Below are 127,212 nucleotides of genomic sequence, written 5' to 3' on the forward strand. Positions count from 1 at the left end.
TACTTTCAGAATACACGGTGTATATATTTATTCTGGAGTCTGACGTTGCGCATTCTGATATTTCTTAATTCCTGTATTTTTTGGGATTTGTGTGTATTGTTTTGTATTACTGCACTGTTGGAGCCAGAAAGATAAGCATTTACCTGCACCTGCAACAACATCTGCAAAATATGTGTACTTGACCAATAAAAGTTGATGATAATTTTTTATTTGGTAAGACACTTTAGAGACATTCCTGAAAGGGAAAACAAATGGTTTTGGTTCATAGCAGACTCATCATTCCTGAAATATAAAAAACAAGAAACGAAATATTAAGACTACACAGACAAAATGTTCAAGTCATAAAATCAAACAAACAATTTTTTATATATATATATATATATATATATATATATATATATATATATATATATATATATATATATATATATATATATATATAAAAAACATAGCAAGGTTAATAAATATTACAAATAAACAAAAACTAGAAGTAAACAAATGTTAAACTATTTAGTTTGGGAAACATTTGACAAGGAGGGTTTTTCGACAACTCATTAAATCATCAATAAGAACAAGCTGAATGTCAGTTAGACCATGTTAGTCTACTATGTTGGTCAATGCTCCCGCCAAATCACTTCTCCTATTAGTGTGGACAGAAAACCATTCAAAGAAAACAACTCATTCACAAATAATATGCAACCCCAAACCATTGTTTTCAATTTCTAAGTTACTGTACATTAAATAAACACAAAATATGCAATGTCTCAAAAAAGTGCTCCAAGCTCATCATGACATGGAATACTTTTTAGTGTAGACTGCTCTTTTACAATCACCACATTCTACCTGCTGCATTTGTGTTTGTTCTAATGTAGGCTGCAGGTTGTGAGTGCATGCTCACATCGTTCTACATTGGTGCAGTAATGTTTCCTCAAAACAACTCCATTCCACCCAATAACCAAGGGTTCATCTGAGAATGGAAAACCAGATCATCATCATCATCATCATCATCATCATAGCTAAATCATACAACCACTATTCATTGAAAAAATGGCTGCAGCAGCCCAGTAGAAAATACAAAGCCCAGAGAATACTCCATGTCTTAAACGCAGCCACTTTGAAAAATGAATAGTTGTCTGTGTACATTTGAAAACACACAGCAGTTGATAACATACAGTAATACATTATGTTCTGTTTGTTTGAACACTTGTAAGTTAACCTTTAGTTTGAAATCTACTGGCTAGTCAGGTCTTTACATCTTTGGGTATGTTGGCATTGGTCACAGAGGATGAAATCATGATGGAAATCTTTTTGGTTCAGTCAGGAGTTTAGGACAATGTTTGAATGATACACACACACACACACACACACACACACACACACACACACACACACACACACACACACACACACACACACACACAGCAAGTTCAAAGTGTGCACTGTGAATGTAAAGTAATTCCCTTTGTGATTCTTCTATTTAACACAAAGACACCATTGTGCAACATGTATTGTTTTGTCAAAGCAAACCAGGAGTAGTACAAATACCATGACATCCTAAATGCTACAATTCATCAACCACATTCTAGAGAGCCGTTATTTTCAACCACATTCTAGAGAGACGTTATTTTCAACCACATTCTAGAGAGACGTTATTTTCAACCACATTCTCGAGAGCAGGTATATTTCGGGAACTGTGCCCTTTTTTTCCCATAACTTAAGAGTTAAGAGTTTTTGGGCCACCCAAGCCTTTCCTACATCTTCTCTGATCCAGTCCGGTCCATAGCAGAGTGAAGCAGGAAGATCTATGCCTGGACGACCCCTCTTACAGTCTCCTTTTATTGGGTAGGCCGGTAGAGTGTTACCCCACACCAGTAACTGTCCAGTCCACCCAAAGGTCCCAGCCTCGGCTCCCCTCAACGCTACGTCCGTCCGTTTCAAAGTGCAAGCATTTAAATGTCTCTCTGCCTTTCCCCTCGCAATAAACTGAAACCAAATGCAACAGCAAATAATATTCTTATTGTCAGATCGCAAAACCGTGCAGCAGACACTGTCCAACAGGCAATGTAAAGGGAAAAGGCATCAGAGAGTGCATTTGTTTCAAGGAATTCAGTCCCCTCCATGCAGACACCACCAAGTGTGGTTCCTCTTCATGCTCAGGTGTCACTAGTTGGTTGTTGTCTGCCAGTGGTTACACCTCCCTAGAAACACAAAAACACACCACAGAGGTTGATTACCACAAGGCCTTCGATATTGAACACAGTAAAACAGATCAAAATAAAGTTTATTAGCCGCGTAAATAGTTTAGCAAGTGTTATAGCGGGTGCAGCGAAATGCTTATGTTACTAGCTCCTAACAATACAGACAGTATCCTAACAATACAGACAGTATCCTAACAATACAGACAGTATCCTAAAACACAACGTTTTATTCTAACTTTGGCTCAAAGAGTTCCTCTGGTGCTTGTAATTTGGTAGTGATTTTAGCGCAAATAATCATAGCTTGAATTGTGTTAACTTGGCAGAGACTTCATATAGTCAAATACTATAGGCCTACATTTAGAACGACACATGGAAGCCCAAAGACTGGAGTTTATCACAGAGCACTACACTTTACAACGGGCGGGAGGTTCAGTACACCACTGCATTCTGTATCAGAAAGTAGGTTGGCTCTCTTTGAAGTATTGTAGATAGATGCGTTGCTCTCATTGTTTATAAAGCTATTTTACAAAAACTCCCTCTCTACCTAAAATAACTAACCTTCAGACGTACGAGTTACTAACTCTGAAAATTCCTTCGGTCTCTACAGAGTCAGGTAAATAAGCTTTAAAATGTGATGATTTGGTGCCACTAAGTCATTTCAGATGGCTGATTGAGGACCTTTTTAATGACGAATGTGTTTGTTGTCTATCGTTGTGTTTTGGATCTCTTGAGTTTCATATTTTATTGATCTGTATATTATTTTGCATTACCGGGCTCATCTGTGAAAGAGACTTTGGTCTCAGCATGACTCCCTATTAATAAAAAGGTTAAATAGAAAAGAGCACATCCAGGTATATAGAGATGATACCCAGTATAAAGTGAGCTGTGACTTACGACGCGGTGAGCGTAGAGTTGAGCACTAGGGTGGTGCGTATCCTATAGAGCTGGGCTAGGGTCAGCTTCTTGTGCTGCTGGGCCGGGGACTTTCTGCTTTTGGCCAATGACTCTTCCTCTGGGCCACCGGCTGTCAACGACTTACTGCACTTCCCTTTCTGTCCTCTAGATGGCGGCACCGCCGAGCCGCTACTGTTGGCCAGGCTCCTTCTGCCTTCGCAGGCCTCAGCTGCACCCAGAGCCCTCTTGCGGGCCTCTGCCCTCCTCAGGGTGTCACATAGCTTACTAGAGGGCATGCTCAGGGTGAGGAAGTCATCATCAGTCTGTTCTGAGTCTAGGTCAATCTGAAACAGCCCTGTGAGGTCACGGGCTCCGCCAAGTTCTGATAGGCTCTTACTATGGGTCAGGCATTCCGCCTGTTTTCTCCTGCGTTCTGATTGGTCCTGGGCTGTAGGGCTGCGGGTGTGTATCCGGGAGACTGAGATGTTGTCGTGGAAAAGCTGTAGGAGGTTGTCCTCTGAGCGGGACTTGATGTTTAGGTTCTGGAAGCAGTGGAGGCGGGCCGTCACTGGGGGGCGTCGCCGAGGCTTCAGCGACTGAACCACTGACAGCTGGGAACAAACAGAGGTTGAATCCTCCTCCTCTCCTCCTTCCTCTACCAGTTCCATTTCCACCTTATTGTCCAACTTCACACCCACCTCGTGGCTCTCCACCTCTCCCTCCTCTTCTGTCTCCTCTCCATCGCTCTGGCCTGGCCGTGTCTGCAGGTCCAGCTCTCTCAGGAGGGACTCTGGGGAGAGGGTACCGTAGGCACTGTCCATGGACATTGAGCGAAACTGAGGTTCCAGCTGACCCTCCCCTCCCTCCAGACCCCCCTCCTGCTCTTGCTCAGGATCCCGGTCTGGGTCCAGGGGGCTAGCAGGGCGGCAGTACAGGGGCTCAGGCCCAGTAGGTGGGGTAACTATGCATGAGTCTGGGCTTTTCTCTAAGGGTCCGCCTGGATCTGTGTGTGGGGAGGAGGGGTCTGGGTGCCCTCCTAAGTCTTCTCCTATGTCCATGACTGACAGGGTCTCTGTGGAGCCGTCCGAATGACTGGAAGAGAAAGAGAACTAAAAGGTTAGAATGATGAGAATAATTATAACACTAACAAAAATGTATAACGTTGACATTAAATAATCTCTGCACAGAATTGATGACCATCTACACAGTGTCCTTCTAGTAGTGCTTCACTCTTCTGTAGCTAAGTAGTGGTTTGGGTTTGTACCTTGGTCCCTGCTCGTCTTTGTGCCTTGAGCTGGCGGTGGAGTTGCTACTCTCATCTACCTCCTCCTCTTCTTCCTCTCCATGTAGCCGGTGCTGTAAGGTGGTCTGCTGACTGAGAACCTCCTCAGTCCGCAGTCTCTCGAGCTGGTTCTGGACGTTGCAGATGGCATCTACCCAGCTTCGCCCCTGGGTGGCGCTGTTGGCCTGGAATGTGTAGGCTGCCACGGCATTCTTGAACTCATTGAGGTAGATGATAATTAAGGACCCTACAGGAAGAGAGAGCAGAGAATCAACATTATATTTATTGAGTAAATAGAGCTAGTTTGGGTTGAATTGCAGGTGTTCAAATCTTTCAGATAGTTTGAGCGTTTGCTTGAGCGAGCCATGAGTGCCAGAAGGTAGGGATGGACATGAGTGATCCAGTACTTGAACGGACGTCAAAGCTCAATTTTTAACAAGAGAAAACTACTTGGTGGAAAGTGATGCGGCTGCCCGAACAGGCAAGTGAAATGCTGTCTTGAAGACAATGTTAATTTGCTTTGACTGTAGTGTTCCATTTGTACATGGGTTTATAATTATTTTTTTGTGTCCCGCAAATGTACAAGCATCACACAGTCCTACCCACAAATCCCCTTTCCCCTCCTTGTCTCATTCACTCAATTGCCTTTCGACCGCTCCCTTCACACACGTGCTGAGTGCTTCCGTTAGGTCTACAGAAATAAACGCCTATAAAAACATATCTAACTAATGGGATACACAAGCTACAATTTGTGGCCTGTTTTGCATGTTAGTTTGGCATTAATACGTGTCACATAACCATTTTCAAACAATGTAATGAAAAAAAAATCTAGTTAATAAAGCCGCATACAAGCATGGTTTCTTTATTGCTTTCTCGAGTAAGGCAGCTCCAAAATGCAGGTGTTCAGCCTAGCTCAGTGCTTTCTGTGGTGGTGGGGCAGCCAGGGGGAAATACAGATGGTAGAGGTTAGTAATGTTCTCTAGTTGCGCCGTGATTGGCTCAGTGTTCTGTCACTCATGGGGCCACTACGTCACTGCAAAATCTAAAGTGAGAGGCACCGTTTGTCATGGTTATAGTGCAAAACATGTGTCTTGTTGTGGCTTTGCTGGCATGCCTAAAAAAAATAAAAAATGGAGTTTGCCCCACCTAGATTTACATGCTAAAATTGGCACCGTACATTCCTTTCCAAATGACGACAGTTTTATCACAAATTCTAAATGGACTGGTTGATTTAAGTAGGAAAATATGTGTCCAACAACGAGCTGCCGTTCTGGAATAATTGCATCCAGTCTGTTTTCCGCTAAGGCTAATTTGCAAATTGCTAGAGCAATTTAGATTTGGTTAGCCTAGGCGATAGCCCCCTAAAACATAGACAGGTTCCACACTGAAAATATGCAAAAACAGTTTGATAATGACAAAGAACATACTTTCAGCAGAATCATTAAGCATTTGCCTACTCACCAACAGATGTCATGGCCGTAATTCATCACTATGTTCAATGTGGAATTGTTAATCTTTATATCTAAAAGACAACAGATTTTGGTTTGTAACCCTGAAATGTTTTCCTTTCAGCTCGCCAATTAGAGCCCGTTTCAAATGATCACTCTGAGAATAACTCGAGACGATCATCACTTCAGACTGAAAACTTTTTTCATTTAATTCTGTTATATTACATCATCTTTTTTTTACTATAAAATAGGCTGGGGAAATAAGAGTGTCTTATCTGCTAAATTACCATAACAAGGCTATGCCATTGCATTCATAGGCTTCTACAAGCGCCACTGCTGAGGTTACTGGCTTTTTCAAGATTGTGTTCCATAATCTAACCAGTTGATATTATGGTTTCAATATATTTCTTAAATGGCACTTGCTTATTTTTATTGAAAGAATATACAGTATATGGGGCAACTTAGCAATTAGGATTTGTTATCTGTAACGGTTATGATAAATTAGGCATTGTTGCACACTGTTGGCCTAGGCCTATAGATAAATGCGCACATATGTTTTTCCAGTCCAGGCATTGTGGAGTTCTCTAAAAACAATCATGAGCGTACTTGAACAGCCCAAAAAAATTTAATTGGTAGGGATCTGAACTTTTAGGACTTTTCCATTGGTTCCATTGCCCCAGACATGCTTAATCAAGCACAGCTGAAGAATTTGAAAGAAAACAAATACTTTGAATACAGGTCTGGTTCAAATGTACTTCATTGCCGGCACTCACCAGGGTCCTTGAGTTCCTTGCAGACAACATTGTGGATGAGGAGGGGCTGTCTGATCACCTTGACCTTCTCAACCCTCTTCACTGGCTTGGTGATGAGCAGCAGGTCCGTGAAGAGGAAGCAGTACACGTCCATCTGAGGAGGGACGGATGGGGAAATACTTCCAGCTCAATTTCAGGTCAATCATCCTCATTCATTCACCAATCATACAATAACTAGGCTAAATCAAATAATTTGCTCCCCAAGCACCCTGGTCATTGAAATATTCTACCACAACCTATAATACAGTGTTGGGTAGTTCTCAGCCCGCAACAGTTATGAGTTAAAAGCAGTTATAACCAGTTATAACCAGTTAGGATGAGTTAAAAGCAGTTATAACCAGTTAGGATGAGTTAAAAGCAGTTCTAATGTGTTAAAAGCAATTATAAGCAGCCCAGCCAGTCTCTTACCCTGTTTTCTTTGCCCTCCTTCATGCGCAGTGCCCCCTCTAGATGGAGCTGTCTGGTCTCCTCTGGTGATGTGCCTCTCATAGGAGCCATCAGGTCAAAGCAGTTAAACTCACGCAGGATCTGAGGAGAGAGACAAGGGTTATACACCAAGCAAAAATACAAGCCTCTTGTAGGAAAATGCAGCACAACTTTAACCTGGACTAAAATTCACATTCAATAGAGATTCTCAATTGAACGTGCTTTTAGTCTAGCAGTAGACTTGCAGCATTATACTCAGGAAACCAGCCCTGAGTACAGTGTGTGCTCACCTTCTCCACCTCCTCGCTGCTCCCCTCCACTGCTTCGTAGGAGTCAATGCGCCCAGAGATGGTGGCTAGCTTCTGCCGCTCCTCCCGCTGACGCATCTGAGAGTCCACACTGTTGATGAAGCCCTCCACACATGCCACCATGCTGCTGACGGCGTCGCGGGATGATGAGTCGTCAGTCTTCTTGAGGACAGCCTTCAGCAGTAGGGGGTACTTGGTGAGTCTCTGGTGGGGCTTGGCCAGCATGTCAGCCAGCTTAAGACGGTTACACTGCTTATGAGTCTCAGCCCACTGTGTGTGTGTGTGTGTGTGTGTGTGTGTGTGTGTGTGAGAAAGAGAGAGAGAGAGAGAGAGAGAGAGAGAGAGAGAGAGAGAGAGAGAGAGAGAGAGAGAGAGAGAGAGAGAGAGAGAGAGAGAGAGAGAGCGAGAGACACACCAGGTGTTAGATCAAGAGTTGAAGCTTAAAGTAATTGTGGCTAGGAACTTACTGAACAGTACTGAAGTGGCAGGTAGAATGTACTACTGGTGTTAGAAATTAGTTGACTGTGCTGTGTTAGTGAGATACATGTTGAGAGGAGCAAATAGTCTTTGGTAGGCAGTTGTTTAACTTTACACTGTCACTATAAACAGAGAGATAGGAAAGACCGACAGACTGCAACTCACCGTGACGTAGATCCTGAAGAGCTCGTTGTCCCTGTGTAGTGATCTCATGTACTCCAGGCTGGCCTCTTCCTCCATGCAGTAACGGATGTAGGGCTTGAAACGGGAGGCAAAGGTCCTGAAGCCATGGTGGAGGTCAACAGGGTTGAGAAGGGTCCTGGCCAGCCGAGCAATCTCCAGGGCGGGCAGCATCACCTGGCTCCAAAGGGCAGTGTGTAGACGCACGATGTCCTGGATGTTACTGAAGAGACGCATTGGCTCCACCTCTGTCAGGAGACCACTCTCCTGCAGGTTCAACAGCCCACACAGGAACAACTACAGGAAGAGAGGAGGAAAGTTGTCAGTATGGGACATCTAGATAAAGCACTCATATGCCTAACAAATAGGACATCTAATTGAGATGAATTCAAGTGATTACTTAGGATCTGATATAGGGTTACAGTGTGAATATGGACATTCTTGTCTAAAGTGTACTTACATCAGTGATGACTCGTAGTTTCTTGATGTAGGTGGCCTCAGTGTGCAGAAGCTCCCAGATAGCCTCCTGCTGATGGAACTGGCGTCTGGTCAAAGTCTAGAAACACAAACACACACACACACACACACACACTAGATAATGGCCTCATATGTTTGTGAACCAGGGATGGGGTCAATTCAATTTAAATTCCATTTAATTCAGAAAATAAACCACATTCCACATTTTCCTAATTGAAAAGCATTGGAATTTGTGTACGTACTTCCCGAATTGACTGGAACTGAAATGGAAGTGACGCCAACCCTGATGTGAACACAACACATTCACTTTGCTTAATGAAAACTACAACTCCGTTCAGCCCAGCTTCACACAAAGTTCTTGACTTCTCTCGTGAATTATTTGATTTCCCGAAAGAAACGGCGCGTTGGGCCCACAAAAAACCCCAAACTAAATGGAATTCAAGTAATTTAAACGACATCTGTCAATTAGTTGTTTAACAACCAGGAAAAAAAGCTCCATTCTGACTAATCACTCAGCACTGTTGTCCTGTGTTGTGGCTGTCTATTGGTATGTCTGTATGTATACGGTCACAATTTATTATTATTGAAAAACAATAAAAATAGAAATTTGAAATGAAAGAGGTTTGTAAATATGGGCTATTGTTATTGGGACAATTGATGGCTACAACAATCAAAGTAGTAGTAGTAATTTAAAAGGTAGATAAAAAAATAACTGTAGTGCACATCAATGTTATAAACTTATCATTCAATTCATCGTTAGGGCAATAATTCGGTCAATTTAGCACGATATGTATTTTTTCTATATCATCCAGCTCATGACATAACAGCTTTACTGTTAGAAGTTTGCCCACACACAAGAGTATGTAAAAAATGATACCATTCTAGAAAGCGCTTAAACACTGATTAAGTTGGTGTGACTAATCATCCCCAAATCTGATTTTTGATGTCTTCACGCTTATTTTACAATGTAGAAAACATTTGACTATTTTCTACATTGTAAAATAAGAGTGAAGACATCAAAAATCAAATAAAGAAAACCCCTTGAATGAGTAGGTGTGTCCAAACTTTTGACTGGTACAAGCATGTGTGATTGTGTCAGTGGAGTGTGTTTTGGTGAGTGCCTGTATTCATGTGTGTGCGTGTTCTTGTTACCGTACCTCAGGGTTGTCCAGTAGCTGCGTCCAGCTGTCCTCCAGGGCAAAGCTTGTCTCCTCTTCTTCCTCTTCCCAGGAGTCCTGGTGGAAGGACAGCTGAGGAGGAACCTTGGGAAGGCCAAAAAGAGTGTACGACTGTAGCTTATTCTGGAGCTGCTCCATGCGGTCCACCTCCTGTTAGAATGGACACAAACACATGTAAACAAACAGACCCTGGGCAATATTATTCTTCCTGCTTCACTAGAAAGTCATTCACATGTAGAGCACATTTAGATGAAATCACTATTACTATAGGAAGGGGAGAGGCAGGAACCGTGCATTTTCCTGTCCATTACAATATTAAAATAGAGCTTATTATACTCCTAAAGCAAAATGTAAACAGGCTTGAAATCCTGCATTAGCATAACCCTCCCGAGTCCACTGAATTCTTAAATCTGTTAACAGCTATCCAGCCTATTGTCCTGCCAGGACACAGACCAGCCTCATGTACTTATGAAAATGAGCTCTGTGCATTGAGATCAGTTGGACAATAGAGGAGGTGGGTGGAGGGGGAAGGAGGCTAGTGGAGTGGGAAGGAGGGGGTGTGCCAACTGTGCTTAAGGGACATGTCCCCTGAAGGCGGTACAGGATGCCCTGATTCACCCCTGCTTTGTGGAGGAGAGGGGCCAGGTCTCTGATCCACCCCTACCCTACACTGCCCTGACAAGATGAATAGAGATGATCTGGTAGCTGACAGGTGAGTGACAGACGCCGTCTCCCTCTGACATCTGCTACTGTGCAGGATATGACCTCAGGGGAGTGGAGACAATGTACGTGTGAGTGTTGGGGGGGGGAGGGGGTGTCTGTGTGCGACAGCGTGTGTGTGAATGTGTGCTTTGTTAGGCGATAAAGGCTAATGATTATTGCCATTTCAGATCCTTGTGTCTTATTGTGTTATTATTATCATCATCATCATGGTAGGGACCTGAATAGAATTTTGTATAACATGGAACACTGTTGGTAAACCCTCGTTCTTCCAGGCCACTTCCACCACAGCTACTAAGCATATTTGTTTAGTGGAAAGTTGCTGTGTGAGCCAACTCGGAGGCTTTGGAGAGAAGGGAAGTGATCTCACTGGGAGCTGAGTGGAATTGGCCTTCGACCCCTGCACCACACACACACACGATTGTGCACACACTAACCCCCCCACCACCAAGCCCCTCCCTCTACTAGCGGCTGGGTTTCCCCCCGATGGCCCAGACCAGGCCTTTCCCCTCACCTTTCCGAAAGCCCCTGCTACAGCGTTGGAGCTGAAGAAGCCAGAGAAGCGGCTGGCTGCACGGTTCTTCCAGCTGTCCGGTCCAGGGCCTACGCCTGGCAGAGAGCCGCTCAGCCCGGCCAAGGAGTCCGGAGACGGGATGCTGGTGTCCCCAAGGAACTCTGTCATGTTTTTCCTGCGACGCGCCTGACCCTGCAAGAACCATGAGAGAGAGGAGAGACCAGTGTTCATATGGAGTCATCACCAAAAGGAGAGAGGGAGAGAGAAACAGACAGAGGTAATAAAAGGTAAATAAGATGGAAAGCGTTTAGGTGAGGACATCACTTGGAGATAATAGTGAGTCATCAGGCAGAGATAAGGAAAGAGACACGACAGAAGTTGAAAAAGATGAGAAATACACAGAGGAGAATAACCAGGCAATCAAAGGGGATTTTTGAAGTGAGGGATGACATCGTCATCAGGAGAGCTGTTAAAGCCATCCTAACTGCCGTTCAGACACATACAGGATGAGAGGAAAGGAATGCCACTTCCTGAGACGGAACACTCCTGTGAGTCTTAAAGACAAGCAATCTCAATCCACTTTACGAGCACCGGCCGCCGTGCAAACAAACAAACATGGGCCTTCTCAAGCCTCAGTATCTGAGGAAGCAGTTGTTTTTGCCATCAGAGAGAGTCAGTGCAGAATAATGTGCTAGTGGGGACTAGGGAGTCGCTGGGCCATTGACCCCTGTTTAGGTCATGACACAGAAGAGCAGCGTTTCCCAAACTCTGTCCTCGGGACCCCAAGGGGTGCAAGTTTTTTCTTCTTCTCCCTAGCACTACACAGCTGATTCAAATATGAAATCAGCTGTGCAGTGCTAGGGCAAAACCCAAAATGTGCAGCCTTTTGGGCCACCCTCCACCTTGCGTGCAAACCATTTCAGCGGCCCCCCTTGTGACAGCAAAGAGAAAAAAAATGTTTTAGAGTTAATTTCCGGCAATTCTCCACATTTTGCCATGGGGCGGAGAGAAAAATTACCAGTTTTACAACTGATGATCAATGGGCCCCACCCCATTGATCACCAGTAAGCATGTAGAAAGCATGATGGGTAATTCGACCGTGCTTACTACAAGTTTAAATTGCTGGCCGCTAGACTAACTTACCAATCTAAAATCATTTAGCTGCCATGGGCTAATTAAGTTGAAAGAGCTGCAAAATCTGGACCCCTACAAATCAGCTGGGCTTGACAATCTGGACCCTTTCTTTCTAAAATTATCTGCCGAAATTATTGCAACCCCTATTACTAGCCTGTTCAACCTCTCTTTCGTGTCGTCTGAGATTCCCATAGATTGGAAAGCAGCTGCTGTCATCCCCCTCTTCAAAGGAGGTGACACTCTTGACCCAAGTTGCTACAGACCTATATCCATCCTACCCTGCCTTTCTAAGGTCTTCGAAAGCCAAGTCAACAAACAGATTACCGAATATTTTGAATCCCACCGCACCCTCTCCGCTATGCAATCTGGTTTCAGAGCTGGTCATGGGTGCACCTCAGCCACGCTCAAGGTCCTAAACGACATCGTAACCGCCATCGATAAGAAACATTACTGTGCTGCCGTATTCATTGACCTGGCCAAAGCTTTTGACTCTGTTAATCACCACATCCTCATCGGCAGACTTAGTAGCCTTGGTTTCTCAAACGATTGCGTCGCCTGGTTCACCAACTACTTCTCTGACAGAGTTCAGTGTGTCAAATCGGAGGGCCTACTGTCTGGACCTCTGGCAGTCTCTATGGGGGTACCACAGGGTTCAATTCTTGGGCCAACTCTTTTCTCTGTATACATAAATGATGTCGCTCTTGCTGCTGGTGAATCTCTGATCCACCTCTACGCAGACGACACCATTCTGTATACTTCTGGCCCTTCTTTGGACACTGTGTTAACAACCCTCCAGACGAGCTTCAATGCCATTCAACTCTCCTTCCGTGGTCTCCAACTGCTCCTAAACACAAGTAAAACTAAATGCATGCTCTTCAACCGATCGCTGCCTGCACCTGCCCGCCCATCCAGCATAACTTCTCTGGACGGTTCTAACTTAGAATTTGTGGACAACTACAAATACCTAGGTGTCTGGTTAGACTGTAAACTCTCCTTCCAGACTCACATCAATCATCTCCAATCCAAAGTGAAATCTAGAATTGGCTTCCTATTTCGCAACAAAGCATCCTTCACTCATGCTGCCAAACATACCCTCGTAAAACTGACCATCCTACCAATCCTCGACTTCGGCGATGTCATTTACAAAATAGCCTCCAATACCCTACTCAACAAGCTGGATGCAGTCTATCACAGTGCCATCCGTTTTGTCACCAAAGCCCCATATACAACCCACCACTGCGACCTGTATGCTCTCGTTGGCTGGCCTTCACTTCATCATCGTCGCCAAACACATTGGCTCCAGGTCATCTACAAGACCCTGCTAGGTAAAGTCCCCCCTTATCTCCGCTCACTGGTCACCATAGCAGCACCCACCTGTAGCACGCGCTCCAGCAGGTATATCTCTCTGGTCACCCCTAAAGCCAACTCCTCCTTTGGTCGTCTCTCCTTCCAGTTATCAGCTGCCAATGATTGGAACGAACTACAAAAATCTCTAAAACTGGAAACACTTATCTCCCTCACTAGCTTTAAGCACCAGCTGTCAGAGCAGCTCACAGATCTCTGCACCTGTACATAGCCCATCTTTAATTGAGCCCAAACTACTACCTTTTCCCCTACTGTATTTATTTATTTTATTTATTTTGCTCCTTTGCACCATATTATTTATATTTTAACTTTTAACTTTCTTCAAACTACAAATCTACCATTCCAGTGTTTTTTCTTGCCATACTTTATTTACTTTGCCACCATGGCATTTTTTTGCCTTTACCTCCATTATCTCACATCATTTGCTCACATTGTATATAGTCTTATTTTTTCTACTGCATCATTGATTGTATGTTGTTTTACTCCATGTGTAACTCTGTGTTTTTGTATGTTGTCGAACTGCTTTGCTTTATCTTGGCCAGGTCGCAATTGTAAATGAGAACTTGTTCTCAACTTGCCTACCTGGTTAAATAAAGGTGAAATAAATAAAAATAAAATAAATAAATAAAAAGTGACTGCTAATGCACAACCCAACTACTATTCTAACTCTCATTAGTAAGTTGAGACCCCGGGTGAGTTCCCTCGCGGGCCTACAGGATAAGACCCACAGTGAGAATGTACACAAGAGGTCAGTAAGCAGTGAGCAGTGGTCTCTAAACAAACTGTCAGACAGAGAGGAGCAATAGCAAACCACTCCCTCTCTCCGCAGACACAAACATGCCAATCTATAAACAATACTGTTCCAAATGTATTACCTTTCGGGATTCTTTAAAAGCGTTCATGCAGAAGCAAACATTTAGACCAATCGTTGTACTAGAGTACAATCTTTTCCTTCTGTCCAAAGAAATATTACTTCAACTCCATATGGTAGATAGTTTCCTCCTCTGTTTTAGTATTCAAGTGGGACGGAAATTGAAGGGGAAAGGACCAAATATCTGAAGCTAAATTTCCCATCCACTATATTTAGATATAATCGCTTCAGTGGGGCAAACAGTGAGGCCCCTCATCCAGCTCTGACCAGGGGGATTTCTGGGGGATCTCGGCCAAGAAGACAAGGACACAGGTGCAGGAAGTGGACCGAGAGTGTGAGAGAGAGAGAGAGAGAGAGAGAGAGAGAGAGAGAGAGAGAGAGAGAGAGAGAGAGAGAGAGAGAGAGAGAGAGAGAGAGAGAGAGAGAGAGAGAGAGAGAGAGAGAGAGAGAGAGAGAGAGAGGGAGAGAGAGAGAGAGCGAGAGAGGGACAGCGAGAGACACACACTGGACTATCTGCCAGTGACAGCAGCTCATTGGGCTGGACTAGAGGGTCTGAATTCCGATTACTTTGGCTCAGGAATGCTCTGGCAACAGATACACAGAGCATGGTAGGGGCAAAAAAGGTGACTCTTTGATTTAGTGACATTGGTTTTAGAGTAGTATGACAACGAACATTTAACCAAAACTAAAACCTAACACAGTATCAGTCATTTGCAGAACATTACAGTACAAATCAAAGTCATGGCACTATCCCAACCAACCCAAATACAAGTAGCCTAAAGCCTCTACTGACTTCAAGATTTACTGTCTAAACTGGGACGTATAACTCTCTCTTACACTGCAGATTGATCACCCAGATATAGTAGGGGAAAGGCTCCCCAAAGCCTCACACACAATGGAAGCAGTGAGTACTCACCATTAAAGCCAGCGGCATGTCAAAGATCTGAAAAACCATCCTAATCCTTCTGTTAGTTAGATTTTGCAGCACATACTGGACCCAGCTGCTGTGTTCTCTCAAGTTCAACCACTCTTTCTCTTACGCATACATTCACGATACACTCGTGCCAGAGCCCTCAGACTAAGAGAGGAAAGCCCCGAAGAGCGACAGCTGGAACAACGCAAGGTTGTTCCTAAAAAAAAAAGTGCTTCTGAAGTCCAGTTATGACCTGAGATAAGTCTTGCTCAAGTTGAAAGAGTCCAGGTTTGTATGTCTGATAGAGAAGTTCTTGTATCCTTCTTATCTCCATGAATACACCATGAGCACCACCCCAGGTCTCGGCTTGGAACTCTGTGTCTCTGTGTCTCTGTGTACTCCGTGGTAGTCCTGCCTGTCCCGCTGTCCTAACTCAGAGGTGAAGCCTGCTGTGCTGATTGAGTCTGCTGCCTGCCTAAAATTTCACACAGCCACTGTCCTGGAGTCATAGCAACCAGGAGGATCCTGTCTGCTCCATTGTGTTGAGGAGGAAAGGAAGAGGAGGTGGGGCTACAGGAAAAGTGAGTGAGTGTCTGTGTGTGATCTGCATAGAAAGGGGTGTGGCCAGAGCAACAGCTTGCAGGGCTCCAACAGAAAAGAACAGGCATCCTGGTGCTGCACAGGACATGCCAACTGTTCATAGTAACTCACCCTTTGTTTAGTCGCTGCCTCTGACGTCCACTTTCCTTGTTCTGACTGTTCTGAATCCCCCACAGACACACACCCACACCCCCTCTCCCTTCACTGCTTTTCCCTTTTCTTTTAAACCACTGAATCTCTCTGCAAACTGACTGACAGCTTTACGTCATTTAAAATCTGGCATGCCTCCAATTCCGCTCCCTGTTTGTAAATGAAACTGATACTCTAACACAGAACAGACATGTATTCAGGCTGTCACTAATGTGACGCCTATACCAGGCATATAGAAACATACTTACAAGGACAGTTGTGCCTCTTGGGAGCAAAGCTAACTGTCACGTATAGATACATTGATTTTGGAATGTCTGCAGGAGGAGAAAAATAGGCAATGAGTGAGCTAACAAAAGCAAGTATTACTGAACTGGTGAGAACGTCAGTTAGGCCTTTACCGCAGTGACACAACCACAAAGTACTGCTCTATTGTGGTTTGAACCCAAGTTACGCAACCCATTAGGCCTATATTTTCTCAACCAATTCTGTTTTTGTTTGCCCGTGGACACAACTTTACACAAAGCTTTCCTGGTTGACTGTAACAAGGTAAGAAATGACCAGTACGGACCTATTTTAACACATTTCCTTAGTATGCTTAGATATTCCTCACAGATATGACTAAGCAAACACCCCTTTCCACAAGACGTGGCAGAACAACTACACACCATCAACTTCAGGTCATATCTAATCAACTGGGGTTAATGTACTTATTTTAGCATTGATCTCATATTTCTCAATGGGTTATTTTAATGACCTATTTGTAATGATACTCTACTTACAAAAACAGCAGATATTACAGAAGTCTGTTCAAAAGAGCAGCATTCAACACCTAACTAACCAGCCCACTCTAACCTATGATGTTTAGATAAAACCATTTTACCTACTTTTCTGTGTAGCCCTGTATATATCTGACCAGCCCTCTCTAAACTTTATTGAGTTTCACCTGGCCTCTGTGCAGACCTATCTGTCACCTTCCATTAATAACAGAGAGGACCCTGACCTACAACACCATTGACAGTACTAGGGACTAGGGAAATTGGTGGCCCTGAGTATCTGGCAGTCACATGACAAAGTCTCATGTCCAGCTGGCTCCTTCCTCATCTTATCACAACCCTTTGTGGTTTTAACCTTGGTTTGAAAAAACCCCCCAGAGAGGCCTGAATGGGGGAAAGTATTGAAAGTAGCTAAGCGGAAATGCAGTAAAAGTGTGACGTTAACCTTCCTGGCCACATGGACACCCACTGTGACACACACACTCAAAGACAGGAAGAAAGGCAATCACACACACACACAAACACACGTATGTGCACCCACACACACGACCATGTCACGTTCCATTGGCTGGGAATGCAGTGCAAACCCCCATCATGGTCAACATATCACAGGGCCAGTGGCATTGCTCCAAAAACCTGCTCCTAATTCTACAGCCAGTTAGCGCCATGGTGAAACAAAGAACCACTGAGATAGCGGGAAGAAGATGAATCGTCCATTAAAACAATAGGATAGTCTTTATCCCCTGCTAACCCAGATATCACTGGCTAATGGTCAGCATGGGACCCATTTACATTTTAGTAATTTAGCAGACGCTCTTATCCAGAGCAACTTACAGGTGCTATTAGGGTTAAGTGCCTTGTTCAAGGGCACAGACAGAGTTTTCACCTAGTCGGCTCTGGGATTCAAGCCAGAAACCTTTCGGTTACCGGCCCAACGCTCTTAACTGCTAGGCTAACTGATAGGCTACCTGCCGCCTACCTGGCAGTGGATCCCAAACGTGCCATCACAAGAGGCCCACCAGCATGACTGGCGTCTCCACTGTTTCCACTACACACACACTACCTGGCTGGTGTTTTCCACCATGCACGGGACCAAGAGATAAATAAATCAGATACAATCTCCACCATGGCTAAGGTTACAGATTGAGAATCCTGCAATCATTGCCTAAGCATTACATTCAAGATGGCATACATTACAATGGCATTTCCTTATCTAATATCAACTTAAATACTACAGCCACAGAGGTACAGAGACCCAGTGGTTCTGTCTGCCTCACCTGACATTGTGTTGTTGTTGGGCTCTGGAGGGGGGCTGATTCAGGAATACACTCCACATGCAGCAGGTCCCAGCTACGCCAGGACGAGAGGCGATTAAACCGCACCATTATCAATCCTCACTTAACAATAGATGCAAAACCAGTCATACAAAAGTAAAAATGACCAATTTAAATTAGGAAGATCCTAAATCCAAAAGTCTATGAGATCCGAAAAACATAGCTAGAGAAAAGAGGAAGAAACCCAACCAAAGTCCACAGAGACAGGGAGTGCAAAGCACAGTGAAGCACTGAGGTGGAGGAGAGTTGTAGCTGCTTCTTCTGTCTGTCACCAGAGCAGTAATGCCTGACAATCACACTGGGATCATAAAAACGCTGTGTGTCCTCCCTTCTCTCCTCAAGGCCCCACACCTAAACATACTTTACTGTCTCAGTATAACACATTGAAACACACAACTACCTCTCCTGCAGCAGTTCAACTGGCTCCCAGCCACGCCTAGTCACACCTGAGCTCCCAACCGATAGGCCGTAAACAGCAGACATCCGTGCCCACCTGGGCCTGCATACTCAACCACACAACAGTAGGCCTATTTTAAACATAAACACCACCAAGTACACACAAAAATCCCCTTTCATGCAGGATAAACAAACCGTTTTCGAGAAACACACTTGATTCAAATAAAGGTTAAATAATAAATAAATATGTCAGGTAGGGATAGATGGATAAACAGCATGCGGTTCAACAGAATAAGGTAATTATTTAAATAGGCAAGTCAGTTAAGAACAAATTCTTATTTACAAATGACAGCCTACACCGGCCAAACTCAAACGACGCTGGGTCAATTGTGCGCCGTCCTACGGGACTCCCAATCACGGCCGGTTGTGATACAGTCTGGGTTCTAACCAGGTTGTCTGTAGTGACGCCTCTAGCACTGAGATGCAGTGTCTTAGACCGTTGCGACACTTGGGATCCAAGACCAATGAAATATAAATCTAACAAAATGTAGCATTTTCATAGTGGAGTTGCCTATCAAAGTATAACAATTTCAATTTGTACTTCTATTGTAGTGAGGCAGTCTGTATTTCATCTTAACTAACCTGAGATGCGTGTGTGGCTAGTCGTTTCAATAAATAGGCACGTGAGTGCAGATTATCAAACAAGTAAAATGCATGTGACCAACTCCCCATTATCATTCAAACAACTATTGCGCAAATTGCTGATTGTCCTCATTGTGTATTTCACTCAGAGATTTGATGGCCTTAAATGAACGAACTGTTAGTTTTGTTAGCCTGGCTAAGCAGAACTATTACAACTGTAGTCTAGGGGAAAGACATGCATGTGAACACTGTGCTTAGTGGGGGAAAAGTAAATGACGAAAAACAGTTTTTCACATAACCTACTTCCTGCTACCATTACCAAAGAATGAATAAACAGGACACTAACGTAAGCTACCAGTTTGGTTATATAAACGCACATGTATAACTACATAGGCTTAATGCATGTATAACTACATTTGAGTCATTTAGCAGAGCGACTTAGAAGTAATTAGGAATAAGTGCCTTGCTCATGGGCACACCAACATATTTTTCACCTAGTCGGCTTGGGGAACGTCTGCTAAACAGCTCAAATGTAAAATGAGAGTCTGCTAAATGACTCAAATGTAAAATGTAAATGGGGTGCTCGTGTGTCACATCCTCTCAAAGAAGAGGGTATGGTTCCTTGAACCATCCAGGCTATTCAAATGCTCCAATAATCTCCCAATCAGTCTTCCTGTTTACCTACCTGTCCTTACACAACGGTCTTCCCCCTCCCTCCCAACACTCAATTTCCCCAGATGCCAGCAGATAACTCTAGGCTAGACCATCTACTATAAACCTGGGTGAAACACAAGCCCTGGTTGACTTGGTGCGTGTATAGAGTTTCTACTGGTTATATCATGGTGAGCCCATGTCAGCACGTAGTCTACAGAGTGACCGACTGACGGGAATGGGGGTAATCTGAGACGGTTAGATAAGTGAGTCCTCTCACGGAATAAGACAGACATGAACGGACACGTGGGAGGATGTGGAGGGTTTCCTTGAGTCTTCTTCTTAAGTCTTCTTCCCTAAATTACATTTCCATCTGTGCTCTACTGTACTGCTCTTCTCTTTTAAAAAATGTGTGCACCATTGCATTTCACAACAGTCATTGGTAGAGGGGTTTGTTATATCACATTTTTATTCACCCAATAAAATACTTATGGGATACAGATATTATTTGAGAGAATTTTTGAATAATAATCTATCTAACCCGAGGTCCGATCAGTTCACAGTGACAAGGCGTTGAAATGATTCTGTCTAGCTGTCAAATGCTGTTTCATTCTGACCAGGTGAATCTTTGGCTATCTTGGTAATGTGCTTGGACAATGTTGTGTTGTTTTCCATGGCAACCAAATGGAGCATATTACACAAAGGCCTCCTAAAAGGTTCAAAGATCACTTTTATAGATGTGATCTAGCTATTGTAAATCACATGATCCCCATCTGTCTACAGCATTCTGTTTGAAGTACCCATTGTAAAGCATGTGACTCGAGGCCAACTGTTTCGATTCTCGACAAATGTGATTATTCAAAAGTTACACACTGTAGCCCTACACAGTGACTAGCCAATCCCAAAGCCAGTACATGAAAGCCCAACTATTGGACACGCTTAATTACGCATGTAGTAATTTAGCCTTTGGTCAAACTCTTACCAGCATTTTTATCTGAGCCTAACACCTTAACTTGACCTCTTGGAATGTAGCAGAAACATCCCTGAAGTTATTAATTACACTTTGGATAGTGTATCAATACACCCAGTCACTACAAAGATACAGGTGTCCTTCCTAACTCAGTTGCCAGAGAGGAAGGAAACCGCTCAGGGATTTCACCATGAGGCCAATGGTGACTTTAAAACAGTTACAGAGTTTAATGGCCGTGATAGGAGAAATAACATTGAAGCTACTCCACAATACTATATTTCAAAGTCCTATTCTTGAAGACCAAGGGTTATTAAATGCATTGGAATGACTAGACATCTGACAGACTCCGTTTTGATTTTATGTAAAGATATCCTAATTATATTATATGTAGTATACGCTTCCATAACCAACCTGTGAAGTAAAATGCAACATTCATGGCCAGCTATGTAAACTAACATTGATTTATCCTGCTATAGATGTCTTCAATTGGTAATATTCATTTTTGTCTTCTAATGCCTCTTGAGCAGGTTGACGTTTATTTGGATGAGTCTTGTCCTTGAGGCAGAACTGAGATATTTCTGCTAGATGGGCCAGCTGCAAAGTCAAAATTGGCAACATTGTAAAAATGTAAATTTGCATTAATTTAAGGTTAGGTTTAGGCATTAAAGTTCACTGTGGCTCAGCCAGCTAGTGACCACTCAGCAGAGCTGCCTCCAGAACAAGTAATCAAACTACATTACTAAGCGTGTGTGTTTGCAGGTGTGAAGAGTTAGCCAAATGACTTAGCCAATTAGCTTCAGATGTGCAACTGTGGGAAAGTTGGTTTGACTTTGGATAACCTATCTCCAGGGCAAGTTAGGGACCGTCAATAAATTACACAATGTAAATGAGACAATATTTTCATGTTGCACACCTTTTAGTTGTCATTAAATGCTTTCAATATTTTTTAAAGGAATTTCTAAAATGTATAGTTGGTTTGAGGTCAAGTCATTGAAATTTAGAGCTATTGGAATTTTAACATTGTCCCATGTACTTTGTGTAATTTATAGGGGCAGTTCTTTAAAGTGTGGACCTTTACTTTGCTCTTTATCGCCTCCTTGAGGGCATAATGAGAATGGCTTCTCTCTGTGTATGAATAAAAACAGTGTCCAAGTTTGAGTGAGCTGATACAGGCTTTTTTTTCTTTCTTTTTTCTGAAGGGGTTTTGTATATCATGCATTTACTGCTTGTCTTTGACTGAATGAGACTCCTCAAACTAAACAAAGACAGGATTGGAGAGGAACAGTATGACCAAACTCCTGACTAAATCAGACAGACATGTTTAATGTCCGAGGCTGATGACTTACCAACCCACAGACAGACAGACAGACACACTAAAATCCCTAAATTACAGCAACCTCAGGTATCCTCCCAGGCTCTACCCCGTTGCCTAGCACAGCAGCACGGCCGCAATGACATCACACAATTTCAGTGCATGCAATGCTACCCTGTCTCACCTGAGTGTGTGAGTACTGAGTGGGTCTAGACTTGCCTGCAGGGATCTCCACAGTTCACACCCATTGACTTGTTTTTCAATCTGTAAGCGGAGAGGGCTAGTCCACACAAGACAGTTACCAATCTTTCAAAGCAATGTGCACAGGTAGCGAAAGAGTATGGCACAAAAAGAGCATGCTGTTTTCATACTGAATGTAGTCGCTCATGACAGACTTAACACAAATTGACTTGCTGGCACGCCCAACTTTTTTCTGGGTTCCGAGATTATACTGAGAAGGCAATGGACAATCTCACAATCTTATTTTCTTCCAGCAAAGTTGACGAAATGACATCTCAGAATGTAGGTTTTAGTCAGTCGGAGAATAACTTGCAGTACAGAATGAGACAGACAGGACACGAAACCTTATGATTCTAGCCTCTCTCACGGTCTATTAACACAGGGTGAAGCAGGGTGCCAGTTCCCCGTAGTCCAGCAGACTCCTTCTCTCAGCACCTCTCCTCCAGGCCAAAGTGAACACTACCTGGTTCTTCCTGTCAGCCAAAATAAGCAGCGAATGGCAGTGCCTCTTCTTGTAGGTCACCAGCCTACCCAGGAGGGTTTGATGGCACAGCACAAGGGACATGAGGAAAGCAGAGTTTAAGTGTTCCGATGGTATGAAAGATAGCAAGGTAATGAAAAATTAGGTTATGATAATGGCTGGATTATCATCCACTTCATAAAATGATCCACTTCATAAAGGCATCATGGGATAAAGGGTTAGATTATGGAAAGAGGTAGAAAGTGGCATCTAAAGTTTCAAGATGTTTAAGAGATGAGGGGGTAGTTAGGATAATTCATGTAACAGGTTAGGATAATTAGGTTAAAGTTCTGAAAAGGGTTAGCAAAAATGCTCTCCTAACCTGCTATGAAAAGTCACAACAGTAGCTGTACTCCATCTAGTCACAACCAGTAGTAGCTGTACTCCATCTAGTCACAACCAGTAGTAGCTGTACTCCATCTAGTCACAACCAGTAGTAGCTGTACTCCATCTAGTCACAACCAGTAGTAGCTGTACTCCATCTAGTCACAACCAGTAGTAGCTGTACTCCATCTAGTCACAACCAGTAGTAGCTGTACTCCATCTAGTCACAACCGGTAGCAGCTGTACTCCATCTAGTCACAACCAGTAGTAGCTGTACTCCATCTAGTCACAACCGGTAGTAGCTGTACTCCATCTAGTCACAACCGGTAGTAGCTGTACTCCATCTAGTCACAACCAGTAGTAGCTGTACTCCATCTAGTCACAACCAGTAGTAGCTGTACTCCATCTAGTCACAACCAGTAGTAGCTGTACTCCATCTAGTCACAACCAGTAGCAGCTGTACTCCATCTAGTCACAACCAGTAGTAGCTGTACTCCATCTAGTCACAACCAGTAGTAGCTGTACTCCATCTAGTCACAACCGGTAGTAGCTGTACTCCATCTAGTCACAACCAGTAGTAGCTGTACTCCATCTAGTCACAACCAGTAGTAGCTGTACTCCATCTAGTCACAACCAGTAGTAGCTGTACTCCATCTAGTCACAACCAGTAGCAGCTGTACTTCATCTAGTCACAACCGGTAGTAGGTGTGTATAAGTCAGATAGGATGTATAGTTTAAGTGTGCTTATACTGAGCTCCTGTAGTGGTAACATCTGTCACCTGTTCACATCCTGGACAACGAACTAAAGTGACCTAAAATAAATCACTCTGCTCTTTTTGTTGAGTGCTCCAACTCCTTGAATTAGTCATTTTGGAAGATTTTCTTGGTAAGCCCGTCTCATGATTTTTGTCATTGTTGTTGTTGAGCACCCCTCCTTTCCTTCATTTGTTCAAGGCCCACCTGCGAAGGCCCACCTGAACTCTGTGTGTATACTGTATGTGTGATACTGTATATGGACCCATGGTGTGCGCGAGAGAGAGAGATTTGATGTACATTGGTTGCAGTATGTGAGTGAATACATACTGTAGTAGAGGCTGCACTGACCAGTAGGTCAATGTTGCTCTCCTTGCGTCCCAGAGAGCCGTGCTCCACCCTCTCGCTGCCTGCAGTGAGGATGTAGGAGCTCTGACCCCCAGAGGGTTTCATGTTGGGCAGACTGAGCGAGCGCAGGTCCTTCACTCCCTGCTCCACCTTCAGCTCATCACCTGGCCGCGCTGAGGAGGAACCAACATGGAGGGTTAGCTTAGTGTGTTATAATTCTCTTATTGAAGATAGGTAGGTGTAATAGAGAAGTGCATCAACATTTATTTATTTCAGGACTAGCTTCCTGTTTAAGTTCTCTCTCCTCAGGCACCAAAACAGGATCTCTAGTGAACAGTCTTCAATCCCTTTTAAACATTAGATTGTGAAAATATTATACTCCAAGGCTAGCTTTTAAGATTTGCTTAATAGCTGCAGATTGCATTGGATAAGTTGCTAGCCTGGCAGGTAGGAACATTGGGCCAGTAACCGAAAGGTTGCTGGATAGAATCCCCGAGCTGACAAGGTAAAAATCTGTTGTTCTGCCCGAGCAAGGCAGTTAACCCACTGTTCCCAAGGTGCCAATGACGTGGATGTCGATTAAGACAGCCCCCCGCACCTCTCTGATTCAGAGGGGTTGGGTTAAATGCGGAAGACACATTTCAGTTGAATACATTCGGTTGTACAACTGACTAGACCTTCTAGACTATCAGGGAGACCGGTGAGGTGACGAGGGTGGAGATTTGAAAGAATAGCAGAACACCTAACGTTATGATGCAAAGCTTATTTATCCTAGCACAGGACATCTAAATGAATGGGCTGCCATCTATAGGAAGTGTTGGTTGTTTAGCAACAAAACCGATGCGTGCGCAACTATGGGGCGAACAGACTCGGTGGCTTAGATTGTTAACATGTAAAATAGATTTTGTCTCCAAAGTTTATTGAAAACATAAATAAAGTTGCACAATGAGCACTTGTCTTTCAAATACATTGTAACAGTTGGTTAGCTAGCTAACGAATTTAGCATATATGTGACATCAGTTAAAACACATCAAAACAAGACATTAAGAACAAGATAAAACTGAAACAAGCCACTTACGATTCTCCACATAGCAGCTTCATGTCATTGTTGCTAGCTATCTGGCCATCCAGAATCACAACACACGGCCATCTGGCCCATTGAAGCGTGCATGTTGTTTTTCGCGACGTTCTCAGCTAACCCGTGTACGGGTCTTTGATCCAAAGGCTCCTGCTACAGATATAGGCCTTTTCTCAATTGGATTTGCTCAACTCCTGTGTCCTCTTTCACCTCCTTTTGAAAAAGGGCAAAGGTAAATCAAGGAGCAGCGTCGTGGAGAGGGAAAGTGAACGAAAAGGCGATTGTATGAAATCAGACCCCTTTTCTACTCGTGCCTTACCAGGCAAATGACGTTTACAGGGGTAGATCCCAAAACAAATGTGTAAAGCGATAAAAACAGATGTTAGCTGTGCAAGACATTTTATATATGAAACGATGAGTAGTATATTGTTTTTAAACGTGTGCATGCTTTTCTCCTCTGACAAAGCAAATGCTGATTCAAAGGGGGTGTGGCAGATTTCAATACTCTTCCGCGAGGGACTCAGATAAGATACACATGACTATCCTCAATGAAAGTAGGCTGTCGAGAAGGGGAGAACACTCTTCCGTTCGTCTGTTAACGAATTGACTTCTCCTTAAACCCCTTATGAGTTTGAGGGTCAGGGAGGAGATAGGACAGAGGAGAAAGGCTGGAGGTCAGACGTTTTCCTAAATGTGAAAAGGCCATAGTCTCCTGCAGGGATCCGAGATGGAGGACTCTGTCCAGTTTCCTCTGAATCAAGGGAGAGACAGGAAACTGAGGCTCTGACATCTGTCTCACCCAGGCATTGTTTATGCTAGGGGGTACAAAGAGAAGCCAAATACTCTCTAAAGGCAAATTCATTAGATTGGTGTTTGTTTCATATTTTGTCAACCCTTAAAATGTAGTTTTCAGTGCAGAGTAGTAATCAAAAGTTGAAACACATTGTACCTTGGTTTGCTTAGAATCAAAACACCCATACTTCCACAGAGTTATTTTATTCTATTAATTGTGACGCTTGAGGAAAACAAAATAAGGTGTGATGTTCTGGTGGATGCTGACTGGTCCTCTGATGCAGTTGACTCTTACCTTTGACCTTGAGATAGTGGCCCCCGAAGCGGTAGGCCTCAAAGTTGAGGGACAGCGGAGTGTTGGACTGGTCTAGGAACAGATCTACCCGGGATAACTCAATACCTTTACGCTCAAACACGGGGCCCAGCACCTCCCTGGAATAGAGGAACACACAGGACAGAGAGAACAGAATTAACACAGACCATTCACCCAATACAGTTATGTAAGCACAGGACTGAGAGTCAACAGAGACCATTCACACCAGATGTTTATGAAACACTAATGCAGTGGGTCCTATCCAAATAATCAAATGGAACATTATTATATACTATGACTTTGTCCCATGCCTTGGACAAACTCAGACCAGACCTTAAATAGAAAAGACACAAATCGCTCACAATCATCCCTATTTATTCAGCCCACTACCAATTCTCCTAACTCACCTCAGGGTCTTCTTTTTCACAGCGGGGACGATCTCTGTGTCAATGTCCACGTTCAGATCAAACTTGAGGCTGAAGCACTCCTTGCTGGGGTCCTGCAGGGGGCGACAGACAATAGAAGATAATGGCTGTAAAACTGAGAAGGACAGAGCTCCTGTAGTCATTTCCCTCTCATTAGATGCACAGGGAGGCCCTTTACCAGGCAGGCTGATTGGCCAGGAACACTCAGGGACGGACCATTGGAGACCATTATATATGACTCCCAACCTGGGTCCCTGGCCTCTGCTGATAATGGCAGCCATTTTCAGTGGTATAACTTAACAGCTTGAAGCATGTAGTCATGTTGGCACTGTGATCATCATACAGTCTAACTTTCCACCACATACCTGTCTTATTGTATGTTCTAACCAACATAGTTCCTAATAGTATTGGGTCAAGTCTAAGGTGGAGAGATGTGGCTTCTTAAGGGGCGTGTGTGTCACACCCCTACCTGGCTGTATCAATACTCACATCTGTGTGCCGTCGCCGTGGTTTCTTCTTCACCAACTTCAGACCCCCAGTTTTACGCTCCCTGAAAGAAAAATAATATCCTATGCACATAGCGTAATTGAACATCTATGGCAGGGCTCACCAACTGGTGGCCCGTGGGCCAAATTTGTCCCACTAGTTCTCTCAGCAAATCAGCTCCAAGGGATTTTAATTTTGGAAATCAGGTTCTAAAGTATTCCCAGGTATAAAATATAGATATATGTGAACGTATACAAATGTAAGCAAGGTTTGAAATGAATATGCTTTAGTCCAACATATCTGTTTGGGCTTCCTGAAGTAAATTCGCTCAAGAAAATATCATCCTGTGGCTGAATATAGTTGATGATCCCTGATCTATGGAACAACAGGTCAACACTAACTGAAGCATAACTACAACTATTGTATATAAATAGAGCAGTGCAGTCAAAGAGGACACTCCTCGCTGATCTAGTTTACATTTTGTATTTTAAACCGAAGTGACAAGCGCCATGCAGACAGATGTAATACATTTTCGCATAACGAGGATTGACATACCCTTGGTTGTTGGCCCCTTCGTCCTCCTCCTCCAGGTCAGAGGGGGGGCTGGTGGGGGGGGGACAGGAGCGCGTCGACACGTTCCGGGCCAGGATGGAACCTTACACGGGGGTTACACAGAATATTAGATCATTAATAATATTCTTTAATAACACTTTCCTTAATAACACAGGTACTTCCAGTTTAATCGAGCAATGCAAAATGTTAACAGGAAATTCTAAAAGTTGATCAACTCTTCTAAATGTGGAAGACAGTCACGATGGATGACGCAGAAAGAATGAGTCAGTCTAGCTAACAACAGTTCAATGAGCCTAGAAGCCGTAATTGCATGGCACTAAATGTATACTAACTAGTGGGGAGGAAGTCTGGGTGTGAAGCTGTTGTTGTGGTTGGTACTGGGTAGTGTTGTGTACCTTGGGGTTGCAGGTCAAAGCGGGGGTGTCGGTCAAAGTGCATGTTGTCTGTGTCTTCCAGGTGGCAGCGGGAGTCACATGACTCACACAGATGAAGTGGGCTCTTGTTGTTCAGGTCCTGGCAGTTCGAGTGGTGGCACACCTGGGGAGAGATGGGTGTGAGGGTCAGTACAGCGGATGTACCAATCTACCTGGTCAGTAGTCGGGCTCAGGAACAGAGTAGTCTCGCAAACCAGACACAACCCACTGCAACTTGCAATCCGCCCCAACAGATCCACAGATGACGCAATCGCCATCACACTGCCCTGTCCCATCTGGACAAGAGGAATCCCTATGTAAGAATGCTGTTCATTGACTACAGCCTAGCCTTCAACACCATAGTTCCCTCTAAGCTCATCATTAAGCTCGGGCCCTGGGTCTGAACACTGCCCTGTGAAATTGGGTCCTACACTTCCTGACATGTCGCCCCCAGGTGGTGAAGGTAGGCAACACCTCCACTACGCTGATCCTCAACACAGGGGCCCCACAAGGGTATGTGCTCAGCCCTCTCCTGTACTCCCTGTTCACCCATGACTGCATAGCCACGCACGCCTCCAACTCAATAATCAAGTTTGCAGACAACAACAGTGGTAAGCCTGATTACCAACAATGACGAGACTACAGAGAGCAGGTAAGGGCCCTGGCGGAGTTGTGCCAGGAAAACAACCTCTGCCGTGTCAACAAAACAAAGGAGCTGATTGTGAACATTAGGAGACACATCATTGACAATCTGAAATGGGAAAGAGGTTAGGTAGGGTAAGGGTTAGCCTGGAGCTCTGGGGAGGTTAGGTAGGCCTACAGAGAGACAGGTCATAGTATAAAGCTACACACATCCATTAACACACAGCCAGGGCAGTGGTCTGGCTGAGATAAGAGACAGGTCACAGTAGGTCACAGCATAACGCTACACACATCTACCTGATGGCAGGACAGACAGCCACGTAGTTCCCAAGCCATTGTTTACACCATTACATGGGATAGAAGCAGCAGACAAAGTTCAATGTCAACGTACACAGAGGTCTTGTGACTAGAGCTTGAGAGACAGCCTGTCAGTAAGCCAGCCAGTCAACCAGGCAGCCAACCATACAAGCAGCCAGACATGCACCAGAAATGAGCTGGATTAGGCCCCCTCTGCCTGGGGCCAGACATAGACAGATCTCCCCCTCCTCTAGCACCTACAAGGGGTGGCCTCCCTGGCCCGGGAGAAGAGGAGAGCCGCAGGAGTTTCCCCTCTCCAGCACCACCACTACCCGCTATGACTCCTATACAGGAAATGAGGACGTATGGGGAGATACAATGGAAGTCCTGCTAATGTATTTCCTGTCATTGTCTCCGTGTGCTCTGCTTGGGACTGGAGATGTGTGTGTGTGTGTGTTGGGGGGGGGGGGGGGCTGCAAGTAAGCAGGCACAAATACAGTACACACAAGAAAAACAGCACAAGTGTTTTCCCACAAGTTCCCAGTCACTCAGGTTGAACCATGTTCTTACTATGTTGACAAGCCAATAAATACACCTGTAGGCTGTGTTCCATACACAGATATCAAATACATAACACAAACATGCAGGATGTCTACTCAAGCTATCCACAAAACGTAGATGTACTGTATGTTCTGCTAGTGCCATTAAGCTGGGGGGGAGGAAGGAATCCCAGTAGAGATGACCCATAAGAAGGAAGAGAAAAATGAACAGCTTTCAGTAGTCCAAAGCCCCCTTAATCTAGAGCTCTAATTGTTGCCTGGGCTGTGAGCTGGGCTGGACTCTCTCTGTCAGAGCCATCTGACGCTCCCTCGGCAGGCAGGCAGGCAGGCAGGCAGGCAGGCAGGGTGGAGATTAAACCAGGGGCCTCTTTCAGCTCTCAGTATGCAAGTCAGACAGGGTCCTCGCCTCTCCGATGCTCCTCCCTTCCCTTCCCTTCCTTTCCTTGGGACCTCTAGTCTACACCCAGAGAATGGCCCTTGTTAACTGTAATAGGCACAATTAAGTTAAGTGTGCTTTCATATTTTTAGACGGAGCATGTCTCTGGCTGTTGGATGGGAGTTTCAAATGTAACTTAAAAGGCCTTGTTCCATTCATCATAAACATTGTTATGATGGTATATTGATAATTATATTAATCAAGTTTGGTCGGAATATTTCTTCTGCTCTCTCTTTCCCTCTGTAAATAAAACATACTGAACAAAAATATAAACGCAACATGCAACAATTGAGTTACAGTTCATAGAAGTTCATATAAGGAAATCAGTCAATTGAAATAAAATCTTTAGGCCCTAATCTATGGCCCCCACTCCCCAGATGATCCCCCCCCTCCCCCTTCCCAGATGATCCCACATGTGAAGAAGCCGGATGTGGTGGTCCTGGGCTGGCTGATTACACGTTGTCTGCGGTTTTGAGGCCGGTTGGACGTACTGCCAAATTCTCTAAAACGACGTTGGATGCAGCTTATGGTAGAGAAATGAACATTCCATTCTCAGGCAACAACTCTGGTAGACAATCCGGCAGGCAGCATGACAATTGAATGCTCCCTCAAAACTTGAGACATCTGTGGCATTGTGTTGTGGGATAAATCTGCACATTTTAAAGTGGCCTTTTATTGTCCCCAGCACAAGGTGCAGCTGTGTAACCCATGACCATGATGTTTAATCAGCTATGCCACACCTGTCAGGTGGATGGATTATCTTGGCAAAGGAGAAATGCTCACTAGCAGGGATGTAAATAAATTATTGCACAACATTAGAGAGAAATAAGCTTTTTGTGCATATGGAACATTTCAGGGATTTTTTATTTCAGGTCATGAAACATGGGACCAACACTTTACATGATGGGTTTATATTTTTGTTCAGTGTACATAGATAGCATTGTGCTAAGTAACAACACGAGCATGTCAGAAATCAAAAGAGTACTGCTTTCAATTTGTCTCCTCGAAATAACAATGAACCTCCCCTCAGAAGATACTCTATGTCTATGTTTGTGTGTGTTTAGACAGGTAAAATAAGATGCCATATTTAGACAACTACAGGCTCAGCAAGGTAGCCAAAAAGACAACCATGGGCTGGGTGTCCAGGCAGCTGGCTGCATTCCTTTCAGGACTAAAGCTGCTGAAAATATCTGTTGCTTGGCCGAGCCAACAAAAATGAGCCTGTTGGATCTGGGATGAGGAGAACTCTGATACTATTCCCAAAACCTGTCTGAGAGTTTCCTTTTAAAGACAAAACGGACTAAATATGAACATACTCAGAGGCTTTGTCAAAGAATTCATGAATGTTCTATTACCATTTTATTTACTACACTACAGCCATCCGGCATTGACATCAGCCATTGATGGGATGCTTTCTTTGAAATAAATGAAAGCTGCAATACTGCTCGCGTTGCGTTGTGTCCCATGGCAGTGTACAAACTCAAACGCCAACGCTCGATGACTGATGTGCACCGTGGTGTAGAGGGTGGTATATACACCGTACAATGCAAAAGTGCATTGTGAGTGACGTCAGTAGCAGGCGCTCAGCTCGTGCACAGACAGCAGCAGGCCAGCAACAATTTCAGCAAATTGCAAATCATTGTTGGCTGATTGCAGCAGCAGTAGTATGCGTTCGATGAGACAAACCCAATGAATATAGTTGGTCACGAATGTTTGATCTTGAACAGAACTTACAACATCAATCAACATGTCTCAATCAAAATTGTACAGCCAGAAGTACAGAAAAGAGTGGGAGTCTGTAGCTGAATTTAAAGGGTGGCTGAAGCCAGTAATTGGGGATGATTGTTGGGCATACTGTGCATACTGCAAATGAGATATGCTTGCAAAAATGTATGACATCAAAAAACATTGTGCTACAGCAAAGCATACAAATAAAGCAAAAACCGTACAACATCACAACGCAGTCCACATTAACACAGTTGGTTAAGAAAGTGGATAACTGCAAAAGCTACTATGGCAATGGCCATTGCGGAACATTGTTCGTTGCTAGCATGCGACCATTTAGGTATGGCTTGTATAGCTGCCTTTTCAGATTCTGTGGCAGCAACAAACTTCCAAATGCACCACACCAAGTGCACAGGAATGATTAGGGGAGTACTGGCTCCTTATTTTCTCAAAAGGGTAACATCAGATGTGGGGGATGTTAAGTTCAGTCTCCGTTTGGATGAGTTCACTGATGTCAGTGTCTCAAAATACCTGGGTGTGGTGATTCGGTATTTCAGTGCTAAAAAAAGAAGAAGCGGTGTCCACATTTCTCAGGCTGGTTGAATTGGAGGGGGGCGATGCCAGATCAATAGCAAAGACGGTAGTTGAGTTTCTTGAGAAGTGTAACCTTAAAAAAGATAATCTTCAGGGTATTGGCACTGATAATGTGTCCATGATGACTGGGGTGCACAACATTTTAAAGGAAGAATATGCATTGCCCAATTTGGTACTCATCCGCTGCGTGTGCCAGTGTTTACAATTGGCTGTCAGTGCAGCATCCAAAGAAACCATCCCTAGGAGTGTTGAGTACTTAAATCAGAGAAACCTACAACTGGTTTTCAATTTCCCCAAAACGGCACAAGGCATACAAAGCAGTTTATGCCATCATTAATTGTGGCCAGAAACCCCTGCAGATCACCAAAGCGTGTGCCACACGTTGGCTATCGATGAGCCCGCGGTAACTCGTAAATTGAGCCAGTGGGAAGAACTGAAACTCCACTTTGAGTTGACCAAGACCAGTGAGCATTGCTACATGGCGGATGTGCTCCACACTATGTACAAGACCAACTATGTCTGCCTGACATTCTGGAAATCAATCCTGTCCGACATACAAGTTGCAGTGAAGTCATTTGAGGGAGAACAAACAGATCCTGTCAAGCTTTTGGACAATCTGTTACACCTCTTAACATCAATTTGCAGCAGAGTAGTCAATCCTATGGCAAAAATGGATGTCCTGAAGGATGCCATTGATGGAGATCTCAGTCCATCACCTTACCTTGAGTACCTTTTCGAGAGCACGGTGTACCAACTCAGTCTTGCGCCAGAGGACGAAAAGGTAATTTGGAGACAGTGCATCATCAACTACATTGTTTCTTTAAGCAAGGAGCTGCAAGCAAGGCTCCCAGACATCCTAGAAGCCTTGCGAAACATGGTCTTGTTCAGTGTTAAGGGAACACTAAAGTACAATAAAGGCACCACTGAAATGATTAAAGTAGCTAAGCTACTGGGGTACCAGCCCCAAACAATTGATCAAATTGTTTCCCAATAGAGAAACATCCATCTGCTTAGGTGGGACTCAACTGAAAAAACAGTCGAGTTTTGGAGTGAATTGACTAACTACACAGACTGTTCCGGGTCAAATCCACTTGAAGAACTGTGCAAAGCTGCACTCGCTGCCCTCCCCTTTTTATTTTTTTATTTCACCTTTATTTAACCAGGTAGGCAAGTTGAGAACAAGTTCTCATTTACAATTGCGACCTGGCCAAGATAAAGCAAAGCAGTTCGACACATAAAACAACACAGAGTTACACATGGAGTAAAACAAACATACAGTCAATAATACAGTAGAAAAATAAGTCTATATACAATGTGAGCAAATGAGGTGAGATAAGGAAAGTAAAGGCAAAAAAGGCCATGGTGGCGAAGAAAATACAATATAGCAAGTAAAACACTGGAATGGTAGATTTGTAGTGGAAGAAAGTGCAAAGTAGAAATAGAAATAATGGTGGGCAAAGGAGCAAAATAAATAAATAAATAAATACAGTAGGGGAAGAGGTAGTTGTTTAGGCTAAATTATAGATGGGCTATGTACAGGTGCAGTGATCTGTGAGCTGCTCTGACAGCTGGTGCTTAAAGCTAGTAAGGGAGATAAGTGTTTCCAGTTTCAGAGATTTTTGTAGTTCGTTCCAGTCATTGGCAGCAGAGAACTGGAAGGAGAGACGGCCAAAGGAGGAATTGGCTTTGGGGGTGACCAGAGAGATATACCTGCTGGAGTGCGTGCTGCTATGGTGACCAGTGAGCTGAGATAAGGGGGGGACTTTACCTAGCAGGGTCTTGTAGATGACCTGGAGCCAGTGGGTTTGGCGACGAGTATGAAGCGAGGGCCATCCAACGAGAGCGTACAGGTCGCAGTGGTGGGTAGTGTATGGGGCTTTTGTGACAAAACGGATGGCACTGTGATAGACTGCATCTAATTTGTTGAGTAGGGTATTGGAGGCTATTTTGTAAATGACATCGCCGAAGTCGAGGATCGGTAGGATGGTCAGTTTTATGAGGGTATGTTTGGCAGCATGAATGAAGGATGCTTTGTTGCGAAATAGGAAGCCAATTCTAGATTTAACTTTGGATTGGAGATGTTTGATGTGAGTCTGGAAGGAGAGTTTACAGTCTAACCAGACACCTAGGTATTTGTAGTTGTCCACATATTCTAAGTCAGAACGGGCAGGTGCGGGCAGTGATCGGTTGAAGAGCATGCATTTAGTTTTACTTGTATTTAAGAGCAGTTGGAGGCCACGGAAGGAGAGTTGTATGGCATTGACGCTCATCTGTAGGGTTGTTAACACAGTCCAAAGAAGGGCCAGAAGTATACAGAATGGTATCGTCTGTGTAGAGGTGGATCAGAGACTCACCAGCAGCAAGAGCGACATCATTGATGTATACAGAGAAAAGACTTGGCCCAAGAATTGAACCCTGTGGCACCCCCATAGAGACTGCCAGAGGCCCGGACAACAGGCCATCCGATTTGACACATTGAACTCTATCAGAGAAGTAGTTGGTGAACCAGGCGAGGCAATCATTTGAGAAACCAAGGCTGTTGAGTCTGCCGATGAGGATGTGGTGATTGACAGAGTCGAAAGCCTTGGCCAGGTCAATGAATACGGCAGCACAGTATTGTTTCTTATCGATGGAGGTTACGATATCGTTTAGGACCTTGAGCGTGGCTGAGGTGCACCCATGACCAGCTCTGAAACCAGATTGCACCCTTGCCACACTCAAATGCAGAGGTTGAACTGCTGTTCAGCCAAATAAGTGTGGTCAAGTCAAAGTTAAAAAATAGAATGTCACTGCACACTCTCAAGTCCATACTCCTGGTGCGGTATGGACTAAAGCTGGCTGGTGATACCTGTTACCAGCATAAACTACCAAGTGAAGTTCGGCAGCAGTTTGGCACCACAGCAGCATACAGCTTTAACGCCACTCCATCCTCTTCTGCTGGTTCCAGCTCCGTGACAATACAGTTGGACAGTGACGATGAAGAGGATTTCCTTGCCAATCTATGCTTCATCATATTTACAGTACATATGCAAGGAGCGGACATTCTGGAACTGGTGGAGACACAGCTGATGGTGGCAGTGTGTACTGCAGTGTGAGCGAGAACAGTCGCAATATCTGGAGGAAACCATTGATCAGCTAGCCAGCCAAGCAGCACAACAACCTGGAGAGAGCTGCCTAGCGCACACATTATTTGAGTTAAGTTGCTTGTTCAATAAGATAACATATATACCATGTTATTAGCTTGTACTTATAATTGTTCATCAGTTAGGTAGCATGTTAACTACCAATACACTGCTTAAAACTATAATTGTTCAGAATGTGTAGGTTTACTAGTTAAAGAAAATAAATCAAACGTAATTGTTCAATAATGTGTAATTGTTCAATAATTCAATGTGTTTTTAAAAATATCTGATCATATAAAATGTGTTGTGTTTAAATTACTTTTACAAATAAAAATGTGATAAACAAACAAATCTAAACTAACAAATGTCAAATCATATTTTTCATCGAGATGGCCAGTCAATTTAAGTAACGTTATTGCGTATTCTACGTAATGACGCAGTTTTACATTATTACGTAATGACATCACGTCATTTATCAACAAATCGACCTGCCTCTAGCAACTTCCCTTGAAAATTAGTTGGCAACACTGGACGGAAATATCCGTTAGAAATAGGGGAGGATTTAAATATGCAACAACTATCATGGGTTGCTATTATGACTACAATAATGCCTTTGACTGCTAGACAATGAAAGAAGATTGAAAGGAAATCAATAGAACATTAGAAAGCATATGAGTAAGTCTTTATACAAATAATTGCCTCCACGTTGCTATGGTGGGATTTTGGCTTTATGCTACTTTCAAGTAAGGCCTAAGACATGCCTCACAATATGAAGTCCAGGTTTCAAACAATTAAGGAATAGGAAAAAAAATATTGATGCTAATGATAGGCCAAACTATCTTCTGGTAGATTACTTTGACTTGGAAGAGTTCCAGTGTTGTGTTGGATAGTCATAGCATCCCTCTGAGTAGGCTAAACTAGCTCGCTGCATCTGCTAACTTAGTATGTGAAACTTGTTTTTGTTGAGAAATCTTTTGCTTCTCATTAACTTTTGAAGATATTAATTTGTTCAAAACTGTTCAACTATTGCCTCTCTCTTTGAGACAACTACTCACAACATTTTATGTACTGCAGTGCTAGCTAGCTGTAGCATTTGTTTTCAGTACTAGATTCATTATCTGATCCTTTGACTGGGTGGAAAAAATGTCAGTTCATGATGCAAGAGCTCTGATAGGTTGTAGGATGTCTTCCAAAAGTTGTCATAATTACTGAGTACGTCTATGGAAAGGGGTGAGAACCATGTGTCTCCTAGGTTTTGTATTGAAATCAAATGTACCCAGAGGATGGAAGCTAGCTGTCCTCCGGCTACACCATGGTGCTACTGAGTGCTGTTGAGGCTACTGTAGACCTTCATTGCAAAACAGTGTGTTTTAATCAATTATTTGGTGACGTGAGTATATTTAGTACAGTTTTATGTAAAAGGATAATGTTTGAAATGTTTTTTTTTATTTACATTTTTCTGAAATTCACTGAGGATTGTCTTCCCCTTCCTCCTCTAAGAAGCCTCCACTGGTTTGTGTATGTAGTGTTTGAGTATGTGTGTTGTGTGCGTGTGTCCAGACGTGCGCTCTCAAGTCAAGAGAATTAGTGGTGGGTTTAGAGAAAGAACAGCTACCGTGGCCGGAGCGACACACACACACTACTCACATCCGGAGCCCCCCGGGCAGCTGTGAACACACACGGCCCCTCTGCGCCCCTCACTCAAGCTTAGTACATTCACTACCACGTGGCACCTGCTTACACACACACTTGTTTCAACGCACACACACACACACACCCCCCCAAGGCGCCATCACACACACGACCAAGGCGCCATCACACACTACCACACCCGCAGTAGCCTAGACACACAATCATGTGAACACAAACGTGCCACGTTCCAACTTGTGACCCTTCAGCGGGAGCGCTAGACCTATATTGAATGAAAGGGGTTAGATTTCCTCTCACTGACTACAGCTGTCTCACTTCGAGATGACTCGAGTCTCTTGAGCTGATTCTGCCCTGTTACCTCAGTCAGGGTTAACCCTACACAAACGCACTCCCTACATGATGACATGCAACGGTTTATTAGGCAGTATGAACAGCATAATAAGGTTTGATGCACCTTCATCCCCCCTCCCCATTAAGAAAATACTGATAAAAATGCAAGACCAAGCTGCCAACAGCACTGGATCAGACACATAAACACCCTCCCCCGACTGACTGGCTTTAATCTGAACAGCCTGTCCTGCTAGAGCACACCTAACTTTTATATAACCTCCATCTCAACCTCTGTGTGTGTGTGTGTGTGTGTGTGTGTGTGTGTGTGTGTTAAGATTACTGTATGGTTCCCAGTATTTCAGTCCCCTTGACTTTCTCCACATTTTGTTACGTTACAGCCTTACTCTAAAATTGATTAAATTGTTGTTTTTCCTCAGTCAACACACAATACCCCATAATGGCAAAGCAAAAAAAGGTTCTACATTTCAGCAAATACATAAAAAATTCAAAACAGAAAAACATTTACATCAGTATTCAGACCCTTTACTCATTACTTTGTTGAAGCACCTATGACACTACAAGCTTGGAACACCTGTATTTGGGGAGTTTCTCCCATTCTTCTCTGCAGAGCCTCTCAAGATCTGTCAGGTTGGATGGGGAGCGTCACTGCACTATTTTCAGGTCTCTCCAGAGATGTTCGACCAGGTTCAAGTCCAAGCTCTGGCTGGCCCACTCAAGGACATTCAGAGACTTGTCCCAAAGCCACTCTTCAGTGGTAGAAAAAGTACCCAATTGTCATAGAGTAAAAGTAAAGATATCTTAATAGAAAATGACTCAAGTGAAAATCACCTAGTAAAATACTACTAGAGTAAAAGTCTAAAAGTATTTTGTTTTAAATATACTTATGTATCAAAATTACATGCAATTGCTAAAATATACTTAAGCATCAACAGTAAAAGTAAAAAAATATATATATTTTTTTACAGATAGACAGGGGCACACTCAGACGTCATTTACAAACGAAACGTGTATTTAGTGAGTCCGCCAGATCAGAGGCAGTAGGGATGTTCACTTGATAAGTGCGTGAATTGGACCATTTTCCTGTCAAATTAACAAATCCCTGTAGCTCAGTTGGTAGAGCATGGTGTTTGCAACACATGGTGTTTGCAACGCCAGGGTCGTGGGTTCAATTCCCACGGGGGGCCAGTATGAAAAGAAGAAAAAAAAAAGTATGAAATAAAATGTATGCATTCACTACTGTAAGTCGCTCTGGATAAGAGCGTCTCCTAAATGACTAAAATGTATATATATTTTTGGGTGTCAGGGAAAACGTATGGAGTAAAAAGTACATTATTTTCTTTAGGAATGAAGTAAAAATGGTTGCCACCACCATTCTTTCTCCAGACGTGAAGCTTGGCATTCAGGCCAAAGAGTTCAATCCTTGTTTCATTAGACTAGAGAATCTTAGACTAAAGGGTCTTTTAGGTGCCTTTTGGCAAACTCCAAGGAGGCTGTCATGTGCTTTTTGCTAAGGAGTGGCTTCCGTCTGGCCACTCTATCAGAAAGGCATGATTGGTAGAATGCAGCAGAGATTGTTGTCCTTCTGGAAATGTTTCCCATCTCCACAGAGGAACTCGGGAGCTCCGTCAGAGTGACCATTGGGTTCTTGGTCACCAATTGCTCAGTTTGGCCAGGCAGCCAGCTCTAGGAAGAGTCTTGGTGGTTCCAAACTTCTTCCATTTAAGAATGATGGAGGCCACTGTGTTCTTGAGGCCCTTCAATGCTGCATATATTTTTGGTACTCATCCCCAGATCTGTGTAGCGATATAATTCCGTCTCGGAGCTCTATGGACCATTCCATCGACCTCATGGCTTGGTTTTTGTTCTGACATGCACTGTCAACTGTGGGACCGTATATATTGACAGGTGTGTGACTTTCCAAATCATGTCCAATCAATAGAATTTACCAAAGGTGGACTCCAATCAAGTTGTAGAAACATCTCATGGATGATCAATGAAAACAGGATGCACCTGAGATCAATATTTCGAGTCTCATAGAAAATAAAAAAAGGTATGTTTTTTATTTGTATTACATTTGCAAAAATGTCTAAACCTGTTTTCGCTTTGTCATTATGGGGTATTGTGTGTAGATTGATGAAGATTTAACATTTAATACATTTTAGAATAAGGCTGTAACGTAACAAAGTGTGGAAAAAGTCAAGGGGTCTGAATACTTTCCGAATGCATTGTATAACAAAATGTTTACGTTTTTGTTCATTTTGGTGTTTGGCCATTGTTTTCCCCAGCAGTTCGAGCCAGTTTTATTGCTTCTTTAAGCAGTACACACAGTTTTCAGCTGTGCTAACATAATTGCAAAAGGGTTTTCTAATGATCAATTAGCCTTTTAAAATGATAAACTTGGATTAGCTAACACAACGTGCCAATGGAAGACAGGATTGATGGTTGCTGATAATGGGAACTCTGTACGCCTATGTAGATATTCCATGAAAAATTTAAAAAAATCTGCCGTTTCCAGCTACAATAGTTATTTACAACATTAACAATGTCTACACTGTATTTCTGATCAATTTGATGTTATTTAAAATGGGGAAAAAAAATGCTTTTCTTTCAAAAACAAGGACATTTCTAAGTGACCCCAAACTTTTGAACGGTAGTGCATGTCTGAGCACACATGAGCAAAGTCACGTGTGTGTGCGCACAACAATGTTGTTAATCATTTCAGTGAATGGACATGTTTGCAGCACACATGTTGCAATGAGCCCCTGTGCAATGCCATAGTGTGTGAGTGAAAGATGGAGTAGTGCTCATTGGAAAAGAGTTGGCAGACAGTGATATTAGTAGGAGACTTGTTATTGGGAGAGACATTGTGAAAGAGAAAAGGCACCGCCCCAGGTTTTTAATAGGACCCGTTGTGTTTGGTCTACTGCTCTACACACACACCACAACACACACACACGTTGTTGGTGCCCACACCCAGAGCTAATTCAATTCCTTGCTTCCTATTGTCATCCACATACAGTCTGTCTCCAGCAGCCAGCTCCCACGCTCTCACAACACACACGATCACAGGCAGCATGAATCAACACATCAGTGAACAGCTATGACATTCAGAGTCAAGACAATAGACGATTATGTTTAGCTACATGGAGCACAGACCAAACAGTCATGATGACATTTGGATATGGCTACTTGTGCTCTAATAAAACCTTCATTTCAGTTATTTACTGTGTGCTTTGTTAATGCTGCAGTCAGATGACAGTTTGGTTCACAGTGTTTCAGTGAAAGATTCCAAATCCTAACATCACTAACATCACCCCACATACGGGCTCCTTCAGGACCAGGCCCTAACATGTTAGTCATCTTTGATTTGGCAACTTTAAGCGGAGATTCCCGAGCCTGGTTGACACGATTAACGTGGTACACGGTGAGGGAGAGCTGTGACACTGGTCTGGACAGGAGTCGGTTTGTGGGTGCAATGTTCACACAAAAATTGTCTTGGGCTTTGATTATTTATTTCTCTCTCTTGGGGGGTTGAGATCCTTCATTGTTTGGATTTGAAAATCCAACAGCTGTATTGGAAGGGGGCGGCGCTCAGGGGCTGTGTGTGGCTGTCTATGTGGGTGTTTGAGTGAGAAAGACAAAAGGAGATACCAAAATCAGTAAAAAAATAAAATAAAAAAAATATAGCCCCCTTTATTATTGAAGCATCATGCCTACACCATCAAGGAGCCTATCCAGACTCTAAAGTCAGGAAGACCGTTGTGTGAGCCAGACTAAAGACCATCTTAGCAGCTAGGCCTTCTTATCAGTCATTTGAACATGTAAGACTGTGTGGCTAAAAGTAGACGTACTGAATCACACCCCTGGCTTGGACCATATATGAGGTTTGTCTGGTGGCCGACTGTGGCCGACACAATCACAAACACGATTGGTTTGACTCAATTGTGTAGTCTCTACAAATAATAAGATAATTGTGCACTCACACACCCTCAACTGACAGTCATTGGTCCAGACTTCAGACAGACACACACACACACACACACACACAAGTTCAGACTCACTCCCATCTAACTAATCAAACAGATCCCAAACACAGACAAAAGTACACAACATTAATGGCTCATACTCTTTCACTGAAAAGCACCAATTTCAACTCATTCATGAGCTACTCTCTTTCTCTCAAACATACAAAGCAGGCCTCTTTGGGGCAACTCCTCTCTCCGTCTCGCTTTTTCTCTCTTCCTTTGGAGCAAGTATACACAGACCGATACAAATATACACAAACTGAGATATCCAGACAGACAGTCAAATAAATGACAAACACACACATTACTAGGCCCAGCACTCATAACAATGGATTCATTATGATCTAAGAAATGTATTGTTCTAGACATGGAAGACTTCTCTGTTCTCTAATCCTTCCCAGCCCCTCCTATCCTGGTCTGTTATGGTCTAGTGTTCAGACTTCACTCAAACAGCCTCTGCCTCCGTCGGCATGCCTTCCACTCAATAAGCTGCCTGGGTGACTTCTCTCCACACCACTAAACAAATAATATAGCTACAGCCTGGGAGACCAGCACTTACCGTACTGCTACGGCTAATTACTACTGAGACGTAGTGGAATAATGAAGTAGAGCTAAAAAATATTCTATAGTATCAATCATGATTTCTCTGAATTAAGAATGATGGATTGGCACGCAAATACTAAGCAATAAATACCCAGGGAGTATGCTTTACATCAAAAAGACATGACTTCAGGTACTTCTCTCTCTCTCTAGATAGATATCTATATATCTATCTTTTTTACAGTTTTATGGTAACTAATTTTGATGTCCCTCTTGGGAGTTGAGCACACGACTGGGGGATAGCCTAGGTTTCCTAAAGATAACATAGTGTAGGTCTCACCATTTGGTTATGGTTGGTAGATACTGTAGGTGGAAAATGGGTGGGGGGACCAGATGAGATCAAAGGGATAAATCAGAGCCCCAGATCATGACTGGACCTGGTCGAATCATGTATTATTCTATGTATAAACTTTGACGCGTCTGTGAGAAGAGGCAGGATAAAACCGTACCGCCGCTCTCTTTCTTCTCCCGCCATCCGACCATTCCTCTAGCTGGGCTCAGAGTGCCAGAAGCCAGCCAGAGCTTTTCTAATGCAGGAGGCCAACGCCACCCTATCATGTCTGTCTCCTATTAATCGCCCTCCCTTTACTTGGGATTGGTTTGGTCCTCTTCAAACACATATGGATGTCTACAGAAAAACATGCACTCACTCTGCCTTAGCCTTGTAACCTCTGACACAACATGTCCCTCCTCTAACACAACACGTGTCAGAGATTAAGGCTAAGGCAGAGTGTGCATATTTTTCTGTGACACATGGGATGATACATCCATAAAACTTGAACAGGCTTATTTTCTAATTTGTAATGAGGAGATTGACCGTCCAAGCCCACACCTGAGGCTGAGCGACTGCTCAGTGTCTGGTTTATGTCAATAAGACCTATGCCACAGGTATTAGAATGTGTCCAGTGTTGTACTAAGATGCCTGCTGCTTTATGCTTTTTAGTTCCAATCCAGTCAAATAATGTTGACGTCCAACCGGACGCATTTCGCCCAGGCTGGGTCGAACGCTCCTAACCAAAACGGCCACAGCCACAGGCCTAAAAGCTCAGTACATCTCGTAACAAACCAGTGGGAAAGTCCTTGGTCAAACTAAACTCTGTGACTTGTCATCTGTGTATATGTATATTTGAGGAGTTGTCAGGCAGACTGGGGACTTTCATAATGATGACAAACCTCCAAGGATCTGTGACAAACCTGCTAATATAAGTTTTAGGAGAGTACACTAGAGAATCAGGTCAAGACCCTAAAGGGAGTGGGGACTTGAACATTGGCATATTACCACCCCCCCAGATAAAATATGAACATGTTATAAGCAATGGCACATTTTTTTTACAAGAAATTAGCTGTAAAACTGCAACATTTTCTCTCAGCCTCAAATATATATATAAAAAACAACTAAACAAATATGCGGGGGGGGGGGGGCACTCTAAACTGCGGCACACTGCTGGACCTGACCAAATTGTAAATTATAGCGCTGCTAGAAAGCCCAGTAAATTATTTTGAAAAATAGATAAAATTACTAGAGCATTTGAAATGTACTGTATATAAACAAAGAACATCCAAGACAGTTTCTTCACTATGTCATGGCCTGATTGCCTCTAGAAAGATTCAACCTTCTATATTAAAGCAAAATGGTAGAAGGAATTGAAGACTGATAAACAGTTATATACAGAGCCACCACTGAAAATAACTCCTCACCAACCCAAGCGAAAAGAAAATTCACATTCAAGAAAGCATTATAAGTACAAGAGATTGACTATGAGTGCACAGATCCTGTCTACTCGTTAATGCTTTTAAATGTATGTCAATTGTAAAAGTATTTTATTTGTCGGACCCCAGGAAGACTAGCTGTCTTCATTGCGTCAGCTAATGGGATCCTAATAAAATCTAAAATCTATATTCAGAGGAAGTTTGTAGAAGTATTTTGAATATATTGTTCCAAACTGAAAAACATGGCGGAGTTTTGTTGGAAAAATATGACTCTGTATTGAGTCACACCTAGAATCAAAAGCCAATAGCTAGGTACACAAGCATGCTGGCAGCTGTGTGGCCATGTAGGCTAGATCCCAACCACACTCATGTTTTTGGGGAATGTCTGAAGATAACACTGTTCTGGGATAATGTACTGTATGTTCTGTAATAAAATATGTTCTGGGATAGGAAGTCCCTAGAACCTGCCCTGTTATGTACCTTGGTAATGTTCTGGAGGTTGTAATTGACAGTGACATATCGTTGATTAAAGTTTGATTTTCTGCTAGTAAGAAAAAGCTATTAACAGGAATTGGTATAAAGTGGAAGCTCCAAAGTCTGAAGAATTATAAAGTATAATTCAAGAAATAATTGTTATGGAAAGATTGACTTATGCCTTAAAAAAGGTCCAATGCAGCCTTTTTGATCTCAATATCAAATCATTCTGGGTAACAATGAAGTACCTTGCTGTGACTGTTTACAATTAAAATGGTAAAAAAAAAAATATATAGATTCTTAGCAAAGACCAATTTCTCAAGCAAGAATTTTGCTAGGACTGTCTGGGAGTGGTCTAATTTGGAAGTGGAAACTGAAAATGTGCTTTTATTGGCAGAGGGCTTTAGAACTCTTTCTTATTGGTCTATTTACCAATTTACCGCATGGTGATGTCACCATGGAAGGCCAAAACTCCATCCCACCAAAACAGGCTGACATTTCTGCTGGTCTTTTCAAACCGCTCTTACACTAAAAGGGCATTATCATCATGTTCACAATTTCACAGTATTATTTCAACCTCAGTGTGGAAATATAAATAAAACAAAGGAGAAAAAAAAACTAATTTTTGACTGCACTGGGCCTTTAAGACATTGAAATTAGTTTACTTTGGTAAAAATGCAATATAATTGCTTTAATATATTGTATTGTACCTTATGGCAACAGTTTTTTTCAGTTTTGATGCTCTGTGTAATTTGGAAAAAGTTTTAAAAATCTGTTTATTAAAAAAGAAATCCAGAAACTGCTTCTCCAACATATATCCCAAATCACACAAGTAAGAAGTGTCAAAACCTCTGAACTGACCATCTCCCCAAAAAACATGTTATTTTTCCAATAGGCAACGGTCCATTTGATTATTTGTGTTTGGTCCATTATTGTACAGTTGAGTTTGTGAGTTGTCTGTTCTAGGACAGAGATAACCTCAAGGCCATACACCTAACAGAACCTCACAGGAAATAGCTATTTTTACAAAGTAAACATTCCACCAAAAGTGTTTCAACATGCAAAATGAAGAGCCTTGCCTGTACACTGCACATGCATGCACAGATTGCACACCCACACCTTGAGAAATAGGCTAGTACTTAATATCAAAAGATGCAGTCTTTTCTCCCTAAAAGGTATAGTCAAGCCTTTTGCCCTATAACCATGATGTACTGTATCTACTCAGAGGCATTTTTAAATACACAATCCTAAAACTGCAGATTTTCTGTTGGCTTCACCTCAGACTGAACTATCAAAAAATGAGGTGTTTATTTTACATTTTACACACAAACAAAGTGTTATCGAAGTGACCACATGAGAAAACAAAATAACCACTCACCAGCAGCTGATCGGTCTCCACTCTAATGCAGTCAAGGGCACTGAGACGGGAGTTAGTGTTGTCTCAGGCTGCACCGCTGGACTATGATGCAACCAGGCTTCCTATCCATAGTTTTAGGGAAGGAAAGGAGACAGATAGGCAGGAAGGCGGTGTGCATGACCAAAAAAGGAGGAAGTGAGAAAGAAAAAACAAAACGATTTTGGGAGCTGCTGGAAACTCCTAGAGACAAATTAGGTCTTTCTCTAGGATAACTGCTGATTTAGACACAGGCTGTTCCACTTTCAACTTGGAAATTGATCGTTTGGAAGCCACTTTGGATTGGATATAAAGAAAACGAGGAGGGGAGACACTGGCTGGTGCTGCTGAAGACCTTGGCTTGTTGATATAAGAACCAGATGTGGAATATGCCGACGTCTAAGGAAAACCAGACTTAAAGGCCACTAAACTTTGGATTTGGATTTGTGTGTGTGTGCGTGCACACGCGTGCGTGTGTGTGTGCCATCATCCCTAGCAGGCAGCTAACATTGTCAGAGGCACACAACATGTAAACAAACCGAGAAAAACACTGACAAAAACTATAGAACAGCTGATAGGAAATTTGTCAACCTATGCTACCTGAGGAGCAAGAGTTTACAAGTCAAGACAGAACTAGCGGGTGCATTGCACTAGGACTCTCATTGAGGAACAAAATACCCCTCTCACCTTCACTCTGGCTATACTCAGCCAGGTATGATATCCCATCTGTCCCTATACATTACACCTAGATGTGAACCAAATGTAAGGTCAACCCTAAACTACACAATCCTAGGTAGATGATAACGACACATGCTGGGATCCTTGCACTCAGGGCTGTTCAATGTTGGTCCTGGAGAGCCGTAATAATTCTGGTTTTCATCCTCTCCGTCTAATAAGGGACTAATTCAGATCTGGGACACCAGATGAATGCAATTTACCAGGTAGAAAAAAAAAAAAAACAGAAGCTTATCAGCCCTCCAGGACCAGAATTGAACAGCTCTGCTTTCACTGAACCTCAGTACGAATGCAGACAGTGGGAGAAGTTGTGAGAGAGGGAGGATGTTTTCTCAATCACACACCCCCAGTATGGAAAAAAAATGCAATGAGAAAAAGTGTGATGGGAAATGTTTATTCAAGTTTCAATGGGAAAGTGGCAAATAGTTCCAGCAGTTTAAAGGTTGGTGGCAGGCAGACCAGAATTAAAAGTCCCACCCTGGATAGAAGCTCCTCTCTAATCTATACTGAACAAAAATATAAACACAACATATAATGTGTTGGTCCCAAATTTTATGAGCTGAAATAAATGATCCGAGAAATGTTCCATACGCAAGGAAAGCTTATTGTGCACAAATTTGTTGACATTCCTGTTAGCGAAATTTCTCCCTTGCCAAGATAACCCATCCACCTTACTGGTATGGCATATCAAGAAGCTGAAAATCTTAATCCTTTTAAGAAGTAGCCGCTTTTTTTCAATTTTCGCCTAAAATGACATCTAACAGCCTGTAGCTCAGGTCCTGAAGCAAGGATATGCATATTCTTGGTACCATTTGAAATGAAACACTTACGTTTGTGGAAATGTGAATGGAATGTAGTAGAATAACACACAATACATCTGGTAAAAGATAATACAAAGAAAAAAACCAACCGTTCTTTTGTATTTGTTTTGTACCATCATCTTTGAAATGCAAGAGAAAGGCCATAATGTATTATTCCAGCCCAGGTGCAATTTAGATTTTGGCCACTAGATGGCATCAGTGTATGTCTAAAGTTTTAGACTGATCCAATGAACCATTGGATTTCTTTTCAAGACTGTCCAAATGTGCCTTATTTGTTTATTTATAACTTTTCATGTTCAAAATTGTGCACTCTCCTCAAACAATAGCATGGTATTATTTCACTGTAATAGCTACTGTAAATTGGACAGTGCAGTTAGATTAACAAGAATGTAAGTTTTCTGCCAATTTCAGATGTGTCTATGTCCTGGGAAATGTTCTTGTTACTTACAACCTCATGCTAATCGCATTAGCCTATCATTACACAGCTGCACCTTGTGCTGGGGACAATAAAAGGCCACTCTAAAATGTGCAGTTTTGTCACAACACAATGCTAGAGTTGTCTCAAGTTGAGGGAGCATGCAATTGGCACGCTGACTGCAGGAATGTCCACCAGAGCTGTTGCCAGAAAATGTAATGTTTTATTTCTCTACCATAAACCGCCTCCAACGTCATTTTAGAGAATTTGGCAGTACATCCAACCGGCCTCATAACCGCAGACCATGTGTAACCATGCCAGCCATGTGTAACCATGCCAGCCAGGCCCACCCATGGCTGGGCATCTGCCCAGTAATGTGAAACCCATAGATTAGGGCATAATGAATTCATTTTAATTGACTGATTTCCTTATATGAACTGTAATTCAGTAAAATCATTGAAATTTAAGCATGTTGCATTTATATTTTTGTTCAGTAAAGTTTGTCCACCAGTGAGTGAGTGTGAGAGAAAGTGTTTGATAATCTAGATAATCTGACAGACAAGAGACTAGGAGGGGAATTCCTCGTAAAAGTAGAACAAAAACAGGACCATCGTTTTTGGGAATTTCACGAAATGTAATCCATAGGAGGGTGCTTTGGAGGAAGGATTGTTAAAATACATTTGCAGCCAAATATATTGGCACCCTTTAAATTTTATTAAATAATTTATTTATTCTACATTCTAAATTCCAGAATAGGCCAACGTTTCCTCTTGAACCACTCCTTTTTTATGTGTGTTGGGGTTGTTGTCCTGCTGGAAGACCCACAACCTTCAACTGAGACCCAGTTTTTGGACGCTGGGTTGAACATTGGACTCCAGAAGAGCTGAAAATCTGCTGATGTCATGACACAAATGAGAATGTGTTCTCAGTCAACTTACCTGGTAAAATAACGGTAAAATAAAAATAAAATAAAATAAAACACCGTGAGCATGTTCAAGGCCCTTAGTACTAGAGGCAGCGAAGCAACCCCACAGCATTATCAAACCTCCCCATGTTTGATTGTAGGGAGGGTGTTCTTTTCTTTGAAAGCTTCATTTGGTTGTCCCTACTATGCAGTGGTGTAATGTACTTCAGTAAAAATACTTGAAAGCACTACTTAAGTAGGTTTTTTGATTATTTGACAAGTTTTACACATGCCTAAAGAAAATAAATGTACTTTTTACTCCATACATTTTCCCTGACACCCAAAACTTCTCGTTACATTTTTAATGCTTAGCAGGACAGGAAAATGGTCCAATTCACTGACTTATCAAGAGAACATACCTGGTCATCCGTACTGCCTCTTATCTGACAGACTCACTAAACACACTCATTTGTAAATTAGGTCTGGTGTTGCAGTGTGCCTCTAGCTATCCATAAATAAGATGGTGCTGTCTGGTTTGTTTAATATAAGGAATTTTAAATGATTTATACTTTTACTTTTGAGTTGTAGTTTACTGGGTGACTCACTTTTTATTAACATATCATTTTCTATTAAGATACCTTTACTTCTACTCAGGTATGGCAATTGCTTACTTTTTCCACTACCGTTACTATGCCAAAATTGTATATTTTCAGTATTCATATACAGTATTAATGTCAGAACATTGTTATTGAAATCAAAATACTACTTGTATTACAAAGCATGCAGTAAAGCTACTATACATACAGCATGACACCAATTTTTCCTTTGTTGCACATACAGATGAAACATTATGGAGTCTTAAAAGGAGGCCTGGGTAAGGCCAAAATGTCACAAATGTTCAAACTTCAATTATTCTCAAAAGGGGCACAACTTTCACTGGGGCTGTTTTATCATTGCAATGTGATACAAAAAGCAGCAAAGGTCTGCTACAGAACCATGTGGATACCTCTGAGTGGTTGGGTAGGCTGTTGGAGAGACTTGTACTTTCTATTGAGCTATTTTTATAGACTAGCTTTTAGGAGTGGGATGTTTTTCAGACAAAGAAATATGGGTGATCAATATTTAGCCCTATTTCTAGGCAATGTAGTAAACTATAGTCTAATCATAGGCCTATTTAGGAAGTACATTTCCTTGGAAAGATAACTGCCCCATGCTTCATCGCCCATTCTTAGGCTACTCTATTTAATTGAGACCAAACGCGCACCTGATCTCGCAGGTATAGCTACTGAACTTTAACGAGCAAGAATGATGACAGCAACACTTGCAACGTTTTGCATAGGCCTATTGGATATAGCCTACCTTTTAGCAGGACCATTTGCAGGCAGAGACAAATAAATGGGTAATCAATACCTATTGAAAATGAAAAAGGTGCAACGCTTGCTCACCTTAGTAGCCTAACATATGTGCACTTTTCCTTTTTCAATGATGATTGCATTTATTGATTGGAGAGGTAGGTTACTGAAGTTGAAGTACCGAATTCTGACTGTGTGAATGTGAAAAATGTGCTTTTAATACAATAGGTAGGCTAACGCACACAAAGCAGAAAAGAGGACTGTTTACAAATAATCTGTACTCCTGCTGGCAGCTTGAGAAATGCAGACCACAATGATCTCTGTCTGGACCTGCATGTCCCGGAGGCATCCCGCGGGAATGCAGCCCTCTAGCGCAGTCAGTACACAACCCTATGCTCATCATGTCTTAGCAGGATCAGTTGGTGACAGGGGTACCAGCAGGGTCAGACAGCCAGGGAAGACCAGTCTACGGAGCTCAGGTGAATTTTGCTGTATATTAACAATATCAGTGAATGATACAAAGTTCCATCTTGAATTGATGGGTAGACCTACAATACAGCAGCTTAAGCAAAGCTAGTCTGGGATCTGGGAATAATGGTAATTTCAATTATTGAACCATTGATTCTATTATTGGATAATATAATGTATGAATGTACACCAAGGTAATTATTTGTCAGGCCTTATTTTAGGAGGATCAGATGGTGACAGGGGTCTCAGCAGGGTCAGGCAGCCAGGGAAGACCAGTCTTATGGAGGTGAGGTGAATATTTGCAGATACAACACTACGCTCTCTGTGCAGCAAACTCTGGACAAGCCAGGTGCTATTTTAAAACCATTTTCACAAAAAGTTGCAGATTTTTTTTTTTCAATTTAGTGACACAAAAACAGTGACCGCGGACATGCCGAACTATCGACATTCTGGACAGGCCTAAAAAAAACATTTTAGAACCATTTTCACAAAAATAACTCAGATTTTTTCTTTCTTTTTTTGACACAAAAACAGTGACCCCGGTCATGCCGAACTATCGACATTCTGGACAGGCCTATAAAAACATTTTAAGGCAGTCTGTCAAACCTCCAAAGTTAATTTCCAAACTGTATCAAGGGTTGATAGAGGCTTTTCCCAATGACACAAAACACGTAAAACAAAAATGTCAAGGATCATATCACCTCCACCTTACCTGTCACCCTAGACCCACTTCAATTTGCATACCGCCCCAATAGGTCCACAGACGATGCAATCGCCATCACACTGCCCTATCCCATCTGGACAAGAGAAATACCTATGTAAGAATGTGGTTCATTGACTACAGCTCAGCATTCAACACCATAGTACCCTCCAAGCTCATCATTAAACTTGAGGCCCTGGGTCTCAACCCCGCCCTATGCAATTGGGTCCTGGACTTTGACGGGCCGCCCCCAGGTGGTGAAGGTAAGAACCAACATCTCCACTCACTGATCCGCAACACTGGGGACCCACAAGGGTGCGCACTCAGCCCCCTCCTGTACTCCCTGTTCACCCATGACTGCCTGGCCATGCACGCCTCCAACTCAATCAAGTTTGCAGACGACAACAGTAGTAGGCTTGATTACCAACGACGAGAGCCTACAGGGAGGTGGTGAGGGCTACAGGGAGGTGGTGAGGGCCCTCGGAATGTGGTGTCAGGAAAACAACCTCTCACACGTCAACAAAACAAAGGAGATGATCGTGGACTTCAGGAAACAGCAGAGCACCCCCTTATCTACATATATGGGACAGCAGTGGAGAAGGTGGAAAGCTTCAAGTTCCTCAGCATATGCATCATGGACAAACTTAAATGGTCCAGACTGTGTGGTGAAGGCGCAAAAGCACCTCTTCAACCTCAGGAGGCTGAAGAAATTTGGCTTGTCACCTAAAACCCCTCACAAACTTTTAGATGCACAATTGAGAGCATCCTGTCGGGCTATATTAAAGCCTGGTACGTCAACTTCACCGGCCACAACTGCAAGGCTCTCCAGAGGGTGGTGCGGTCTGCACAACGCATCACCAGAGGCAAACTACTTGCCCTCCATGACCCCTACAGCACCTGATGTCACAGGAAGGCCAAAAAGATCATCAAGGACAACAACCACCCAAGCCACTGCCCGTTCACCCCACTACCATCCAGAAGGCGAGGTCAGTACAGGTGCATCAAAGCTGGGACCGGGAGACTGAAGCGTTTTTTCAATCTCAAGGCCATCAGACTGTTAAATAGCCATCACTAGCACAGAGGCTGCTGCCCTATATACATAGATTTTAAATCACTGGCCTCTTCAATAAATTGATCACTAGTCACTTTAAAACAATGCCACTTTACTAATGTTTACATATCTTGCATTACTCATATCTATATACATTATACCATCTACTGCATCTTGCCTATGCCGCTCTGTCATTGCTCATCCATAGATTGATACATTCTTATTTCATCCCTTTACTTAGATTTGTGTGTGTTAGGTAGTTGTTGTGGAATTCTCAGATTACTTGTTAGATATTGCTGCAATGTCGGAACTAGAAGCACAAGCCTTTCGCTACACTCGCAATAACATCTGCTAACCATGTGTATGTGACCAATAAGATTTGATTTTAATTTGATTTGGAGGTGTAAAACACAAAAGGGGTCATATTTGCATATGTTTTGGTTCTTGTGAAGGCTGGCTGAATTCTGGCAAAGAGTTGTTCTTTTATCCCAGCATGTCTACAGATTCTCCCTTCGTTTTTGTTTGCTTGGAAATGTTGATACTGGAGACTTATCTGAAGAAACTGTGTAACCAAGCATTTATAGCGGCTAAGAAATGCATTGTCATTAATTGGAAGGTTGGTTATCCTCCCACAATGTCAAGTTATGTATCACTAGATTTGATTTATTACAAGACTAAGGGTATACCGGGCAACTTTGATTAGGTCTGGATGACTTATATGGAATACAGTACGACTATAGTCTATTGAAAACATGCCCACGTCATGGAAGATACCTATTTAAGTCTGCCGTCCTGTAGGTCACTCTGTCCTTGGCCTAACACACCCGAAACCAATAAGTAATGTTTCACTAAGATCCTAAAGCTGAGTGGGGTGTGTTGGGTTGGGGCGCTGCAGGGTGGTGGACCGCTAAGGACAGGACGGGGGGGACCCAGCTACTGTATATTGTCTGCAAGTAAAAAGAGCTCTACAATTAGTCCAATGAGATTAATTTAAATGGAAGATTTGCTGTTTCTGTGTCAATGTACAGTACCAGTCAAAGGTCTGGACACCTACTCATTCAAGGGTTTTTCTTTATTTTTACTATTTTCTACATTGTCGAATAAGAGAGTGTGCAAAGCTGTCATCAATGCAAAGGGTGGCTACTTTGAAGAATCACAAATATAAGACACACTTTTTTGGTTACTAAATGATTCCATATGTGTTATTTCACAGTTTTGATAGAAAAATAAATGAGTAGGTGTGTCCAAACTTTTGACTGGTACTGTACGTATTCAGACCATTTACTCACTACTTTGTTAAAGCACATTTGGCAGCGATTACAGCCGCGAGTCTTCTTGGGTATGATGCTACAAGCTTGGCACACCTGTATTTGGAGAGTTTCTCCCATTCTTCTCTGCATATCCTCTCAAGCTCTGTCAGGTTGGGTGGGGAGCGTTGCTGCACAGCTATTTCCAGGTGTCTCCAGAGATATTCAAATCGGGTTCAAGTCCGGGCTCTGGCTGGGCCACTGAAGGACATTCAGAGACTTGTCCCGAAGCCACTCCTGCATTGTTTTGGGTGTTTGCTTAGGGTTGTTGGAAGGTGAACCTTCGCTCCAGTCTGAGGTCCTGAGTGCTCTAGAGCAGGTTTTCATCAAGGTTCTCTCTGTACTTTGCTTCATTCATCTTTCCCTCGATCCTGACTAGCTTCCCAATCCCTGCCTCTGAAAAACATCCCCACAGCATGATGCTGCCACCACTATGCTTCACCGTAGGGATTGTGCCAGGTTTCCTCCAGATGTGACACTTGGCATTCAGGCCAAAGAGTAAACATCTTGGTTTCATCAGACCAGAGAACCTTGTTTCTCATGGTCTGAGAGTCTTCATTCTTAAATGAAACATCTTAATTTAAGAATGATGGAGGCCACTGTGTTCTTGGGGAGCTTCAATGCTGCAGAAATATTTTGGTACTCTTCCCCAGATCTGTGCCTCGACACAATCCTGCCTCAGCGCTCTACGGACAATTCCTTCGACCTCATGGCTTGGTTTTTGCTCTGACATACACTGTCAACTGTGGGGCCTTATATAGACAGGTGTGTGCCTTTCCAAATAATGTCCAATCAATTGAATTGACCACAGGTGGACTCCAATCAAGTTGTATAAACATCAAGCATAATCAAAGTAAACAGGATGCACCTGAGCAAATTTCTAGTCTCATAGCAAAGGGTCTGAAAACGTATGTAAATAAGGTGAATGTTGTTTATTTATGATACATTTTAAACAAATGTGTTGGGAGAGAGTTGAGTTATTGACTAGACTGGTCGGGGTGCGGCGGGTAGGCGGCTCGGGCTGTCAAATTTGAGAGGATTTCTTAATAAAAACAATGAAAAGTCTGTATTTCCTCAAGAGTAGTACATTTGTTAGGCTATTGGTTAAAGGTGCAACACAATATGTATTATTTAATTACTTTTGATCTAGTTCAGTCTTGTTAATTACTTAAACATATGTAATAATGATCTCTTACCTAGCTTGATGACTGTGGGCATTTTTGCTTACTTTTCTTCTAAATAGAGACAACATATTGGATTGTGTAAAAATGCATTACATTCCCCAAAGAATTCTGGGGGAGGACCACCAGACCCCTCCCAAAGTGTTTCTCAATGATGCTTTAAGATACAACATGTCAAATATATGTCAACAATCCTTCTTCCAAAGGTCCCTTCTATGGATTAAATTTCATGAAAATCCCCAAAATGGTCCTGTTTTGTTCTAGTTTCGTGAAGAATCACCCAAAATGAGCATGTAAGCTGCTGCTGCCTCTGCTGTGTTTACGATACCCGCCCCCGACGCACATTACACCACCGTCAGCCTCTGAGCCTCAGCCTAGCCAGTCAGTCACAGACCTACAAGCACACACGCTGGGCTGACCCACCAACTGGCTTGTATAGAAACCAGTCCTTATTCTAAACACCTCATGTTTCCTCCTCACACAAAAGGAATTACTAGAACAGCATTCCCACTATTTATATGGTTCTCTCTACCCGCATCTATCTTGCTCCGTATTCAGCTCCAATTTGTCCCTGTGTTTGACTCCTGACCTCTCAGTGTCACAAGGTCAGAGGATGGATTAGATGTGCTTTAAAAAGCGCTGACAGGAAAATAAGTGGGGGAGGTGTTTTTAGTGGTTTGCGCCTATGTAGTAAAATGAGTTCTTAGCAATGGGAGGAAATGTGTGAGAAGTGTTGGAGAACTGCACTTGTTAACTTTTCAGATAAAAAAATTAAATAAACAGTTGCTTATATGATTTCAATCTTGAAGACGTGATTTTGGAATGTTCTTAACCTAGGAGCCTCCCATACATGGACGTTAACCTAAATACTGTTCAAACTGCTGGTGGCTGTAATAGACACTACAGCCTCCTTCATCCCCATGTCTTCGCTGGGTCTACAGCGCTGTCCTGTCCACAAACATGGGCCACTACACTGCTCTCTGTTTTGTCATTCAACCTAAGCCTACTATATGAGCCTCATTTAAGTCCTCTACAATTAACCAGCTCAGAAAAAACTATTCAAGACTCCATGGCTGGAGGCACAGTTTGGGGAGGGGCCTTGTCTGTTCGGTTGGAAAGCCAAACTCATCTCTCCTCTGTCCCCTCTAATCTCTCCTGTTCAAAACAAGTCAAAGTACTGGTGCCCTGCCCACCCCTCTGCCCGCCCCACTACCCCCTGTTGCAAACCTCAATTACAGCAGTCTATATTTAAAAAGAGGGAGTGGCAGTCAAGCAATTACCCTGAAGGATTAGTCTCTAGTGGCAATGCCATTGTTGGGGAGGAGAGGGGGAGTTTGTACTGTGTAGAGGAGACCTTCCCTTGATGCCTGACCTTGGCATTAAAGCCTCCCTGACCTAGGTCAGAAATTCTCATAAGGCGAGTTCAAGAGACAGACATATATCAAAGCAAAAAGAGATAAAAGAGCAAAAAAGGTATGTAGAAAGTACAGAGCGAGCAAGAAGGGTGACAAAAGGAGAAATATTGCATCATGAATTATGTTGGAAGTTCCTGTGGTTGTTAGTTTCGTTAGTGAGTTAATTCAACTTATTTAAAGATTTGCCTACTATTACTCATCCTATCCGCGATAATAACATGTTTTGGATTTGGGAGACAATCTAGCGAACTGTTCCTCCTAATTGAAAGCAGACAGGCCGTCACACAGACAGACAGTCATTCTTAAAGAGTTCATTAGCTTCAGCCGCCCTATGGACTCCATCCCTCAGAAATCAGTCCAAAGCAACAATTATACAGGCTTTAGTTTGGTTTGCCATGAAGAAGAGCAGAGCCTTGCATGCGAGGAGGGATTTGGATTTATGTTGTTTCAACCCATCAACTCGCCACTGGGGGCCTTGTTTTAAAAGTCTTTGAAGTAGGCAGTTATATTGGTTGTCCCGGACTCCCTTTCAGCCCAAGGCCATTTCCATTGGAGTGTCGGTCGGTCAGGTGCCCTCTTCCTGTTATTGTGCCGTCTGCTTCCTGTCAAAGAGACCCATGGGGCTTAGGGTTGGCGTCACCACCGTCACGGGGACCTCCTTCTGGCTCTGAATACCTTCCTGACAAGACATTTACCCGATCGGCACGCATCACACTACATGTTTGTTATTGTTGGATGCAAAACAAATGCCTTAGGCCTAGTTTCTATACACCGACATACAGGGCCATCCCCTTTCTTTTCTGCATTGCAATGAAATTCTATGTGAAGTTGGTACACAAGTCTACTACTAAACAAGATTAATTTCAATCTGATAACTGTCTTCATAGCTTGATTAGCTGTTATTTTAATTCTTAAGGGGTTAGAATAGTAGAATTCACAAGGTGCATTTTCGAAATTTGGTTGTGCATTAGCAGTTTTTCCTTGTTATGTCAGTCACTGATAGTCACTCAATTATCCATGTCAGCTAACATTTAGGTTACTAAATTAGTTTAGCGGCCAGCTATATAAACTTGTTATCATGGTCGAATTACCGGCCATGGAGCCCCAATTGATTTTGTTAGTCAGTCTCACTCATATCACATTAAAATAACAGCTAATTATCCTCTCTGCCCCATGTCGAACTGAGTAGAATTGCATGAAATTAGTTCTAAAATGGCAAAATCTTTTTCGCCCCATGGCAAAATGTGTAGAATTGCCAGCAAACTTTCTTTAAAACTGCAACATTTTCTCTACATCCCATAGGATGGATGTGGGTTCAGATTTTTTGTGGCCCCCACCCCATCAAAGGGGCGGCAGGTAGCCTAGTAGTTAGCGCAGTGGGCCAGTAACCGAAAGGTTGCTGGATCGAATCCCCGAGCTGACAAGGTAAAAATCTGTCATTCTGCCCCTGAACAAGCCAGTTAACCCACTGTTCCCGGGTAGGCCGTCATTGTAAATAAGAATTTGTTCTTAACTGACTTGCATAGTTAAATAAAGGTTAAATATATATTTTTTTAATTTAAAATCAAAGTTGCCCATCCCTGACTTCTGATGTCAGAGTTCTAGTCACTTTCTAAAGAATTCCAAGAAAAACACATTTCAATAGAAACCTGACACTGTCACTGAGAATGAGATACAAATATTTTCAGCAGTATTCTGATGGTATCTGGGACTATTTTGAAAAAAAACCCTTCATTCACTATGACCACTTCAAAAGAGTCATGGAAAAGTACAGTATGACAAGCTCTGTGATTGGCTCATAGGTGATGATGACTGTGCAATGGTGTTCTGTGGAGTGAAAAGCTTGTTGTAGCTTGTTTCTGAGGCTGACTGTGATTCTAGGTCTGCTGTGGACTAACACTGGGACTCTCCCTCAAGCAGGGGGACCCATCCCATTAGGACTTCTCTATAGGGCTCAACTTTACCACACAAACCTACACAACTACTCAGTCTTCCATGAATACTTTATTAATTGAATCAGCTGTGTAACTGCTTTGCCTTGCAGGGTAAGATGAGATTGCCCAACCCTTCTCTACACTGTCCTTTACCAAAACAGACCGCAAAGGCCTCTCCTTACAACCTCAGGTTACACAGGTATGCCTATAAATTATTATTATACTCATCCTGGATGATCCTGTTTGGATGTACAAGGTCGCACTTCACCCACTGCTTCATAATTGGCTGTAGCCTCCACCAGTCTTTACCCAAATCGCCCTCTGTGTACGTGCCTGTGTTCATAATGTACACAGCAACGATTAAGTGGATTATCATACAGTAATGCTACCTGAAGTAGTATATCCGCTGGCGTGCAAAATACGATACAGCACATTTTAAATACATTAACTATTATTCTTGTCATTGAGGAGCTTATAGCCTGCACTTTATGGGATGAAATCACTTCATAGATAGCAAATGCTTTCATGTCCTCAGCCAATTCAACCATACTACAGTGTCACATAAGTGAGATGTAGCCTATGACGTGGAAATACTTAAATTCTGTTGCCCCATACGTTTCCATAAATCACGTCCGGTAAAAAAAGAAAATGGGATGAAATTAATGTAAAAGCTATCATTAGCGTTATTGGTTTCCCTGTAAAGATGATTGAAGTGCCAGTCTAACAGGCATATCAAAGACCCCACACTTAACTTTCTCTATGTACTTCACATTGAAAAACCATTAGCCTAGCAATCCCAATGGCCAAATCCTGCTTGGGAGTCTAACGTCACAGTCCCACCACAGCAGATCCCACCCTTGCCAGCAGCAGTTATTCTGTGTGAGTCCCAATTGGCACCCTATTCCCTATGTAGTGCACAACTTTCGAACAGACCCATATGGGCCATAGTCAAAAGTAGTGCACTAAATAGGGAATAGGGTGCCATAAGGGACAAAGCATCTGACTTCTCATACAGGGAAAACTTTCCTCTGGGCTATTACACAGAAAGTGAGGTCATCCTTCCTTCTCAGGAACCCCTCGGAGACTCTGTGCTCCCTCATTTTGACTCATTAACTTGTCTACTTAAGCTATATTGATTTTGGTGCTTGTTATATAACGGCAATACAAGCTGTGAGGAATATACGGATGACAATCAAGAGTGAGTTATTCAGATATTTTAATGCTCCAAGAGATATGAATCACCATAGCGGAGTGACCAACGGGATGGTAGAAGTATGTGTGTATTCACAAATCAACAGCCCAAGACAGCCAGGACACAGTACTCTAAGCACGTAGAAAATTGGCCTACTTTTAAATGGATATGAAAGGGTTTGCACACGGGTATGCCTATACACACACAATGTGCCAACATGTATACAAACGCACATACACACACGTGCAAATGTGCTCACACACAGAGCTAGATAATTCCACTTCCCATTATTTAGAGTACATCTATAAATCATGCTACAGTGTTGGCTATTCCCCTCGGGTCCAAGACCTTTTCAAACAGACTGTGTTCCTCATTATCCCAGAACAAAAAACGACAAAGAAAGAAGGAGAAAGGGCAGGATGAACTTAAAGGGATGAGCACAGCTGCTTTAAATAGTCCTCTAATCCGTCCATGAGGCTACAGCCTGACTCTTGCCTGAAGAGAGCCAAGCAGGCCAGGGAAGCATCATTACGTACCCCAGTACGGACAGCTTAACACCTCTGTACGTGACTAACTTACCAAACCTAGAGAACTACATCAAACTTCGAGTGAACGCTGTACCTGGAAATAGAGCTTCAATTCCTGGGTTTCAGTCTCGCTATAAATATACACTGAGTGTACAAAACATTAAGAACACCCGCTCTTTCCATGACAGACTGACCAGTTGAATCCAGGTAAAAGCTATGATCCCTAATTGATGTCACCTGTTAAATCCACTTCAATCAGTGTAGGTGAAGGGGAAGAGACCTTTTAAGCCTCGAGACATGGATTGTGTACAGTATATGTGCCATTCAGAGTGTGAATGGGCAAGACAAAAGATGTAAGTGCCTTTGAACAGGATATGATAGTAGGTGCCAGTTTGGTGTACTCAGTGTAGATCGAAGTGTTGAATTGCTGACAGTGGCTTTTGACAATTTTACAACAATAATTATTTAAATCATGAATTCTGCTGGAAGCTGCAGGGGTTGTTTCATGAGTAAGTAGCTTTAACGCGTGGATATTACATCCATAGAAAACAACCTCAGAGAGGTAGTCATCAAATAGATACACGAGGGACAGGAATAAATATGGAAACCCACCAAGTGAAACCAATGAAACGAAACCAACGAAACGAAACCAAAGAAGAAATAATGAAAAGGAAAAAAAATAAGAGCAAGAAAATAAAAAAGTCAGTCAGCTGATTGAAACTTCTCTCCTCCTCTTCCTGTCTGCCCTACCTCTCTTCCCCTTCCATCCATCCAATCTCCCACCCTCCAGCTGTTTGTCCTAGGTGGGGCACGTTGCCATGGGAAGCCACACCTTTAGGGGCCCTGTCTGGTCCTGTCCCGTAGTGACAGAGGGGGAGGGGTGTATATGTGAGAGACCTGTGTCCCAGAGCGAGCTCAGACTGGCCTCCTCATCTCCTTGATGTATGTAACAAGACTGCCCTTGGGGCTGCTTAACCCCCACAGCACAGTCAGTCGCTATTCATTTAGGGCTAAGGCCTAGCTATTGGCCTGAAAAATTCACAAATAAAATAAAATGTTATTTTGTCACATACATTTGACATTTTAGTCATTTAGCAGACGCTCTTATCCAGAGCGACTTACAGTAGAGTGCATACATTTTTATTACATTTTTAAATACTGTGCCGAATACAGCAGGTGTATCACCTTACCGTGAAATGCTTTCAAGCCCTTAACCAAAAATGCTGTTAAGAAAATAAGAGTTAAAAAAATATTTACTCAATAAACTAAAGTAAAAGAAGTAACAATAAATAACAACAACGAGGGGGGGGGGGGTCGTAGTCCTACAACAAGGTTCAAATTATGTTCAAACCCTATGGAAACACATTAAAGCGTTATCTAGGGCTCACCTCAGTACAGGTAGTGTTGAATAATGTGATGATGACTCGACTCGTAGACAAGCACTGCCAGTACCTCAGAACAGCCTGGATTGATTCAGTGAACAGGACAGGTGAACTCAGCTCCTGCCACGCCAGCCAGGGCTCATGGTGAGACTGGAACAGACACACTGCCTTTGAGGATCGGAGTTACTGCAGAAGAGAACTACCAAATACTACAGTACGCAGTGAGACCAAAAGCCAGAGCTATGAAGACCTAAGTGTATAGAACTGTTGCTAGAAGCAGCTCAGTTCAAACTCCTTAAAATACTCTTAACACGAAATATAAAAAGTTGAATGTTTCTGTTGCAAGTCAAACGGCTTCTTTGACGAGTTTATTTAAAACCACATTGGATATAGTACAAAGTGTATATTTAAAACGCTCTAATCATGTCTCAAATGCTTGTGCAATACAGGCCATTAGAGTTTAAAGAGGTAACAAGAGGGAATAGCAAGAGAAGAGGCTGCTTCACCAGTGACCCCTGGTGACTAAGACCAGACCTGTCACAGCCTGGGGACATGCTGGATTCATGGCCCTTTCTCTGCTGCTCTGTCTGCCAACTGAAGACAACATAAGCACAATCAAATCAAATTGTATTTGTCACACGCTTGGTAAACAACAGGTGTAGACTAACAGTGAAATGCTTACAAGTGAGGGAACAAGGCTTTGCCGTGCCATCCTCTGACAGGTACAGTTTTGTCAGCTGACTGGACAAATTACAGATATTCAATGGAAATCTGCCAGAAAAAGTCAGAGAAAAAGAAGAGATCGAGGCTGAGCTGTTGCTTGCAGTTGAAAACAAGCCCCCTTCTCAGTCCCCATCCATTTTCTCAATCCTCCCCCTCCTCCTATTCCAGTCCAGTCCCCATAACTAGCAGGCCTCATCCTAATCTCTTTACATAACGTCAACCCGTGACCTCAGCCAAGGAGACAGGTAGTGTCAGTCCGACCGGCCTCCCCTCCCCACAGGTCAACACACGCGATGTAGACACTTCACCCAGCCTCCCCCGGTGCACAGGTCAACACACACACACGCGATGTAGACACTTCACCCAGCCTCCCCCGGTGCACAGGTCAACACACACACACGATGTAGACACGTCACCCAGCTTCCCCCCGGTGCACAGGTCAACACACACACACACACACACACACACAATGTAGACACTTCACCCAGCCTCCCCCGGTGCACAGGTCAACACACACACACACACAATGTAGACACGTCCCCCAGCCTCCCCCGGTGCACAGGTCAACACACACACACAATGTAGACACTTCACCCAGCCTCCCCCGGTGCACAGGTCAACACACACACACACACACACACACACACACACACACACACACACACACACACACACACACACACACACACACACACACACACACACACACGTCACCCAGCCTCCCCCGGTGCACAGGTCAACACACACACAAGATGTTGACACTTCACCCAGCCTCCCCCGGTGCACAGGTCAACACACACACACACACACACACACACACACACACACACACACGATGTAGACACGTCACCCAGCCTCCCCCGGTGCACAGGTCAACACACACACACACGATGTTGACACGTCACCCAGCCTCCCCCAGTGCACAGGTCAACACACACACACGATGTAGACACGTCCCCCAGCCTCCCCCGGTGCACAGGTCAACACACACACACACGATGTAGACACGTCACCCAGCCTCCCCCGGTGCACAGGTCAACACACACACACGATGTTGACACGTCACCCAGCCTCCCCCAGTGCACAGGTCTACACACACACACACACACACACGATGTAGACACGTCACCCAGCCTCCCCCGGTGCACAGGTCAACACACACACACACACACACACACACACACACACACACACACACACACGATGTAGACACTTCACCCAGCCTCCCCCGGTGCACAGGTCAACACACACACACACACACACACACACACACACACACACACACACACACACACACACACACACACAATGTAGACAGTTCAACCACTGTGTACATGGCTCTTCTCTTGCTCAACTTTTACAAACCAAATCCTAAAAGGCCTGCAGAAGAAGATCCTTGTTGCCTGTTATAACATGAGTGGGGGAAGAGAAGAGAGGTGCTTTGATCTTCCAGGGAAAGGAGGGGGAGGAGCATCTGCTCAATAACATGTGAAGCTGAAGAGGCTGAGCGACTGAGAGGCTACTGCAGGTTAAGCTCTACTTGTGACTTCACTTTATTCAACTTTTTGTATAGTATGATTCTATAACTGGCCTTATCTATAACTATTCTTTTCCGTGTGCTGTGACGTCATCGTCCTCTATCTTTGTGCACTTTTCCATCCCTTGTCTCTTATTTTCTCCTCTTTCACTCCAGTCCATCATTTCCATTTTTTGTGAAAGGGAGGGGCCGCTTGCTCTCAGTCACAGATACTGAGGAGAAAATACAGCTAATACACAGACAGAAAGGGCTCCAGTGAAGTGGACTGTTTGGGGGGTGGGGCGAGCAACCAGACTTAGAGACAGACACTGCTTTGGTTCATCTGGCCGCCTGGCTATGGTCCCGTTTTCAGAAAGGCTTCAAAGGAATAATTCATTTCACAGTCTAGTGGCCAGACACACCGCCTCACGTCTCGCACCCTTTTAACACCTAACAGAAGAAAAGGGGTCTCTCTGCTCCTCTCTGATCATGTTGTATGTAACAGGGACCCCACCATAGAGAGCTTCAATAGTGTCTGGCTACTTCGAGTTGGGGGGGGATAAAGGACTTGGAGGGTCTTATGGACTCAAGCTGCATCTCATGAAGCCTTAAGAGTTCTGTCCAAAGGGACAAGCCAAATTAAATAAAGTTACACACCGAGCTCTCCTTGCCATGGATTTATTTGACCATGGTTTGGGCTATAGAGGTTTCAAACAGACCAGCCCATCCAAGGATGTGTCTTACCTTCGAGGCTCGTCGACGGTCGGGCCATTCAGCGTGCTGGCACACCACCCAGTCCTCCTCCTGAACGGGCTTCTCGTCTGGAACACAGCAGAGGAAAGACCATAAGAACCACACACCTCCACGTACAGTTGAGGTCAGAAGTTCACATACACTTAGGTTGGAGTAATTAAAACTCGTTTTTCAACCACTCCACAAATTTCATGTTAACAAACTATAGTTTTCGCATGACGTTTAGGAAATTACACTATGCAAAAATTGTTTACAGACAGATTATTTCACTTATAATTCACTGTATCACAATTCCAGTGGGTCAGAAGTTTAAATACACTAAGTTGACTGTGCATTTAAACAGCTTGATTATTATTATTTTTTTAGATCACTACAAGTCTGGTTCATCCTTGGGAGCAATTTCCAAAACACCTGAATGTACCACATTCATCTGTACAAACAATAGTACGCAAGTATAAACACCATGGAACCACACAGCCATCATACCGCTCAGGAAGAAGACGCGTTTCGTCTCCTTGAGATGAACGTACTTTGGTGCGAAAAGTGCAAATCAATCCCAGAACAACAGCAAAGGACCTTGTGAAGATGCTGGAGGAAACAGGTACAAAAGTATCTATATCCACAGTAAAATGAGTCCTATATTGACATAACCTGAAAGGCCGTTCACCAAGGAAGAAGTCACTGCTCCAAAACCGCCATAAAAAAACCAGACAACATTTGCAACTGCACATGGGGACAAAGATCGTACTTTTTGGAGAAATGTCCTCTGGTCTGATGAAACAAAAATAGAACTGTTTGGCCATAATGACCATCGTTATGTTTGGAGGACAAAGGGGGAGGCTTGCAAGCCGAAGAACATCATCCCAACCGTGAAGCACAGGGGTGGCAACATCATGTTGTGGGGGTGCTTTGCTGCAGGAGGGACTGGTGCACTTCACAAAATAGATGGCATCATGAGGCAGGAAAATTATGTGGATATATTGAAGCAACATCTCAAGACATCAGTCAGGAAGTTAAAGCTTGGTCACAAATGGGTCTTCCAAATGGACAATGACCCCAAGCATACTTCCAAAGTTGTGGCAAAATGACTTAAGGACAACAAAGTCAAGGTATTGGAGTGGCCATCATAAAGCCCTGACCTCATTCACATAGAAAATGGGCAGAACTGAAAAAGTGTGCGCAAGCAAGGAGGCCTACAAACCTGACTCAGTTACACAAGCTCTGTCAAGAGGAATGGACCAAAATTCACCCAAATTATTGTGGAAAGCGTGTGGAAGGCTACCCAAAATGTTTGACCCAAGTTAAACAATTTAAAGGCAATGCTACCAAATACTAATTGAGTGTATGTACATTTATGACCCCCTGGCAATGTGATGAAAGAAATAAAAGCCGAAATAAATTCTTCTCTACTATTATTCTGACATTTCACATTCTTAAAATAAAGTGGTGATCCTAACGGACCTAAGACAGGACATTTTTACTAGGATTAGATGTCAGGAATTGTGAAAAACTGAGTTTAAATGTATTTGGCTATGGTTTATGTAAACTTCTGACTTCAACTGTAGGTCAAAAACACAGACACACAAACTAAGTAAATGTGTAAAAACATATCGTAAACCCATCAGGCATTAGAGGGAGATGGATTGACAAATGTGTAAGAGTTTAAATGAGAGGCTGTACTGTAATAACTTTCCAGGAACCATAGATTAGCAGACCTGTCCACAATGATGACCGTTTCTCCTGCTCTCTTATCCTCTCCATCTTATGGATACAATCAGGATCAATTACACATAGCCTATCTAGCATACAGGTCGTTCCAGCATACATTATATGTTCAGCCTCAAAAAGCAAAAGAAAGGATTTCGGCACCAAACATCTCAGATTTTTCTGAAATCGTTTCGGTAGTTAGAAACATAAGATAAGCATTCCTGCAATATTATTTTGTTCAATTTCATTTGATCTCTGAGAAATTAAGCTAATTGATTGCACCCAAACTGGCCATTTTAATTTGATTATGATTAATATAATAATACCCAACATCCAATTTGGACAAAACGTCTTCCCAACAATCAGTAAGACATGAGGAATTCCAAAAAGTTGTCAAAAGCCACCCACGGACCCCATACACCAAATCAAAAATCTAATTTCATTGGTCACATACACGTGTTAAGCGGGTGTAGCGAAATGCTCGTTTCATACTATGTAATGTATTTACTGTGAATATGGAGGATTTTTTTTTTTTGCTATTGAAGTTGCCCACAACACTCTTTTATCCATTTTGCTGGTCTCAAAGTGTTTGTTAAATGGATCACAACATTTTCTTTGCAACTTTGGGTAGAACACCAAAAGCTTTAGCTAATGATGTAAATAAATTGGGTGGTCATCCTCACAAGTCAAGCCAGTCCTCCATGAAAGCAATTCACTTTGTCCTTCTCATAAACTTCATCTGTGTCCAGAAAACAGCCTGTGTGTGGTTTATTCCCTTCAATAAAATGTTTGGATTAGTTAGACCATACAATGGTTTATAATTGTGGAATGTTGAATCTGTACCCTTGCCGATATCATGGACAGTAATGGTGAGAACATTCCAAGATTTGAAAAGACACATTATCAGGCAACTCCTCCAATGATGGAATTGATAAATTCCCCAAAAGGACTGATTTCTATATCACATTCCTTCATATGTGGGAGTGCCCTGCAGTTAAATGCTTCTGGGACAAAGTCACAACATTTATTTTGAAGTGCATGAATTTAAATATTCAATTATTTGCATCTACTATGTTACTTAACGATGATAGCTCCTTGAATATCTCAATCAATCAGAGACTTTTACCACTGGCAGACAGCACTGCGGCATAAAAATATGTTGGCTCTTTGATGGCAATCATCTCACTCTCCCCCAATTCAACAGCGGATACAGTTATTATTACAAGTTCTAACAGAATTTGACAGTGAGAATGAATACTGCTAGTCAAGGAATAATTGAGGCTTAGACAAATATACTTGACTCTAAAAAATTCTCTCAGCTAAAGCCCAAAACACACACACACACACACACACACACACACACACACACACACACACACACACACACACACACACACACACACACACACACACACATAAATAAAAAACACACATCTTATTTCCTTTCTTTGCTTTCAGGCCCACAGGGAAGGGGCAGTATGGGGAGGGTTTTCTCAGTCGCCGGGAAGGGGGGGGAGTATACACTACCGTTCAAAAGTTTGGGGTCACTTTGTCCATTAATATAACATTAAATTGATCAGTTGCTAATGTTTCTACCCACTAGGCAGGTAGCCTAGTGGGTAGAGTGTTGAACATATAACCGAAAGGTTGCAATATCAAATCCCCGAGCTGACAAGGTAAAAATCTGTCGTTCTTCCCCTGAACAAGGCAGTTAACCCACTGTTCCTATGCCGTCATTGAAAATAAGAATTTGTTCTTAACTGACTTGCCTAGTTAAATAATGGTTAAAATGTTTTTGTTTTTTAAAAACATTTTGTAAATGACTATTGTAGCTCGAAATGGCTGCTTTTTAATGGATATCTACATAGGCGTACAGAGGCCCATTATCAGCAACCATCCCTCACTCCTGTGTTCCAATGGCATGTTGTGTTAGCTAATCCAAGTTTGTCATTTTAAAAAGGCTAATTGATCATTAGAAAACCCTTTTGCAATTATGTTAGCACAGCTGAAAACTGTGATGCTGATTAAAGAAGCAATACAACTGGCCTTCTTTAGACTAGTTGAGTATCTGGAGCATCAGCATTTGTGGGTTCGATTACAGGCTCAAAATGGCCAGAAACAAATACCTTTTTTCTGAAACTCGTCAGTCTATTCTTGTTCTGAGAAATTAAGGCTATTCCATGCGAGAAATTGCTAAGAAACTGAAGATCTTGTACAACGCTGTGTACTACTCCCTTCACAGAACAGCGCAAACTGCTTCTAACCAGAATAGAAAGAGCAGTGGGAGGCCCCGGTGCACAACTGAGCAAGAGGACAAGTACATTAGTGTCTGGTTTGAGAAACAGATGCCTCACAAGTCCTCAACTGGCAGTTTCATTAAATAGTACCCGCAAAACAGCAGTCTCAATATCAACAGTGACGAGGCGACTTTTGGATGCTGGCCTTCTTGCTTTTCTTTCAAAAACAAGGAAATGTCTAAGTGACCCTCCTCAAGTGAACAGAAGTGTATGTCATTTTGATTATTATTGCCGGTCTGATTTGAACACCCCAAAAAATGTATTGTCCAAATTGGATATTGGGTACTATATTTATTAGAAATTATACAAATCCTATAAATTGAAATGGCCAATTTGGGTGCAATCAATTAGCTACATTTCTAAGAGTTCAAATTGTCTTTGAATAAAATAATGTTGCTGGAATGCTTTTCTTATCCGTTTCTAACTACAGAAAAGATTTCAGAACTATGGTGCTCTTCAGGGGTACTTTGCTTAAAACTACACCTGTCTAGTCCTAAAGCAACAATGCTTTGGAAATTTAGAGTGCACTGCAGAACCGTCAGCTTCTGGATCTCTGACTCAGCACCCTCGCTCACCTATGATGTTCATGTCTGTCCTTCATATAGCTAGATACCTATCCATCTGTATAACATACCCTTTCTATGGGACCCTCTTCTATCCTCTGTCTTCCCCTTCTCTCAAGCTCACGCGGTCTGCTCTGACCCCCTCACTACATTTCTCCTTTTCTCTCTCTGTGATGAACAGGAATTCCAGAACTCAGCACTGCTGATTAAGCCAAAACATTTACAAACAAGCGCACACACAACACAAGCATACTCACGTGATAGCAGACAATGAGTTGATGCACACTAAGAGAGACAACAGGCTCAGTTTGTACAGCCTTTTTATTTGCTCTCTCTACAGGGAGGTGCAGCCAGGGCCATTAGACATTTAAGTGATAATGCCAGAGAAGCCGGTGTTTGGAGGATATATTGGCATGGGTGTTAGGCACAAAACTAAGTGCAGTTAGCTTGCAGTCTTTCCAGCTTCAGTTTGAAGTGATTGTGTTAGCTGTGTTGTTGTCTAGCACCTCTGAACAACAGTGTCCTGACGAGTGAGCAAATGTTCTATGCCAGGCGAAATCGCACTTCATTAGCTCATTGCTATGGATGTATCCAATAGTCACTAGAAAACAGCTTAAACAGATGCACATTTTGGTACTTCGAGGTTATTCTGGCTTTTTGACGTAACTGTAAATTAGCCGTAGTTGGCTAGCTAGCAAGCAAGGGATAAGAATGTTGCCAGCCAGTATGGCAATGGAACATTTAGAATGAACGACTGGGTCGCGTCCATAGATACAGAACAAAAAGACTGAACTACTGGGTCAAATCTCTAGCAACTGTCACGAACCGGCTCAAAGCCAGTAACAAAAAGGGCGACAACGTGGAGATAAAGAATAACAAAATAAATGTATTTAACTGAAGTAAAGTAAATACAATTAACAATGGTGTGTGTGTAGTCAGTAGTCAGTAATGTAAGTGAGTGGTTGCGTGTATACATGTGATAATGAGGGGGGTTGAAAGGTGCCAACACAAACAAACAAAACAGCCACAAAAAATGGCACAACCAAAATCTGTCTGTGTCTGCATGGAGAATTTCCTCGATGAATGGGGAAGCGGTGCATTTTCTGAGCCCAGGTGTGTCCCATTTCACTGACAACCCTCCCAGCCCCGCCCACCGACATCCTATTAAGGAAAACAAGAGCAAAGAGAAAGAATTCGGCTGACAGAGTGGGAGGGTCGTCACACAACCGAACCGATAGAACGAACGGGCCTCAGGGTCTCGTCAAGGTATTTTTGTGTATTCAAATTGCCATCGATAAAATGCAATTGTGTTTGTTGTCCATAGCTTATGCCTGCCAATATCATAACCCCACCATGGGGCACTCTGTTCACAACGTTGACGTCAGCAAACCACTCGCACACACGATGCCATACACGTGGTCTGCGGTTGTGAGGCGTGTTGGACGTACTGCCAAATTCTCTAAAACAACGGTGGAAGCGGCTGATGGTAGAGAAATTAACATCACATTCTCTGGCAACAGCTATGGTGGACATTCCTGCAGTCAGCATGCCAATTGCACACTCCCTCAAAACTTGTTTTTTACTTTTGAATTACCGTTTTATATTTTTTAGCCTTGCTCAACTTTTCTTTCATTCAACTTTTTCACCCCCGATGCTTTATCTGGACGTGGTTCGTCAGGACCTCCACCAGTCGAAGCTAAGTAATAATATTAACATTATGTCTTCTAATTGCAGTCGATGTACTCATAATATACAGGAGAACGATCGCCTTATGGAGAGGATAGTCGTGCTGCAAGCTTCAGATGCAATTGTTAGGCAAGGGTAATTTAAGTGTAGGAAAGGATGAAAGTGTCTGTGCCACCAATAAGTACAGATAGTAATATAAATCCCCTCACACAGTCCCCGCAGCAGGACAATTTTCTCATGGCTCCTGGAAGGAAATGCTGTAGGAACGCTCAACCGATGTCGCACATTCAGTCGGCAAACTTTCAACCGGTTCTTCCTATTAAGCAACGAGTCGGAGTCAGAGGCCGAGCCTTCTCTGGTCTCTCCTCCTGCCGTTATGGGGTCTGAGACGCCGAAGTCTCCCACCATTAGCTCTGACAAATTGAAAACCCTAGTCATTGGCTACTCCATTACCCGCAGTATTAGACTATAAACGAATCATCCAGCGATCATACACTGTTTACCAGAGGGCAGGGCTACCGACATTAAGGCTAATCTGAAGATGGTGCTGGCTGAGGCTAAAATTGGCGAGTGTAGAGAGTATAGGGATATTGTTATCCACGTCGGCACCAACGATGTTAGGATGAAACAGTCAGAGGTCACCAAGCGCAATATAGCTTCAGCGTATAAATCAGATAGAAAGATGTCTTGGCATTGAGTAATTGTCTCTGGCCCCCTCCCAGTTAGGGGGAGTGATGAGTTCTACAGCAGTCTCACAACTCAATCGCTGGTTGAAAACTGTTTTCTGCCCCTCCCAAAAGATAGAATTTGTAGATAATTGGCCCTCTTTCTGGGACTCACCCACAAACAGGACCAAGCCTGGCCTGCTGAGGAGTGACGGACTCCATCCTAGCTGGAGGGTTGCTCTCATCGTATCTACGAACATAGACAGGGCTCTAACTCCACAATGACTTAGCCTGCTGCCTGGCCTGCACCCTGTTAGCCAGCCTGCCAGCTTAGTAGAGTCTGCCACTAGCACAGTCAGCTCAGCTAGAATAAAGACCTCCATTCCTGTCATTATTGAAAGAGATTGTGATATCTCATCTCAAAATAGAGCTACTTAATGTAAGATCGCTCACTTCCAAGGTAGTTAGTCACTTAACTAATCACTGATCATAATCTTGTTGTGATTGGCCTGACTGAAACATGGCTTAAGCCTGATGAATTTACTGTGTTTTAAATGAGGCCTCTCCTCCTGGTTACACTAGTGACCATATCCCCCGCGCATCCCGCAAAGGCAGAGGTGTTGCTAACATTTCCAATAGCAAATTTCAATTTACAAAAAGACTGTTTATTCATCTTTTGAACTTCTAGTCATGAAATCTATGCAGCCTACTCAATCACTTTTTATAGCTACTGTTTACAGGCCTCCTGGGCCGTATACAGCGTTCCTCACTGAGTTCCCCGAATTCCTATCGGATCTTGTAGTCATGGCAGATATTCAAATTTTTGGTGACATTAATATTCACTTGGAAAAGTCCACAGACCCACTCCAAAAGACTTGCGGAGCCATTATCAATCGACTCAGTGGGTTTTGTCCAACATGTCTCCGGACCTACTCACTGCCACAGTCATACTCTGGACCTAGTTTTGTCCCGTGGAATAAATGCTGTGGATCTTAATGTTTTTCCTCATAATCCTGGACTATCGGACCACCATTTTATTACGTTTGCAATTGCAAGAAATAATCTGCTCAGACCCCAACCAAGTATCATCAAAAGCCGTGCTATAAATTCTCGGACAACCCAAAGATTCCTATAGGCCCTTCCAGACTCCCTCCACTTACCCAAGGATGTCAGAGTACAAAAACCAGTTATCCACCTAACTGAGGAACTCAATTTAACCTTGCATAATACCCTAGATGCAGTCGCACCCCTAAAAACATTTGTCATAAGAAACTAGCTCCCTGCTATACAGAAAATACTCGAGCCCTGAAGCAAGCTTCCAGAAAATTGGAACGGAAATGGCATTACACCAAACTAGAACTCTTCCGACTAGCTTGGAAAGACAGTACCGTGCAGTATCGAAGAACCCTCACTGCTGCCCGATCATCCTATTTTTCCCAACTTAACTGAGGAAAATAAGAACAATCAACAACAACAAAAATTGATACTGTCGAAAAGCTAACTAAAAAGCAGCATTCCTGAAGAGGATGGCTTTCACTTTAGCAGTGATAAATTCATGAACTTCTTCGACGAAAAGATCATGATCGTTAGTAAGCAAATTACGGACTCGTCTTTAAATCTGCGTATTTCTCCAGAGCTCAGTTGACCTGAGTCTGCACAACTCTGTCAGGACCAAGGATCAAGGGAGACACTCAAGTTTTTTTAATCCTATATCTCAACACATTCATGAAAATAGTAATGGCCTCTAAACCGTCAAACTGCATACTGGACCCTATTGCAACTAAACTACTGAAAGAGCTGCTTCCTGTGCTTGGCCCTCCTATGTTGAACATAATAAACTGCTCCCTCTCCACCGGATGTGTACCAAACACACTAAAAGTGGCAGTAATAAAGCCTCTTGAAAAAGCCAAACCTTGACCTAGAAAATATAAAAAATGATTGGCCTATATCGAATCTCCCATTCCTATCAAAAACTTTAGAAAAAGCTGTTGAGCAGGAACTCACTGCCTTCCTAAAGACAATGTATACGAAACGCTTCAGTCTGGTTTTAGACCCCATCATAGCACTGAGACTGCACTTGTGAAGGTGGTAAATTACCTTTTAGTGGCGTCAGACCGAGGCTCTGCATCTGTCCTCGTGCTCCTAGACCTTAGTGCTGCTTTTGATACCAATCGATCACCACATTCTTTTGGAGAGATTGGAAACCCAAATTGGTCTGCACAGACAAGTTCTGGCCTGGTTTAGATCTTATCTGTCGGAGTTCCTCAAGGCTCCGTTTTATAACCACTATTTTTTTTCACTATATATTTTACCTCTTGGTGATGTCATGGTGAAGCCCCAAAATTGCCCTCCCTGGAAGACTGTTTCTCAGACATAAGGAAGTGGATGGCGGCAAATGTTCTACTTTTAAACTCGGACAAAGCTGAGATGCTAGTTCTAGGTCCCAAGAAACAAACAGATCTTCTGTTGAATCGAACAATTAATCTTGATGGTTGTACAGTCGTCTCAAAATAAAACTGAAGCACCTCGGCGTTACTCTGGACCCCGATCTCTCGATTGACGAACATATCAAGACTGTTTCAAGGACAGCTTTTTTCCATCTACGTAACATTGCAAAGATCAGAAACTTTGTCGAAAAATGATGCAGAAAAATGAATCCATGCTCGTGTCACTTCTAGGTTAGACTACGACAATGCTCTACTTCCTGGCTACCTGGATAAAGCACTAAATAAACTTCAGTTAGTGCTAAACACGGCTGCTAGACTCTTGACTAGAACCAAAAAATTTGATCATATTACTCCAGTGCTAGCCTCTTTACACTGGCTTCCTGTTAAGGCTAGGGCTGATTTCAAGGTTTTACTGCTAACCTACAAAGCATTACATGGGCTTGCTCCTACCTATCTCTCAGATTTGGTCCTGCGTACATACCTACACGTACGCTATGGTCACGACGCGGGCCTCCTTATTGTCCCTAGAATTTCTAAGCAAACAGCTGAAGGCAGGGCTTTCTTCTATAGAGCTCTATTTTTATGGAATGGTCTGCCTATCCATGTGAGAGACGTAGACTCAGTCTCAACCTTTAAGTCTTTATCGAAGACTCATCTCTTGAGTAGGTCCTACCATTGAGTGTAGTCTGGTCCAGGAGTGTGAAGGTGAACGGAAAGGCACTGGAGCAACGAACCGCCCTTGCAGTCTCTGCCTGGCCAGTTCCCCTATCTCCACTGGGATTCTCTGCCTCAAACCCTATTACAGGGGCTGAGTCACTGGCTTACTGGTGATCTTCCATGCCGTCTCTAGGAGGGGTGCGTCACTTGAGTGGGTTGAGTCAGTGATGTGATTTTCCTGTCCGCGTTGGCGCCCCCCCTCGGGTTCATGCCGTGGGGGAGATCTTCGTGGGCTATACTCTGCCTCGTCTCAGGATAGTAAGTTGGTGATTGAAGATGTCCCTCTAGTGGTGCGGGGGTTGTGCTTTGGCAAAGTGGGTGGCGGGTGGTATCGTTGGATGGGGCCACAGTGTCTCCGGACCCCTCATGTCTCAGCCTCCAGTATTTATACTGCAATAGTTTGTGTGTCGGGGGACTAGGGTCAGTCTGTTATATCTGGAGTATTTCTCCTGTCCTGTCCAGTGTGAATTTAATATATCTGAGAACCTGAGCCCTAGGACCATCTGGCCTGATGACTCCTTGCTGTCCCCAGTCCACCTGGTCGTGCTGCTGCTCCAGTTTCAACTGTTCTCCCTGCGGCTATGGAACCATTTCCTCTTCACTGGACGTGATACCTGGTCTCAGACCTGCTGATTTCAACTCTCTAGCAACAGCTGTTGCGGTAGAGATTGTCTGAATGATCGGCTATATAAAGCCAACTAACATTTACTCCTGAGGTGCTGACCCGTTGCACCCTCTACAACCACTGTGATTATCATCATCATCATCATCATCATCATCATCATCATCATCTGACCCTGCTGGTCATCTATGAACATTTGAAAATCTTGGCCATGTTGTGTTATAATCTCCACCCGGCACAGCCAGAAGAGGACCGGCCACCCCTCATAGCCTGGTTCTTCTCTAGGTTTCTTCCTAGCCACCGGCCTTCCTAGGGAGTTTTTCCTAGCCACCATGCTTCTACACCTGCAGTGCTTGCTGTTTGGGGTTTTAGGCTGGGTTTCTGTACAGCACTTGGTGAAATCAGCTTATGTAAGAAGGGCGTTATGAATACATTTGGTTGATTGATACCTGTGGCATTGTGTTGTGTGACTAAACTGCACATTTTAGAGTGGCCTTTTACTGTCTGGCACAAGGTGCAACAGTGTTATGGTCATGCTGTTTAATCCGATTCTGGATATGCCACACCTGGCAGGTGGATGGAATAACTTGGCAAAGGAGAAATGCTCACTAACAGGGATGTAAACAATTTTGTGCACAAAATTTGAGAGAAACAAGCTTTTTGTGCATATGGATAATGTCTGGTATCTTTTATTTCAGCTCATGAAACATGGGACCGACACTTTACATGTTGCATTTATATATTACCTAACATCCGATTTGGACCATGAGTTTGACATGAGGAATCCCAACAACCAAAAAAACTGTCTAAAGCCACACACGGCCTCCCTTGTTCAGAGAAATTTGTCATTGAAGTTGTTAGGTTTATGTCCCATCTTACATCCTGATATTACCAGGTTCTGACAACTAGATGGTGGTGTTCCTGCTATGAGTTTTTATCCCCCCCCCCATGTTGAAGGGCTAGTTAACCCAACTTAGAAAATTACATTGTTTCCTTACCCTGTAAGCGGTCATGTCCAAATCATCCTTAAGTATTTAAAATTTGATTGATTTACACAATGTATGTTACTTACAGGTTATTTGGATATGAAGCATGAAAATGCTAATATAGGTACTTGCATAAAAAGCTAGCACATGAATCAGTGGCCAGGAAAACAAAACCAAATACATGGGTTGCCATTATACCTTTTCCATATGTAAACCAATATGTCATTTGGGTGAACTTTCCCTTTAATATTGAGAGGGTGGGGGTGAGCACCATCTAGTGGTCGGAACATGGTAATATCAGGATGGGATATAAACCTAACAAACTTCAATGACAAAATGTTTCTGAACAGGGGAAAAACGTCACCACATTCACTGAGAATACATGACATAGCATGAAGAAACAATACTCTGAGCCACAGCTCCATAATACTTGCCAGACAGAGAACTGATACTGTATAGTCGTTGTTGGGGTGTCCGTGGGTGGCTTTTGACCATTATGTTGGATGCCTCAAGTCTTACTCACTGTTAGAGAAATAAGTTTTGTACAAATCCAATCTTACGTACTATATTTATTTTTGTCTCCTGGAAGACAAAAGATGGATGGCAGATGGAGTAGGCCAGCGAACAAGGTGTTTCCATGGTCTGGGGTTGGTGGAGTTGTGCTTCATGTTTCAGAAGCTGACCTTATTTCAGCGCTGGCAGTGTGGCTGGAAGGTCCTGCAGCACTGCCGCCCTAGCCTGGTTCCAGAGCTGTTTGTGCAGTCTAGCCACCTCCATTGTTACAGATAGACGCCTTATGTCTTAACAAGACTAAGATGAGGGAGGGAAATGTGACTACAGTGACTGAGTTAATTAGACCACCACTGTAAATTAAACCCTGGTACTCTCATAGCCTGGTCCCAGATCAGTTTGTGCTTTCCAATTCCTGAAATTGTTATGCCAAACAGGAGTTGGCAAGACAGCACAAACAGATCTGGGACCAGGCTAGTACACTTCAGCACACCGCTGAAATGGTGGCATGAACTGAGTGGGCTGGGCTGCCTGGCTGGGCCTCGTTGTTCCAGTACAAAAAATGACAGACCAGAGGTTATTAACATAACAGCATATAAAGTGGGTATTGAACAAAGCCATCCTGTTGCTGTTGTTAGGCATGCGCACACACACACGCCATTACACCAATCTAAACATGGCCAGCAGCGCACAACAAGTGGAATGTATTCAGAACAGAAGAGGGCTGGATGGTGGATCACTCCATTCAGATGGAGAAATACAATAAAGCTGATTTTATTTCAATGATTCATTTTATGTGAGTTTCAGGCTGTGCCTAGACAACAGTGTACAACAGTTACATAGCTGAAAAGGACAATTGTTTCACAGTTCAATCGAATGTTGCAAAAGGCATAGTCAAGAAGTCTAAAACATGTCATCAAAGTGCCAAACGTAACAAAACTGAAAGCATAATTCTGTCCACGGTGGGAGTATTTGTGCACCCGCTTATAACCATATTGAAGAGGATTCATTGCATAGGAGTTTTAGTGCACCCACGTATTACACTTATAACCATATTGAAGATGATATGTGGGGATCATTCATTACGCCTTTATGTCTGACTGAACAACACCATATAGCAATAGGTAATTTCAGTTGATTATATAATGTGATCTGATCACGTGTCAGGGCATTTTCTTTAGGAGCTATGGGATGAAATGGCACCAAGAGAGAGAGGGTGGAAAGGTATTTTCCCCAAGTCCCCCAGCCGTATACCTCCTGCCCTACTCTCTTAGAAAAAAACCTAAACCATAAAGAGTTCGTAGTAGAACCCTTTTTGGATCCAGGTAGAACAGTCCACTAGCCCCAAGCAAACCTATCCCCCAGCAGAGTTGAGAATTTTTTCAGGAGCAGTTCAGTTGAGGCTGAATTACAGGGACTCTGTGGGGATGAAAGACTCACCATTCTGTTCCCTCTGCGGCAGTCAGACATTCCAATTCTCATTCTAGAACACGGAGGTCTACTCTGACCTGCAGACACCTGAAGCTGCCCAGCGACTCAGGCAGACCTCCAAGACACTGCTGGCCTGGAAGGATTGTATAAGTGCATTCCAGCCCAATGTTATTACTTCCCGTTAACTAATGGCATAGAGGGCACCGGATGGTGGAAAGCAGAAAGCCTGTGCTGCTTCAAGCTTCAAAAAGCAGAAGCACTTCTAGGCCTATATTATGCACTCCCTCCTTCAGTGGTAAATATTTTCTCTTCACGGCAGCCGCTGTTCCCATCCTCTCATGAGATGCTCTCTGTGTCAGGTCACTCAGTGTCGAGTGCTTTCCACGGACTGAACAGAAGAAGAGTGTGAATGGGGGGGGAAAAAATATTTCCATGATGGTGCTGAAATGCTAAGACAAGATCACAGATGTATGTGAACCATGCGGCAGCACATTGCCAACTGCTCGCAGAGAAACTGGCTACATTCCATTCTTCAAGTCTATCTGTAACCAGGTTTCCATCCAACCATTTCATGCAGATGAATTAGCACACATGGGAAAAAAAGTCAAGACAGGGCTGGTGGACACAGGAAATGTCAGTACAATTTCTTGATTGTCAATAGACAATTTGTACGTTCGACGTGGTGGGATCTTTGTGTCTAAAATTAATTATGCTGTAAACGCCTTTATGCGCAACAATTGATATAACCACCATAATGTATCTTAGTAACCTTGAAGTCGTGCGATATGTTGTGTGGTCCTCCCACTACGACTCAGGAAAGTATTCAGTTTATTAGGCTACAGATTAAATAATTTATGATGAACTTCACAGGGTGGTGAAAGTGCACAGTGATGAGCTTGATGCTTTCCAATAAATATCTAGGATCTTATTCTGGTGACATGATGAGCGATCCTGAGCTGCTGTTGGACAAGTCAAAATAATCTTGCTTTATACATAATCTCATCATGTAGGCTCCTTCTCACACTGTATCTGCGAGAGTGCGTGTGCCAAGAACAGAGTGGCTACAGTTGAATTCGGAAGTTAACATACACTTAGGTTGGAGTCATTAAAACTAGTTTTTTCAACAACTCCACAAATTTCTTGTTAACAAACTATAGTTTTGGCAAGTCACTTAGGAATCTACTTTGTGCATGACAAGTCATTTTTCATGGCTTTAGAAGCTTCTGATAAATGATGTCAATTAGCCTGAGTCAATAGGTGTACCTGTGGTTGTATTTCAAGGCCTACCTTCAAACGTACTGCCTCTTTGATTGACATCATGGAAAAATCTAAAGAAATCAGCCAAGACCTCAGAAAATAAATTGTACACCTCCACAAGTCTGGTTCTTCCTTGGGAGCAATTTCCAAACGCCTGAAGGTACCACGTTCATCTGTGGTGTAAACACCATGGAACCACGTAGCCGTCATACCGCTCAGGAAGGAGACGCGTTCTGTCTCCTAGAGATGAACGTACTTTGGTGCGAAAAGTGCAAATCAATCCCAGAACAACAGCAATGGACCTTCTGAAGATGCTGGAGGAAACAGGTACAAAAGTATCTATATCCACAGTAAAACGAGTCCTATATCGACATAACCTGAAAGGCCGCTCAGCAAGGAAGAAGCCACTGCTCCAAAACCACCATAAAAAAGCCAGACTACGGTTTGCAACTGCACATGGGGAAAAATATCGTACTTTTTTGGAGAAATGTCCTCTGGTCTGATGAAACAAAAATAGAACGGTTTGGCCATAATGACCATCGTTATGTTTGGAGAAAAAAGGGGGCGGCTTACAAGCCAAAGAACACATTTTTACATTTACATTTTAGTCATTTAGAAGACGCTCTTATCCAGAGCGACTTACAGTAGTGAATGCATACATCTCATTTTCATTTCATTTCATAATTTATTTATTTTTTTCTTCGTACCATCCCAACCGTGAAGCACGGGGCTGGCAGCATCATGTTGTGGGAGTGCTTTGCTTCAGGAGGGACTGATGCACTTCACAAAATAGAATGCATCATGAGGAAGGAAAGTTGTGTGGATATACTGAAGCAACATCTCAAGAAGTTAAAGCTTGGTCACAAATGGATCCTGAACTCATTCTATGGAAAATTTGTGGGCAGAACTGAAAAAGCGTGTGCGAGCAAGGAGGCCTACAAACCTGACTCAGTTACACCAGCTCTGTCAGGAGGAATGGGCCAAAATTCACCCAACGTATTGTGGGACGTTTCGGCTACCCGAAACGTTTGACCCAAGTTAAACAATTTAATGGCAATGCTACCAAATACTAATTGAGTGTATGTAAACTTCTGACCCACTGGGAATGTGATGAAAGAAATAAAAGCTGAAAGAAATAATTCTCTCTACTATTATTCTGACATTTCACATTCTTAAAATAAAGTGATGATCCTAACTGACCTAAGACCAGGAATTTTTACTAGGATTAAATGTCAGGAATTGTGAAAAACAGTTTAAATGCATTTGGCTAAGGTGTATGTAAACTTCCAACTTCAACTGTATATAACGGCAACAGTTTTTGTAACAAAACCATATGTAGAGTTAAATGCGATTGAAACCCATTTAATTGAACTGCAAAAGTTATTTTCATGTGCATTACATCACGCACAGCCTTTTATCTGCAACAATTCCATTGGATTTCTCTGGTGGGAAAATGTGCATATTATTTTAAAATATTTGCATGAAAATCTGTCACCAATTGGATGGAAACCTAGCTAGTGTCATATGACATTGTGGCTGATTCAGATAAATTATACAACATCATAGACCTAATTGTAAATGTAAAATGCTAGGCATCGTCGAGTCAGTTACCATGATCATCTTCCAATGGAATCAAATTCCCTCTGCCAGTGCCATATTAGGACATCAGTCTGAATGGAATTAAGCATGCCACTTGAATAGATCAGGTGTGTACTTCTTAAGCCGTTTCATAGATCCTAAAGCTTACCGCACAGATCATGGATGACCTCAAATGAGGAGGACCAGGAGTAGCGTTCTGCCCCCTGCTCAATGATGTAGGATGGGAGGGTCTCCAGCTCATATGCACCCCTCTTCTTCCAAGACAGGAACATGGTGACCAACCCGTGTCTCCCTCACTCTCAACCCTAACCATGGATCTTAACAACCTCAACCTTATGTAAATAACCTTCTAATTCTGTCCCCGATCACTGCAGTAGACTGACCCTCATGCCACACACCAACATTAAGCACTAGTCTACCAACAACTACCTATATCTCCCCTTCTTACCTACATCAAACCCATCTTAACAGTCCTACTCAACGCAGTCCAACCCTTGAACTCTGCCAATAGCTTATTCAACTTCATTCAAAATCTGCACCTGCAAAACTAGGCAATATTACCTCATCCAGCTCAACCACTAAACACTTGCTTTGAACCTTCTCTCCAAGCCATGTGCCAGAGCAACTCACTTCAGGTCCAACTGGGCATAAATTAGTCAAGATGTCCTAACTGGGTTTCAATTAGCTCTCTGAGGAAACCAAACCACCGTCTTGGTTTGGAACAGTCTGTTACTCATATCACTAATAATAAACAGATGGCTGAGACCTGCTTTGTCAATGCCCTCCAGGATCTGTATTGAAGATCCAACCCAGAAGGAGACTGGTCTAAACTCTCAATGCAAACTGTGCTCCAGTTCCAACTCCTTGAAGACTGACATCAGATCTTCATAATCCACAACCAACTAAAGACAATTTCCATGGTCTTGATAACTTCTCTTCCTGTTGCTCCTTCTGTCGTCCCGGGGTTAAAGTGTTATAAGCATCCAAACAAAGTCAAGTCCCCTTCCATCGTCCTCTTCCAAGCCATTCGTTTGAGTTACTCCTGACTACTGTGGAGTTCAAAACACACCCTGATTACCGCTCACACAGTTCCGTCTTCCCAAGGTACTTTGTTACTGCTACCTAGTAATAACTATGTTGTCAGAATCCTCTCATAGATTTAAAATGTATCAATGATAAAGTTCTCAACTTTCTAACATCTTCTGTGCGACAAGCTGTTGAGTATCATAGCCCGTGTAGGATGTGTGGACGATAGAGGGGCTTTCGACCCACTCCATCAAACAAGTGATGTATTCATACAGAGGTGAGTTGCAATGCATGCTGGGACTGGCAGTCTGGGCCAATGGCTTTCTAACTGACACAAAGATCTCTTTTAAACTCACTCCTACACAAAGAGTAGAACTTTGTTTTGCGCAAACTGTAAAAGCCTGACATTTTTCTGCATTAATTGGGCTTGCTAGAGCCTTTCTCTTTGTCTCCAGAAAGATTTGTTTTAAATTATGAATGCAACACGTCTAATGTCTGGGTTCATCTATTTCTGCAGAGGTACAATATTACAATACACACATTGAGAAACAGTTATCCAGAGAGAGAGAAGACAGATGTAGCAGAACCAAGAGGCCACAGACAGAATAGAACATTGCCGCTCTGCAAACGGAGGATGGGTTAAAACCACACCAGTAAGTTATCAGTCTATTGGCATACCATTGCTAAACAGCTGATTCACTGTTATTATACATCTATAATAGAAAGAAATACTGCGAGAACACGCTGTGCTAGCCATGGAAGGGAGGGACGTCACACAAAGACCAAAATGTCCAATTTTGGGATGAGAAATTAGAGGGTAGGATGGGAGCCTGTCTGCTCTGTCGCTCCGCTTTGGGCTTTGCAGACATATGGTAATAATCTAGAAAAGCTTTGAGCGCACTGCTGCTTGATTTTTAATGAAGAGACCAGTCACTGGCTACAGCATGAGGACTAGGGGCTGCTGCAGCATAAAGGTCTATTTCCATCCACTTCATGCAGAAAAAGGGAACTCAAGAAACATTAGTCTCCCATCCCTTTCATGTCCCAAATCAAGTAATTAAGCTCTTAAAATACTTTGTGTATGTGTGTAGATAGATGAGATACACACACACACACACACACACACACACACACACACACACACACACACACACACACACGTGTGTGTGTGTGTGTGTGTGTGGACAACCCTTCAATATAGTTGATTTGGCTATTTCAGCCACACCCGTTGCTGACAGACGCATACAAATCGAGCACACAGTCATGCAATCTCCATAGAAAAAAACATTGGCAGTAGAATGGTGTTAAATCACGGAGCTCTTCGTTTCAATGTGGAATCGTCATAGGATGCCACCTTTCCAACAAGTCAGTTCGTAAAATTTCTGTCCTGCCCCGGTCAACTGTAAGTTTTATTGTGAAGTGGAAAATTCTGGGAGCAACAAAAGGCTCAGCCGCGAAGTGGTAGACCACACAAGCTCACAGAACAGGACTGCACAGTGCTGAAGTGTGAAGCGCGTAAAAATAGTCTGTCCTCGGTTGCAACACTCACTACCGAGTTCCAAACTGCCTCTAGAAGCAATGTCGGCACAAGAACTGTTCGCCCGGTGCCGCAAATAAGCCTAAAATCACCATGCGCAATGCCAAGCGTCAGCTGCAGTGGTGTAATGTTGGCCGCCATTGGACTCTGAAGCAGTGGAAACGCATTTTATGGAGTGATGAATCACACTTCACCATCTCGCAGTCCGATAGACGAATCTGGGTTTGGCGGATGCCAGGAGAACGCTACCTGTCCCAATGCATAGTGCCAACTGTAAAGTTTGGTGGAGGAGGAATAGTCGGGTGGGGCTGCCCCTTAGTTCCAGTGAAGGGAATTCTTAACGCTACAGCATACAATGACATTCTAGACGATTCTGTGCTTCCAACTTTGTGGCAAAAGTTTGGGGAAGGCCCTTCCCTGTTTCAGCATGACAATACCCCCGTGCACAAAGCGAGGTCCATACAGAAATGGTTTGTCGAGATCGGTGTGGAAGAAATTGACTGGCCTGCACAGAGCCCTGACCTCAACCACATTGAAAACCTTTGGGATGAATTGGAACGCCGACTGCGAGCCAGGCCTAATCTCCCGACATCTGTGCCCGTCCTCACTAATGCTTGTGGCTGAATGGAAGCAAGTTCTCTCAGCAATGTTCTAACATCTAGTGGAAAGCCTTCCCAGAAGAGTGGAGGCTGTTATAGCAGCAAAGGGGGGACCAACTCCATATTCACTCCATATTCATGACTTAAGATGGTCTGCAAACTGTGCCTGGTGTCATTCATTACAGTAAAGTAGCTCATCCAGGGGAATCACTCATACCAACTACCAGAAGGCTATATAGTCTATATGAATTATCTCCTCAGTAAACTTTGAAGAATTCAATGGGGCGTTTTAGGAGGATTGAGTGTTTGATTGAGTGAGGGTACAAAACGGTAACTGGGGGAGTGTCTGTGTGTGTACCGGAGACAAAGTGTGTTAGAGTGTTGACAGAGGGAGTGCAGCCGAGCCGAAGGGCTTATGCGTGCCCATGTGGAGGTGGTTTGGGGTTATATTTAGAAAGGTGGCCCATCGTACAGGGATTAACCCTACACTACCCAGCTGCAAAGAGCAGTGCCAGGAAAGCCTCCGGACAATTCCATGGTAACAGAATGAAGCTGAGACGCCAATTTTTTTACTGAAAGTATGCCAAACAAAAAAAATAATTGATTCCAAAGTTAAACCATAGAAATCTAAGCACAAGGACTACTTTAATTTCCACTGTACATTTAAATCTGCGCTGTTTGAGTTTAAGTTTGGTAACAGAATGACAGTAAAATCTTTTTTGTGACCATATTTTCCAAAAACATTTAAATATACAGTTAAAGTCGGAAGTTTACATACACCTTAGCCAAATACATTTAAACTGTTTTTCACAATTCCTGACATTTAATCCTAGTAAAAATTCCCTGTTTTAGGTCAGTTAGGATCATCACTTTATTTTAAGAATGTGAAACGTCAGAGTAATAGTAGAGAGAATAATTTCAGCTTTTATTTATTTAATCACATTCCCAGTGGGTCAGAAGTTTACATACACTCAATTAGTATTTGGTAGCATTGCCTTTAAATTGTTTAACTTGGGTCAAACGTTTCAGGTAGCCTTCCACAAGCTTCCCACAATAAGTTGGGTGAATTTTGGCCCATTCCTCCTGACAGAGCTGGTGTAACTGAGTCAGGTTTGTATGCCTCCTTGCTCGCACACGCTTTTACAGTTCTGCCCACAAATATTCTATAGGATTTATGGCCACTCAAATACCTAAGCCTTTCTGCCACAACTTTGGAAGTATGCTTGGGGTCATTGTCCATTTGGAAGACCCATTTGCGACCAAGCTTTAACTTCCTGACGGATGTCTTGAGATGTTGCTTCAATACATCCACCAAATTTTCCTTCTCATGATGCCATCTATTTTGTGAAGTGCACCAGTCCCTCCTGCAGCAAAGCATCCCCACAACATGATGCTGCCACCCCCGTGCTTCACGGTTGGGATGGTGTTCTTTGGCTTGCAAGCCTCCCCCTTTTTCTTCCAAACATAACGATGGTTATTATGGCCAAAGTGTTCTGTTGGTTTCATCAGACCAGAGGACATTTCTACAAAAAAGTACAATCTTTGTCCCCATGGGCAGCTGCAAACCGAAGTCTGGCTTTTTTAATGGCGGTTTTGGAGCAGTGCCTTCTTCCTTGCTGAGCGGCCTTTCAGGTTATGTCGATATAGGACTCGTTTTACTGTGGATATAGATACTTCTGTACCTGTTTCCTTCAGCATCTTCACAAGGTCCTTTGCTGTTGTTCTGGGATTGATTTGCACTTTTTGCACCAAAGTACATTCATCTCTAAGAGACAGAACGCGTCTTCTTCCTGAGCGGTATGACGGCTGTGTGGTCCCATGGTGTTTATACTTGCGTACTATTGTTTGTACAGATGAACGTGGTACCTTCAGGCGTTTGGAAATTGCTCCCAAGGATGAACCAGACTTGAGGTGTACAATTTTTTTTCTGAGGTCTTGGCTGATTTCTTTTGATTTTCCCATGATGTCAAGCACATTTGCACATGTTGTATATAGGTTTTCCTACTGTATTATTGATTGTATGTTTGTTTATTCCATGTGTAACTCTGTTGTTGTATGTGTGGAACTGCTTTGCTTTATCTTGGCCAGGTAGCAGTTGCAAAAGAGAACTTGTTCTCAACTAGCCTACCTGGTTAAATAAAGGTGAAATAAATATATAAATAAATAAATAAATAAAAAGAGGCACTGAGTTTGAAGGTAGGCCTTGAAATACATCCACAGGTACATCTCCAGTTGACTCAAATGATGTCAATTAGCCTATCAGAAGCTTCTAAAGCCATGACATTATTTTCTGGAATTTTCCAAGCTGTTTAAAGGCACAGTCAACTTAGTGTATGTAAAGTTCTGACCCCCTGGAATTGTGATACAGTGAATTATAAGTGAAATAATCCATCTGTTAACAATTGTTGGAAAAAGTACTTGTCATGCACAAAGTAGATGTCCTATGTTTTTGTGGAGTGGTTTAAAAACCAGTTTTAATGTAAACTTCCGACTTCAACTGTAACAACATTCAACAACAGACAAACTGAACAAATTCCACAGACATGTGACTAACAGAAATGGAATAATGTGTCCCTGAACAAAGGGGGGTCAAAAGTAACAGTCAGTATCTGGTGTGGCCACCAGCTGCATTAATTTCTGCAGTGCATCTCCTCCTCATGGACTGTACCAGATTTGCCAGTTTTTGCTGTGAGATGTTACCCCACTCTTCCGCCGAGGCACCTGCAAGTTCCCGGACATTTCTGGGGGGAATGGCCCTAGCCCTCACCCTTCGATCCAACAGGTCCCAGACGTGCTCACTGGGATTGAAATCCGGCCTCTTCACTGGCCATGGCAGAACGCTGACATTCCTGTCTTGCAGGAAATCACACACAGAACGAGCAGTATGGCTGGTGGCATTGTCATGCTGGAGGGTCATGTCAGAATGAGCCTGCCGGAAGGTACCACATGAGGGAGGAGGATGTCTTCCCTGTAGCATTGAGATTGCCTGCAATGACAACAAGCTCAGTCCGATGATGCTGTGACACACCGCCCCAGACCATGACGGACCCTCCACCTGCAAATCGATCCTGCTCCAGAGTACAGGCCTCAGTGTAACGCTCATTCCTTTGACGATAAACGCGAATCCGACCATCACCCCTGGTGATACAAACGGCGACTCGTCAGTGAAGAGCACTTTTTGCCAGTCCTGTCTGGTCCAGCGACGGTGGGTTTGTGCCCATAGGCGACGTTGTTACCGGTGATGTCTGGTGAGGACCTGCCTTACAATAGGCCTACAAGCCCTCAGTCCAGCCTCTCTCAGCCCATTGTGGACAGTCTGAGCACTGATGGAGGGATTGCTGTCCCCAGTCCACCTGGTCGTGCTGCATCTCCAGTTTCAACTGTTCTGCCTGCGGCTATGGAACCATTTCCTGTTCACTGGATGTGCTACTTTGTCCCAGACCTGCTGTTTTAAACTCTCTAGAGACAGCAGGTGCGGTAGAGATACTCAATGATCGGCTGTGAAAAGCCAACTGACATTTACTCCTGAGGTGCTGACCTGTTGCACCCTCTACAACCATTATTATTATTATTATTATTATTATTATTATTATTATGACCCTGCTGGTCATCTATGAACATTTGAAAATATTGGCCATGTTCTGTTATAATCTCCACTTGCCACAGCCAGAAGAGGACTGGCCACCCCTCATAGCCTGGTTCCTCTCTAGGTTTCTTCCTAGGTTCCGACCTTTCTAGGGAGTTTTTCCCTAGCCACGGTGCTTCTACATCTGCATTGCTTGCTGTTTGGGGTTTTAGGCTGGGTTTCTGTACAGCACTTTTTGAAATCAGCTAATTTATGAAGGGCTTTATAAATGAATTTGATTGTGCGTTCCTGGTGTAACTCGGGCAGTTGTTGCCATCCTGTCCCACAGGTGTGATGTTTGGATGTACCGATCCTGTGCAGGTGTTATTACACGTGGTCTGCCACTGTATATATATATATATATAAAAATAATATGCTGTAAGAAAATATATTAATGTATGCAGATGAGTGTTTCGTACCATTGCTCCATGGGTTGGCCAAGCCTTTTCCCATTTGAAGTCTGGTTTTCAAGCACTTTAAAGATCACTATTGGATCTAAAGTTAGTGTTAAATCCAAACAAAACACATGCTTTTTTCCTAGGCCCCATAAACCAGATGTCAATTAATTGGAATTGTAATGACTAGTTTGAACGATACACAAATTGAGCGAGTTCCTACAAATATCTTGGTATCTGGCTTGATGATAAACTGTCATTTAAAAACTGTCACAGCTGGTGAAGTTGAAGTTCAAGGTTGGTTTATTTTACAGAAACAAAGGATGTCTGACTTTTGTTAATAGGAAGGAAATTGTCCAGGCCATTTTAGATTATGGGGATATTATCTACCTAAACCACTAGATGCAGTTTTCCATTGTGCCCTTAGGTTTGCTACTTGGGATGATTATAAAACTCACCATTGTGTTTTGTATCAAAAAGTGGGTTGGGCCTCTATGTAAGAGAGCAGCATTTTCTTGTGTTTATCTACAAAGCACTCATGCAGAAATGTCCTATGTATCTAATTCAATTTAGACTTACAAATGACCTAACCCAGTCTCAGGCTTGGATAACACTGGAGGCCCCTTCGGTCTCCACCGAGTTAGGTAAAGCTGCTTTTAGTTGTTTTGCGCCATTTATCTGAAACAACTTAGAGCCCTCTGAAATGAGACGTACTGGTCCCCCTTGGTCAGTTCAGAGTACTGATCGGAAACCTCTGTTGATAAATGGGTCAGTTTTTTCTTAATGTTTTGTCATTTTGTTCATTGTATGCATTTAAATGTATTCCTGCAGGGCTCATCTGTAAAAGAGACCCTGGTCTCAGAATGACTTCCCAGTCATAATAAAAGGCTAAATAAATAACAAATATCCTTTCACAACCATAAGACCCACCAATGATTTAATTATTTTATCAAAATAGTTTAACCTGCTTTTTTACAATAATCACTGAGTCTAAGAAAAAGCATTTTTATTTTTGTATTTAACCTGAACCACGCATAATACACATTCACTTATAATAACTAACTTCTTGTAGCAGGCATTATAAGAAAATGTACACAAATTAACTCAAGTCTCTCAAGCACAAGCCCACATTCTAGTGAGGAGCCATCTAATCTTTATATTTCAAGTTTAGCCAACTTGGATCTAGTTGCTAGATAACAAGGTAGAACAGATGAATTGTTATGAACACATACCTGTCTGTCTCCAACTGAACAGCATGCTAGCCCGTCCACTTTGTTCAGATATTGAAATCATGAGGCCTACCTTATTTCTCAGAAATAGAACCAGTTGACAATTCCTTATACAGTAGCTTCAGAAAGTATTCAGACCCCTTGACTATTTCCAAATTATGTTACATTACAGCCTTATTCTGAAATGTATTACATTGTGTATAGATCAATGAGGGGGGAAAAAAACAATGACAAAGCATAAACAAGTTGACATTGACTATTTATAAATATAAAAACTGAAATATCACATTTAAAAAAGTATTCAGACCCTTTACTCAGTACTTTGTTGAAGCACCATTGGCAGCGATTACAGCATCGAGTCATCTTGGGTATGACTCTACAATCTTGACAACTGTATTTGGGGTGTTTCTCCCATTATTCTCTGCAGATCCTCTCAAGCTCTCAGGTTGGATGGGTAGCGTTGCTGCACAGATATTTTCAGATCTCTTCCAGAGATGTTTGACCGGGCTCTGGCTGGCCTACTCAAGGACATTGAGACTTGTCTCGAAACCAGTCCTGCATTGTCTTGGCTGTGTGCTCAGGGTTGTTGTCCTGTTGGAAGGTGAACCTTCGCCCCAGTCTGAAGTCCTGAGTGCTCTGGAGCAGGTTTTCAAGGAAAACTGTACTTTGCTCCGTTCATCATTCCCTCGATCCTGACTAGTCTCACAATCTCTGCTGCTGAAAAACATCCCCACAGCATGATGCTGTCACCACCATGCTTCACCGAAGGGATGGTGCCAGGTTTCCTCCAGATGTGACCCTTGGCATTCAGGCCAAAGAGTTGAATACTGGTTTCATCAGACCAGAGAATCTTGTTTCTTATGGTCTGAGAGTCTTTATGTGCCTTTTAGCAAACTCCAAGCAGGCTGTCATGTGCCTTTTACTGAGTAGTGGCTTCCGTCTGGCCACTCTACCAGAAAGGCCTGATTGGTGGAGTGCTGCAGAGATGGTTGTCCTTCTGGAAGGTTCTCCCATCTTCACAGAGGAACTCTGGAGCTCTGTCAGAGCTTGGGTTCTTGGTCACCTCCCTGACCCAGGCCCTTCTCCCCCAATTGTTCAGTTCGGCCAGGCGGCCAGCTTTAGGAAGAGTCCTGGTGGTTCCAAACTTCTTCCATTTAAGAATGATCGAGGCCACTGTGTTCTTGGAGACATTAAATGCTGCAGAATGTTTTTGGTACCCTTCCACAGGTCTAGGCCTCGACACAATTCTGTCTCGGAGCTCTATGGACAACTTCTCTATTAAAGTAAAATAATGCCTCAATGTGTTTCAGTGTCCATATGACCGATTCTGTTGGACCAAACCGCAAATGCAAAAAGCAAGTTGAAACCGCTTGTCAGAGAGGAAGAAGTGATCTCTTCGTTGTTTTGAGTGGCAGGGTGAAGGGCTTTGTGTGTGTGTGTGTGTGTGTGTGTGTGTGTGTGTGTGTGTGTGTGTGTGTAAAATGGGAAGGTGCACACAGCCTACAGTCATTGAACAAAGCACAGAAGGAGCCAAGGAGACAAGACCAAAGACAAAATGAGAAAAAGCAGCCAAATGTTGTGTTGTGTTATATATATATATATATATACACACACATATATACACACACACACACACTGCTCACTACAGGCTGATCCAACTTTGATGTAATGTCCTTAAAACAAGTCAAAATGAGGCTCAGTAGTGTGTGTGGCCTCCACGTGCCTGTATGACCTCCCTACAATGCCTGGGCATGCTCCTGATGAGGTGGCGGATGGTCTCCTGAGGGATCTCCTCCCAGACCTGGACTAAAGCATCCGCCAACTCCTGGACAGTCTGTGGTGCAACGTGGCGTTGGTGGATGGAGCGAGACATGATGTCCCAGATGTGGTCAATTGGATTCAGGTCTGGAGAACGGGCGGGCCAGTCCATAGCATCAATGCCTTCCTCTTGCAGGAACTGCTGACACGCTCCAGCCACATGAGGTCTAGCATTGTCTTGCATTAGGAGGAACCCAGGGCCAACCGCACCAGCATATGGTCTCACAAGGGGTCTGAGGATCTCATCTCGGTACCTAATGGCAGTCAGGCTACCTCTGGCGAGCACATGGAGGGCTGTGCGGCCCCCCAAAGAAATGCCACCCCACACCATGACTGACCCACCGCCAAACCGGTCATGCTGGAGGATGTTGCAGGCAGCAGAACGTTCTCCACGGCGTCTCCAGACTCTGTCACGTGCTCAGTGTGAACCTGCTTTCATCTGTGAAGAGCACAGGGCGCCAGTGGCGAATTTGCCAATCTTGGTGTTCTCTGGCAAATGCCAAACGTCCTGCACGGTGTTGGGCTGTAAGCACAACCCCCACCTGTGGACGTCGGGCCCTCATACCACCCTCATGGAGTCTGTTTCTGACCGTTTGAGCAGACACATGCGCATTTGTGGCCTGCTGGAGGTCATTTTGCTGGGCTCTGGCAGTGCTCCTCCTGCTCCTCCTTGCACAAAGGTGGAGGTAGCGGTCCTGCTGCTGGGTTGTTGCCCTCCTACAACCTCCTCCACGTCTCCTGATGTACTGGCCTGTCTCCTGGTAGCGCCTCCATGCTCTGGACACTATGCTGACAGACACAGCAAACCTTCTTGCCACAGCTCGCATTGATTCGCCATCCTGGATGAGCTGCACTACCTGAGCCACTTGTGTGGGTTCTAGACTCCGTCTCATGCTACCACTAGAGTGAAAGCACCGCCAGCATTCAAAAGTGACCAAAACATCAGCCAGGAAGTATAGGAACTGAGAAGTGGTCTGTGGTCCCCACCTGCAGAACCACTCCTTTATTGGGGGTGTCTTACTAATTGCCTATAATTTCCACCTGTTGTCTATTCCATTTGCACAACAGCATGTGAAATGTATTGTCAATCAGTGTTGCTTCCTAAGTGGACAGTTTGATTTCACAGAAGTGTGATTGACTTGGAGTTACATTGTGTTGTTTAAGTGTTCCCTTTATTTTTTGAGCAGTATATATATATATATATATATTTTTTTTTTTAAACTTGATTCTTACGATAGAGGCATTTGGAATATAGCACAAAAACAAATTTTAATTCATCCAATTAATTTGACGGATCACCGAGCCCTAATTTTGATGCATTTCTAATTAACTCCATGTTTAATATGTTATCTCATGGTCCTCTAGCAATCCATGTTTAATATGTTCTCTCATGGTCCTCTACCACTTCATGTTTAATATGTTCTCTCATGGTCCTCTACCAATCCATGTTTAATATGTTCTCTCATGGTCCTCTACCACTTCATGTTTAATATGTTCTCTCATGGTCCTCTAGCACTCCATGTTCTGCTAGATGTTTTCTAAGACCCCCTTTCCATCTGTTTGATCAGAAATCAAAGCCTTAGCTTATTCCTACCTTTTAAGATGCACAATTGTTGAAAAATGTATATGCCCTACTAAAAAATAAGATGGCTTTCATTTGACACAAAACTGTACACGCTCCTAAGTTAACGTTCTGACAAAAAAAGGGTGCCGAACCACCACACAGTAAGAAACTGGAATCTTGTCCGTCCAAGAGGAAGTATTCAGACTGCTACCTACAGACACAGGCCTGTGTTGCCTTCTATAGACAGGTTGGTTGTTTAGCAACAAAATCAACATTTTTGCAACTACTATATATATGGCAAAATAGACAGGGTTGGCTTAGATTGTTGACAACATGTAGTAAACTATATTTCATGCAACATTTTCACAATGAGCACTAGTTGTCTCAGTTAGTGAAATTTAGCATAGCCGTGACTTCAGTCAAAACAAGACATGGCATCAAGAACAAGATAAAACTAGCTGAAACTAGCCACCTACGATTCCCCACATGGCAGCTTCTTGTCATTGTTGCTAGCTATCTGACCTGCCAGAATAAGAACAACACAAACTTCTGCCCCATTGAAGCGTGTGCATCGTTTTCTTGATGCTGTCAGGTGGTATTATACATTTTCTATTGTAGATATGTAGTGGTGTAATAATGTTATATGATGTACTGTTTTATATGTAATCTAAGTGCCTTAATGTGTTTGGACCCCAGGAAGAGTAGCTACTGCCTTGGCAGCAGCTAACCGGGATCCCTAATAAATACAAACACAAACCTGTCTAGTGACTCTGCTTAGAGCGCAGCAGCCCACCCACTGACTCCAAACACAGATATAGTGATGCAGATAAACTCCGCACCCTGGTATTTGTGGTGCTTTTACATCAAATGAGCATGTGCCGTTCAGAAACAATGCAACAGGCCTTGGCACAGGCTGGCAAGGAAGCCCTTTCCACTAGAGACGCTATATAGAGAGCAACCCTCCCTTACACAAACTAAATCTGCAAAAATTATTAAATCTTCTCAAACATTTATAGGACAAGCCATTTGTAAACAGATCTATTGAAGACACATTCATCCCAATCCAACACAACAGTACATCAGCTACCCGCTACCCATGTGGCGCAAAAAAGGGGTTGACCGTGTGTGTTCTTTTTGATACTGTCGCAAAGCTAACTAAAATCATAGCACGGAGACTGCACTTGTGAATGATGTCAGACCGAGGCGCTGCATCTGTCCTCGTGCTCCTAGATCTTAGTGCTGCTTTTGATACCATCGATCACCACATTCTTGTGGAGAGATTGGAAACCCAAATTGGTCTACATGGACAAGTTCTGGCCTGGTTTAGATCTTATCTGTCGGAAAGATATCAGTTTGTCTGTGAATGGTTTGTCCTCTGACAAATCAACTGTAAATTTCGGTGTTCCTCAAGGTTCCGTTTTAGGACCACTATTGTTTTCACGATATATTTTACCTCTTGGGGATGTCATTTGAAAACATGTTACATTTCACTGCTATGCGGATGACACACAGCTGTACATTTCAATGAAACATGGTGAAGCCCCAAAATTGCCCTCGCTAGAAGCCTGTGTCTCAGACATAAGGAAGTGGATGGCTGCAAACTTTCTACTTTTAAACTCAGACAAAACAGAGATGCTTGTTCTAGGTCCCAAGAAACATAGATCTTCTGTTGAATCTGACAATTAATCTGGATGGTTGTACAGTCGTCTCAAATAAAACTGAAGGACCTCGGCGTTACTCTGGACCCTGATCTCTTTCACATTTTAGTTATTTAGCAGACGCTCTTGTCCAGAGCGACTTACAGTAGTGAATGCATAAATGTTTTCTCCGTACTGGTCCCCCGTGGGAATCGAACCCACAACCCTGGCGTTGCAAACACCACGCTCTACCAACTGAGCCACACGGGACCCTTTTGAAGAACATATCAAGACTGTTTCAAGGACAGCTTTTTTCCATCTACGTAACATTGCAAAAATCAGAAACTTTCTGTCCAAAAATGACACAGAAAAATGTATCCATGCCTTTGTTACTTCTAGGTTGGACTATTGCAATGCTCTACTTTCCGGCTACCCGGATAAAGCACTAAATAAACTTCAGTTAGTGCTAAATACGGCTGCTAGAATCCTGACTAGAACCAAAAAATGTGATCATATTACTCCAGTGCTAGCCTCCCTACACTGGCTTCCTGTTAAGTCAAGGGCTGATTTCAAGGTTTTACTGCTAAACTACAAAGCATTACATGGGCTTGCTCCTACCTATCTTTCCGATTTGGTCCTGCCGTACATACCTACACGTGAAGCTACGGTCACAAGACGCAGGCCTCCTAATTGTTCCTAGAATTTCTAAGCAAACAGCTGGAGGCAGGGCTTTCTCCTATAGAGCTCCATTTTTATGGAATGGTCTGCCTACCCATGTGAGAGATGCAGACTCAGTCTCAACCTTTAAGTCTTTACTGAAGACATATCTCTTCAGTAGGTCCTATGATTAAGTGTAGTCTGGTGAAGGTGAACGGAAAGGCTGGAGCAACGAACCGCCCTTGCTGTCTCTGCCTGGCCGGTTTCCCCTCTCTCCACTGGGATTCTCTGCCTCTACCCCTATTACAGGGGCTGAGTCACTGGCTTACTGGTGTTCTTCCATGCCGTCCCTGGGAGGGGTGCGTCACTTGAGTGGGTTGAGTCACTGACGTGGTCTTCCTGTCTGGGTTGGCGCCCCCCCTTGGGTTGTGCCGTGGCGGAGATCTTTGTGGGCTATACTCGGCCTTGTAAGTTGGTGGTTGGAGATATCCCTCCAGTGGTGTGGGGGCTGTGCTTTGGCAAAGTGGGTGGGGTTATATCCTACCTGTTTGGCCCTGTCTGGGGGTTTCATCGGATGGGGGGGTCTCTCTCTCTCTCTCTCTCTCTCTCTCTCTCTCTCTCTCTCTCTCTCTCTCTCTCTCTCTCTCTCTCTCTCTCTCTCTCTCTCTCTCTCTCTCTCTCTCTCTCCTCTCTCTCTCTCTCTCTCTCTCTCTCTCTCTCTCTCTCTCTCTCTCTCTCTCTCTCTCTCTCTCTCTCTCTCTCTCTCTCTCTCTCTCTCTCTCTCTCTCTCTCTCTCTCTCTCTCTCCTCTCTCTCTCTCTCTCTCTCTCTCTCTCTCTCTCTCTCTCTCTCTCTCTCTCTCTCTGCTCTCTCTGCTGCTGCTGCTGCTGCTGCTGCTGCTGCTGCTGCTGCTGCTGCTGCTGCTGCTGCTGCTGCTTGCTGCTTGCTGCTTGCTGCTGCTGCTGCTGCTGCTTGCTGCTGCTTGCTGCTGCTGCTTGCTGCTGCTGCTGCTGCTGCTGCTGCTGCTGCTGCTGCTCCAGTTCCAACTGTTCTGCCTGCTGCTATGGAACCCTGACCTGTTCGCCGGATTTGCTACCTGTCCCAGACCTGCTGTTTTCAACTCTCTAGAGACAGCAGGAGCGGTAGATATACTCTCAAAGATCGGCTATGAAAAAGCCAACTGACACTTACTCTTGTGTTACTGACTTGTTGCACCCTCGACAACTGCTACGATTATTATTATTTGACCATGCTGGTCATTTACGAACATTTGAACATCTTGGCCATGTGCTGTTATAATCTCCACCCGGCACAGCCAGAAGAGGACTGGCCACCCCTCATAGCCTGGTTCCTCTCTAGGTTTCTTCCTAGGGAGTTTTTCCTAGCCACCGTGCTTCTACACCTGCATTGCTTGCTGTTTGGGGTTTTAGGCGGGGTTTCTGTACAGCACTTTGAGATATCAGCCGATGTAAGAAGGGCTATATAAATACATTTGATTTGATCTTTCCCGCAGAGGAGAAAATTGCTATCAGACATGCAATTTAAAAGTCCATAGTTAAACCACCAGTTAAGAGGGACAAACTGGTATTGCCTTCTTCAGCTTGTTGATATAAAGAATCCTTTAATTTAAATGGCACAGCTGAAAGTGCAGTGGGTCTACTCTCTGAAATCCTCACAGAAATCAAAACACTTATTCGGTCACTGAAAATATGGTTATTGTCAGCCTTAGGGCTCTAATGTTCATAAACAGCCATTTGAATGGGGTGGTATGTGTGTTTTTATTTATATAGGGACACTGAGGTAAACATTACATCCAATGTCTACTAACCTAAAGATGCACCATGTGTATGAGCTCAAGTTATCCCCTTGTAATTATCCACTATGTTCTGAAGAGCAGGGAAGCCACAAGGCCAATTTAACAGGGTGTGGTTCTCTCCAAGAGCATGGACAATGGTGGTTTACCATTAATAGTCACCACGATGACCTTGGACGAGTTTGAAATCCATTAGCCACTTTGCATAATTAAAACAACTTTAATCCAAATCAGACCATCTAATCTATACACCATTAATCCAAGATGGCGTAGCAGTCAGACATCTTTTGTTCTCGTCGTGTCCCGTGTATATATATTTTTATATCTTTTCTTCGCATATCTTTTTCATATTTTTTCTAAAACTCAACTTCAAAACACTCTCCTGCAACCCGCCTCACCAAATGTTGTGCGGATCAGTTTTTTCTAAAGTATTATTCACCTCAAATTCGGAATCCCCCAACAGAAGCTAGCCAGCTCACTTGCTAATAGTCAGCTAACCACTGCTAGCAGTCATCAGCTAACCTTTCGCTCGGAAAGCTCTCGCCAGTTTGTACAACGTGACTCAAACCAGAGCATACCGGACCTAAAAACTCATTGCCTGCATCCGTAATGGGTCTGCGGTCAAACAACCACCCCACATCACTGTCAAACGCTCCCTAAAACACTTCAGCAAGCAGGCCATTCTAATCGACCTGGCCCAGGTATCCTGGAAGGATATTGACCTCATCCTGTCAGTAGAGGATGCCTGGTTATTCTTTAAAAAGTGCCTTCCTCACCATCTTAAATAAGCATGCCTCATTAAAAAAAATGTAGAACCAGGAACAGATATAGCCCTTGGTTCTCTCCAGACCTGACTGCCCTTGACCAGCACAAAAACATCCTGTGGCGTTCTGCATTAGCATCGAACAGCCCCCGTGATATGCAACTTTTCAGGGAAGTTAGGAACAAATACACAGGCAGTTAGGAAAGCTAAGGCTAGCTTTTTCAAGCAGAAATTTGAATCCTGTAGCACAAATACAAAAACGTTCTGCGACACTAAAGTCCATGAAGAATAAGAGCACCTCCTCCCAGCTGCCCACTGCACTGAGGCTAGAAAACACTTACCACCGATAAATCCACTATAATTGAGAATTTCAATATGCATTTTTCTATGGCTGGCCATGCTTTCCACCTGGCTACCCCGGTCAACAGCCCTGCGCTCCCCACAGCAACTCACCCAAACCTCTCCCACTTCTCCTTCACCCAAATCCAGATAGCTGATGTTCTGAAAGAGCTGCAAAATCTGGGCCCCTACAAATCAACCAGGCTAGACAATATGTACCCCCTCTTTCTAAAATTATCTGCCGAAATTGTTGCAACCCCTATAACTAGCCTGTTCAACCTCTCTTTGTATCGTCTGAGATTCCCATAGATTGGAAAGCTGCCGAGGTCATCCCACTCTTCAAAGGGGGAGACACTCTAGACCCAAACTGCTACAGACCTATATCTATTCTACCCTGCCTTTCTAAGGTCTTCGAAAGCCAAGTTAAACAGATTACCGACCATTTCGAATCCCACCGTACCTTCTCTGCTATGCAATCTGGTTTCAGAGCTGGTCATGGGTGCACCTCAGCCACGCTCAAGGTCCTAAACGATATCATAACCGCCATCAATAAGAGACATTACTGTGCAGCCGTATTCATCAACCTGGCTAAGGCTTTCGACTCAGTCAATCACAACATTCTTATTGGCAGACTCAACTGCCTTGGTTTCTCAAATGATTTCCTCGCCTGGTTCACCAACTACTTCTCTGACAGAGTTCAGTATGTCAAGTCGGAGGGTCTGTTGTCCGGACCTCTGGCAGTCTCTATGGGGGTGCCACAGGGTTCAATTCTCGGGCCACTCTCTTCTCTGTATACATCAATGATGTTGCTCTTGCTGCTGGTGATTCTTTCATCCACCTCTACGCAGACGACACCATTCTGTATACTTCTGGCCCTTCTTTGGACACTTAACTAACCTCCAGATGAGCTTCAATGCCATACAACTCTCCTTCCGTGGCCTCCAACTGCTCTGAAACGCAAGTAAAACTAAATGCATGCTCTTCAACTGATCGCTGCCCGCACCTGCCCGCCCGTCCAGCATCACTACTCTGGACGGTTCTGACCTAGAATATGTGGACAACTATAAATACCTAGATGACTGGTTAGACTGTAAACTCTCCTTCCAGACTTACATTAAGTTTCCAATTGGCTCATTCATCCCCCTCTCCCCTGTAACTATTCCCCAGGTCGTTGCAGCAAATGAGAACGTGTTCTCAGTCAACTTACCTGGTAAAATAACGGATAAATAAAAATAAATACAAATAAACATCTCCAATTCAAAATTAAATCTAGAATCAGCTTCCTATTCCGCAACAAAGCATTCTTCACTCATGCTGCCAAACATACCCTCGTAAAACTGACCATCCTACCGATCCTCGACTTCGGCGATGTCATTTACAAAATAGCCTACAACACTCTACTCAACAAATTGGATGCAGTCTATCACAGTGCCATCCGTTTTGTCACCAAAGCCCCATATACTACCCACCACTGCGACCTGTACACTCTCGTTGGCTGGCCCTCGCTTCATACTCGTCGCCAAACCCACTGGCTCCAGGTCATCTACAAGTCCCTGCTAAGTAAAGCCCCGCCTTATCTCAGCTCACTGGTCACCATAGCAGCACACACCCGTAGCACGCGCTCCAGAAGGTATATCTCACTGGTCACCCCCAAAGCCAATTCTTCCTTTGGCCGCCTCTCCTTCCAGTTCTCTGCTGCCAATGACTGGAACGAACTGCAAAAAACAAAATAATTAAAGCTGGAGACTCTTACCTCCCTCACTAGCTTTAAGCACCAGCTGTCAGAGCAGCTCACAGATCCCTGCGCCTATAAAAAGCCCATCCAATCTACCTCATCCCCATACTGTATGTATTTATTTATTTATTTATCTTGCTACTTTGCACCCCAGTATATCTACTTGCACATTCATCTATTGCACATTCTACCATTCCAATGTTTAATTGCTATTTGTAATTACTTCGCCACCATGGCCTATTTATTGCCTTACCCTCTTATCCAACCTCATTTGCACATATTGTATATAGATTTTTCTACTGTATGTTTGTTTATTCCATGTGTAACTGTGTTGTGTCGAACTGCTTTGCTTTATCTTGACTAGAGGTCAACCGATTATGATTTTTCAACGTCGATACCGATTATTGGAGGACCAAAAAAAAGCTGATACTGATTAATCGGCCGTTTTTAAAAATGTATTTGTAATAATGACAATTACAACAATACTGAATGAACACTTATCTTAAGTTAATAAAAAGACATCAATAAAATCTATTTAGCCTCAAATAAATAATGAAACATGTTCAATTTGGTTTAAAAAATGCAAAAACAAAGTGTTGGAGAAGAAAGTTAAAGTGCAATATGTGCCATGTAAGAAAGCTAACATTTAAGTTCCTTGCTCAGAACATGAGAACATATGAAAGCTGGTGGTTCCTTTAAACATAAGTCTTTTAAGAAAGGCATTGATGTTTATGGTTAGGTACAGTGGTGCAACAATCGTGCTTTTTTCACAAATGCGCTTTTGTTAACTGACTTGCCTAGTTAAATAAAGGTGTAAAAAATAAAAATAAAAGAACAATAAAAATTAAAAATAAATAAATAAATAAATAAATAAATAAATATCGGCCGAATCGGTGTCCAAAAATACCGATTTCCAATTGTTATGAAAACTTGAAATCGGCCCTAATTAATCTGCCATTCCGATTAATCGGCCGACCTCTAATCTTGACCAGGTCGCAGTTGCAAATGAGAACTTGTTCTCAACTAGCCTACCTGGTTAAATAAAGGTGAAAGCAAATTTAAAAAATAAATACCAAACGAAGACAGAATGTTCAGCTGGAACGACAGCACAAGCCCTACATGAATCAAATCCACACATTCAGTTGGATCGTTCCAATATTGTTCTATATTCAGATGGATCATTCCATTACTGAATTCATAGACCTCAAATGTGCCTATACCGTCCACTCTGATGAGAGCAATGTCTGATAACTGCATCGTAAAACCCAATAGTCTTGTCGATGCTATCAAATGACGCATGTCCCAGCTGACTGAAAGATGTTGAGTGTCTCCAGCACCCTGAGGGTAAAAAGCAGTGTCTCTGTGCCACCTGTAACTCAAACTCGAGATCCCCCAGCAACAGGTCTGGGTCTCTGAAGAACAGCCCAGCTAAAACGAGGCTAATAAGACCTGCAAGATATGGTGAGGGTGAGACCAGACGACAGGAGAGCACCGACAGGAGAGCACCGACAGGAGAGCACCGACAGGAGAGCAGCGACAGGACGACAGCGACAGGACGACAGCGACAGGACGACAGCGACAGGACGACAGCGACAGGACGACAGCGACAGGGCGACAGGACGACAGCGACAGGACAACAGCGACAGGACAACAGCGACAGGACAACAGCGACAGGACAACAGCGACAGGACAACAGCGACAGGACAACAGCGACAGGACAACAGCGACAGGACAACAGCGACAGGACAACAGCGACAGGACAACAGCGACAGCGACAACAGCGACAGCGACAACAGCGACGACAGCGACAACAGCGACGACAGCGACAACAGCGACAACAGCGACGACAGCGACAACAGCGACAGCGACAACAGCGACAGCGACAACAGCGACACCGACAGGACAACTGCGACACCGACAGGACAACAGCGACAGGACAACAGCGACAGGACAACAGCGACAGGACAACAGCGACAGGACAACACCGACAGGACAACACCGACAGCGACGACACCGACAGCGACAACACCGACAGCGACAACAGCGACAGCAGCGACACCGACAGCGACAACAGCGACACCGACAGGACAACAGCGACAGGACAACAGCGACAGGACAACAGCGACAGGACAACAGCGACAGGACAACAGCGACAGCGACAACAGCGACAGCGACAACAGCGACAACAGCGACACCGACAACAGCGACAACAGCGACACCGACAACAGCGACACCGACAGGACAACAGCGACACCGACAGGACAACAGCGACACCGACAGGACAACAGCGACACCGACAGGACAACACCGACAGGACAACAGCGACACCGACAGGACAACAGCGACACCGACAGGACAACACCGACAGGACAACACCGACAGGACAACACCGACAGGACAACACCGACAGGACAACAGCGACAGGACAACAGCGACAGGACAACAGCGACAGGACAACAGCGACAGGACAACAGCGACAGGACAACAGCGACAGGACAACAGCGACAGGACAACAGCGACAGGACAACAGCGACAGGACAACAGCGACAGGACAACAGCGACAGGACAACAGCGACAGGACAACAGCGACAGGACAACAGCGACAGGACAACAGCGACGCGACAACACCGACAGCGACAACACCGACAGCGACAACAGCGACACCGACAACAGCGACACCGACAACAGCGACACCGACAACAGCGACACCGACAACAGCGACACCGACAGGACAACAGCGACACCGACAGGACAACAGCGACAGGACAACAGCGACACCGAAAGGACAACAGCGACACCGACAGGACAACAGCGACAGGACAACAGCGACAGGACAACAGCGACAGGACAACAGCGACAGGACAACAGCGACAGGACAACAGCGACAGGACAACAGCGACAGGACAACAGCGACAGGACAACAGCGACAGGACAACAGCGACAGGACAACAGCGACAGGACAACAGCGACAGGACAACAGCGACAGGACAACAGCGACAGGACAACAGCGACAGGACAACAGCGACAGGACAACAGCGACAGGACAGGACAACAGCGACAGGACAACAGCGACAGGACAACAGCGACAGGACAACAGCGACAGGACAACAGCGACAGGACAACAGCGACAGGACAACAGCGACAGGACAACAGCGACAGGACAACAGCGACAGGACAACAGCGACACCGACAGGACAACACCGACAGGACAACAGCGACAGGACAACAGCGACAGGACAACAGCGACAGGACAACAGCGACAGGACAACAGCGACAGGACAACAGCGACAGGACAACAGCGACAGGACAACAGCGACAGGACAACAGCGACAGGACAACAGCGACAGGACAACGCCGACAGGACAACGCCGACAGGACAACGCCGACAGGACAACGCCGACAGGACAACAGCAACAGGACAACACCGACACCGACAGGACAACAGCGACAGGACAACAGCGACAGGACAACAGCGACAGGACAACAGCGACAGGACAACAGCGACAGGACAACAGCGACAGGACAACAGCTTTGGTTGCCATTCCCTCCCATGTATTTTAAAGAGCGCTTTGTGAGGGATGAGGGATGATAGGAAAATATATGCAACGATCAAGGGGGGGTGGGCGTCCAGCTGTGAGAGCAGGTTTATGGCCATGACTTCATCTGTCGATTCAGCTGTGAATGTGAACACGTTCACATGACTCAAGGTAAGGGGCTGGTTGGTCCCTAGTGTAAAACCATGCTACATTTGCCACAATAGTAGGTAAGCTACATCAGTCGTATCAATCTTATCTGTGTTCTGAAATAGTCAACACCGAACTGTAAATTGTTTTTCCCACAGTGGGCAACTGTCCACGTACTTAGATGGCAAACTAAACACATTTTTTAAACTGTCAAAACATTCTCCATGCAGTTTCACAGACCGATCTTGAGTAGTAAAAATGGACACACTGGTAGTCACAAACTTTGGACGCTCTGGAACAGATGGGTATCATGCAAAGAAAAAGCAATGAGTTCAAACAGTCACTCACCTACCCATGGGGCAATCCTTTCCTGCTATGGAAGAGGAGATAAAGAAAAAAACTGAACAAACACCACAAGACGATGCAGACCACAGCAGCAGGAAGTGTCAGGAAAGTAAAAGGAGGAAAAGTAAAAGGAAATCAGAAGAAAAAGTAGAATGTGTCCAAAGGAGGATATTGAAACCAGAACGAGCCAGGAGCCAGGGACCCCTAAACACACCAGACAGAAATCTGCACCCAGATTAAACCAGGCAGTGTGTTTAAAGCAGCCTTTCCCAAACTCGGTCCTGGGGACCCAAATAGGTGCAGGTTTAGGTTTTTGCCCTAGCACCAGCTGATTCAAATAATCAACTCATCCTCAAGTTTTGATTAATTGAATCAGCTGTGTAGTGTTAGGGCAAAAACCAAAATGTGCACCCCTTGGGGTTAGCAGGACTGAGTTTGGGACACGCTGGTTTAAAGAACTTAAAAGACCCATGGCATGGAACTCTGACAACCTCCCAACATACCTTCCAGGCTCTACATCATACACTAAAACCACACACGCAGCTACTGGTAGTGACTTCACTTGTCAAACAAACTACAGTAAATTACACACATAGGTATCATGAATTATGATGGCTGTAATTTTGTCCATAATATCCTGTAGCCTGTGTGTACATAATTCTATCCATAAGGCTGTTTCTTGTTGTGCTTGTGCACAGAGAGCCCAGACAAGACATCTGTTCCCAGATTAGACCAGTGTGTTTAAGAGCAGAGGCTTAAGACCTGGTGGCGTGGAACATTGAAGGTTTCCAGACTCAACCAATTAGGCTACTAAACTTCAAACCCAGTCACTTACTGAGACTATAATATACTGGCTGTACATCCTATAGGATGAAGGGTAAAAGAGGGCATTGTTGCAGAATAACTAGCGGACTGCTCGTTGCAGTATTGTGTGAAAATGCTTGTTGCAGAATTGTAATTAATGAAAGAATATCTAGTAGACAAGACTGTCTGTTCCTAGGCCATCATTGAAAATAAGAATTTGTTCTTAACTGACTAGCCTAGTTAAGTAAGGCTAAAAAAAACATTTCAAGTCATGAATGCTGTCCAGTGCAACGTTACCCTGCCCTCTGACATGAGTGCTGGGGAGAAGGTGTGCTGGCAAGTCAAGGCAAAATGTTTGAAAAATGCTATCAATAACATTGTTGAATCTGGTTATTACAACCAGATTCAGATTCCTCTTTCAACAGTGTTGTTTCTCAGCAGACGTATCATCTGGGTGCTTTCGAGTCCAAGACCAAAATTATTTGCCCATAGGACTCTAACTGTGATGATTTTGTTCTCTGGTCATTTGCCAACGACAGTCTTCAACTTGGGGAGGTGTTGGCTTGCCAGGCTTGGTAATCTAGTCAGCTCACAGACTGAACTGTGTCAAGCAAACACTTGGTGCTTGAGGTCAAAGTTCTTGTTTACCTGCCTTGACACTTGGCCAAAGCTCTGCACCAGAGTCTGGCCCACATAATGTCATCTCCAAGCAACATCATGTCTTCTCCAAGCAACTTACTGCATTCTCTGTAAGCACTACACACAGTCAGACATTATGGGACAGTTTTCAGGACAAAGGTAAGGCCTAGTCCTGGACTAAAATAATCTCCATGTGCAAGTCTCTTAAATACATCATCCTTTATATGAAATTGGCTAATGGAAGACTCCAGATCAGTCCAAGGAAATTATTCCACAAGGGAATAGATGCCAAGATTGTCATAAATACCATATGAGTTCAAGGACACTGTGTGAGACCAAAAGATGGATAATACACTATATAATACACAAAAAGCATGTCGACACCCCTTCAAATGAGTGGATTCTGCTATTTCAGCCACACAAGTTGCTAACAGATGTAATAAATCGAGCATACAGCCATGTAATCTCCAGAGACAAACATTGGCAGTTGAATGGCTCGTACTGAAGACCTCAGTGACTTTCAATGTGGCACCAGGACCGCCAAGTGTTGAAGCGCATAGTGCGTAAAAAATACTCTGTCCTCAGTTGCAATACTCACTACCGAGTTCCAAACGGCCGCTGGGAGCAATGTCAGCACAACTGTTCGTCGGAAGCTTCATGAAATGGGTTTCCATGTCCGAGCAGCCGCACACACAAGCCTAAGATCACCATGGGCAATGCCAAGCGTCGGCTGGAGTGATGAAAAGGTCGTCGCCATTGGACTCTGGAGCAGTGGAAACGCCTTGTTTGGAGTAACGCTTCACCATCTGGAAGTCCGACGGATGAATCTGGGTTTGGCGGATGCCAGGAGAACGCTACCTGCCCCAATGCACAGTGCAAACTGTAAAGTTTGGTGGAGGAGGAATAATGGGCTGGGGCTGTTTTTCATGGTTAGGGCTAGGCCCCTTAGTTTCAGTGAAGGGAAATCTTAACGCTACAGCATACAATGACATTCTAGACGATTCTGTGTTTCTAACTTTGTGGCAACAGGTTGGGGAAGGCCCTTTCCTGTTTCAGCATGACAATGCCCCCCGTGCTCGAAGCAAGGTCCATAAAGAAATGGTTTGTAGAGATCGGTGTGAAAGAACTTGACTGGCCTGCACAGAGCCCTGACCTCAACCCGATCGAACACCTTTGGGATTGGAACGCCAACTGCGGGCCTAATACCCTGACCTCACTAATGCTCTTGTGGCTGAATGGAAGAAAGTCCCAGCAGCATTGTTCCAACAACTAGTGGAAAGCCTTCCCAGAAGAGTGGAGGCTGTTATAGCAGCAAAAGGGGAGGACCAACTCCATATTAATGTGCATGCTTTTGGAATGAATTGTTCGACAAGCATGTGTCCACATACTTTTGGTCATGTTGTGTATATGATAATGAATGATGAAGAGATGAGAGAAAAGATAGTGTCTGGTGTAGGATACTTACTGAGTCGTAGTCGGAGACCAAGCCAACTCCTTGGCGGTGACTTGTGCTGTAGAACTGAATTCATGGTCCACTTGTTTGGAACCATTTAAGTCCTGTTTTTGGTTCTTCTCCTGAAAACTCACCAACAACACACCCCGGAGGAGAAGATCACCTATGGTTGGTCATCTTCATGTCTGTTCTCCATGAATGGTAGATTCCGATGGTCTGGTCTTGAAGTTTGCATTTAACTTTAATGTGCAATTTTATCACTCTCCATTTCGCCCAAAACCACTGTCGTTCTTTTTTGTAACGCCGTGCGTGCTCGTGTATTCGTTGTCTGTAGATAAGTTCGCTTGAGAGCACTGCAGTCAACCTGTTAAAAAACAATGCATTGAAATAAATCCAACCTTTCGTGAATAAACTAACCTGTCACACGACTGACTCAGTCTCCCACCAAAATGGAATTGGCTAATGGCTGACTGGTGCAGAATAGGTCTCACGCAAGTAATAAACATCGCCTAAAGGTAAATTCTGCAATATGACAAAAGGACACGCTGTTATGGTTTACTCCACTATGCAGCAATAACCTGTTACTGCACGAAAATAATTATTTTCGACGTCCACGTCCTAAATAGGCTTGAATTGTCCAACCACCGTAGCGTTCACCCCTCCCTCTCACCAGCTCACGATAATAAGACTATTTATTTTAATCATACATTATACCATAGGTGAAAGAAGCACCAACTACTATGTTGCAACTTTCGCCCACTGACGTCTTCGACATTGCATTCGCGCAAGTGAAGCAACTTGAAATCGGCAACGTAATTCCCCGCCTAGTCTCAGTCTGTCCCTCCGATTTTCAACCATCAAAAAAACTCTTCCATTCATTCAGGCCAGCTTCTAGTGTTTCCCTTTAAAAGTTGGTAGAATGTTGCAGCTAGGGGCGCCAAAGAGAGCATACGTAATTTGATTGTAGCATTGTTAACAAAGACAGTGGAGAAAAACATACAATGTTTCCCTTTAAACAATAAATAGTGTTTCAATAATCAGATATTGTTAAATTGAATCAAACATTCCTTTAGTTTTAATGGTCTCTATAGCAAGGGATACATTTTGATGTATGCAATAGTGCCTTGATTGATTGGTCCTTACTTGATTAGTCTAGTCACAGGGTTCCCCAAACTCCGTCCTGGGGCCACCCATGGGTGCACGTTTCGGGTTTTGCCCTATAGCTCATCAAGCTTTGATTATTTTAATCAGCTGTGTAGTGCTAGGGCAAAACCCAAAATATGTACCAATAAAATGGCGCCGAAAGAAATGACAGTAGTTTTACGGACGTCGAACCAATTGTGTGCTATTATGTGGGGGTTTTTCGTGTTATTTGTAATTTATTTTGTACATAATGTTTCTGCAACTGTATGTTACAGCAAAAAAGAGCTTCTGGATATCAGGACAGCGATCACTCACCTCGGATTAGACAATGATTTTTTTCTTCAACAAGCAGGAAGCACAGGATATACTGTGAACCCCTGACAAGGCTGACATTCCCGTAATTGGCCAGAGAAACAGACACAGGCACAGAGGACACAGAGCAGGGTGCCTCTTAAGGATCCGGAGAAGGAGAGTGGGAAAGGTGCCATTACCGTCAATATTACTCGCCAACGTATAATAACTGGACAACAAATTAGACGAGGTACGATCACGAATATCCTACCAACGGGACATCAAAAACTGGAACATCTTATGTTTCACAGAATCGTGGCTGAATGATGACATGGCTATTCAGCCAGCAGGATATACGCTGCACTGGCTAGATAGAACAGCACACTCCATTAAGACGAGGGGGGGGCGGTCTGTGCAAATTTGTAAACAGCTGGTGCACGAAATCTAAGGAAGTCTCTAGATTTTGCTCACCTGAAGTAGAGTATTTTATGATAAACTGTAGACCACACTATTTGCCAAGAGAGTTTTCATCTATACTTTTCGTGGCTGTTTATTTACCACCACAGATGGACGCTGGCACTAAGACCTCACTCAGTCAGCTGTATAAGGAAATAAGCAAACAGGAAACCGCTCACCCAGAGGCGGTGCTCCTAGTGGCCGGGAACTTTAATGCAGGTGAACTTAAATCAGTTTTACCTAACTTCTATCAACATGTTAAATGCGCAACCAGAGGGAGAAAAATTCTAGATCATCTGTACTCCACACACAGAGACACGTACAAAGCTCTCCCTCGCCCTCCATTTGGTAAATCTGACCACAATTCTATCCTCCTGATTCCTGCTTACAAGAAAAAATTAAAGCAGGAAGCACCAGTGACTCGGTCAATACAAAGGTGGTCAGATGAAGCAGATGCTAAACTACAGGACTGTTTTGCTATCACAGACTGGAATATGTTCCCGGGATTCTTCCGATTGCATTGAGGAGTACACCACATCAGTCACTTGCTTTATCAATAAGAGCATCGAGGACGTTGTCCCCACAGTGACTGTACGTACATACCCCAACCAGAAGCCATGGATTACAGGCAACATTCGCACTGAGCTAAAGAGTAGAGCTGCCGCTTTCAAGGTGTGGGACTCTAACCCGGAAGCTTATAAGAAATCCTGCATTGCCCTCCGACGAACCATCTAACAGGCAAGCGCCAATACAGGGCTAAGATTCAATCGTACTACACTGGCTCCGACACTCGTCTTATGTGGTAGGGCTTGTAAACTATTACAGACTACAAAGGGAAGCACAGCCGCAAGCTGCCCGGTGACATGAGCCAATCAGACGAGCTAAATCACTTCTATGCTCGCTTCGAGGCAAGCAACACTGAGGCATGCATGAGAGCGACTGTGTTATCACACTCTCTGTAGCCGACGTGAGTAAGACCTTTAAACAGGTCAACATTCACAAGGCCACGGGGCCAGACGAATTAGCAGGACGTGTGCGCCGGGGATGTGCTGACCAACTGGCAGGTGTCTTCACTGACATTTTCAACATGTCCCTGATTGAGTCTGTAATACCAACATGTTTCAAGCAGACCACCATAGTCCCTGTGCCCAAGAACACTAAGGTAACCTGCTTAAATGACTACAGACCCGTAACACTCACGTCCGTAGCCATGAAGTGCTTTGAAAGGCCGGTAAAGGCTCACATCAACACCATTATTCCAGAAACTCTAGACCCACTCCAATTTGCATACCACCCAAACAGATCCACAGATGATGCAATCTCTATTGCACTCCACACTGCCCTTTCCCATCTGGACAAAAGGAACACCTACGTGAGAATGCTATTCATTGACTACAGCTCAGCGTTTAACACCATAGTGTCCTCAAAGCTCATCACTAAGCTAAGTATCCTGGGACTAAACACCTCCCTCTGCAACTGGATCCTGGACTTCCTGACGGGCCACCCCCAGGTGGTGATGGTCGGAAGCAACACATCTGCCACACTGATCCCCAACACTGGAGCCCCTCAGCGGTGTGTGCTCAGTCCCATCCTGTGCTCCCTGTTCACCCACGACTGCGTGGCCAGATATGAATCCAACACCATCATTACGTTTTCAGACGACTCAACAGTGGTAGGCCTGATCACCGACAACGACGAGACAGCCTATAGGTAGGAGGTCAGAAACTTGGCCGGGTGGTGCCAAAACAACAACCTCTCCCTCAACATAACCAAGACTAAGGAGATGATTGTGGACTACAGGAAAAGGAGGACCGAGCACGCCCCCATTCTCATCGACGGGGCTGTAGTGGAGCAGGTTGAGAGCTTCAAGTTCCTTGGTGTCCACATCACCAACAAACTAGAATGGTCCAAACACACCAAGACAGTCATAAAGAGGGCACGACAAAGCCTATCCCCCCTCAGGAAACTAAAGGTTCTACAGCTGCAACATCAAGAACTTCCTGACTGGTTGCATCACTGCCTGGTACGGCAACTGTTGCCATTGTGGGCTATGCCATACCCCCTTACCATTATCTCTATGTTTATTATGCACACTTTGAAACTAACAACAATTTCTAGTTGAAAGCTATTCAGATTTAGGCAGATTGGTTTGGGGAAAAGTTATTCCCAAGATTAACCAGTAAACAAGCAAAATTCACAAGCAAAAAAAAATCCTAGAATCTGCATGATATTGTCACGTCTTCACACTTCATGGATGCCAAGGGAAGCCAGGCTTCCCCGTAAAATGTACCAAAAAAAGTATAATATGTGTCTTTCATCTCTGTGTTTCATCATTTTCCTGCAATTCGCAAGAGGCTAAATGTATCTCACTGTAGAAAGCAGCCGAGCGAGCGAAACAGCACCCTTCTGTCTCTCTATGTGTAGCCTATCTGATGCTGTCTGTTCAAAAAGAGTATGATATTGTTGCTGCCCGTAGCATTGAATGCAAGGGAAGCTAGCAAGAATTTGGCCTCCCTTGATAAATAAAAAACTGAGCAAGCTCAACTGTGAATGGTCCTGGCGCACCAAATTTTTTTAAAATTGAAGTCAGTTTGGATTTGGCTTCACATCAATCACATCACATCAAAAACCAAACCTCATTAACAGAAAAAAATGGAATTGTTGCAGCTCGTTGGGTTGTTCCTCAGGTAGCTAGCTAGCTAACTGAAATTGTCCCTTTCCTAAATTAGTCATGGATGGAGATAGGGATTTGGTTTTACTTATTTCTCCGTACTGGCCAATGATTATAACAGCGATTCTGATCCAACCATAAATTCATACATCGTGCCTGAGAGGTTGGAAGTTCAATATGTAGGTAGATGTAGTAGGCTAATGTTAACTTGCTGGCTCATTGTTGCCAATGAAAGGAAGTTAGGCTAGCGAGCAAGCATTTTAGCCAGGTAGTCTAGGACAAAAAAAACTTGGAGGCAGCTCCTGTTTTCTTTGTGACTTGCCATAGCCTATCTCTCCATGGTTCTAAATCAATAGTTGTTTAGTTGTCTGAAAATGGTGGAAACATTAACTTGCTTGAGCATGCTATAGGTCATGTAACTGGACTTCACCAGACAGATTTTACTCTACGGTTTTGTGATGAAACACAAGTGGGTTTGAATTTATTCTGCCACTGTGTCTTCTTTGTCTTGGCCTTAGGTCTATACCCTTTCCTTGGTAGCTTATCAGAGATAGACATACAGTGCATTCGGAAAGTATTCAGACCTTATATTAGGGGTGGGAAACTCCAGTCCTCGAGGGCCTGATTGGTGTCACACTTTTTCTCCATCCCTAGCAAACACAGCTGATTAATCAAATTGCATTCTGAAGATCATGATTGAAGATCATGATGTGATTATTGGAGTCAGGTGTGTTAGCTGGAGCTAGGGCCAAACTGTGACACCGATCAGGACCTTGAGGTCTGTAATTGCCCACCCCTGCCTTATATAGACGGGTTATATATCCCTCCCTACCTTGTAGGCATATGCATTATTGAAGGCTTGACTTGACAATCTCTGAATGTCATTAAACTTTTTGGTGTTTTGTAACAGATGTCTATTTCCATTCATCAAATGGCCGCTGCACAGTTTGGATTGATTGAATGATTTTATTTGTCAAAAAATACCTATATAGACACACAAACAAATATTTTTCAAAGTGAACAGGATTGCACATTAAAGTTGGGGACTTATTTCCATTGAGGTCCTTATTTTTACATAAATACATACAGTATACAGTATACAATTACATAGACACAGACATATTACAGAGATAAACATTTTCTACTGTTCACACATTAGCCAGCTTTTAGCATAATTTTTTGAAGTGGTTATGGTTGTTATGGCTTTGAGTTGCTGTTGTAGTTTGTTCCACTCAACAGCGCCGGTATACAAAAATGTGTTCTTACCAGATAGATTCCTATTTTAAACAGGGAATATTAGAGGCTCTGGTATAATGCTGGTGGACATATCTAACAAATGAAAAATACTATCGTTGGATAGGTACCTGGGGGCTGAGCCTGTGATAATTCTGTGGACCAGACCAAGTTGAAGTAATACTACAATTGTTTTCACAGCCAGCCTAGCTGCTTAAAATGCTCGACTGTCAGATGAGTATGAGGGGGGAGTTTAATTACAATTCTTACAAGCTTGTTTTGGCTGGTCTGTAGCTTATTCTTGAGATGTTTGGGGCTGCTGGGGGACCATGATGTGCAGGCATAATCAAAGTGACACTGGACTAGTGCACTTGCCAGAGTCTTTAAGGTGTCAATGTCAAACCATTTTGAGGATGCTGGAATTCTATTTTGGATGAACGTGTGCATGCCTTAAGGAGACATTTGAAGTAGCCTAATCAGATTAAACCATTGTGACTGCTTGTGTTTATGCCACATATAAGAGGTAATACATTTAAAAAGTGAAATTACTCATATTTAGCATATATTGAAGCTTTCGGTTCTTGGTGCGCGAGAAATACCCGCATGGATTGGAGAGGCAGGGCGGGTGACAAGCTTTCCTGAACAACTTGGTCTGCCAGCAGCCAAAATACAGCCAGACTGGCCTGCTACTATGCCTTTCTATCACAGGAGGTGGCACCTTAATTGTGGAGAACGGGCTTGTGGTTATGACTGGAGCGGAGTAGGTGAAATGGTCTCAAATACATATAACACATGGTTTCCAGATGCCATTCCATTTGCGCCTTTCCGGCCATTATTATGAGCCGTTCTCCCCTCCGCTTCCTCCCGTGCTTTCTATACCTTATAAATTGTTGAATAGACCCACAATTGATCCAAATGGAATGAAACATTCAAATTACAGGGCTTTTTCACCATTATTCAAATGACATTTTCACTGTAGCCTAGAGTACAATGTTGTACTCACTTGAAAACAATGATGCAATTATTCATAGCATTGTGGTGTTGTAGACTAATCGAGGTAGGATCATTGTATTGTCCCTCAACAAGATCAATAGGGGAGCTTTTTGAGCTCTGTGAGTCTCATGTTTTCACTGTTCTTTCATGCGCAATGATGCACCTGGCCTCTCCGCTGCCTATCAGCTATTCCTATTTGTTCTTGTGGATTCATAATGAAAATTGATGCAGCTTTGAATGTTTTTATGTGTGGTACGATTGATAGTAAGCCTATTGCAGATCTAGACAAACAATCCCCCTACAGTACCACTATTGTCAATATGAATGGTGGATAGAGGACAGGATACTGTTAGACGGTAGACAATATTAATATACTGTTAAATGTAATGGCAAAATGTAGATTTCCCCCTAAATAGACATACCCAAAAGTAACTGCTATTTATGTGCAATTACATGATTCTGACATGCAAAAACTTGGTCTATTTGGAAAGAAGACATCTGGGAGATTATGAGGAAATGATCAGAAGACAGATAGGAGTTACATAGTTCAGAATACCGAAGATCAAGCACACACAAAATAACCGTTGTTTTTTTATTTTGAAAGTCATCTTTCATTGACAAGCTTTGAGTGAATTATTGATGCCCAGAGCTGGAAACAGATGGCTTCCACAACATTTGAACAATATCTGAAAGAAAATGGGATTCATAGACCTAACAACTAGAAATGGGAAGATGTTTTAGTAAATGTCCCATGACCACACCTGACACTACTTACAAGTGTCCCTAACCCTCTCCAAAGTGGCATCTGTCTGTAAATTAGATAATTCCAGTGATGTTACATATTTGCAATCCCTAAATGCTATTTGTTCAGTATGAAAACACAATTTCTACCATATGTGTCCTTTTAATCTCTCCAAAGTGTCTGCATGAAGTAATTGCACTGTTTTTGCACACTGGATGTGCCTCTTGCTTTGTCCAGCCCAAGTCAACGGCATATCCCTGGAAACTTCTCATTGGCTACAAGACTGTCAACGTGCCATAGTAGCCAATCCCCTGTGTAATGGATGCCTACAATACAGGCGTAAGCAGGCAACATCAATATTTTTGATATGCAAGGATATAGTCACTTGGTGAACATTTGATGTTGCCATTAAGTGGCAATAGGCTAGATTTGTTCCTACCAACCTAAGGATTAATTTGATACCCCCTATGTATCTATAGCTCAAACACAGACCAGACCAAATAGAAGCTTACCTTGTCATATGTTTAGTGAAAACATTGTGTAAAATGAACATTTTGACTCTCGGGGTTGGTGATAAATAACGGTAGTTCACAGGAAGACAAATAAGATATCCTCATGATCTGTGGAGTCCCGGCTTTCAGTGTGTATCAACGTAATCCATATTTATTTTGTTTATACTTCACAACGCTAACCAGAATGTAGGTAGCAGTCATCTCGAAATGAGGTCATCGGCTTGGCCTGCCCTTATTTACATTTACATTTTAGTCATTTAGCAGACGCTCTTATCCAGAGCGACTTACAGTAGTGAATGCATACATTTCATACATTTTTTTTTTTTTTTCTGTGCTGGCCCCCCGTGGGAATCGAACCCACAACCCTGGCGTTGCAAACACCACGCTCTACCAACTGAGCTACAGGGAAGGCTATAAATTATATGCCCACACATGGTAGTAAATCACACCAAAGATTTGAAGGCACCGATCAATAGCCAAAATACTCAGCTTTCCGCAGACACCCTGCTTTTGCAGATAGGGGCAACCGTTCTCATACCAGACTGAAAGGAAAAAGAAAAATAGAATCCCCAAATATGTTTTTTTTTAACCTGTTGTATAGTAAAAGTTAGCTTGTGGAAAAGCGAAGTGCAGGGGTTGGGTCAAATGCGGAAGACACATTTCAGTTGAATGCATTCAGTTGTAGAACTGACTAGGTATCCCCCTTTCCCTTTTCTTTCCATAAGGGAAGTAAGTACCAAAACACCATGATATAGGGGAGGCGCATGCAAGCAGATTAGTTAATTTTGCTAGGATGGAAGAAAGTATATAGTAAAACCTGCAAAAAAGTGAATGTAAACCACATTTAAAATACCCAAATGCAGGACTAGGATGATTTTGCGGGGGCATTCGCAGGACAGTGTAGCATACATTATTAAAAACATTTCGCAAATAATATATCTCAGTTTATTGCATAAATCGTGCATGCATTTGATAGGTGAGGGAATGCTGGTGCGGTAAAATAATCCACTCCAGTTGAATGAATTACACTGTAGGCTAATCATATGCATAGGAATAGCCTATGCATTTCGATCTTGTTGAATTACTGTTTTGTGATCGAATTAGAGCAGATGTTAACAAACTATTAGCTTTTCTTTTTATTATAATTTTTTGCAATCAAAGCATATATCCTGCATAGTGGCTCTGAGTTTTGTCTATGATCATTTTTTTGATGACTATTCAACTTCAGCGAACCATCCTAAAATCTCATTAGAAATGAGGTGTTTTTGGTGTAACAGTAATGTTATAGGCCTGCTATGCTATTCGGTTCTGTTATATAAAATACTAATGAATCGTTATGTGATCTTGCAAGACCTTGATTCAGTTTTGATCTAACTTTACTAAACAAGCAGCATTGTGAGAAGTGATAATATTCTATTTGTAATAATAATAATACGTGACGAGTAGGACTATTAGGCAACAGATGTTGATGAGTGTTATTTTAAACGATTGCTTCTAAAAGGAGAAACTTTGATTTGATTAGCTTGAACACATGGTTACAATATACCTAATACAGAATAAAAGGAAACAGAGGGATGAACTATCAATTCATATTATTTATTTGCATAGATTTGATCATCAAATCAATTGACAAAGTCATGAACATAAATCATTACTATTTAGAATTGAAGTAATATGTTTTAAAACAGCTGTAAAATCAATATTTTGGTGTGGTGTATTCATGCATCTCAATAAACTATAACCTAAATGCATTATTACCACCAGCTTTGCCCAATTTACTTTTCCAATTTCCCACCCTGACATTGTCTACTCTAACAGGATCTTGGGCTTTATGGTGGCCACTCTGGTTTGGGTGTTGCTGTAACCAAGTGGTCACATATTGTTCTGGGCTCCATTGCGCCACCAACCTGGAGTTTTATGCACATCAAGGCAGACAGGTATAAACATTTTTTTACATTCTGAAGTTGTCAAGCCTCCAATGGGCCGCTGCAGTGCACACGTGTAGCCTACAGTTCATCATTCCCCAGGAAGAATCACCATTTACCTACCTCTAGGATGCTGTAGCCTACATATTTATTTAGTTTGTCATTCTATCGTTTTTCATGGAATTTTTGTGGTAATTAAATATAATTTATTTAGAAATGATCAGAATACATTTTCGCTGTATAATCAAATTGAAAAAAGTGATGGAGCACTCCCTCACTCTCCCCCAGCACTACACACATGATACTTGTAAAGCTAAGGCAAGCTGCACTGCACTATTTAATCAATTAAAACAAATATTTGGGAGGAGGGGGGGATTATTTGTCGGCCCATGCAAAAAAAATTGCAGCACCCCCACCAAACTACTTCTTGCGGCTTTTCGCTTTGATCTAAATTTACTAAACAAGCACTATTATGAGAAGTGGCTTTCGCTCCATGCCCTCCGGACAACTGCTGCCTGCAGTACCGAAGAGCACTGAACCCAACTCTTTTTGCCAGGGGCGCAACTTTCACTGGGGACGGGGAGACATGAACCCCCCACATTCTGAAATTGCATTTTATCCCCCCCAATTTCAATGAAGCAATGGTGTGCTTTAGGACCATGCGGACGCCTCCGAGCAATCGGGTAGGCTGTTTGGAGTGTTTATCCGAATGGATAAAAAAATGATGTCCCCCCCCACTTCTAAAACCAAAGTTGCACCCCTGCATTTTGCCTCAGCAAAGTTTGGTGACACAGAAATTACAGACAACGTGTGGCCTTTTTATGAAAATCTGGGAATATTTGGCTATGGAAAAATGTCTGGTAGATCTCAGTGAATGTAAAACAGAAAAGGAAACTGTTAAAAGGGGATTGAGTGAAGTAGCAGCAAATATGTTGAATAAGCAACTATATAATAAGCATGGAGAGCCTCACAAGTTTGATGAAATGACCTTATATCTTTCAGTCTAATACTGCCATTTACTTACTTTGTAGATCTTCAGAACAACACATTTAACTTCACCTTTCTGGTGACAATAAAACATTTATATTTTTTAAACACGCTTTTTGTAACTAGTAGATTATGGATATACTGACAAGATACATGTCTGCGCTACAGTGTGAGGACAGACGAGAAGCAAGTACAAGGAGTGAAGATTTAATGGATAAACAGACATAACAAAACAAGAACAGCGTCTGGACAGGGGGAACAAAACAACATTAATGCAGACACGGGGAAGAAACTGAGGAAGTGACAGATATAGGGGAGGCAATCAATAAAGTAATAGTCCAGGTGAGTCCCATGAAGCGCTGATGCGCATAACGATGGTGACATCGTGATGCTTAATGATGGGCCACCTGGCGCCCTCGAGTGCCGGAGAGGGGGAGCGGGAGCAGGCGTGACAACAGAGGGCTATATGGGTCGCTAAGACAGGACTAAAAGGCCCAGTGCACTACTTAAAAAAAAAAATATAATTACATTCTGATTGTTCAGCAGCACCCCTACTTCCCGCGGCTATGCACACAACCCTACCCAATGCAAACATTTTTTTAGACTGCCCTAACTTATTTTTAACCACCCCAGTAAATAAAATATCGAACTGTCCCTTAGATAACGTTTGAGACTCAAGTCTGTTAGTCATATATTTAGGTGCGTATTTATACAGTATATGTCCTATTTCACAAGTGTATTTATTGGAAATATGTTTTTTGCATAGCCCAACTCCCCCTGAGTGTGGGGTCACAGCAAAGGTCAGCCATCATCAACAGCAACCCTGGAGCAATTAGGGTTAAGTGCCTTGCTCAAGGGCACATCAAAATATATTTAACCTTGTCAGCTTGGTGATTTGAACTAGCAACCTTTCGGTTATTGGCCCAATGTTCTAACCACTAGGCTACCTCCTGCTTTGTTAGGGGTTGTTCATAGGGATTCCATGCAGAAGGATTTGTCAGTTGTTTCAAAATCAGATATCAGTCAATTTCAGTCCTTTGTGGGTGGTTACATAAAGGAAATTACATAATCGGATGACAAATCTCTAGTTTACTTTAAACACATGACTTCAAAGGTGCCAATTCTACCGGCCTTACAAGACCAGAAGGCTAAACCATATTTAGGCTGAAACGTGATGGATCGACCACTGGGCAAGAACAACATTCCCTCATACTAAATACATTCCTCTATGTGCCGTCAAAAAAGGGATTTCCTTGTGGTTTATATATATACTGCTCAAAAAAATAAAGGGAACACTTAAACAACACAATGTAACTCCAAGTCAATCACACTTCTGTGAAATCAAACTGTCCACTTAGGAAGCAACACTGATTGACAATAAATTTCACATGCTGTTGTGCAAATGGAATAGACAACAGGTGGAAATTATAGGCAATTAGCAAGACACCCCCAATAAAGGAGTGGTTCTGCAGGTGGTAACCACAGACCACTTATAGTTCCTATGCTTCCTGGCTGATGTTTTGGTCACTATTGAATGCTGGCGGTGCTTTCACTCTAGTGGTAGCATGAGACGGAGTCTACAACCCACACAAGTGGCTCAGGTAGTGCAGCTCATCCAGGATGGCACATCAATGCGAGCTGTGGCAAGAAGGTTTGCTGTGTCTGTCAGCGTAGTGTCCAGAGCATGGAGGCGCTACCAGGAGACAGGCCAGTTCATCAGGAGACGTGGAGGAGGCCGTAGGAGGGCAACAACCCAGCAGCAGGACCGCTACCTCCGCCTTTGTACAAGGAGGAGCAGGAGGAGCACTGCCAGAGCCCTGCAAAATGACCTCCAGCAGGCCACAAATGTGCATGTGTCTGCTCAAACGGTCAGAAACAGACTCCATGAGGGTGGTATGAGGGCCCGACGTCCACAGGTGGGGGTTGTGCTTACAGCCCAACACCGTGCAGGACGTTTGGCATTTGCCAGAGAACACCAAGATTGGCAAATTCGCCACTGGCGCCCTGTGCTCTTCACAGATGAAAGCAGGTTCACACTGAGCACGTGACAGACGTGACAGAGTCTGGAGACGCCGTGGAGAACGTTCTGCTGCCTGCAACATCCTCCAGCATGACCGGTTTGGCGGTGGGTCAGTCATGGTGTGGGGTGGCATTTCTTTGGGGGGCCGCACAGCCCTCCATGTGCTCGCCAGAGGTAGCCTGACTGCCATTAGGTACCAAGATGAGATCCTCAGACCCCTTGTGAGACCATATGCTGGTGTGGTTGGCCCTGGGTTCCTCCTAATGCAAGACAATGCTAGACCTCATGTGGCTGGAGTGTGTCAGCAGTTCCTGCAAGACGAAGGCATGGACTGGCCCGTCCGTTCCCCAGACCTGAATCCAATTGAGCACATCTGGGACATCATGTCTTGCTCCATCCACCAACGCCACGTTGCACCACAGACTGTCCAGGAGTTGGCGGATGCTTTAGTCCAGGTCTGGGAGGAGATCCCTCAGGAGACCATCCGCCACCTCATCAGGAGCATGCCCAGGCATTGCAGGGAGGTCATACAGGCACGTGGAGGCCACACACACTACTGAGACTCATTTTGACTTGTTTTAAGGACATTACATCAAAGTTGGATCAGCCTGTAGTGTGGTTTTCCACTTTAATTTTGAGTGTGACTCCAAATCCAGACCTCCATGGGTTAATAAATTGGATTTCCATTGATTTATTTTTGTGTGATTTTGTTGTCAGCACATTCAACTATGTAAAGAAAAAAGTATTTAATAAGATTATTTCATTCATTCAGATCTAGGATGTGTTATTTTAGTGTTCCCTTTATTTTTTTGAGCAGTGTATTTCCACACTGAGGTTGTATTTATTTTTTTAAATGATGATAATGCCCTTTTAGTTTAAGAGCTGTTTGAAAAGACCCCCTGAAATTTCAGCTTGTTTTGGTGGGATGGAGTTTTAGCCTGCCTGGTGACATCACCAATAAGAAAGAGATTTCCAAACCTCTTTGCCAATAACAGCTAGTTTTCAGTTTCCCCCTCCCAGACTGTCGTAGAAAAATTGTTGCTTGAGGAATTGCTCCTTGCTAAGAATATATTTTTGTTTCCTTTTGACCATTTTAATTAAAAACACAGTAAGGTAATTGCTATCCAGAAATTATTTGATATTGAGATCAAAACAGCTGCACTGGGCCTTTAACACCAATTTCCATTTACATGATTTATTACAAACAGCCCAATGGTTTAATCCATTACAGTGTGAGCAACAGCTTTGATTAGACAAATGATATGTGCTTATTCCCAGGCTTTCAGCTCTTTTTGGACTGTCTGGATGGGGAGATGTCTCATTGGGCGGATCTGCACTGACAAAGCTAAAACAATGACGTGACCACCACAATGCAGCTCCAGTTGTTTGTAAGCCCCCATCCCCAACAAACGGGAGGGAAATGGTAAACAAAGCAAATCAATGGGCAGATAGGGGGATGTTAAATAACCCATGTAACAAATTAGCAAGTCTCCACAGTTGTACGTGAATGCATGTTTTTGTTGAGTCCTTGTTCTTTCATCTAAGTCAAAATAATCAATGACCACAAAACCATACAAGATAGGAGCCTTTCCTGTAAAGGCACATGCATGCAGAAGTATAGGGGATGGGAGACTAACTTGGGGTCTTTATTGATTGAGTCCAACCTGTGTCATCACTTGAAATGATTGAGTTTAATCAATTAATTAATTAATCATATAGTGCATTTGGAAAGTATTCAGACCCCTTCCCTTTTTCAAAATTTTGTTATGTTACAGCCTTATTCTAAAACTGATTAAATTATTAAATTACATGCACAGTTGACACTGCATGTCAGAACAAAAACCAAGCCATGAGGTTGAAGGAATTATCCTTAGAGCTCCGAGACAGGATTGTGTCATGGCACAGCTCTGGGGAAGGGTACCAAAACATTTATGCAGTATTGAAGGTCCCCAAGGACACAGTGGCCTCCATCACTCTTAAATGGAAGAAGTTTGGAACCACCAAGACTCTTCCTAGGGCTGGCTGCCTGGCCAAACTGAGCAATCGGGGGAGAAGGCCCTGGGTCAGGGAGGTGACCAAGAACCCAATGGTCACTCTGACAGAGCTCCAGAGTTCCTCTGTGATAGGAGAACCTTTCAGGAGGACAACCATCTCTGCAGCACTCCACCAATCAGGCCTTTATGGTAGAGTGGCCAGATGGAAGCCACTCCTCAATAAAAGGCACATGACAGCCCGCTTGGAGCTGGCCAAAAGGACTCTCAGACAATGAGAAGCAAGATTCTCTGGTCTGATGAAACCAAGATTGAACTCTTTGGCCTGAATGCCAAGGGTCACGTCTGGAAGAAACCTGGCACCATCCCTACGGTGAAGCATGGTGGTGGCAGCATCATACTGTGGGGATGTTTTTCAGCAGCAGGAACTGGGAGACTAGTCAGGATTGAGGGAAAGATGAATGGAGCAAAGTACAGCAAGATCCTTGATGAAAACCTGCTCCAGAGCACTCAGGACTTCAGACGGGTCGTGGACTTCAGGAAACAGCAGAGGGAGCACCCCCGATCCACATCGATGGGACAGAAAGTTCCTCGGTGTACACATCAACGGACAAACTGAAATGGTCCACCCACACAGACAGTGTGGTGAAGAAGGTGCAACAGCGCTGAAGAAATTTGGCTTGTCACCTAAAACCCTCACAAACTTTCACAGATACACAATTGAGAGCATCTTGTCGGGCTGCATCACCACCTGGTCAATTTGTAAGTCGCTCTGGATAAGAGCGTCTGCTAAATGACTTAAATGTAAATGTAAATGGTACGGCAACTGCACCGCCCACAACAGCAAGGACCTCCAGAGGGTGGTGCGCAGGGGTGGAGCCAGAGGGGTGTCCGAGGACCCCTGACATCTGATTGGCCACCTCGGGTGCCACCCCAAAATTTCATTCGCTACTGGCATTTTGATGCTGATTGACATCTCATTGTTGAATGACGCATTTATTTTGACGTTCTGTGGTGCATTTTTAAAATCGAGGACAAGGAAGAGAGAATATAATCGTTTGTTGCGAGATACAGAAGAATTACGAAGAACATATAGAAGAAGAAGAGAGAATATTTCCACAGCTCCACGAGTTCTTTTCGCAATTGGCGAATGCATCATATTTTAAATAAGTTAAGGTTTAGCATTGGGTTTAGGTTTCCTGAACAACTTTTACGAAAGTTGAGTCGCTGTGTAAGTTAACGTTAGACCTTAGGCTCCATTAACAGACAGTTAATCATATAAGAGAGATCGGTTCCCAATTTATGCTAACATTATGTTTATATCTGTGCTAGTTATACATGAATATACAATGCAGTGTTGTAAGTTACAGTATATGAATGTTTAGCTAATGTGGTGTAACTAGTAGTCTACAGCTGTCAGTGTTCAGCAAGTTAACGTTCAGCAATTTGAAATCCATTAACTCAGTTAGATCTTCGTACTTGAACTCAAAACAATTGTTATCAATCTGTTAACGTTACTCAAAAGATTACCACAATTTGCAGATAGCAAACAGGCTATCATAAAGGTGTAAGAAGTTATAGCTAGCTAAGTTACTTACTGCAGAGTAGGGCTAGCCATGCTCTAACTAGTAATTTAGGCTGGTAGTTGATTTTAAGGAACAGTTATGATAATGGGGATTTGTAATTGAGATTGGACTACAATGTGGGTAAGTGGATGCTTAGATGTAACTATAGACTGTCTTATTTTTGCATAGGTTCAATTAAACATGAAAAAAAAGGGAGTCAATACTTATTTTTAAAGAAGCACAAACAGGCAGATCAGGTGCAAACAGACCCCAGCTCTTGCATCACCACTGGACTCCAGAGCAGCTCCCTACCTGAGGCTAATCAGAGTCAGTGTGGCCAGACTTCACAAGGACCCAGTCTACCACCACCAGGTCAGAGCAGTCACATGCCCAGTTCAGAATTTAAGTTTAGCTTCAGCTTGTAACAGATGATTTTGTCAGATTAAGCCTCACTTTAAAATGTTGGTTGTTGATTCATATGTGTTGTTATTTTGATGGCTGTGGTATTTTTATCGTGATTATACAATAATGGTTCTTGTGTTATTTTAATGTAATAGATGTATCAAGGGATGACACAGAGACCTCTGGCTCTGAGCAAGACAGTGAGCCAGAGCTGCCAGGAGATGTCATTGAGCCCCTCCAAACTGCATCAAGCACCAGATATGCTGTTCCAAAAGGACCCAATGGTAGGCCAGGCCTATACTTTAAACTACACATTTTAGTTAGCAGCTGTTAGTATCTAATCTTGTGGATCCCTTAATTATACATTTCCATAGAGATATGACACATTATTTAACGTGTGTTTCAGAAGTTTCAAGATCCAGAGAACAGGGTCCTGTACAGACGGGTTTGAAAACATTTCCCAGAACTCAGCATGGTACTAGGAAAAGGGCTTTCATCAGCTTCTGGAATAAGGGCAATTCATGGCTTGAATATTCTGTAAATCAAGATTCAACTTATTCTTTCGCCTGTAGGCATTTTTCTCTGCCCAATACACCTGAATCTGCCTTCACATCACAGTCAGGTTTTTGTAACTGGAAAAAGGCGCTGTTTAAAGATTCTGGGTTTAAGCTCCATTCAAAGGCAGAGCATCATATCAATGCTACGTGTGCTTGGAGTCAGCATAAAACGGCTATTGACAGCAACTCATCAATGTTAGATGTCATAAATGAGGACTGGAAAAAGCAAGTGGAGGAAAACTGTACTTACATTAAAACAATTGTAGAAGTGCTCCTATTAACTGCCACTCAAAATATAGCGGAGAGAGGTCATCGATGACTCTCACAACAAGGGACATTTTTTGACAATCTTAGAAGAAATAGCAAAGCATGACCCTCTCATAGAGAAAAGGATGAATGCATGTGGCAATGTTAAGTACACCAGCCACCAAATCCAGAAGGAAGTTCTTGAGGGCTGAGCTGAGATGGTACAGAGTGAAATAATAAGAGAAGTAAAAGAAAGTGAAGTTTTTAATGGAATTGCAGATGAAACCAAAGAGTTAAAGAAAAAATAACAAATGTCTTTAGTTGTGAGGTACTATTACAAAGGGGCCATCCACGAAAACCTTTTACACTTTGTCAGCTGAAAGCTTAGATGCAGCAGGTCTCACAAAAATGATAATTGATTGCCTTGAAAAACATGGTCTGGACTACAGAAATAATCTTGTGGGGCAAGGCTATGATGGTGCATTCGTCATGAGTGGAAAGCATTCTGGTGTGTCTGCCACGGATTAAAAACAGTGCAAGATTTGCATTTTATGTGCACTGTAATGCACATTGTTTGAAATTGCTTCTTCTCGATGCTGTAAAATCAGTGCCTGAGGCGGTTAACTGTTTTGCTCTCCTGCAGAAGCTTTATAACTTTGTATCTGGCTTGTACGTTCATCTCAAGTGGCTTGCAGTTCAGAAAGAGCTGTATCCACAGCAGCAGCCCAGGGAACTAGAGACATACGGTGGGCATAAGGTGGGCATGCAGATACATGGCATGCCGTAATCTGAGGGACAGGATTCCAGCAGTTCTGAGAGTGCTACAGGATGTCACACTTGAAAATAGTGGTGATAGATCAGTGGAGGCAAGGGGCCTTCTTTCTCAGATAGATTTACATTTCATAGGGATTTTGGTTACCTTTTGTAAAGTGCTTGGTGATACCAAATGTCCTTCTGACATGCTCCAATCAAGCTCTCTTGACCTAGCAAGGGCTGTGGCTCTAGTAGGTGCCCTTAGACACATTAAGGTGCTTGACAGTCTCACAGCTGAGCTGCAGAGGCATTTTTCAAAGAATTGCGAGATAATGCAATGGGTCCAGACTACAAAGAGTACAACATTCTTGAATGAGGAGCCTCTGTTTGCCTTTGCTTAGACCTTTGACTCAGATTGAGAGAACCTCAAACATGAGGTTCATCAAACCAAGCGGCTTCTTGATAGGAGAGAGAAAAGTGGAAGGGACAGACCGTCTACTCTCCTTGACTTTGTTGTGTTTCTAGAACCTTATAAAGAGGTCTTCCATGAGCTATTTCGACTTTATAAGATTACTGTTGTTACACCAGTCAGCAGTGCTTCATACGAGAGAAGCTTCTCAGCTTTAAAACTCACTTTAGGACAACAATGGTTGATGACAGGTTAAGTCAACTCGGAATTCTCAGTGTTGAGTCAAGGAGGGCACGCTCCCTCAACATGGATGAGTTTGTGAAACATTTTGCCAGTTCTCACCAGATCCGCAGAATTATGCTGTTTTAAATCTACCTAGGATAATTTGGCACTTAGTCAGTCCCTCTGGTCATGATTAAAACCTGCACTGTGTACTAGCTAGTACACTGACATTCTAAAATGATCAATCCAAAGGGTATCATGTCACACAGATTTAATTTGGTCCTGATTAGGCCAATTCCAAAACTTTTCTTTGCTATGAGCATAAATATGATACTGTACATTTGTAATATTGATGGGCACCAAATGTATTTGTATTTTTCAAGTCCATTTCTGCTTGATAGCTGGTATGTCAAATTGCAGTGTGTTTTTTTGTAAATGTACTTTTTTGTAAATAAAGTATGCAATTAACACTATAGTTCAAAAATTTGGGGTCAATTAGAAATGTCCTTGTTTTTTAAAGATAAGCAAATATTTTGTCCATTAAAATAACATCAAATTGATCAGAAATACAGTGTAGACATTATTCATGTTTTTTATGGAATATCTACATAGGCGTACAGAGGCCCATTATCAGCAACCATCACTCCTGTGTTCCAATGGCACGTTGTGTTAGCTAATCCAAGTTTATAATTTTAAAAGGCTAATTGATCATTAGAAAACCCTTTTGCAATTATGTTAGCACAGCTGAAAACTGCTGTCCTGATTAAAGAAGCAATAAAACTGTCCCTCTTTAGACTAGTTGAGTATCTGGAGCATCAGCATTTGTGGGTTCGATTACAGGCTCCAAATGGCCAGAAACAAAGACCTTTCTTTTGAAACTCGTCAGTCTATTCTTGTTCTGAGAAATGAAGGCTATTCCATGCGAAAAACTGCCAAGTAACTGAAGATCTCGTACAACGCTGTGTACTACTCCCTTCACAGAAAAGAGCAAACTGGCACTAACCAGAATAGAAAGAGGAGTGGGAGGCCCCGGTGCACAACTGAGCAAGAGGACAAGTACATTAGAGTGTCTCGTTTGAGAAACAGACACCTCACAAGTCCTCAACAGGCAGCTTCATTAAATAGTACCCGCAAAACACCAGTCTCAACATCAACAGTGAAGAGGCGACTCCGGGATGCTGGCCTTCTAGGCAGAGATGCAAAGAAAAATACATATCTCAGACTGGCCAATAAAAAGAAAAGATTAAGAAGGGCAAAAGAACACAGACACTGGACTGAGGAACTCTGCCTAGAAGACACACAATTTTTCTGTCATGGTCTATGGACCCCCTGAAGTAGCTTTGGTCACCCCATGTATAAAACTCTAGTTCCCCAACTGGTGTTGTGGTTTACATAACGCATCACCGGGGACACCTCCAGGACACCTACAGCACCCAATGTCACAGGAAGGCCAAAAAGATCATTAAGGACAACAACCACCCAGGCAATGCCTGTTCACCCCGCTACCATCCAGAAGGCGGGGTAAGTACAGGTACACCAAAGCTGGGGCCGAGAGACTGAAAAACAGCTTCTATCTCAAGATCATCAGACTGTTGAACAGCCATCACTAACACAGAGAGGCTGCTGCCTACATACAGACTTGAAATCACTGGCCACTTTAATAAATGGATAACTAGTCCCTTTAATGTTTACATATCTTGCA

The 127,212-nt window shown here is 43.3% G+C and overlaps 1 protein-coding gene across 3 annotated transcripts; it reads right to left on the bottom strand.

Moving 5' to 3' along the window:
- Positions 1–1,254: 1,254 nt before the first annotated feature.
- LOC115165604 (pleckstrin homology domain-containing family G member 5-like) lies at positions 1,255–107,226 on the bottom strand. 3 transcript variants are annotated; one of them, XM_029718817.1, is made up of 18 exons: positions 106,405–107,226; positions 64,237–64,313; positions 28,273–28,414; positions 27,860–27,959; positions 27,308–27,368; positions 26,801–26,892; positions 26,376–26,512; positions 24,193–24,383; positions 10,915–11,106; positions 9,660–9,830; positions 8,486–8,581; positions 8,011–8,322; positions 7,351–7,638; positions 7,043–7,162; positions 6,596–6,728; positions 4,357–4,621; positions 3,093–4,184; positions 1,255–2,198 (listed from the first exon to the last, which is right to left on the bottom strand). In XM_029718817.1, exons 1-18 carry the CDS (start codon positions 106,487–106,489, stop codon positions 2,189–2,191), a joined length of 3,564 nt encoding a protein of 1,187 aa, XP_029574677.1. In that variant the 5' UTR covers positions 106,490–107,226; the 3' UTR covers positions 1,255–2,188. The 3 variants fall into 3 exon arrangements, with proteins under 3 accessions (XP_029574677.1, XP_029574676.1, XP_029574678.1); XM_029718816.1 differs by lacking the exon at positions 106,405–107,226 and adding an exon at positions 80,881–81,359 and having other exon boundaries at positions 24,214–24,383; XM_029718818.1 differs by lacking the exons at positions 64,237–64,313; positions 106,405–107,226 and adding an exon at positions 45,855–45,951.
- Positions 107,227–127,212: the final 19,986 nt, after the last annotated feature.

The sequence above is a fragment of the Salmo trutta genome, chromosome 28 (genome assembly GCF_901001165.1).
Source record: "Salmo trutta chromosome 28, fSalTru1.1, whole genome shotgun sequence".
Classification (NCBI taxonomy): Eukaryota; Metazoa; Chordata; class Actinopteri; order Salmoniformes; family Salmonidae; genus Salmo; species Salmo trutta.

Excerpts from the sequence above, each read along its gene's own strand:
- LOC115165604 (XM_029718816.1), bottom strand. The coding sequence starts at position 81,004 with ATGTTCCTGTCTTGGAAGAAGAGGGGTGCATATGAGCTGGAGACCCTC. Across the intron at positions 24,384-26,375 it reads CCACTATCTCAAGGTCAAAG|CGCGGCCAGGTGATGAGCTG; the intron begins GTAAGAGTCAAC and ends GTTCCTCCTCAG. Across the intron at positions 7,163-7,350 it reads GCAGCGAGGAGGTGGAGAAG|ATCCTGCGTGAGTTTAACTG; the intron begins GTGAGCACACAC and ends CTCTCTCCTCAG.